The sequence below is a fragment of the Neofelis nebulosa genome, chromosome 1 (assembly GCF_028018385.1).
Source record: "Neofelis nebulosa isolate mNeoNeb1 chromosome 1, mNeoNeb1.pri, whole genome shotgun sequence".
Classification (NCBI taxonomy): domain Eukaryota; kingdom Metazoa; phylum Chordata; class Mammalia; order Carnivora; family Felidae; genus Neofelis; species Neofelis nebulosa.
Genome location: NC_080782.1, coordinates 242,944,191 through 243,088,369, shown reverse-complemented (window position 1 = coordinate 243,088,369; position 144,179 = coordinate 242,944,191). Strand labels below are relative to the sequence as shown.

At 36.8% G+C, this 144,179-nt stretch overlaps 1 protein-coding gene across 4 annotated transcripts; it reads left to right on the top strand.

Moving 5' to 3' along the window:
• Positions 1–32,984: 32,984 nt before the first annotated feature.
• Positions 32,985–136,942, top strand: ZMYM2 (zinc finger MYM-type containing 2). 4 transcript variants are annotated; one of them, XM_058690491.1, is made up of 26 exons: positions 32,985–33,114; positions 34,252–34,317; positions 65,654–66,155; positions 66,417–66,510; positions 70,891–71,176; positions 72,957–73,122; positions 73,836–74,048; positions 87,039–87,110; positions 91,009–91,159; positions 91,855–91,970; positions 94,775–94,891; positions 97,076–97,226; positions 99,776–99,948; positions 107,330–107,495; positions 108,069–108,103; positions 114,637–114,766; positions 115,458–115,573; positions 116,354–116,525; positions 117,798–117,923; positions 119,217–119,311; positions 120,568–120,736; positions 120,989–121,140; positions 133,103–133,217; positions 134,019–134,270; positions 134,533–134,653; positions 136,074–136,942. In XM_058690491.1, the coding sequence occupies exons 3-26, from the start codon at positions 65,664–65,666 to the stop codon at positions 136,264–136,266; spliced, it is 3,873 nt and encodes a 1,290-aa protein (XP_058546474.1). In that variant the 5' UTR covers positions 32,985–33,114; positions 34,252–34,317; positions 65,654–65,663; the 3' UTR covers positions 136,267–136,942. The 4 variants fall into 4 exon arrangements, with proteins under 4 accessions (XP_058546474.1, XP_058546467.1, XP_058546490.1 ...); XM_058690499.1 differs by lacking the exon at positions 32,985–33,114 and adding an exon at positions 33,254–33,408; XM_058690484.1 differs by having other exon boundaries at positions 65,654–66,510.
• The last annotated feature ends 7,237 nt before the right edge of the window (positions 136,943–144,179 follow it).

The window sequence follows — 144,179 nt, the reverse complement described above, 5'->3', positions numbered from 1 at the left end:
GGCTTTGTGCTGACAGCTCGGAGCCTGGAACCTGCTTCGGATTCTGTGTCTCCCTCTCTCTCTGCCCCTCCCCTGCTCACACTCTGTCTGTCTCTCTCCCAAAAAATAAACATTTAAAAACATTTAAAGAAAAGAATACACAAGGGATTACACCTAAAACTGTCAAAATTTATTAAAAGTGCATGGCAACAACATTTAAATTGGAATATCTTATTTCCTTTGATTTAGATATCCCTGCTTTGTGACTCTATCTTACAGTAATAAAATCATAAGTATCAAGAAACATATATACAAAGATATAAAAACAGTATCACTTTTAGTGTAAGAAGTTGGGGGAAAAAAACCCAGTGTGGGGAATAGATTATCTGTAGAACATTCACACTATGGATTGATTATGCAGCTATTAAAATGAATTAGAGTCATGTTAATTCACCTGAGGAATATCCATAATCTATTCTGTTTAGGGATACTTTGCAAAGTTTGGAAGCAACAAAAGATGATTACATGATTTAATATCCTGTTATAGCACTTCCTAGTTCTTCTGGAAATGTAACTTGACTTACTGTTTACAAATGAATAGAGCCCAGATATTTTACAACATTGCAAAGTTAGAGGCTAACTTGTAGAACACTAGTAAGATGTGTCATATGGACTGAATTGTGTCCCTATATCAAATTCATACGTTGAAACCCTAACACCTAATGTGACTGCATTTGGAGATAGGACCTATAAGGAGGTAATAAAGGTTAGGTGAAATTGGGTAGGGGCTTAGTCCAATAGAACTGGTGTCTTTACAAGAGAAGAGACATGAGAGCGTCCCCCACACTACGTGCACAAAGAACAGATACTATGAGGACAGAGTGAGAAGGTGGCTGTCTGCAAGCCGGGAGGAGAGACCTCATCAGACACCAATCCTACTGGCATTTTGATCTTTGACTTCTAACCTCCAGACTATAAAAAAATAGATTTCTGTTGTTTAAGCCACCCTCTCTGTGGTATTCTGTTTTGATAGCCTGAGCTGAATAATAACACAATGTGATTATTGTTTTGTTTACTGAAGACTATAATCCCCAAGGTTATGATTTTATTTTGCTATAAGATATTGATTTTATACAATTGACCCTTGAACAACACAAATTGAACTGCACAGGTCCACTTATATGCAGTTTTTTTAAATATACTCTATAGTACTATAAATATATTTTCTTTTCCTATGATTTTCTTAATAACATTTTCTTTTCTCTAGCTTACTTTATTATAAATAAGAATACAGTATATAAGACATATATAAAATGTGTATTAATTGACTGTTTATATTATCAGCAAGTGTCCCAGTTGACAGTAGGCTATTAGCAGTTCAGTTTTGAGGGGGTCAAAAATTACACATGGATTTTTCAATTGTGTAGGAAGTTGGCACCCTTAACCCCCACGGTGGTCAAGAGCCAACTGTGGAGCACCTGGTTAGCATCCAACTCTTGGATGGCTTAGTTGGTTAAGCATCCAAGTCTTGGTATCAGCTCAGGTCGTGATTTCATAGTTTGGGAGTTCGTGCCCTGCATCGGGCTCTGTGCTGACGGTCAGAGCCTGCTTGGGATTCTCTTCCTCTCTCTGCCATGCCCCTGCTTGCATCATGTGCTCTTTCTCTTTCTCTCTCTATCTCCCTAAATAAACTTTTTTTTAAAAAGCCAGCTGTGGGGCGCCTGGGTGGCTCAGTCAGTTGGGCGTGCAACTTCGGCTCAGGTCAGGATCTCGTGGTCTGTGGGTTCGAGCCCCGCGTCGGGCTCTGTGCTGACAGCTCAGAGCCTGGAGCCTGTTTCGGATTCTATGCCTCCATCTTCCTCTGACCCTCCCCTGTTCATGCTCTCTCTCTCTGTCTCAAAAATAAATAAATGTTAACAAAAAAAAGCCAGCTCTATTTAATCTAGCAATTATCTTACAGCATTCCTTTTATCGTCATTGATACAAATCCAGGTTTCTCGCATTTGAAGCGAACCAGAGTTCTCATTCTGCTGGTTTTCACATTAATGATTCAAATACATTTTTGACATGTGCTCAGTATATGAAAATTTTGGACTATATGAAAATTTCATATAGTCCTATATGAAATATAGGACTGAATCGTTTGTCTAGACTACATGTATTACAAGTCTGTATGGCAAGCTTGCAGCAAGATCATGTGCATATCATCCCATTGTAAAGCGACTTCAAAAAATATGGGAACACAGTTAGTTATTTTTACACAGTTCTTTTTGTTTTTGTGTGTGTGTGTGTGCTGTCGCTTGTCGACAACAGCTTTTTGTTTTCCTCAATGAGGAGTGTTGCTCATTTGTGAGCCTTCATTAACTCGTTGCTTTAGTTATACTATATGACATGAAAATTTTGTTTTCACTAATTTGAGATATAGGTGGTTTTATTCCCTTTTTAGAAAATGATGGTAAAATATATTTAACTTAAAACTTGCTCTTTTCAGGGCTCCTGGGTGGCTTAGTCAGTTAAGCATCCAACTGGCTCAGGTCATGATCTCACAGCTCGTGAGTTCAAGCCCCACCTTGGGCTCTGTGCTGACAGCTCAGGGCCTGGAGCCTGCTTCAGATTCTGTGTCTCCCCCTCTTTCTGCCCCTCCCATGCTCGTGCTCTGTCTTCCTGTCTCTCAATATAAATAAATGTTAAAAAATTTTGTTTTAATAGACTTTATTTTTTAGAGCGGTTTTAGGTTCACAGCAAAATTGAGTGGAAATTACACACATTTCTCATATGCTTCCAGCCCCAACACATACACACATACATATGTGTGCATACATGCACACACACACGGTCTTCGGCACTATCAACAACACGAACCAAAGTGGAGTATTTGTTACAGTCAATCAACAAGCCTACATAGCTGACGCATCCTCATCACCCAAAGTTCATAGTTTATCCCATTAGGGTTGATTCTTGGTGTTGCACATTCTGTGGGTTTCCATATTTGCATAAAGACATGCACATACCACACAGAATCGCACAGAATAGTTTCACTGTCCCCAAAATCTTCCTGTTCACCTCTCCCTTCTCCAATCCCCTGGCAACTACTTTTTTACTTTTTCTACCTTCATGGTTTTGTCTTTTCCAGGATGTCATATAGTTGGAATCATAAAACACGTCATTTTCCAGGTTCATTTATTTCACTTAGCAATATACACTTAAAGTTGCTCTGTGTCTTTTTATGGCTTCATAGCTCATTTGTTTTTAGCACTGAATAACATTCCATAGTTTGGATGTAGCACAGTTTATTTATCATCTACTGAGGGAGAAGGTTCCAAGTTTTGGCAATTATGAATAAAGCTGCTATAAACATCAGTGTGCAACTTTTTGTGTGGTTGTAAGTTTTCAACTCATTTGGTCAAATACCAAGGAGGGTGATTGTTGGATCCAATGATAAGAGTATGTTTAGTTCTGGGCACCTGGCTGGCTTAGTTGGTGGAGTGGTGTGTAACTCTTGATCTCAGGATTGTGAGTTCAAGCCCAACGTTGGGTGTAGAGATTACTTAAAAATAAAATCTAAAAAAAGAAAAAGAAAAAGAGAGAGAGAGAGAGAGAGAGAGAGAGAGAGAATATATTCAATTATGTAAGAAACTGCTGCCAGAAACTAAAAGTTTGTGTCCCCCCAAAATTCTTATGTTGAAATCCCAAACCCCAATGCAATAATATTAGGAGATAGTGCCTTTGGAAGGTCAAGTGCTCTTGAATGGGATTAGTGTCCTTATAAAAGAGACCCGAGAGAACCCCCTCACCCCTTCTGCCACGTAAGGACACAGTGAGAAGATTGCTGGCCATAAAACAGGAAAGGCCCTCACCAGACACCGTATCTGACAATACCTTGAGCTTGGATTTCTCAGCCTCAAGAACTGTGAGAAAAAATTTTCTGTGTTTACAAGCCACCCAGTCTATTTTATTCTGTTGTGACAGCCTGAAAAAGACTAAGACAATTGCCAAACTGTCTTCCAACGTGGCTGTACCATTTTGCATTCCTACAAGCAATGAATAGGAATTTCTGGTGCTTCACATCCTCACCAGAATTTGGTGCTATCAGGTTTTTGAATTTTGACCATTCTAAGAGATCTCATTGCTGTTTTAATTTGCAATTCCCAAATGACATAGGATGTTTAGATGATGGTGAGCACCTTCTCAAATGCTTAATTGCCACCTGTACGTTTTCTTCAGTAAGGTATTTTTTCAGGGGTTAAATTGGTTTGTTAGTTTTTTAGTTTAAAGAGTTCTTTGTATATTTTGGATAACAGTCCTTTACAAGGTATGCCTTTTGCAAATATTTTCACCAAGTCTGTGTCTTGTCTTCTCAGTCTCTTGAACACCGTGTGTAGTTTTAAGGCGGATATGGATAGAATAAAAAAGTACGTCACCATTACCACCAGTTATTCAAAAGTCCTTCTGAAGTTTTCTTAAAGTTAATTCTTACTTACACATTAAATATATGAATATATTCTATTCGTCAAAAAAAGCTTTAAAACAAAAAGATAAAGTGCCTTTGATCACCCCTCTAACCCCTACCCTCTATTTATGTATCTTTTTTCTATAACACCAAGTTATCTCCTGTGCATTACATACATGTATATGTACCTATATGAAACTTTTAGTACATAAATGTTTCTGTCGTACATCACTGTTTCTTTTGGACATTAACTGCTAATTCAGACTTCGTAATATTCTGCATCTTGTTTTTATCCTTTTATCATCGAGGTTTTTATTCCCCCTGAGAGTAACGTAGATCTGCTCCATTTATCTAAAATCCCCAACATACCCACTTTAGTACATCACCACCGTTGTCCTGCTGGGTAAAGCCACATTTATCTCTCAGCCCGTCTCTGTTCTTGCTCCCTTACAAACAGTTTTCTACAAAACAGCCTGAATTATAAATAAATAAGTAGTATATTTTTAAAATCAGGTTTTGTAATCTAAAGACTCAGAACATAGAAATAGCTTTTCATTGCTCTTAAAATTAAATCCAAAGTTTCTTCAATAGAATGTAAATACTCTGAAGGCAGGAAGTTTTAATTTCTATTTATTTTTATTATATTTTTATTGTGGTAAAATATATATAAGACTTACCATTTTAATCATTTTTATGTGCACACTTCAGTTGTATTGAGTAGATCCACATTATCACTACATTATCACTGGATTGTACATCCAAAACCATTACCAATATCTACCTCCAGAACTTTTTCTTCATCCCAAAGAGAAACTACACCCATCAAGCAATAACTCTCCTCCACCAATAACTACCTCCAGCTCCTGGTAACCACTATTCTACTTTATGTCTCTAATTTGGAAGGCAGGATTTTTTTAAATTAGTTGACAAACATTTATAAACCATGATGAGAATTACTGCTATTGTAGGACACTCTCGAACAATCATAGGTGTGCATTCCAGGACAGCTACCCATTGGTAGTGCAGTTTTTGTTCAGAATTTTGTAGTCTCCAAACCACTGAAAAGTAGCACTTGATTTGCCTGTGAAGTTATCCTTTCTGAAAGACACAATTAGCAGTCTCCACCTTTTGAAATGTGGACCATAATCTGTCAGTGTAAATATGATGCTCCATATAATCAGCAGCCTGCTTCTGAAGCTCTAAGACTTGGACCATGTGGAAATTGTACTTTGTATTACTTTCTCTGTTGTACTTACTGGTTACAAACAGCATCATGATAGTCACAGTAGTTTTTGTTGCTGACACCTTGACACTCATAAAAGTTTTCTTCCTTGCTTTATAAATCAGACCACCAGATCACCAGAATGGCCAGCAGGAGCCGTGTGGCCTGCCATGGTCTTGCCATGGTCCCTAAGCTGGGGAGGAACAGGAAGAGTCCCCTTCTTGCTCTCCAAGGGGAAAAGAAAGGCTGAAATTTTTATGTTTTGTGTATTAGAATAACCCAAGCCCCTAGAAAAGCTTAGCACATTCAGTAAATTGAGTGAATTTAACAGGAAAAAACTACAATCATTTCAATAGATTTAAAGTAAGTATTTTTTAAAAGTTCACTGTATTGCCATAATTTTTTAAATCCCATCAATTAGTAATAAAAAAGAAGTTTCTAATTTCTGAAACCAATAGCCTATTTTAACAAGGTGGCAGGATACAAGATTAATATACAAATGTCAGTTGATTTCTTATATGTTAGCAATGAGCAAGTGGAATTTGAAATTAAAAACATAACACCATCTACATTAGCACAACCCCAAAATAAATACCTCTGTATAAATCTAACAGAATATGTACAAGATCTGCATGAGGAAAACTACAAATCTCTGATGAATAAAATCAAAGAAGAATGAAATAAACGGAGAGATATTCAATGTTCATGAATAGGAAGACTCATATCGTCATGATGCCAATTTTTCCCAATGTGATCTATAGATTCAATGCAATCCCAATAAAAATCCTAGCAAGTTATTTTGTATATATGAGCAAACTGATTCTTTTTTAAAAAGTTTATTTATTTTGAGATAGAGAGAGAATGTGAGTGGGAGAGAGGAGAGAGACAGGGAGAGAGAGAGAGAGAGAGAGAGAGAGAGACAATCCCAAGCAGGCTCTGCACTGTCAGTGTAGATTCCAACACAGCTGACAAAGGGTTCAAACTCATGAACTGTGAGATTATGACCTGAGCCAAAATTAAGAGTCAGACACTTAAACATCTGAGCCACCCAGCCACCCCATGAACAAACTGATTAAGTTTATACGGAAAGGCAAAAAGACCCCAAATAGCCAACACCATACTGAAAGAGAACAAAGTTGGATTGATACTAAACTTCAACACTTACAAAACCACAGTAATCTGAACAATGTGGTATTAGCAACAAAATAGAGAAATTTTGGAACAGAATATAGAGCCCAGAAATTGACCTTCATGAATAGGGGTGCCTGGCTGGCTCAGTTGGTAGAGCACATGACTCTTGATCTTGAGGTTGTAAGTTTGAGCCCCATGTTGGATGTAGAGATTACTTAAAAATAAAATCTTAAAAGAAAAAAAAAAGAAATTGACCTTGATGAATATAGATCAACTAACTTTTGACAAAGAGCAAAAGCCGTGCAATGGAGTAATACTGTCTTTTCAACAAATGATTCTGAAACAACTAGGCATCTGCATACAAAAAAATAAATAAATAAGAATAAAAGAAGCTATCCACACACCTCACACACTTCACAAAAATTAACTCAAAATGGATCACAGACCTAAATGTAAAATGCAAAATTATAGAACTCCAAGAAGATAATGTAGCAGAAAAACTAGATACCTTGGGTACAGAGATGACATTTTAGATATAATACAAAAGGCACAATCTAGGAAAAAAATAATAAATAAAATGAATTCTATTAAAATTAAAATCTTTTGCTCTGGGAGAGGAAATGTCAAGAGAATGAGAAGAGTACCCAGATTGGGAGAAAATATTTGCAAAAGGTTTGCCTGATAAAGGAATGTTGTCCAAAACAGACAAAGGATTCTTAAAACACAACAATAAGAAAACACACAACCTGATTAAAAAAGTGGGCAAAGGTCTTAACAAACCCTTCACCAAACAAGATATATAGGTGGAAAATAACCATATGAAAAGATGTTCCACATCATATGTCATTATAGAAATGCAAATAAAACCAGTGGGATATCACTACACACCTATTAGAATGGCCAAAATCTGGAACACTGACAATATTGAATCTGGCAAGAGTGGGTAGCTGTAGGACCTCCCACTCATTGTTTTGAAAGACAGTTTGGCAGCTTCTTACAAAACTAAACACGCTCTTACCATAAGATTCAGCAACCATGCTCTTTGATATTTACCCAAGTGATTTGAGAACTTATGTTCACACAAAAACCTACATACAGATATTTATAGTAGCTTCATTCATAATTGCCAAACTAGGAAACAGCCAAGATGTCCTATGGTCAGTAAGTGAGTAAATAAAACTTTGGTACATACAGACAATGGAAAATTATTCTGTGCTAAAAATAAATGAACTAGAAAGCCATGAAAGGACATGGGGGAAACTTAAAGCATATTACAAAGTCAAAGAAGCCAATCTGAGAAGATTATATACTGTATGATTCCAAATATGTGACATTTTGGAAAAGGCAGAACTGTGGAGACAGTAAAAAGATCCGTGGTTGCCAGAGTCAAGTGGGAGAGGGATGAATATTAGCCTGAGCACAGCATTTCAGGGCAGTGAAAATCCTCTGTATGATACTATAATTATACATTTTCCAAACCCATAGAATACTCAAAGCAAGGGTGAACCCTAAGGTAAACTATAGATCTGAGGTAATAATAATGTGTCAATATAGGTCCATCAATTGTAATAAATGTACCACTCCAGTTGGAGATGTTGATAGGGGATGATATGTATGTGAGGGGACAGAAGGTGTATGGGAAATCTCTGTCCCCCTCCTAATTTTGCTGTGGATCTAAAACTGAAAAAATAAAGGTTTAAAAAGAAGAAAGTTTCTTAATGTAATAAAGGGTTTATTATTCAGGGTTTAATGAAGGTAACAGGTACCCTTCTAGGAATTGTAGTCATGAAAAGATTCTGCTGTACATCTATTTGCTTCTTAACATCCATTTTCCACTTTTTTCCCATCTTATTCCATGACCTGGGTAGGTGAACTTATATGGAATGCATCACACAGGCTCCCATGCCCTCTAACCTGCAATCAAGTTTCAGAGGAAATTGGAGGGAAGCAAAATGTTGCCAGATAAAATATCTGGTTAAATTTGAATTTCAGATACATAACAATCTGTTTTTTAGTGTAACTGTGACCCAGGCAAAATTTGGGACACACCTTAGCTAAAGTATCATTTGTTGTTTAACTTGAAACTCAAAATTAACAAGGCTTTTTGTATTTTTTATTTGCTAAATCCGACAACCCTACGGAGAAAGGAAAGTGAAGTGGGAATATCTCTGTAGGGTCACTGTGTGTGGCTGTGTCCCTTATCACAGTACTACCATTTGAACTTCTCCATTCAGCCTTGTTTCTTAGGGTTCTAGTAATGCAACCGAGCTAACGTGAATTCACTCTCTGGTGAGTCACAGACAACTCCAAGTGGAGTCATCACACAAAGTAAATTTATTTGCAGCAAATGAGGTCACAGGGAACAACTTCCAAAGCCGTGACTCCTTGAGCAATGGAGAATGGCTTCCTTTTTAAAAAAAATGTTTTAAATTTATTTATTTATTCACTTATTTATTTGTTTGTTTATTTATTTTCAAAAGAAGAGAGAGTTTTTTTTAATTCCTTTTTTTTTTTTTTTTTTTTTTACATTTATTGATTTTTGAGAGACAGAGTGAGACAGAGCACAAGCAGGGAGGGGCAGAGAGAGAAGGATACACAGAATCTGAAGCAGGCTCCAGGAACTGAGCAAGCATTCAGCACAGAGCCCGATGCAGAACTCAAACCCACACTTAACTGTAAGATCATGACCTGAGCCAAAGTCGGTCACTTAACTGACTGAGCCACCCAGGAGCCCCTTAAATTGGTTTTTGAGAGACAAAGAGCATGACCAGGGGAGGGGCAGAGAGAAAGTGAGACAGAGAATCCCAAACAAGCTCCGTGCTGTCAGTGCAGAGCCTGACATGGGGCTTGAACTCATGAACTGGTGAGATCATGACATGGGCTGAAATCAAGAGTGGAATGCTTGACTGACTGAGCCACCCAGACATCCCAAATAACTTTCTTTTATGTAGGGTTAGGATGAATATTTAGACAGAAAAGCCTTGTAATCACATGTAGAGGCAGACATAAGGTCACACGTGCACCTTAAAGAAACATGCCTATGAATACATAGCACGTTACGTAAATGAGGCCTGTGCTTCCCCTTGGGTGGAGTGTAATGCCCCCAATTTCGAATCCGAGAGACCACCAAGGAGCCGATACCGATGCAAACGCACGAGGGTTTATTTGCAAGCTCGAGCTTGGGCCCAAGTATACCCCACACAGCGGAGCAGGGACTTGGACCTCTAGGTTAAGCGGCAGTTTTATAGGGGCCAGTGGCCAATGAGATTGTAACACACACAGAAAAGTTGCATAGTCATGTCAGTCCACACGCAGGTGGCCAATTGAATTACAATTTACCCTATAGTAACTGTTTGAACTAGCCTATCATTCTGGTCAGAATTGGCGCGCAAGTTTGGCGGGCAAAAGGCGGGGTTTACATTCTTTGGCGGTTAGGGGTTCCGCATTCCTCTATGAGCCAGTTTCCAGTAAGGGTGTGCTCAGCGGCTTGACTAGGGTGGGGACGTGTCTTAAGCAATAAGTAGGTCATGTGGGGGTTATACGTGAGCTGGTGGGTGTAGCACAAAATGGAGTCAGTCTTGCTCTGCTTGTCCAGGGGTAGGGGATGTTTGTTAAATTCCTTGGGTCCCACAGGAGATGTTAGTGTTAGAACGAGGTAGAGACTATGGTTGGCTATTCCAGAGGTTACTGAGGTCCATCTGCGCAGGCACGAGTTAGGGGTTAAGCTCAAACTGTTCTGGGTAGTCTGCGCCCCTGGAGTTCTTCCTTGGGGCAGTCAGTATTGCTTGAGGGGTCGTTTCAGTTTCTATCATGGCATTCCATGTCTGTAGGGTCCTCTGCCTCAGTTAAGAGATGAGCTGGAAGGAAGAGCTGAAGGAAAAATGTAAGACAAAGGTTGGTGAGTACAAACAGGTGGGCAGTAGAGGTCAGGTCTTGGGGTCGAGCTAGTGACAGCGACTACCCCTTCTGCTAGTTTCTTCAGGGCACACGTAGTGCCTAGCTCTATTTATTACACGATCCTTCCCGGTTTTCTTTTACCTTGTAGTTTTTCTTCATCTTTTGCTTTTCATTTTTAAGTTTATTTACTTAGAGAGAGAGAGTGTATGCACGCGGGAACGCACGAGAGCAGGGGAGGGGCAGAGAGAAGGCAAGACAGAATCCCAAGCTGGCTCTGTGCCATCGGGGCACAGCCTGATGTGGGGCTCCAACTCGTGAACTGTGAGATCATGACCTGAGTTGAGATCAAGGGTCCGATACTTAACGGTTTGTGTCACCCAGGCACCCCTCTCTTCATCTTTTAAAATATTACCTTTATAAAACATCCTCCAGTTACTGAATTTCAATGTTCCATGTTTCTTATCAGAACTGTCACTGATACAGGATTCAGTACAAGGAATTAGATGCTTTTCACATCATCAGAAGTGTTTGGGGGGGTGGAAGCTGGGGTGTGATGATTTAATGTATCGACGTTGCGGCCATAGGGTGCCCAGACATTTGGCTAAACATTATTCTGAATGCATCTTTAAGGGTGTTTCTAGATAAGATTGATATTTTGTTAATCAATTAAGAGACACACAGAGAGAGGGAGAGAGAGAATCCCAAGCAGACTCTGCACAGCTAGCATGGAGCCTCACTCGGGGCTCAGACTCACAAACCATGAGATCATGACCTGAGCCCAAATCAAGGGTCAGTCGCTTAACCAACTGAACCACCCAGGTGCCCTGAGGTTGATATTTGAAACAGTAGACTGAGTAAAGCAGGTTGCGCTCCTCAGTTGGGTGGGTCCCATGCAATACATTGAAGGCCTGAATAGAACAAAAAGGCTGAGAGTAAGGGAGAATTTGATCCACCTGCCTATCTTCAGGCTGGGATATTGGTCTTCACCTGTCTGTGGACTAGGACTCTGGTTGGATCTCGTGTGATCGGCTCTTCCTGTTCTCCAGCTCTAGGATTTGGGTTAGACTTACACCATGGTCTTTTCTGCTTCTTAGGCCTTCAGACTTGGACTTAAACTATGTTATGGGGTCTCCTGCATCGCCAGCTTGCCTCCTGCAGATCTTGGAACTCTTCTGCCTTGTTAAAATGAAACAACAGGTCCAAAGTGGAGTCATTTTTGCTAAGCCCCACAAGGTTTAAGACTTACATTTTCAGGTTCTCCCAGGAGTGGAGTTTTAAAACAATTTTTTTATGTTTATTTTTGAAAGAAAGAGAGAGACACAGTGTGAGCGGGAAGAGGTAGAGAGAGAGGGAGACAGAGAATCCAAAGTAGGCTCCAGGCTCTGAGCTGTCAGCACAGAGCCCAACATGGAGCTCGAACCCACAGACTATGAGATCATGACCTGAGCCGAAGTCGGATGCCCAACCAACCGTGCCACCCAGGCGCCCCAGGGGTGGAGTTTTAAACCCATCAACCTGGAAGGTACTGATAGCATTAGTGAGGTAATCTGCATGACAAGACTCCCTGTTTTTCCCCCTAAAAGAAGGTAACCCCGCCTGAAACAATCTTTTCTTTTGCTAATTAATCTCCTTATCTCAGCCTGTTTCTGCCTATAAAATCCTCTCATTTTGTACATCTCCTTGGATGGGATGGTGCCCAACTTATGAGTCTTTGAATAAAACCTATTAGATCTTTAAATTTTCTTTGAATTTTGTTTATTTAAACAGCCCTCACAGTCTCATAATCCAATTCCTTAAAATCTTTCTCTTCATACGTTCCATTGCTTTTGTTTCTCCAGAGAACCCTGAGTAATACAGATTTTGGGACGAAGAATGGTTCTAGAGGAACAGAATGTTAAGGGGGAGTTTTCTTTTTCCTTTTTTAATGTTTATTTGAGAGAAAGAGAGACAGAGCGTGAACAGGGGAGGGACAGGGAGAGAGGGAGACACAGAATCTGAAGCAGGCTCCAGGCTCTGAGGTGTCAGTGCAGAGTGCGACGCAGGGCTTGAACTCATGAACTGTGAGATCATGACCTGAGCCAAAGTCAGACACTTAACTGACTGAGCCACCCAGGTGCCCCAAGGGTGAGTTTTCTGAATTGGTTCTGGGTTTTCTGAAAATGGCTCTCTTATCTAATTAGATATAAAGATGCTAATCACTAAAAAGAGCTTACTAACAGTTCAAGGTGCGATCTGCCAATACAGATACACAAAATATCTCCACTGGATACTGTAACTAATCAATTGCTTATGAGAAGCAAGGAGGTAGGTGACTGTGTGTATGATATCTATGAGAATTTTTGAAAAACCAATGAGTACAATGAGATTTGACTCGTTGCTCCTAATGTCACTGGACAAAGTAGTGAAGGAAAAGGATGAGTTCAGGGATTCACATCCCTACCTCAAGAGCTGTATAATAACCTGAAGACTCCTACACATGCCCTGAAGGAGACCCTTGTCTCTTGTAGCCACAGGGGTGAGATTACTGAAATGTACAATCTCATCCTGTGACTGGATGAACTACAATACAAGTCGAACCTCCAGCCTTGCAGTGTGTCTGCTGTTAAAGCAAGGTCACCGCTTGGGAAGAACAGGATACTGCTGGTTGGAATAAGGATGTGTGGGAAGACCTGATGAAGGCAGGGACAGGACGATGAGTCTTTTTCGACCCATGGAGACCTCACACACCCAGGGGATGTAGGCTCCTCGCCCACAGTGGAATTGGACTTTTCACTCCTTGTCTGAGAGAATTAAACCTGCATTGCCTGCGGAAACTGTAGTGGCTTCCCCGGAGACAGCTGCCGTGTAAGCCAGTGCTGCTTCTCAGGACCCACCCCCAAGGCCACTCTTTGCTTCTGGACCCATAACTGGACTCAAGTTCCAGCACCTGGGGAGGTACAAAGCATGGCTCCTGAGGAGGTGCACTGCACTCTAAAAGAACTCCCTGAGTTTTCTAATTTAAATAGACAGAAATCCGGGGGAAAGTGTGAGAATGGATACTAAGAGTGTGGGAAAATTGTGGAAAGAACATCAGGTTGGATCAGGCTTAATTTATTGATGTAGGCTCTAAGCAGAGATTCTGCACTTAACGTTGCAGCTTGGGGAGTTAGAAAAGGCTCTGTTTTGTGGCTCGGCTAAAACATGGACCCAAAGGTGGTCTATAGTGAGTGAGTTGCAAATACCAGCTCTGCCTTAGTTTAATGTAAAGGAGGGGATTCGAAGGCTTGGGGAGATTAGAATGTCCATCGGCAGATGAATGGATAAAGAAGATGTGATATATATATATATATATATATACACACACACACACACACACACACACACACACAATGGAGTATTACTCAGCAATCAAGGAGAATGAAATATTGCCATTTGCAACGACGTGGATGGAACTGGAGGGTATTATGCTAAGTGAAATTAGTTAGAGAAAGACAAAAATCATATGACTTCACTCATATGAGGACTTTAAGAGACGAAACAGATGAACATAAGGGAAGGGACACAAAAATAATATAAAAACAAGGAGGGGGACAAAACAGAAGAGACTCTTAAATACGGAGAACAAACTGAGGGTTGCTGGAGGGGCTGTGGGAGGGGGGATGGGCTCGATGGGGGAGGGGCACTAAGGAATCGACTCCTGAAATCATTGTTGCACCACATGCTAACTAACTTGGATGTAAATTAAAAAATAAATACATTATTAATAAAAACAACAACAACAAAGACTTAGGGAGATTAGAATGCTAGAGTGAATTTGTCTATTAAGATTTACTCACCAACACTGGGAGGGCCCAGAAAACAGACCTTTCACCTATCCTATGATTTCACAATATATTTGTGAAGGGAGCTCTGGCATCCTCGAAGAGCTCTCTGATCACTTTTCTCTATTGGCCAGACCCTCCAGTGGGATCTGTAGTCATTGCATGGGGAAACTTAAATGCAATGGAAATATTTGGATCCTGGGTGGGAGGGGCCAAGCGGTGGCATTCAGTTGCTAAGGGCAAGATGAACTTGTTTACTGTAATGGGCTACAGAATCAAAGCAGCAGTCAGAATAGTCTAACTCATATGGAGTTAGCAGACATATGGAATTGGCTAGCTGATCATGATGTTCCTAAAAATGAGATAGAGAGAAAACCTACTAAATTCTTACTCAATATGTATAATTGGAAAAATTTTAGGTCGATTGTAGAAAGTCTAACCTGAATCATAAAATCAGAGAGTCATAGGCCCTAATCAATTCTCACACTTGAGCTAATTACAGACCCTAACCTCTTAAATAAGGGAGATGCCAGGTCCTTGTAAGGAAGGATCCTAGTACACCGCCAGAAATTTATACTGTTAATATTTCTCCCAGGCTTCACCAAGGGGACCTATAGCTTTTTACCAGAATAACTGTTTTGGGGACAAGGAAATAATCAGACCCTTCAGGGACTACTGGATACTGGCTCTGAATGGACACTAATCCTGAGAAAGCCAGTATGTCACTGTAGTCCGTCAGCCAGAGCAGAGGCTTGTGGAAGTCAAATGATCAATGGACTTTTAGCTCAGGTCTGTGACACTGCAGACCCACTGGGTTCCCAAGCACATCTTATGTTTTACCTCCAGTTTTGTAATACATAACTGGAATAACATACTTAGTGACTGGCTGAATCCCCTTACTGGTTCTCTGACCTGTGGAGTGAGAGCTATTTTGGTAGGAAAGAACAAGGGAGAGCTACTAGAATTGCCCCTATCTAGGACAAAAATTGTAAATCTAAAGTGATACTGCATTTCTATGAGAATTACAGGAATTAGTGACATAATCAAGGACTTGAAAGATGCAGAAGGGGTGACTCCCTCTCCCCCCCCACTTTCATGCTCTCTTTCTCTAAAATAAAAAAATAAATAAAGATGAGCTAACACCAGTGCTTCTCAAACTCTTCCAAAAAATTGAAGAGGAGGAAACACTTCTTAATTTATTCACTCAATAAGACTACCATAACCTGATAACATAGCCAAACAAAGACACTACAAGAAAAGAAAATAAAGACCATTATCTTTTATGACTATCGATGCAAAAATACCCAACAAAATACTGGCAAACTGAATTCAACAACATATTGAGAGGAGTAATGAAATGACCAGCTAGGATTTTATCCCCGAAACTAAGAAGGGTTCAACATGTGAAAATCAATTAATGCCATACATTCCATTAAGAGAATGAAGGGAAAAACAGCAATTCATTATCTCAAATGATGCAGAAAAAACATTTGACGAAGTTCAGTACTTTGTTATGATAAAAAAGCCCAATAAATTAGGAATAGAAGGAGACTATCTCAACATAATAAAAGCCACTTATGAAAAACCCACAGTTAACCTCATACTTAATGATGAAATATTCAAAATTTTCCCTCCCCAATCAGGAACAAGGCTTATAAACAAATTCAGGAAAGTAGTTGGATACAAAATCACACACACAAATAATTTATGTTCCTAAACACTAACAATTGACAATCTAAAAAGGAAATTAAGAAACAATTTTATTTACAATAGCATCAACAAAAATACAATACTAAGGAATTAGGAATTAACTTAATCAAGGAGGTGAAAGAATTTTATAGTGAAAACTATAAAACTTCACTGGAATTAATTAAAGAACACATCAGGAAATGAAAAGACATCCAATGTTCATGCATTTGAAGACTTAATACCATTAAGATGACTGTATCACCCAACGTGATTTACCGATTCAATACAATCCTCATCAAAACCCAATATTTTTGAAGAAACAGAAAAACCCATTTTAAATTCATATATAATCTCAAGGGACCCCAAATAGCCATTACAATAGAAAAAGAAGAAAACTAGGGCATTCACACTTAATTGTTTTTAAAACTCACTTAAGATTAAAATAATTAAAACAGTGTGGTACTGACATACAGACATAAACAAATGGAATAAAGTAGACAGCCCAAAAATAAACCCTTTCTTACATTGTCAAATGATTTATAAGGGTGGCAAGATGATCCCAGTAATTTTTATTTCATTTTATTTGTTATTTTAGAGAGAGAGAGGGAGAGAGAGAGAGAGAGAGAGAGAAAGAGTGGGAAGGAGCAGGACAGAGGGGCAGAGGGGGAGAGAGAGAGACAGAGAGAGAGAGAGAGAGAGAGAGAGAGAGAGAGAGAGAGAGAATCTTAAACAGGCTCCATGCTCAGTGCAGAGCCTGATGAGGGGGTTCCATCTTGAAACCCTGGGATCATTACTTAAGCCGAAATCAAGAGTTGGATGCTCAACCAACTGAGCCACCCAGGTGCCCCTATCCCAGTAATATCTGACAATTTTTTGTGGCTTAGAGTTCTTCCAAAATTGATTTTGGTGGTGAGGGAAGCCAGCATCCCATGATAGTTCCCCATCTTAACAGAAACCCAAGTATGATTTGTTGTCTTTTTCCAGCTTCTTGGCATCAAGAAAGTACCAAGTTCAAGTGCAGGTATTTTCAGATCAATCAAATGCTGATAATCTACCACACAATTTACTTGTCTCCATGTAGAGACATTCCTGGCTAACAAGATCCTATCTTTGTTAATTTTGTCAAGCATTGTAGTACCTCTCCATCGTACATCCTTTTTAAGGGAATGATGTCTCTGCTATTATGTGAAATCCATTCTACAATAAGTTTCTTTACCCCCCGGTCCCTAAGTCATATTGTCTCCAGCTCAGCTATAAATAATGACAGTTAGATTGAGATTTTCCATCTCATTTCTCTGGGTGAGAGTCACTACTCCATAATCTGCAGCCACTTTGTCTGACATAGTATATAGAGTAACATCCCTGGAAGGGTTATCAAGTAATATACAAGTCTAGGCTATCTGTCTTAGCGTTCTGCTTTATTGAAATTAAAAAAAAAAAATGACTCTATTAGCAAACACCACTTAGCTATGTGAACTGCAAGAGTTTTAATCTCCCCATAACCCTTTTCAGCATCTATGTTAGTAAGTAAAAAACATTATGAGGAGGGTTTCAAGAGTCTTTAAAATTATAAGCATGATTTATACTTGTTATATAGAATAAGGGCCTCTCTAGCTAGCAACAATAAAATTCTTGAAAGTTGTTTTCTTTTCTAGGCCTTTAATTAATTCTTCATGTCCAACATGTAAAGGATATAACATATGAAGAGAAGAACTTCTCTGTAACACTATTTTCTTTTCATGTATTTTAGAGTGTGTGCGCACATGTGTGTGCAGGAAAAGGAGGCAGGGGCCGAGGGAGAGAGAATCTCAAGCAGGCTCCGCACTCAGCACAGGGGCCCAAAGCGGGGCTCCAAGTCACCACCGTGAGATCAAGACCTGAGACGATCAAGAATCAGATGCTTACCCAACTAAGCAACCCGGGCACCCCTGAAACTCTATTTTCTGAAGAGTAAACTATGTCATGAGGAGTTCTGTTTCAGACTTTTCCAGAATTAAAGGGTTGTGGTCTCTGTAATTTTTTCCATTAAAGAACCTCATGGCATAGACCTTAGGAAGAACAGTTTGAGGCTTTATTATATAAAATATTTTATTCTTGTCTGCTTTTTTAACCATGAATATTACTAATAATTAGAAGCTTATTTTTACAGATGAGGGATTTTTTAAGTCAGGAAAAGGTACACAATTTTTTTCAAAAGAAAAGGAAAAAACTATTTTTTATATTTTTAATGTTTTTATTTATTTTTGAGAGAGAGGGTGTGTGAGTTGGGGAGAGGCAGAGAGAGAGGGGGACAGAGGATCTGAATCAGCCTCTAGGCTGACAGCACAGAGCCCAATGCAGGGCTCAAACTCAGGAATCTGAGCCTAAGTCAGATGCTTAACGGACTGAGCCACCCATGTGCCCCAAAAGGAAAAAAACTTTGAAAGAATTGATGAGTAATCAAGGAAGGGAGGTTTCCCTTCAGTTCCTTTCCTAGTATCTACCAACTGCTACAATTTCATAGATTTACTAAAATATTATAAGTGGGTTGGTGAATGTGTTATAGGAAATAAATAGTAATTTTGGATTTTAGTTTTTATGGTATACTAGGTTATAAATGAACTAACTTAGAATTTGACACTCATTCAAAGATTATTAACATTGTCAAGATTTTCTGATCTAAATAATTTTTCAACTGAGTCTTTTAATAAGGTGTAATATTTTCAATTAGTAGCTTTGGTAATATGAAATCTAATTAAATTTTCCAGAAAAGCAATTTCTTAAAACTGAGATCATATGTGGTTGCAAATAACCTAAATTACTGTTCTACTTTGGAAAGAGAAAAAAAATACATTTGGGAGAATTTTTCTTATAGATATTTAATTTAGTACATGAAATGTAATAGTTATCCAACATTTGAAAAAAATGTATATATTTGTGTAGAGTTCTAAAGTTAGAATGATAGATCACGGTACATGCTAATTTTAATTTTAATACTTATACTCATTTACTAATTTATACTACAACTCTTGATATATGAGAGTAAATCTTTTCTCATACTTCATCAGTACGGGTTGTTTATAATTTTTTGTTGTTATTTAAGAAGTAAAAAATTATTAAGAAGTGATAAGTTGTAGAATTTTTGTTTCAGATAATTACTGCAGTTAAATTTGTGATAGCAAAGAATTGGAAATGTCCTAAACATTAATCAATATACAAATAGTTACAAATTAGGGAATACACTTATTATGGAATACCTACTCTTTGCCATGAAAAAGAATGATGTAGATCTATTTTTAATTATTTCCCCAAAACTTAATTTTTTTTAAATGTCTTACTTATTCTAAAGAGAGAGACAGAGCAGGAGCAGGTGAGTGGCAGAGCGAGAGAGAATCGGAAGCAGGCTCCAGGCTCTGAGCTGTCAGCACAGAGCCCGACACGGGGCTGGAACTCAGGAACTGCGAGATCATGACCTGAGCCGAAGTCGGACACTTAACCGACTGAGCCACCCAGGTGCCCTGTTCCCCAAAACTTAAATGGTGTTTCTATGTGCCAGAACAATGTTAAACACTTTACATGTATAGACTCTTCTAATGCTCATCACAACCCTATGTGATAAGCACTATACCTATCTCACAAATGAAGAACCAAGGTAGTAGTCATAGCAATACTATAGACTACTATGCAGCAATTAAAAAGAGGTAGGTGGGCCTATTTGTATTGATCTGGAGCAATATCTATAATGTACTATTAATTGCAAAAGCCAAATGTGAGAGCAATATGAATAACATAATTCCATTATATATTTTAAGAATATAAAGGTTTATATGGGGCGCCTGGGTGGCTCAGTCAGTTAAATGACTGTCTTCAGCCCAGATCATGATCTCACGGTCGGTGACGTTCGAACCCTGGGATGGGCTCTGTGCTGACAGCTCAGAGCTTGGAGCCTGCTTCGTATTCTGTGTCTCCCTCTCTCTGCCCTTCACGCTCTCTCTCTCTCTCTCTCTCTCTCTCTCTCTCAAAAATAAATAAACATTAAAAAAAGAAGAAGAAGAAATAGAGTTCATCCTCAATGGTGAACCGAAACAGGGGCTAGACAATGTAGCAAACAGTCCTTTTCTTCCACCTAGTGATGGAGGGGTGATTTATTAATCTACTCTGAATTTGGAAGCATTCACAGCAAACTTACCTCTTTGGTTTGCTTAAACAAACTCACTAAGGTTCTCCCAAGCTTGCTGTTTATTATATGGTCTGATATTTGCTACATTACAAATTGTTAATCACCGCACCACTTTCTTCCCATTCTCTACTTGCAGTACTAGCCTATAGGTGTGTTTTTTCTCTGAAAACAGCAACAAAATATTTTATTTTTTTAAATGTTTATTTATATTTGAGAGAGAGAGTGTGTGCGTGTGAGGGGCAGAGAGAGAGGGAGACACAGAATCCAGAGCAGGCTCCAGGCTTTGAGCTGTCAGCACAGGGCCTGACACAAGGCTTGAACTCAGGAACTGTAAGATCATGACCTGAGCCAAAGTGGGATGCTTAACTGACTGAGCCACCCAGGTGCCCCAAAAGATTTTGTTTCTTAATTTTTTTTAATTTGTATTTATTTTTGAGAGACAGAGAGACAGAGTGAGAGCAGGGGAGGAACAGAAAGAGAGAGGGAGACGCAGAATCTGAAGCAGGCTCCACATTCTTAAAAGTCTTTTACTGATCATCCTACTATATTGCTCTGCAACAAAACACAAAAATATGTGAATAAATAGTTGAAATTAAAAATTTTCTAGGCCCATAAAACTAAGTATTAAACATTTTGTATCAGTGAATATGAAATAAATTGAAAAATTTTTATTAATCAATTACTAAACCAATACGACATATTACACATTTTTAAAAATGTTTATTTATTTTTGAGAGAACGTAGGCAGGGGAGGGGCAGAGAGAGAGGGCGACAGAGGATCCAAAGCAGGCTCTGTGCTGACAGCAGAGAGCTAGATATGGGACTCAGACTGACAAACTGTGAGATCATGACCTGGGCCGAAGTTGGATGCTCAACATACTGAGCCACCCAAGTGCTCATTTTCAATTAACAATTACACATTTTCAATTAACAATTTTTGAAAAGTTGAATTTCATAAAAATATCTCACTTGATTGCATAGAAAGGAATTTTAAAAGTAGCTCATGAATCTTTGGATGAATATAATTTTTGCTCTAATGGGCCAGATTCTATTTTCCCCCCTTTCAGTTTTATGGATGTAAATGATGAGAAAACTGGTTAACATAAATAAGTAGATTAAAGTAGGAGTAGGGGGAGAGGGGCGAATGGGTGATGGGCATTGAGGGGGGCACTTGTTGGGATGAGCTCTGTGTGTTGTATATAAGCAACACATCATGGGAATCTATCCCCAAGACCAAGAGCTTACTGTGCACACTGTATGTTAGCCAATTTGACAATAAATTATGTTAAAAAAATAATAAAACAAAATAGGTTATATAAAAAAAGTAGGAGTTTCATTTAATGCAGTTTCTCAATTACTTTTAACTCTTTGGAAATTACCTGCTAAAAGCTATACATACAAATCTGTGTTTGTATTTTCCTAGGGCTGTTTTTTTTTAACTTTCTAAAAAAGTTTATTTATTTATTTTGAGTGTGTGAGAGAGAGAGAGAGCTCTGAAGGGGCAGAGAGAGAGGGAAAGAGAAAGAGATTCCCAAGCAGGCTCTGTACCATCCACACAGAGCCTGATGTAGGGCTTGAACTCAAGAACTATGAGATCACGACCTGAGCCGAAATCAAGAGTCAGTCACTTAACTGACGGAACCGTCCAGGCGCCCCTCCTAGGGCTGCTTTAATAAAGTGCTAAAACTTGAGTGGCTTAAAACAACACACAATTTTTCTATCTTATAGTTTTGGAGGCTAGAAATCTGAAATCAAGTTGTTGGCTGAGCCAAGCTCTCTGCGGACTCTAGAAGAGAATCCTTCCCCGCCTCTTCCAGCTTCTGTGGTTTGCTGGTAACCCTCTGCATTCCTTGCCTTGTAGACGCGTCATCCCAGTCACGTGGCCATCTTCTCTGTGTCTTCCCATTGCCTTTTCCTCTGTGTGTGCCTCTGTGCCCAAATTTCCCCTTTTGACAAGGAGAGCAGTCTTATTGGATTAGGACTCACCCTTGTGAGCTTTTAAAAACTTGATTTCCTCTGTAAAGGCCCTATTTCCAAATAAGGTCACATGTAAGATACTGGGGGTTAGGATTTCTGAACACTTTTAGGAGCAAGGGACAAAATTCAACTCAAAACACCACCTGTTATCAAAAGTTATTTTAAGGACTTATCAGTTGACATCCCTAAGTTTTGTTGAAAATAAAGAATCTTTAAAAAGTTCTTACTCAGTCGTAAGAGCCATCAATTTACATTAAAACTCACACCAGTATTTCAAATTGTCCTTTTATTGGGCACCATGCCTGCCTTTTGTTTTCAAGTGGGAGAAGGTGGATGTGAAAGCACAGCTTTACCCTAAGGAGTTCTCAGGCGGGTCAATTTTAGGAAAGAGTACTGCTGACCTTGAGGATGTGGAAACTGATCTGGTAAAGCTGTTTTTGCCCCTGTACTATTTGGAGAGTGTTTGTAAATCCCAGGGGTATGTGTACCCAAATATGAAGTTTCTGACTTAAAAATGAAATAGCTCACCAGACTGAGTGGAAGTCAAGTTTTTACTAGTTTGAGGATATAGAACAAAGTCAGTGTCTATTGGAAGTGTCTGGAATGGTTGGGGAAGAATAAATCATCTAGGGTGCTTAGCATGCTGGCTGTGTAAAAAAATTTTTTTCATGTTTATTTACTTTTGAGAGAGAGAGGGGAGTGGGTAGAGAGAGAGGGGACAGAATCTGAAGCAGGTTCCAGGCTCCGAGCTGGAGCCCGATGTGGGGCTCGGGCTCACAAACCGTGAGATAGTGACCTGAGCCGAAGTCAGGGCCACCCAGGCGCCCCGACATGATGGCTGTTCGAGAGGAACCAGAGGGGAGTTGAGGGTGGATTAGTGGGCAGCATTGTGAAGTATTTATGGCCATTAAAAGAACTTTGGATTTTATATCCTTTGGGCAGCCTTGGAAGACACGGGTCTTTACTACTTCTCTTTTGAATATTTAAAAGCTCTTCTCTTCACCCTAATCTTTGGTCACTCTTTCCGTCCATCTACCACTCTGCATTCTGTGATCGTCCAGTTCCTAAGATGAGTTTAATTCTTGCCTTTCCTGCGATTTAGGACAATATTCCTTTGGTTATTCAAAATAGCCGCTCCTTTGGCAGATCTGTTTAAATGTTACTGCCTCAGAAAGATCTTCCTTATGACCATGAGTCTCCACTGTTCTTCTCTATAAAGAGTTCTGTTTGCCAAAGCATAAGAGACTGTTAAAAACTGAGAACAAACTGAGGGTTGATGGGGGGTGGGAGGGAGGGTAGGGTAGGTGATGGGCATTGACGAGGGCATCTTTTGGGATGAGCACTGGGTGTTGTATGGAAACTAATCTGACAATAAATTTCACATAATAAAAAAATTAAATTAAATTAAAAAAAAGAAGTTCTGTTTATTTCCTTCTTAGCACTCAAGTGTAATTATTTTATTTATTTTGCATGTTCCGTGCTTGTTGTCTCCTTCTAGTCTAGGCTGTACATTCCATGAGGGTAGGGATTACATCTTATCCACTGTTCTATGCCCAGTACTTTTCATCATCTCTGACATGACATAGACACTCAATATTTGTGGAATGAATGAACAAAGATCTTAATACAAGTTCCACACTAAGCTAGTAACAATGACAACTTTTTATTACCACCACTAAACACCAGTTGATAAAACCTTTCTGTCACATCAAGTTTGATAACTCTAATGTTGATTACAATTCTTTCTTCCTTGTTACATTTTAAAAAATGATGATCAGGCAGACAGCCTCTCCTTTGCTGACCTGCCCTCTACTCCCTTGCAGTATATTCAATGAATTTCTATCTCCTTAAAAAAAAATAATAATTAGATCCAAAATTAGTTCCTTCCCACCAAAGATATAGTCTCAAAAGCATTTTCCACAAACTATTTTGTATCACATCACACAGTAAATAAGTATGTCCAGTGTTTTTATCTTCCTACCAATTATGAGTATGCGGCGTATCTCAAAGTGCCACTTTTTCATGGGTGGATCCCTAAACCTGATTTCTTACCCCAAATTTACTGGTAGAAGGAAGCTAAAGTGCAATTCTTTTTGTAGCTTCATATTAGTCTCTATTATACGCATCTCTTCTTAAAGTCTCTTTACCCGTCTGACAAAAGCAAAATGAAGATGATGACTGTATTTTCACAGGCAATTTTATTCCTCTGATCTCACCAGTTCTTTAGAGAAACTTTTCTTCATGTCTATGCCACATCATAAAAAAGTTACCAAGAGATAGTTTTGTGAGTGTTATAAATATTTCTAAACTTTGTGGAAAAGGGGGCACCGGGGTGGCTCAGTCTGTGGACCAACTCTTGATTTTGGCTCAGATTATGATCGTGGGGTTGTGAGGATTCTCTCTTTCTCTGTCCCTCTCCCGCTATCTCTCTCTCTCTCCTCCCCTCACACATTCTCTCTCTCAAATAAGATTAAAAGTTTTTTTTCCTGTGGAAAAATAAAGTCATAAAATATTGGTATGTCAACATGTCGACGATGTAAAACAACGAGATACCACTATACACCTACGAGAACGGTGAAAATCCAAAACACAGATAACACCAAATGCTGGTGAAGATGTCCAACAACAGGAAGTCTCATTCATTATTGGTGGAAATGCCAAATTCCAATTTGGAAGACTTTTAGCAATTTCTTATAAAATTGCACATACTCTTATAGTCATATCCAGCAATCTCACTTCTTGTGTTTCCAAATGAATCAGGAAACTGACGTCCACACAAAGACCTGAACATAGATGTTTATAGCAGCTGTATTCATAATTGCTAAACTTTGGGAGCAACCAAGATGTGCTTCAGTAGGTGAATGGATAAATTGTGGTATATCTAGACAATGGAATATTATTCAGTGCCAAAAAGAAATGAGCTACCAAGCCAGAAGAAACGTGGAGAAACATTAAGTTCTTATAGCTAAGTAAAAGAAACCAGTTAGAGAAGGCTACATTAACATATGATTCCAATTATATGACATTCTGGAAAATGCAAAACTATGGACTAAGTAAAAAGGCCAGTGGTTGCCATGAGTTAAGGGGCAGGGAAGGATAAATAGATGGAGAGCAGGGTATTTTCAGGGCAGTGAAACTATTCTAGATGATACTATAATGGTGGATACATGTCATGATACATTTAGCAAAACACATAGAATGCACAATATCAAGAGCGAACAGATGTAGTGATGCAGTCTATGGACTTTGAGTGAATACCATATATCAACGTAGGTTCATTCATTGTAACAAATGTACCACTATGGTGTGGAATGTTGTGAGCGGGGGAGGCTATGCATGTGTGGGGACAGGAGGAATATGGGAACTCTTTGTACTTTCTGCTCAATTTTGCTATGAACCTAAAACTGCTCTAAAAAGAAAGGTGTTGAAAAAGATGTTAACAATAGTTATCTTTGGGTGCAAGGATTATTGGTAATTTTTTTCCTTCACATTTTCAGGTTTTCCAAGTGTTTGGGTTTTTTTTTTTTTCCCTCTGTGGAGACGGGTAAAATATTTAAAAATATAAACACATAAATTCAAACTGTTAGACCTGCTTAATTTTAGGTTTTAATGCCTTAGAGAATAACTATGTAGCACAGAAACTCAAAAAATAATAGTTGTTAATATGAGGAACCCATAATGGGCAAAATTAAACTTGAAATCATTATTTTCAGCTTATGATTTTATAAGATCATATAACTGAGTTACAGGAAAGGACCTCCATAGTCATCTAATATATATATTCTCCCTTAAACTTTGCTTCTATTTTCCAGTGAGTACCTCTAAAGCTTAGAAGGCACTTGGGTGGGCAAAACTGCCGGGGACATAAAATGAGGAACATGAGGGCTTCCCAGACTCCAGTGTGAACCAGGGAATGAGGAGTGAAGAGCCATCTTTGCAAATAATATAGGGTAACCATATTTTATTATTTCATAAAATAGCCACAGGAGCTGACATAAAGGATGGAGTGTTCATAATAAGCTGGAAAAGTAAGAAAGGGTTGGTTGAAGGTATTAGGATCCCAGGGGATAAGAAAGGAAAGGAAAGGAAAGGAAAGGAAAGGAAAGGAAAGGAAAGGAAAGGAAAGGAAAGGGGATTTTTCTTTACAGGCATATTGTGTACAATTCATTTTATTGAAGAAGAAACTGAAGCTCAGAAAGGTCTAGGGTCACACAGTTAATGAGTGGTGGGATCAGTGTCCACTCCAACTCTGCATTCTTTCTAAATTGATACATTGCTTTTCCAGAGACATTGTTAATCAGCTGCATTACAGTTTTATCAAGTGTAAAGCTTGTCATTAGGAAGGAATAAGGAACTCATATATTTAGGAAGAATGACAGCTTAAATCTCTATTTTTAAAAATGAATTTGGGGCGCCTGGGTGGCTCAGTTGGTTAAGCATCAGACTCTTGATTTCTGCTCAGGTCATGATCTCCAGGTTCGTGGGATCAAGTCCTGCGTCAGGCTCTATGTTGAGGGTGGAGCCTGTTTGGGATTCTCTCTCCCTCTCTCTCTGCCCCTCCCCATACATGTGCACACGTGGGTGTTCTCTCTTGCTCTCTTTTCTGTTTCTCAAAATAAACTGAAAAAAAAAATGAGTTTTTCAACCCATAGTTGATTCTGGATTACTCAGTTTCTGACATCATCTTGTGTTTTTACTTCTGTTTTAGAACTTGATTTTATCCCTGATTTACTTTCTTCAGAGTAGTGTTTTTCAAACCACAGTTTATAATCCATGAAATCAACTTGGAATGATGAAACCACTATTTATTTTTTTAAAAATGGAAGAAAACAGTATAGATTTAAATAGACTAGAATAGAAAATATTGAATTCCATCTTAGGTAATAAAGGAAATAATTCTACTATGAAACTTTTGCTATCCAGTAATGAATATAGGTGACTTTGCAATTGGTCTCTACGCATAATATATATCCTAGTGGTTGTCATGGTCAAAAAATTTATAAGCCACTGCTCCATAGTGTATTATTGGACTGTGTTTTGAATTATCTAAGATGATGTATTTAAGAGTTTAATTTTAAGAATTAGGAGAAGACTATCCTGCAGGGGCAGAATGCTGAGGTGGTTAAGAGTATGACTGTGGAGTCAAGAATCCTGGGACCATGAGTCCCTCTCCATCGCTTTGTAGCTATGTGACCTTGAATAAGTTCCCTAACCTTTTTTTTTAATTCTTCATTTTATTTATTTATTTTTAAACAGCAAACGCTACACCCCACATGGGGCTTGAACTCATGACCCCAAGATCGAGGATAGCTTGCTCTACCGACTAAGCCAGCCAGGTGCCCTGCCCCTGTAACCTTTTTTTGCTTCGGTTTTCTCATATGTAAAAGTGGGAGAGTGATATTAACTACTTCGTAGAGTTCAGAAGATAACGAGTTATTATTCACAATGAACATACACAATTCGTGGAACTATAAATACTATACAAGCAGTTTATTAAGTAAAATTGCACAATTGACTTGTTTTAATTTTTCAGGACTTCATCTTTTCTTCTCAACGGTAGAACAACATTATTAAGATTTTTGATTGGTATAATATGATACCAAACATCGCCCAGTATAAGCAAATTAATAAAAGTCAAACATGCTAAAACTGACAATATTTATTTGATATTATTTTTAATTCCACTAGAAGCAGTCTACCCAGGTGTACTATTTTTGTAAAGCAATTAGCCATGTTGAGCTTCTTTCACTTTCTCTTCCTTCTCCCACAGAAAAATTTCCCCAGTGTTTCAACAGTTAAATTATTGCTTTTTATGTCCTTCTCTCTTTTTTTTTTTTAAAGTTTATTTATTTTTGAGAGAGAGAGAGAGAGAGAAGCAGAGTGTGAATGGGGGAGGGGTAGAGACACAGGGGGAAATAGAGAATCTGAAGGCAGCTCCAGGCTCTGAGCTGTCAGCACAGAGCCTGATGTGGGGCTTGAATTCTGGAACAGTGAGATCCTGACCTGAGCCGAAGTCAGAGGCTTAACTGACTGAGCCACCCAGGTGCCCTGCTTTTTATTTCCTTTTCAACAGTAAAAGTTAAAATGTTAGTCTGCATTAGCTCTCCAATCCCCAGCCTCAAACAAGTCTTCTTTCTGAACTTCTAGTTTCCTACTATCCATACTGGGAAGATGAGACATACTATGTGATTATACTAAGCTCCTTTCCAAGAAAAAAAAAGGAGTTTGATTTGAAGTACATTTTTTCTAAGATTTGTGATGGTGATTATGATTATGATTGTGTGTTTTAGATTATGCACTAGCATAGTATTGATGGTAGATATATCAGTATGTTTCTCTTCCTCACATAATATTATAAAGAATCTTAAAAATATTCCACTAAATCAGTTATCAGTAATAAAAACAGCTAAAGCTTTGAGGTCCTAACAAGTATGAGGTGCAAATTTCACATGTGTCTGCCCATTGAATCCTCCCCCCCAAAAAAATTGTGAAAGTGAAATTATTATCTACATTTTACACGTGTTAAAACTTAGAAAGTTAGCACATCACTAAAATCACCCAGCTGGTTGTGGATAAAACCAGAATTCAAACTTGGACATTCTGGCTCCTAAGCTGTGCTCTGAATAACTATTATATTGCATGTCAATTACTGGTGAGCTCTTCTACACACACACAAACACACACACAGTATAACTGTATTGATATATACAGAGAGAGAGAGAGAGAGAGAGAGAGAAAGGGAGAGAGAGAAATGATCACCACAGTAAGTCTAGTTAATATCCATGACCACACAATTGCAAATTTGTTTTTCTTGTGATGAGAACTTTTAAGATATACTCTCTTAGCAACTTCTAAGATTTTTATGTTCTAACACTTGAACAGAAGTTATTTGGTTGTTACAACAACGCTGCATTACTTTATAAGTGACTATGGGGCACCTGGTTGGCTCATTCGGTTAAGTGTGCAACTTTGGCTCAGGTCATGACCTCACAGTTCCTGAGATTCAGCTCTGCATGGGGCTCTGTGCTGACAGCTCGGATCCTGCTTGGAATTCTCTCTCTCTCTCTCTCTCTCTCTCTCTCAAAATAAATAAACATTAAAAAGTGACTATACTGAGGCTCAGAGAGAAGGTAATTTGTTCAAGGTTTTGAGTGGCCAACAAGTAAGTTATTTATGTTGCCTTCCTTCAACGCTTAGTATGCTTTTGTGATTAGTACTGAATAATTCCACAAACGCGCACACACATACGCACACATTAAGCAACAGCTTTATTGAGTTATAATTTGTACCATAGAATTCTCCCACTTAAAATGAACAATTCAATGTTTTTAGTGTATTCATAGATGTCCAACCCTCACTACAGCTAATTTTAGACATTGTTCCTTCTCCATTCACTCCCTACCTCCCTCCCTATGCCTAGGCAACCAATAATCTACTTTCTGTCTTTATAGATACACTTAGCCTAGACAATTCACATAATCATACAATGAGTGGTCTTTGGACTTCTGTTTATTTCCCCTGGCATAATGTCTTCAAGGTTCATCCATCCTGTACCGTGGATCAGAACATCATTCCTTGTTACAGATAAATAATATTTCATTGTATAGATATTCCACTTTTGGCTTATGCATTCAATCAGTTAATGGACATTTGTGTTGTTTCTACCTTTAAGGAAATTAAATAATGCTGTTATAAATATTCAAATATTTATTTTTAGAAGTACTTTTATATAAAATTAAGTGTAATTTTTATTTAAATTATGACATACAAAGTTGTTTTTTTTCCCCTACCAGTTCTAAGCTTTCAACTAGATTTCTCTGTGATATTATGCAGGCAACCCAGTGAACATTTTCTTGGACAAATAGATTTACTTATTTTTGTTAAAAATTTTTAAGTTTATTTACTTATGAAAAAAATTTTTAAATGTTTGTTTATTTCTGAGACAGAGAGAGACAGAGTGTGGGTGGGGGAGGGTCAGAGAGAGGGAGATATGGAATCTGAAGCAGGCTCCAGACTCTGAGCACAAAGCAGGGCTTGAACTCACCAACTGTGAGATAATGACCTGAGCTGAAGTAGCGTGCTTAACAGACTGAACCACCCAGGCGCCCCAAGTTTATTTGTTTTGAGAGAGAGAGAGCAAGCAAGCAGGGGAGAGGCAGAGAGAGTGAGAGAGAGAATTCCGAGCTGGCTCCGCACCGTCAGTGCAGAGTCCAACGCTGGAACCCATGAACTGTGAGATCATGAGCCGAGCTCAAGAGTCAAACTCTTAATGGACTGAGCCACCCAGGTGCCCCTTCCTGGGCACATAGATTTAAATGAAGGGATACAAATGTGAATAATATATCCTACTGTAATTATCATTGGTATTAATTAATTATAAAATGGCAATAATGCCAGGAATTGGTAGCAGTTTAGAACTTCCTCAAATTAGGGGTGCCTGGGTGGCTCGGTCGTTAAGCGTGGGGCAGTGATCTCATGGTTGGTTAGTTCAAACCCCACATTGGGCTCTGTGCTGACAGCAGGAGCCCACTTGGGATTCTGCTTCCCTCTCTCTGCCCCTCCCATCCTCATGCTCTCTCTCTCTCTCTCTCAGAATAAATCAATAAACATTAAAAAAAAAAAAAAGAACTTCCTCAAATTGAACAACATGTGGAAGTCTCTGACAGAGCTTACTGGAAAGAATCGGTATTCAAGCCTTTCAACTATAAACTCAATGAGTACTGGCTATTGCCATGCTATAAGGTTATGGAAGAGGGATGGTGTAAGTTTTCAACAGAATTATTACAAGGATGCCCTGCATCTGGTAATAGAGGGTGTTTCTGTTGTGAAGATAGTGACATCAAGAATGTCAGTGTGAAACAGCACTGTGTAATATAATATAAGGTCTTGCGAGGATATTGTATTGAAAACTGACAAAAATTTCAATTATGAAATAAAATGCTGAAAAATAAAAGCAAGCAATACTGTTCTGAGCTGGTTGAAATGCATGCTGGATATTCTCCAACTTAAATAAAGAACAGTATATTTATTGCAATTAGCTCTAGGTGGAAGGATTACTTGATTTTTCAAGTCACAGTGAATGAATAAATTTCAATTTCTACTAGATTATGCTATGTAGTAAACGTCTAAAACACGTTTAACGGCAGTCTTTACTGAGAACTTGGATGATTAACTCATTATTAAAAAACTCGTGTTCCTCATCATCGTGTTGGACTTTAAATTGTAACAGAACACGTCTACGTATTAATAGGCAGTGTGTTAGATAATCATGAAATTGAGAAGTCTAATTTATCCATCCATTTACTACCCCAACACCGTCAGTTGTAATCCCACGAACAGCCGCTAGGGTGAGACGAAAGAGGCCTCGCTTTCATCTTTACATGGAATCTTGGATGTCGCACGGCCCCCTGACGTGCGCCGAAGACGTAGGTGTAGACGATGAACAAAAGAGAAGCCCCATCGTCGATGTGGCTTCTCCGGGCACACCCGCCCCGGGGCGCGCCGCCACGCTGCGCACCTTCGCCCGGCTCCCCGCAGCCGGGCCGGCCCCGGTCGGGCGAAGCGATGGAGCAGGCGGTGGAGTGGAGACCCCATCGACCGTTGAGGACCAGGAGATGGTGGAAGGCAGTGGGGAGGCCGGGTAGAGGCTGGGGGAGGGCAACCGAAAGGGGCCGCGGAGGAGGACGACGGCAGCGGCGAGGGACGCACCGAGGGGAGGCTCCGGCCCTTCCAACAGGCGGGAGCCCAGCTCCAGGGGAGCCCGCAGCTTCCTCCATCTTGGTTGATGGAGGCGGGGAGCGGCGTCTGGGTCCCTCCACCGTGGCGCCCGTCCCCCAGGGCCCCTCAGACGCAGACGCCGGCATCAGGGGCCGTCCCCCCGGCCGAATGGCGGAGCCCAGTTGGGGCTTCGCGGGAGCAAGTTTCCCAGCCCCACGGGGTCTGGTTTTGAACTGGTCCCAAGTTCCCACAGCAGTCCCGACAAAATGGAGGACGTCGTCTCCTCCTGCAGCCATGACGGGAGGTGGGGGGACTATTCCCCACGGGGGTGAGGCGAGGGTGGAAGCGCTCCCACTCCCCGCGGCACGTTCGGGAACCCACTTCACCCGCTGCCCCGACCTCCCACTTTCAATCGCTCCAGCCCGTGCCCGGGCTCGCCCCTCTCGGGGGGCTTCAGGAACTGGACAGGGAGGGCGTTGGGGACATCGAGGCCGCGTCTCTCCTCGGGCAGGGTCGTTGGGAGCGGCTGCAGCAGCCTGGGCGCCCAGGCCCGAGCCAGGGCAGGCGGCCACGGCCTCAGACTCGCGGGCTGTCCCGGGCCCTGGAGGGCACCCCGGGCGCCCAGGGCCGGAGCCCGCGGCCGGTGCAGCGGGCGGCGAAACTCGGGCTGCCTGACCCTGACGGACCCGGGGGTGGGGGCGGGGTGGGAGGCGGGGGTAAGGAGGGGAGGGGACGCGGCCGAGGGCCGAGAGCGGGCGGAGGGGGGGAGTGGAACGGCGACGCCGGGGGGTGTGGCCTGCGCCTGACGGACAGCCCTTCGGACCACCCCCCCGAGGGGGGTCCTGAAGGAAGGCAGATGTAGCCAATGGACGTGCCCGAGGCGCCGCGGCCCGCCTTTCCGGCCGGCCAATGAGGGTGCGGAGGGCGGGGCCTCTCCGGGCTCGGCCGCACCGCCGCCTCCTCCGTCTCCTCCGCCTCCTCCTCCTCACCAGCGCTAAACCCGGGACTGGACCGAGCGGAGTTGTGCGTGTTGCCGAAGGGGGGTGGGCCGGGGGAGGGGAGGTTCGTTCCGCGGAGCCGCAGCCAGAACCGGGTGAGGCTTATCCCCGCTGTCTTTCCAGCCCAGGTCCGCCGATAGTGGGGGTGGCTGGGAGCAGCGCAGCCTCGGGAGGAGGAGGCGGAGGCGGAGGCGACTGGGGAGGCGGAGATGGGTGAGGGCAGCCTCCGGAGCCTCCCACCGACCCGGGATTAATACCCCGCGGCGCGGCCGCCGTCGCCGCTGCCGCGTCGGGGCCTCGGGGTCTCCTCCGGGCTCCGCTCATGTCACAGGCGTCTTCGCGTGCGGCCCGAAGGGCTGCGAGAGTGAGGGCGAGGCCGGGAGGGCTGGGTGAGGCGGACGCCAGAGGCGGGGGTCGCTCGGGGGGCGGGGGTTGCCCGGGCCGGGGCGGTGGGAGGTCGCGGGGTATTTTTCCCTTTCTTTCTTGCGGGGGGGGGGGGGGCGGAGGAGGTAGAAAGGTGGGGGGAGGGGCGCCTCAGTTCGTTCTCCCGCTCTCGGGGCTGCGCTCCCACTGTCTCCGCGGTAGCCCGAGGTCCCCAAGTTTTTCGGGGCGAGGGTGCTGCCTCTTCCCCCACCGGGTCCCCTCCGTCGCTCTTCTCTTCCCTGGGCTGCGCTGCGCGGCTCTCGCTCTTCACGTATTGTTTGGCTGGGTCTCTAATGGCGGACGGGGAGGCAGCGCTGCCGGTCGCCGACTGCAGGGGGGGGGGGGGGGCAAGTCTCGGGCCCAGGGCAACTGCTTGGGGCAAATGTGGGAGATAGCAGCCCAGCGGTGACGTGAGCCGCCCCTTACCTCCGAATCGGTGCCCCGAGTGGCGGGGATGACGCTGGGTGGGCAAATTTAGGAGGGACTACAATTCCCCTGCTGGCGTCGAGGCAACGTTTTCCCTTCCCCCCCCCCCCCCCCTTCCCAGTAGCAGGCTTGGTGCCCTCCAGCCTCCTCCCTCCGGATTTTGCCTTTCACGTGGGCTTTGGTCCCAAATATACGTTTTGCGCCGTTTTGCTCCACTTTACGTAGGAGGGGATTGTTGGTCGCGGGCTGTGGAGTAATAATAGAGGGGCCAAACCTCCTTGACCTCTTACTCCCTTCTCGGCCTCCTCTTGGTGGAATGGGCTTTGGTTCTCCCACCTGGTTAGATGTTCCTGATCCATTTGCCATTTTTCCTTTTACCCCAGGACCAGGAATCGCCTTCCACCCCAGCTGGTGCATCTTTGGCAGAAAGTGAGGAAAACACCCCCATTGTGAGTCCTTCGCCTCTAATTTGTTGCTCTTAGAGGACGTGGTTGGGTTGTAGGGGTTTAGCCAAGGGACTTGTCTATCCCCGTTGTGTTGAGGGGGAGGAGCCTTTCCTTGGGTGGCAGCTGCCCCCGGGGTGAAGCCTGGGTAATGGCTGGTGAGGCAGCTGGGAGTGGGCGCTGCTGTTTCCACCGCTGCAGACATCTCTCCTGCTGCTGCAATACCAACCTCAGCAACCAGACGACGGGCTCCTGCAGCTGCTCACGTTACCCGGGAGGAGGGGTGGTGCGAAGGAGGGCATATTTCTGGTGCCCTCTAGAGTTCCAAAGTGGGAATTGAAGTTACTCGTTGGAAATGCTGTGCATGCAACCATCTTTAACACTTTTTCTCCCTTTACAATGGATGATTGATTGTAGGCATTGGAAAAAATAGGCTCACTGAGCTGTTTGTTTGTGTCTAATTTGAAAGACGAATTTCGACTCTTAGGGCTCGTGAGTTGATGGACGGCGCGAAGTCCACTCTTCTAGTGTTCTAGCTCATCCAGGTGGTTGACCAACTAGTATGCTGAAGACTCTGGTCCACTGCTCCAGTTAAATCTCCCCCCGCCCCGTCTTCGGTGTTGATTGGTCTTCACTGGAGCCATACTTGGATGTGTCACCTGAGTTACTGTTTAATGCTTGTAATCTGTTGGTTTTAAGGAAACGGTCTTGTAGTATGCTAGGTAGTGGAATAAACATAACTTGTCAGTTGAAATCAGTTACAAAATATCAATGAAGCCAGCACTCTGGACACATTGTATTTCCTGAGCTCTGGTCACATTGTATCTCATGGACAGTTGATATTGTAACTTGTAGATTTCCGTCAGAGGTGACAGAAATACAGTAGCTTATGCTTAGATATTAAGTCCCTCATGGTTCAAAAGATAGCTAATTGAAGATGAATATTTGCCGAATACTGATGGCGAATGATAACGCGAGGATGTTAATGTATATTTTAATACACAACATTCTAGACACACTGCAGGGCCCTTTCATGTATTATTTCCTTTAATCTTAGCAGTTATCCTGCGGAGTAATGAAAATAGCACATATTGACCCCTTAGTATATGGCAGTATAATTCTAAGTTTTAAAAAAATGTTTGTTATGATAACTTAAATTTGTGAGCGAGGATAGTATGCTGAACCTTTGTGTACCTGTTATTTATATTCCATAATTGTCAACACGTATCCAGACTGATTTCTAACATGCATTTAGTAATTTAATCCTCACAACATGAGGTCCTCTCTGATAGTGTGACACTGTGAGAGATCAGTGATATAAGTAGTTTATATTCCTAATCTGTAGAGGAGGAAATAGAGGATACCCAGCTAGAAGTAGTATTAGTATAAAACAGGCAGTTTGATTACAGTGCCCAAGTTTAGCTCCTATGCTGTCCTGTTTCAAAGTACTTAATATCCTTGTTTTACACATTTAGAAATTGAAACACTGGAAGAGCCAAGGTTAGAATTCTCTCAGCTTCTGTTCTTTTCCTAGAGAAGAGTGTGTAAACAAATAGCAAATGTTTGAATCTTACTATCTTTTTAAAAAGTTCTAGAACTGCAGTTGTCGATTAGATTATTTTACTGTCTTATTTAAAAACTGTATTTGAATCAGAAGTAATATGTTCCCTTTTTTCAGTATGTCTGTATACATTTTAGGGTCTATAATTGTTTCCTAAATACTGCAACTTGAATGAGTATAACTTGTCTCACGAGTTTAAAGCTCTTTTCAGGTATTAGATCATTTAGATAAAATGGATCAAGGATCAGATCTTTCACACAGATGGGCAAAGCTTATATTATCAACACATAGTTTCATGAAAGATTTAACTTTGTCACATTTTTTTCCTTTGTTCTCAGCTGTGATGTGGGGAAGGTTGGTAATTGGTTTATATTTAATAGACATTTGGGGAGGAGGACGTAGAAAATGTATAATCCAGGGGCGCCTGGGTGGCGCAGTCGGTTAAGCGTCCGACTTCGGCCAGGTCACGATCTCGCGGTCCATGGGTTCGAGCCCCGCGTCGGGCTCTGGGCTGATGGCTCGGAGCCTGGAGCCTGTTTCCGATTCTGTGTCTCCCTCTCTCTCTGCCCCTCTCCCGTTCATGCTCTGCCTCTCTCTGTCCCAAAAATAAAAAAAAAAAAAAAAAAAAAGAAAAAAAAAAAAGAAAATGTATAATCTGGATTATCTGTAATGTCAACACATATATACTAATGAAGGCCGTGGTTCGTTCTGATAATACCAAAATGTTGTCCTTGTTCTGCGTAATGATTGAGCTCAGAATTTAAAATTCCTTTGCTTAAAAGACACCAACTAATGGTGCTTTAATGTGCCAGATAGTAAGATGAAGATAACATGATTTTTAATTGACCTTGGCTAAATAAGTTCTTTATTATACTTACTGTCAGACACTTAATGTGAGTTAGGTGCTTTTATGTGTACTTATGAAGTGTTTTGGCAGTTAAAAATACGTTGCATATTTATGGCATCTTTCTTCAGAGCATCCTTAACAGTATGTATTCCCATCTCCTGCCTGCCCTTTTAAACACTTGGAAGAAAGATACAGGGTGGTTTCTACTTTTCCCTGTTATATATATAATCTCATGGGCCGGACCTTTGTATCTCATGTGGTGGGACAACCCCGTTTCACTCAGATATCACACAGGTGCTGACATGAATGTTTCAGACTTTTGCGTGATACGGAGCTTAATGTACCATCTTTGTATAACAGTGTTATTAAAGAGTCTTCTATTTTGCCCTTGTTTGAGGTACATAAGTGCATACTCTTAATACATTTGACACAAAGTCTGAAAATCAGATGGTATGGTAAATTACTGTGATGGAAAGAATATATATGAAATCCTGGAACGCTCTTCGTTGTCAAAAGGTGTATAATCGGAAATTTTATATTTTTTGTTTTCTAGGCGTTAATATCTCTGTCTATCCCCTTAGCAGTGTTACTAATGTACATATTATTATGTTGAATAATATTTATTTTAAGAAGACTGGCATATTCAGTTTGCCTGTATTTTTTAGGTGAGCACAGTGGATTCTCAAATAGTATTTTGTGAAGGACATTTTAAATTAGGAAACAAGCATAGAGATTACTTTGTCTCTGCATTTCCCATTTTTTAATTTCAGTTTGTTAATTTTCTCCTGTTCCTGTGAGATCATAGAATTGGGATTAAAAAAATTTTTTTTTTAATGTTTATTTGTTTTTGAGAGAGAGACAGAGTGCCAGTGGGGCAGGGACACAGAATTTGAAGCAGGCTCCAGGCTCCGAGTTGTCAGTGCAGAACCTGACAACGGGCTGGAACTCAAAAACCGCGAGATCATGACCTGACCCGAAGTTGGATGCTCAACTGACTGAGCCACCCAGGCGCTCCTGGAATTGGGATTTTAGACTTGAACAGGAGTTTTGAACTATTCAAATCTAAAAGTTCTCATGCGCAACTAATCTGTAAGACCTATAAAGTCTGTGAGAAAAATTGCTGTTGGATAAATTCATGATTGGAACTATGGAATTCTGGGTAATAACTGTAGCTTATTTTTTATTTTGGTTTGGCAAGAAAATTGTTTTACATAGTTGCAGTTGCACATTTTTAAAATCTGCAACCTGTTTTTTAAACAATTCACTTTGTAATCTTAGGTTTCTGTTATTAAAACAGAAATGGGAAGGGAATTATGCGGGCCAGCACCGTTCACATACTTAGTAATGAGATAAGTTGGTCATCTTAAAATGGCTTAAAATTTGGATCGCAACACATTTTGAGCTTATCTATTTTATTGCATATTTTAAAATCTATTAATTTTTTGCCTCAGGTTTCATTCAACACTTGTAGCACTCTAGAACTGCAGAAAAAAAATTGTAAACCAATGGAGAAGTCTATCGTAGAGTTAAAAATTGATGTGTAGAAAGGTTTGCAAAATCACTGGGTCACACGATTAGTTTGGGATTTGTTCTGTTTTATTTTTAACTTCATAGCAGTACATTGAAAGAAGTAATACAATTGAATAAAAATTCATGGTCTTTAATTTGAAAGAAGGATATGACCATTGGGGTTTTATTGTTACTGATTTGATTAGTGTCTTATAAGTATTGATATTTACTGTTACAAGATATGATTTAAGGGTAAACTTCGGATATTAGGATAAGTAGGTAATGAATATTTCATAGCTCTGATTTAAGAAAAAACTTCTGAGTATGTGTTTCATTATCATGTTATCTAGTTTTTGTTTATCCTTCTTGAAGAGTTACATTACTGTGAAAGAATTTTAACCACTCTTATTTTTATTTCTTTAATGTTTTTATTTATTTATTAAAATTTTTTTTTTTTAACATTTATTTTTGAGACAGAGAGAGACAGAGCATGAACGGGGGAGGGGCAGAGAGAGAGGGAGACACAGAATCTGAAGCAGGCTCCAGGCTCTGAGCCATCAGCCCAGAGCGTGATGCGGGGCTCGAACTCACGACTGCGAGATCGTGACCTGAGCTGAAGTCGGACGCTCAACCGACTGAGCCACCCAGGCGCCCCTTATTTATTTTTGAGAGAGCATGAGCTGGAGAGAGAGAGAGGGAGATACAGAATCTGAAGCAGGCTCCAGGCTCTGAGCTGTCAGCACAGAGTCTGATGCGGGGCTTGAACTTGTGAACCAGCAAGATCATGACCTGGGCCAAAGTTGGGCGGTCAACCCAGGGTGCCACTAACCACTCTTTTAGTGTCAATAGACTGCCAAGGGTCAGGTTTCTCTTCTCCAGAGGGTTCTAGATTTTTTTTCCTCTGGTGTTCTTAGTGAATTCAAAGATCAAATTTGTTACGTGAATTTAAAATTTAAAGGTTAAGGGATGCCTAGGTGGCTCAGTTGGTTAAGTGTCTGACTTTACCTCAGGTCATGATCTCGCAGTTTGTGAGTTTGAACCCCGCGTCGGGCTGTGTGCTCACAGCTCAGAGTCTCAAGCCTGCCTGGAATTCTGTGTCTCCCTCTCTCTTTGCCCCTTCCCCACTCACGCCCTGTCTGTCTCTCTCTCTCTCCTTCAAAAATAAACATTAAAAATTTTTTTTAATTAAAATGTTAAAAAATATACCTAAACTAATAAAATGTTATATGTCAATTTGATCTTAAGTTTTAAAAGGTTTTACAACATTTTATTCTTAAATTATTAAATATTTTAGTATGATTCTGATATATTGTAATTTAAGATAATTGTAATTTCCTAGGAGTAGAATTGTTGCAACCTCATTAGAATAATTGAGAATGATATTATAATTCTTAGAGTAAACTTCTTTTTAACTGTACATTTAGGTTGGATTAAAAAATACTTAAATGGCTATTTTAAGCAAGATTGTGGTACTTACTTGAGATAGAAGAAAGTTCCCAAAATGTGACAGAATGAGACAAATTCTTCAGTTTTTTTATTGTGGCCGTGCCATGTGTATATTTTGCTGTAGTCACCTAGGTAGAGCTGTTGTCTGGATTTAGTGTTACAAGAATTTGGAACTGATATTATGGTTCTGAAACCAAAAGACATTACAGTTTGAGACTTATTTTTTGTAATACTATAGCAATTTTATAATTTATTTCTAAGAAGCATGTCTTTTGACTAAGAAGAGGGATGTTTCTTGGATTATTGAGTTCGCTGGACCAGACTGAATATAGTTTAGGGTAATCAGAAATCACTTATTAAAAAAAATGTGTATTATAACATTTACTATATATCAAGTAATTGTAAAAAATGTGTTAAGAGTTGGCCAGCCCTCTCTTTGCCTCAGTGCTTGGAAGAGCATTTCATTTAGACTTCTAATGCTATATTCTAGGACTTTAATTTGGAATTTGTAAGCTTTTGGTTAGGCCAGTGATGATCAGATTAGTTAATTGTGTTTCCAGTTCTATAGCATTAAAGAAATGTTAGAGTAGAAGTAAAAATTCAGTCTAAATAAAATTTTAAGGGGTACCTGGGTGGCTCAGTCAGTTAAGCATCTGATTCTTGGTTTTGGTTCAGGTCATGATCTCATGGTTTGTGGGATCCAACCCTGCGTCAGGCTGTGCACTGGCAGCACAGAGCCTGCTTGGGATTTCTCTCTCTCTCTATTTCTGTCCCTCCCTGGACTTGTTCTCGTTCTCTCTCTCTCTCTCTCTCTCTCTCTCTCTCTCTCTCAAAATAAACATTAAAAAATGAAATTTTTATTTTATCCTTTTGTTTTAGATCTCTTTGTATTATGTATCGTCATATTTTACTTATCTATCTGTCTGTCTATCTATCTATCTATCTATCGAGAAGAGAGGCAGGGAGAGGGAGAATCCCTAGCAGGCTCCGCACTGTCACCTTGGAGCCTGGCGTGGGGCTTGAACTCATGAACCGAGCTGAAACCAAGAGTCGGACACTTAACTGAGCCAGCAGGGGCCCCTTTATTGTTATATTTTAATTATTTCAGTTTATTTTAATTAATTCTGGCCCTCACATGGTATCTAAATTCTTACATGTTCATGGTTCTGTTTCTAAAGTAATGAAAATTTCGTTTTTGTTTCAATTTTATAAAATCATTACTATAAAATTAATCTAGTTTTAACTTTACAACTTTAATTATTATGCATATTGTCTCACTTTGTGTTTTTATTTTTGTTTGAGTCTCTTAATATTGTATAGTTCTGGTTCTTAAGTTTTAACTCTTGCTTAGGAAGTCATTTCATTCCAGTTTTGTGTTGCATATCAAAGAGAAGCTTCTGTTTAAGTTAGTCTTTGTCTTTCATGACCCTGACTCCTGGCTTCTATGATGCCTTATTTTCTTCATTTGTATATCACATTTTCCATCCTTATGTCCTTGCCCAGCTGTTTTCATCCTGTCTTTCTCCTGGATTTAAGTGTCCATTTCTCTTCTTCATTTCTAACTCCTTTTGCATTTAGAAAAAAAATACCACATAGTCTGTGTACTTTTTTTGCTGTACTTGTATGAGGCATATCCAAATTTTAGTAACCTTTTGAATTTGCTGAGGTCGTGGAATGTGGGTGTGGTTCTAGTGGTATGTTGGGGCCTCACATGGAAGGGGAACTAGTGGGACTTAATTTTAGAGTTTTTTCTGCCTAAAATTTTTATTTTTGTTACTTGATGTTGCTAGGGGATTTGCAGTGTGACATGAGTTTGAAGACGAGAGGTTTTGGGTTCAAATCTACCCTTATGAGGGAATTTTTGGGGTGATGAAAGTTTTTTAAACTAGATCGTGTTGGTGACTGCATAAGTATATAAATTTACTAGAAATTTTCACTAAAATGAATAAATTTTTAGCGCATGCAAATCATGCCCTGATGAGACTGTTAAAACCACTTTTGCTCTACCATTTATTTACTGGTTTGTGATCTCTGCTGAGTTATCTAACCTATGAGCCTTGGTTCACCCATTTGATAAATGTGTAAGATGATGCCTGCTTTTTTGTGATTGTTATGTGATAAGAATTAAAAATAACACAGAGTATACGACTGGCCAATAGATGCGCAGTTAACAGCAGCTAAGATCTATAATCTGTTTGAATGGATCAAACATCATGAGTTTCTTGCCAGTAGACTCACTGAATTGAATGCTCATCTGATAGAAGGAATTCTCTTTATCTTCACTGACTTCTCTCTGCCTGCTCCTTTGTTGGTCTATAAGAATGCTAAAGTGCTCTATCCTTCAGAATCTCTACAGAATCTTTTGCACATCTTCTGCTTCGTTTTCCCATACTTTTCAGAAGAAATTTCACTGATTTCACTCACAACACTATACAGATACTTTTTTTGAGGCCACTGGTGATTTAATAGTCAAATCCTTAAGTGCTTCATTTTTGTCTTAATTCCGTAGCATTTGGAATTAAATACTCCTTGAAACTCTTGATTTCTGGGTCTGTGAAGTAACACGGTTTTGTATTTCTGACCGTCTCCTTCACCTACCCTCGTTAGACTCTCACATGTTGAGACCTTTAAGTGTTCTTTTATTCTAAGGCACTCCACTCTCTCTAGTTTTGTTTTGTGTGTTGACCATAGTCCGTTTTGTTAGATAATAGGGATTTATATATACAAAGCAACTTTCATTCTATTCCTTATTCCAGTCTACAACCAGATTAATTTTTTCTAAAACCCGGTCTGATCACATCTCTTAGTTTGTAAAAACTTCAGTGATTCTTGTTGGCATGTGAAACAAAATAGGAACTGAGCTTTAAAACCCTTAAAAAGAAAGCAATTAGGAAATGTCATATGTGATTTTTAGGTAGGTTCTCAGTGTTCATTTTGAGGAGACAGTCATGTAAATGAATGAATATAAACAATGCATAATAGAAAATATACAGACATGAATAGTTACATGCATGTCAGAAAGGACAGTTCTTTCCTTATTTATTTTTATTTTATTTTAGAGAGGGAGAGAGCATGAGCAGGAAGAGGGGCAGAGGGAGGGAGAGAGAATACCAAGAAGGCTCCATGCTCAGAGGGGAGCCTGACTCTAGGCTCGATCCTATGAATCTGGGATCATGACCTGAGCCAAAATCAAGAGTTGGTCGCTCAACTGGCCGAGCTACCCAGGCGCCCCAGAAAGGAGTTTTTGATACTTTGGTTATAAAAATAAAACATGCCCTAGTGGTGCCCGGGTGGCTCAGTTGGCTAAGTGTCCAACTTCGGCTCAAGTCATGATCTCATGGTGCATGAGTTCAAGCCCACCATTGGTTCCTGTGCTGAGAGCTCAGAGCCTGGAGCCTGCTTCGGATTCTGTCTCTGTCTCTTTCTGCTCCTCCCCTCCTCATGCTCTGTCTCTCTGTCTCAAAAATAAATAAACCTTAAAAATAAATAAAAACAATAAATAAAACGTGCCCTTAAGTACAAAAATCTTCAAGTACTAAAAAAATGTGGTGGAGAAAATGGAAGTTCCTCCTAATCCCATTTTATATGAGATGTTTCTGTTTTTAAAATTTTTTTTTTTTTCAACTTTTTTTTTTTTTTTTTATTTACTTTTGGGACAGAGAGAGACAGAGCATGAACGGGGGAGGGGCAGAGAGAGAGGGAGACACAGAATCGGAAACAGGCTCCAGGCTCCGAGCCATCAGCCCAGAGCCTGACGCGGGGCTCGAACTCACAGACCGCGAGATCGTGACCTGGCTGAAGTCGGACGCTTAACCGACTGCGCCACCCAGGCGCCCCGAGATGTTTCTGTTTTTAAATGTATTCCTATAATTGTTTTCCCTGTTCAGCATACTAATATTTTGCACATATACTATTATCAGTAATTGACATTTTCTACACAAGTCTGACATTCTTGTAATTCCTTCCCTATCCTTAGGTTGCAAAAGTCTTCAGTTGATTAATGTTTGAATTCTAGTGGTCGGTATATTAGAATGGTTCATGAGTCTCAGTTCTTTGTGATTAAGGGATGGTGTACAATGAAAGGTATGTGGACTTAGGCACAAACCCTGGTTTTGTACCTAACAGTTACAGTATACCATAGGAAAGCTACCTGATTACACAAAATAGCTTACTCATCTGCCAAATGGGGTAATAATAATATATTTAAGATATCTATTATGAGGTATATTTTAAGGTAGTTGTAATGAGTGTGGTACCAAGTATGTCTTTTAAAATTGGTAGTTGTTATATTAGGTGTGTGATAAAATTCAGAGACAAAAAAGTAGAACTCAAGTCATGAAGGGGCTGAAGAAAAGGGATAAACTGAAATAAGACTGCCTCTGCTTCAGAGTTTCACCTATTTATTAGACAGTTTAAAAAACAAAAAACTGTGGCCGTTGGGTGGTCAGTCAGTTGAGGTCTCACTTTGGCTCAGGTCATGGTCTCGTGGTTCGTGAGTTCAGTCCCCACATTGGGCTCACTGGTGTCAGCCTGTCAGTGCAGAGCCTGCTTCGGATCCTCTGTTCCTGTCTGCCCCTTCCCTGCTTGCGCTCGCCCAAAAATAAATATTTTTTAAAAAGTAAAAAAAAAACCCCAACTACATTGAATTGTAAACGATAGGTAGGATAATCGTACATTTACTTTCCATAGTTTGTCTACCAAGGAGAAGAAAACACAGATTTTCTTTGGTATACTCCATGTTCTTTTTGTATTCCTTTCATTTTAAGAGCAATCAGTGAATCTCTGAGGAACATATCTCTAGGAAAGAATTCTAGTAATAAATTGAGTCTTAAAAAACACAGGGAATAGGTTTTTATTTAGTAGTAATCTGTATTGGAAAAGTAGACTCAGTACCTGAAGCTTTTTTGAATCTGTGGTTTCATTTGCTTATTGATGCAGTTATTATTGTGTCTTTAGGTTAGATGAGTCAGTCTTTTTTTTTTTTTTTTTTTAAGTAGGCTCCATGCCCAGCATGGAGCCCAATGTGGATCCCAACGTGGGGCTTGAACTCACTACCCTGAGATCAAGAGCTGAGCTGATACTAAGAGTTGGACGCTCAACCAACTGAACTACCCAGGCACCCCCCCCCCCCCATTTATTTATTTATTTTTTTTAGTAAGATGGGTCTTAATCATGGGACTTTTGAATTCAGGTAAAGAAGATATATTCTTTTTAAAGCCATTTACTCAATAGTGTTAAAAAACATTGGGAAACAAAGTGATTACACTAGATCATAGATTAGGAATACCAAGTGTTTTAAGAATAAATGAATGTTTGTTTCCAAATTAACATATGTAGTTGAAGTTTACTTGTGTTGTTGTAGATTTTAAATTATGTTTGGAGAAGGAAGTGCGGGCTTATTTAGCTTCTTTGGTTAAGGGTTAAAGAAGCTAGGGTAGGATAACCTTTTATTAGGGTCTAAGATTAACCATGTTACCAATTATGTATGTTGAGTATGGAAGTAGTAAAAAGTCATAACCAAAGATATGGGGCAGATTTCAGTTTTTCATCTTTTGAGGACTTTATTTTAATTTCCTATTCTATAATGGGTAAACTGAAGCTCAAGGGTGAAATGATTGTGCTTTGGACAACAGGAAGGGAGGGGGAGATAGAGTTAGAATTCACTTGTGGGGAGGTGTAATAGTGGGATAGCAGAAAAACAAAACAAAGAACAACCCAGAAAAGTTATTTGTTACCTCCCTTTATTAGAGAAAAAATAGTAAATTTTGGCCAGACATTACGTTAAGTACGGAGGATGCAGTAATAGACAATAAGGACATAGGTCTTTGCCCTCATGGAACATACAGTATAATGGGGGATACAGATGACAAAGTAAACTAAATTACAGGGGCCCTTGGGTGGCTCAGTCGGTTGAGCGTCCGATTCTTCATTTTGGCTCAGGTCATGATCTCATGGTTTTTGAGTTTGAGCGTTGGTTCCAGGCTGTGTGCTGACAGTGCAGAGCCTGCTTCGAATTCTCTCTCTCTCACTCTCTCTGCCCCTCCACACTCGTGTCTCTCTCTAAATAAACTTTAAAAATAGAAAAAAAGCCCATAAAATTACAAATTGGATGACTATAGCCGAGGAAATGTGTGTGATAATATAATAAGGGAGAACTTACTTAGACCAGGGATGATGGGTTAATTAAATGTTTGACAGAGAAAGATCTTGGGAGAGTGACATTTACCTTTATTTTTTTAAGTTTTTATATAAATTCCAGTTAGTTAACATACAGTGTAATATTAGTTTCAGGTGTATAATACAGTGATTCAACACTTCCATACATCACCCAGTGCTCATCACAACAGGTGCCCTCCTTCGTACACCATCACCTGTTTCACCCCTCCCCTCCCCCATCCACCTCCCTTCTGGTAACCATCAGTTTGTTCTCTGTAGTTAAGAGTCTGTTACTTGGTTTGTCTCTTTTTTTCCTTTTGTTCATTTTTGTTTTTTGAATTCCACATATGAGTGAAATCATACGGTGTTTGTCTTTCTCTGACTGACTGATTTTCCTCAGCACAATACTCTAGATTTCATTCTATTTTATGGCTGAGCAGTACTCTACCGTGTGTGTGTGTGTGTGTGTGTGTGTGTGTGTATACCACAACTTCTTTATCCATTTGTCGTGGACACTTGGGCTGTTTCCATAATTTGGCTGTTGTAGATAATGCTGCTGTAAACATTGGGGTGCATGTATGCTTTTGAATTAGTATTTTTGTATTTTTTGGGTAAATACCTAGTGTGATTGCTGGATGAAAGTTTTAACTTTTTGAGGAACCTTCATACTGATTTTCAGAGTGGCTGCACCAATTTGCATTCCCCCCAGCAGTGCAAGAGTCTTGCCCTTTCTCCACATCCTTGCCAACACCTGCTCTTCCTTGCGTTGTTGACCTGAGCCATTCTGACAGGTGTGAGGTGACATCTCATTGTAGTTTTGTTTTGCATTTCCCTGGTAAGCGACGTTGAGCGTCTTTTTACATGTCTGTTGCCATCTGTGTGTCTTCTTTGGAGAAATGGCCTCTCAATCTTCTGCCCATTTTTTAATTGGGTTATTCATTTTTTTGGGTGTTGAGTTTTATAAGGTATTTATTTAAACACTTTTAAATGTTTTTATTTATTTTTAAGAGAGAGAGCGCGAGCAGGGGAGGGGCAGAGAGACAGGGAGACACAGAATCTGAAGGAGGCTCCAGGCTCTGTGCTGTTAGCACAGAGCCCCACGCGGAGCTTGAACCCACGAACTGTGAGATCATGACCTGAGCCGAAGTTGGACGCCCAACTGAGCCACCCAGGTGCCCCTAGTTTTATAAGTTATTTATATATTTTGGATACTGACCCTTTCAGATTGGTCGTTTGCACATACCTTCTCCCATTCCATAGGTTACCTTTTAGTTTTGTTGTTTCCTTTGCTATTGAGAAGCTTTTTATTTTGATGTAGCCCCAGTAGTTTGTTTTATTTATTTATTTTTTAAGTAAGATCAAGGCCCAATGTGGGGCTTGAGTTATGACCCCGAGATCAAGAGCTGTATGCTTTACCAGCTGATCCAAGTAGGTGCCCCTCAGTAGTTTTTTGATTTTGTTTCCCTTGCCTCAGGATATGAGGGAGTGACATTTAAACAGTGCCTGGAAAGATGTTCAGGAAAGATTGTTTCAGGCAGAGGAAGATTGTGTGCATAGGGTCCCTTGAGCCAAGGGGATCTTGGGCTCTTCCATGAACTAAATGAAAGCTTAGTTTAGCAGAACCTTAGTGATCGAAATGGGGAAGAGCAGTGCTGAAATTGAGCCTAGCAGGTAGGCAGGGATCAATCAGGCAGGAATCGGGGCACCTGGGTGGCTCAGTCGGTTAAGCCTCTGACCTTGGCTCAGGTCAAGATCTCAGGGTTTGCGGGTTTGAGCCCTGCGTCTGGCTCTGTGCTGACAGCTCAGAGCCTGGAGACTGCTTCAGATTCTGTCTCCCTCTCTGCTCCTCCCTGGCTCACACTCTGTCTCTGTCTCTCTCTTTCTCTCTCTCTGTCTCTCTCTCTCAAAAATAAACATTTTTTAAAAAGTTGAAAAAGGGGCGCCTGGGTGGCGCAGTCGGTTAAGCGTCCGACTTCAGCCAGGTCACGATCTCGCGGTCTGTGAGTTCGAGCCCCGCGTCGGGCTCTGGGCTGATGGCTCGGAGCCTGGAGCCTGTTTCCGATTCTGTGTCTCCCTCCCTCTCTGCCCCTCCCCCGTTCATGCTCTGTCTCTCTCTGTCCCAAAAATAAATAAAAAACGTTGAAAAAAAAAATTTAAAAAAAAAATAAAAAGTTAAAAAAAAGTTAAGAATGTTACAGGTCGGGGGAAAATCTTAGGTTGTCTCCTTAGTACACTGGAAAGTCACGTAAGAAGTAATTGGCATTGTCTGATTTAATTTTTAAAAGGATCTTTGGGTATTCTGGGGAATATGGTAGATAATGTCAGTAATCCAGCATCAAAATGATGGCGAATTTTTAGGATTAGAGGGATATATCAGAAGAGATGGATTAAAGTGGACAGTTTCTTGAAATGAAAAAAACCAAAAACTAGAATTTAAGTAAAAATATGAAAAGAAAAAAAATGGACATTTTCAATATTTATTTTGGAAGTAGGATTGGATTTGGGGATGACATGACTGGAAGTGAAGAAAAAAGAAATTGAGAATGACCTCCAGATTTCTGGTATGAATAGCTAGACATAGCTGGCAACGACTGGAGGAGTTGTGGCTACAAGAGTGAGAAAGCGAGTTAAAAGAACTAGATGTAGGAAGCAGACAGTTTTGGGTTTTGAAACCTCTTGATTGAGATAAATTAAGGAGACTAGGGTATTGGTAATATTTAAAATCAAGGGAATGGATGAAATCCCCACAGAAAGTTAAAATTACTTGAAAGTACTTTGCAGTTAAATTGTGGTCCTATGGGAAAGAAATGATTCCATATGCCTAGAAATTCTGTGCCCTAGAGATAACCTGAATGAGTTAATTGATTATTCATTTATTAGATCAAAGAGATTTTTGTTTAGATTCTATCATAACTCTTGAGTGGATTTTAGTATATTAGTGATTTTCTATCAGTTTCTAAAACCACAGTAGCATCATTTTGAGTAACTGATGAAGAACTGTTAAAAAGAAACTTTTGTGGCTATATTGTAAGCATCATGAGGGTATTAATCTATCTGTTAAATCATCAGTCAGTGGTCCCTTGGCCTCTTTCTTCACTTCCTCAGAGATTAGTAGTAGTATTACCAATTTAGTGTTTATTACTCCAGATACTTTTCAGTGCACATACTAATATGTACCCATAAGAATTATAATTTCACGTGTGCATTTGTGTGTGTGCGCGCGCGTGTGTGTGCGTTTTAAAAACGTATACTGTATATATCTTCCTGCTACTTGCTCTTCACTTACTGGTATGTTTTCTGTATCTTTGAGTTAGTACATAAGGATCTACTCGTAGCTGTTGTGTGATATTTCATTTGGTGGATTTAATAACATAGTTTAGACATTCTACTGATGGACATTTAGTTTATTTGCAATTTTTTATAACAGTGCTGCACAGAATATATGTGTAGTAGTTTCTCTGGGTTCATGTGTGGTTTTGCTGGGGGAAATTCTGATGATAGGTGTGAAAATAGGAATTGCTGAGTCAGAGTATATGTTTATTTGGCAATTATCTATTAAAATACATAAACATATTTTAATAGATAATTGCCAAATTGTCTTCCGCTGGACCACTGTATTGACCACATTTCCACTAGTTTCTCCACATTTTTGTGAACACTGGATATTATCGAATAATTAAATTTTTGTCAGTTTAATTTGTGTTCTTTCTAAAGTACAGATGTCAATTCTTTGTTATATCTATTAAAAAATATATGTAAATATAGAATGTATATTTTTTATTTTCTACATTTCTACACCTTCTTGGTTTTTTTTTTGCTATGTAAACATTTTATAAGGTAATGGGAGAAAAATCCATGTTAGTATTGCAAGATAGAATAATTATAATGAATATGCAAGGCTTTTATGAAGGGACTTATAAAATAATACCATAGGACATATAAGATAACCATAATGGAAAGGCATGCATATGTCTGAATGGGAAGGCTTCAATAATGTCAAAACGTTAATTTTTTTGTCTCTAAATTAATCTCTAAATTCAGTGAAACCCTAATCAATTTCAAGTGTATATGGAAATGGTACCAAATTTAAAAGGTAGAAAGGATAAACAGTGAGAAGGAAGACTTTCCTCTTCTCCCAACCCATTGGCACAGTTCTCTTCCCTAGAAACAAACCACTGTTACCATTTTCTTAGATATTTATCTAGAGACAGTATATGCATACGTGTGTGCATATGCTTCTCTGTGTGTGTATGATGTTTGTGTTTATCCATTGTTCTGTACCTGGTTTGCACTTAATTTAAATGAGAAGTTGTTCCATATTAGTATGTAAGGAGATTTTTAGAGCTGCCTTGTGTCCAGGACTGCAAAATACTGTATTGTCTTCATCATCATTCAATTTATCAGGCTTTTGAGAGAAATTTAGGGTGTTTCAATCTTTTTACTTTTCAACAAGTATCCTTTGATGTTTTGTTTTTAAAAAATGAGATAATGTGTCTGTAGGAAGGATGCTTAGAAGTGGAATTGCTTGGTTAAAAATGTTTTTTTGAGGTGCCCTCCATAAAAGTTATACCAGTTTACACTGATTTATGGTATGAGGCTCTTCCTGTACTGTTAAGCCTTTATTTTTCTTAAGTTTTTATTTAAATGTTTATTTTGAGAAAGAAAGATTGCATGCACATGTGAGTGGGGGAATGGCAGAAAGAAGGGGGGAGAGAATAGACACCGGGCTTATCCCGTGACCATGAGATTACAACCTGAGCTGAAATCAAGAGTCGGACACTCAACTGACTGAGCCACCCAGGACCCCTCTTAAGTTTTTATTTAAATTCCAGTTAACATACAGTGTAATATTAGTTTCAGGTGTGTAATGTAGTGATTCAGCTCTCCTGTACGACACCTGGTGCTCACTATGACAAGTGCTCTCCTTAATCCCCATTACCTACTGAATCTCCCCCATCCACCTCCCTTCTGGTAACCATTAGTTGTCTATAGTTGAGAGTCTGTTTCTTGGTTTGCATCTCTCTCTCTTTTTTACCCTTTGTTTTGTTTCTTAAATTCTGCATATGAGTGAGATCATAGGTATTTGTCTTTCTCTGACTGACTTATTTCCCTCAGCATAATACTCCCTAGCTCCATCCATGTCCTCGCAAATGCCAAGGTTTCATTCTTTTTTTTTTTATGGCTGAGTAATACTCCATTGTGTGTGTGTATAAAGATATGTATATGTATGTGTGTTCATATACATACATACATATATTTATATACATGTATATATATATACATATACACACACACACACACACACACCACAACTTCTTTATCCATTTGTCAATCAGTAGACACTTGGGCTGGTTTCATCATTTGACTGTTGTAAATAATGTTGCTATATAAACATTGGGGTGCATGTATGGCTTTGAATTAGTATTTTTGTATTTTTTGGGTAAATACCTAGTAGTGCAATTGCTGACTCGTAGGGTAGTTTTTAACTTTTTGAGGAATGTTTTGATCTTTGTCAGTGTAAGCAAAAAGTGGTTTCCCTTTAGAATTTAAATTTGCATCTTATAAATATTTCAATATTTAAGAGCCACTGTATTTCTTTTTCTAGTGAACTGTGTTCTTTTTTTTTTTTTTTTTTTTTTTTCCCTTTATTCTCTTTGGTTGTTGGTTTTATCTTATTGACCATAGGAGCTTTTTGTCTTGATTTTTTTTTTAGGATATGAGTTGCAAATAGTGCATCATTGTGGTATTCCCCCCCCCCCCCCCCCAATAAATGTCTGGTAAAATAAAGGAATGTAAAATTTATCATTTTTTTCTTTTAAGTATACAGTTCAATGGCATTAAGTATACTTACAAATGTTTTGCAAAGATCACCATTATCCTATCTAGAACTTTTTCGTCATCCCAAATAAAAATTTTGTACTCTTTAAACAATAATACCCAGTACCCCTTTCCCCCACTTCCTGGTGACCTGTGTTCTATCTTTTTGTATGTATTAGTAGGCACCTCAGATAAGTAGAACCATAAAATATTTGCCCTTTTTGTGTCTGAATTAGTTCATTTATCATAATTTTTTTCAAGGTTTTCTGTGTTGTAGCATGTATCAGACTTTAGGGCTGAATAATATTCTGTTGTGTGTACATTTTGTTTGTCCATTCATTTGTTGACAGACTTTTGGGCAGTTTCCAGCTTTTGGCCATTGTGAATAATGCTGGTGTGAACATTGGTTCACAGGTATCTATATGAGTTTCAGGTTTCATTTCTTTTAGGTATATACCAGGAAGTGGAATTGACTGATCATATGTTAATTCTGCATATAACTTTTTGGGGAACCCCGAACTGTTCTCCATGGTGGCTGTACCCCATTTTACATGACTCTGGCCAGCAATGCAGAAGTGTCCAAGTTTTTTTCAGAAGTGTTCTAATTTTTGTGCATTTTTGCCTTGTTATTATTTATAAAAAAAAGAACTCCTTCCTAATTGCTGTGAAGTGGTTATTTTGTTTTTTTCCCTTATTTTGTTTTAAATTGCATAAAACACATATAAAATTTACTGTCTTAACCATTTTTAAGTGTATAGCTCAGCAGTGTATAGTTCAGATATCCACATTATCACACAGCGGATCCCCTGAACTTTTTCATCTTGAAAAACTGACACTGTACTCATTAAACAATTCCCTATGTATCCCTCTCCTAAGCCCCTGGTAACCACTCCTACTTCATATTTGTATGAATTTGGTTTGTTTAGATACTTCATGTAAGTGTGATCATACAGAATTTTGTCTTTTTTCACTTCATGTAATATCCTCACTATTCATCCATGTCATAGCACATAATAGGTTTTCCTTTCTTTTTATGGCTGAATAATATTACATTGTATGTGTATATACACATTTTACTTAGCTATTCATCTGCCCATGAACATTTGGTTGCCACCTCCTGGCTATTTGTGAATAGTGCTGCCATGACTGTAAATGTGCAAAAATCTCTTGGAGATGCTGCTTTCGTTTCTTTTAGATATATTTCCAGAATGGGGATTGTGGTATCATATGGTTATTCAGTTTTTAATTTTTTGAGTAACCTTTGTACTGTTTTCTATAGCTACTGTTCCTGTTTTAACCATCAATGCACAAGGTATCACATTTCTTCAGCCAGCCAACCAACCAACTGACCAGTTGCCCCTCACCAACAATTACTACTTTTTGTTTGTTGTAGCCATCCTTATGGAAGTGCGATGATATCTTCTGGTTTTGATTTGCATTTCTCTAATTAATAATTTTGAGCATCTTTTCACGTGCTTATTGGTCATTTGTATATCTTTTTTTTTTTTTTTTGGTATATCTTTAAGATACAGAAAGTACTTAAGTCTTAAGGCCCATTTTTAAATTGTTTTTGTTGTTGACTTGTATGAATTGTTTATATATTCTAGATACAAATCTCTTTATCAGATGTATGATTTGCAAATACTTTCTTTAGCATTTTTTGCACAGAAGTTCTAAATTGTTTTCAGCTTTACCAGTGAATTTTACAGTTTTTTTTTTAAGTTTATTTGTAGAGAGAGACAGCATGAGCAGAAGAGGGACTGAGAGAGAGAGAGAGAGAGAGAGAGAGAGAGAGAGAGAGAATAGATCCCAAGCAGGCTCCATGCCCATTGCAGAGCCTGACCTGGGGCTTGAACCCATGAACTGTGAGATCATGACCTGAGCCAAAATCCAGAGTTGGATGCTTATTTGATTGAGCTACCCAGGCGCCCCTGAATTTTATACTTTCCATATGTTTTCTTGTTATTTTTATTTTTTTTTCAATGTTTACTTATTTTTGAGAGACAGACAGAGTGTGAGTAGGGAAGGGGCAGAGAGAGAGGGAGACACAGAATTCAAAGCTGAGCTGTCCGCACAGAGCCCGACGCAGGGCTAGAACCCATGAACCGTGAGATCACAATCGGGCCAAAGTCGGATGCCCAACCGACTGAGCCAACCAGGCGCCCCTGTTTTCCTGTTATTATTAGTGCCCTTTTGTTTTAGATGAGAATTCTCTTTAACATGTCTTGTAAGGTCAGACTAGTGATGATGAACTCCAGCTTTTGTTAGTTTGGAAAATTCTTTATTGTCTTCAATCCTGATGGAAAACTTTACTAAGTAGAGTATTCTTGATTGTCAGTAGTTTTCTTTCAGCATAACATTTTTAATTTTGATGATGTCAAGTTTATCTAGTTTTTCTTTTATTGCCTGTGTTTTTGATGTTTTGTATCCAGGAAATCATTAACAAGTCCAAAGTCATGAAACCTTTCCTTTATTTTTATTTATTTATTTATTTTTTATAATTTTTTTTTTTTAACATTTATTTATTTTTGAGACAGAGAGAGACAGAGCATGAACGGGGGAGGGTCAGAGAGAGAGGGAGACAGAATCTGAAACAGGCTCCAGGCTCTGAGCAGTCAGCACAGAGCCCGACGCGGGGCTCGAACTCACGGACCGCGAGATCGTGACCTGAGCCAAAGTCGGACGCTTAACCGACTGAGCCACCCAGGCGCCCCTCCTTTCCTTTATTTTAAGAGTTCTATAGTTTTAGTTCTTTAAATGTAAGTCTTTGATCCATTTTGAGTTAATTTTTTATATATGGTGTAAGGGTTCTGTTGCACTTTTTTTTTTTTTTTTTTTTTTTTTGAAATGACCTTTATCATTGATTGATCTTGGCATTCTTGTGTATTCACCTGACTAACTATCTGGAGATTTCTTTCTTGGCTCTATTGTTTGTTATTGGCCTATATATTTGTCTTTATGTCAGTACCAAGCTGTTTTAATGTAGTGTAGTACCTTTGTAATAAGTTTTGCAATCTGAAAGTGTCAGACCCCTCTAGCTTTGTTCTTTTTTTTCAAGATTCTTGTCCCTTGAGATCCACATGGATTTTAGGATGACACTCTGCAAAAAAAATTTGGGTTTTGATAGGGATTGCATTAAATCCGTAGATTGCTTTAGGTGTAATATCGTCCTCTTCATGTTAATCTTTTCATCCATGAACATGGTATATCTTTCCATTTATTTGTGTCTTTAATTTTCTTTTAGCAGCGTTTTGTAGTTTTCATAATACAAGTCTTTCAACCTCCTTGGTTAAATTTATTTCCATGTATTTTATTATTTTTGATGTTACTGTAAATGGAATTGTTTTCTTAATTTCCTTTATGGATTGTTCATTGTTAGTGTGTAGAAATGCAACTGATTTTTCATATTGATTTTGTGTTCTGAAACTTTGTTTATGTTTTCAAAATACAAGATTATGTCATCTGCAGAAATGATTTTACTTTTTGCTTTTCCTATTTGGATGCCTTTTATTTCTTGCTTAATTGCTCTGGCCAGAACTTCCTGTACTATGTTGAATTAAAATGGTGAGAGTAGGCATCTGTGCGTTCTAATCTTAGAGGAAAGACATTCCATCTTTTACCATTGAGTGTGATGTCAGCTGTGGTTTTTTCCATATGTGGCCTTTATTATGTTGCAGAGGTTTCCTTCTCTTTGTAGTGTATTATTTCTATCATGAAAGCATGTTGTATTTTGTCACAAAACTTCTTTGCCTCAATTGGGATGATGATGTGTTTTTCCCCCCTTTCTATGTATTAATATGGTATATTATTTTGATTTTCTTACGTTGAATTACCCTTGCATTCTGGGATAAATCCCACATGGTCCTGATACATAATCTTTTTTATGCTTCTGATTTTCTCCTGTTTTGTTGGGGATTTTTGCATCTATATTTATAAGGAATATTGGTTTATGGTTTTCTTGTAATGTCTTTGTCTGGATTTGATATCAGAGTAATGCTGGCCTTGTAGAATAAATTTGGAAGTGTTCTCCCCTTCAGTTTTTTGGGGAAGAATTTGAGAGGGAGCAATGTTAATTCTTTAAATGTTTGGTAGAATTTATCAATGAAGTCATCTGTTCCTGGGCATTTCTTTGTTTGGAGATATTTGATGACTGATTTAATCTCCTTGCTTGTAGATCTGTCTAGGTTTTACATTATCTTATCCAATCTAATCTCTACACCCAGTGTGGAGCTTGAACTCACAACCTGGAGATCAAAAGTCTACCAAATGAGCCAGCCAGCTGCCCCTAGATTTTGTATTTCTTCCTAGGGTAAGTTTTGGCAGTGTGTGTATCTAGGAATTTAGCCATTTTATCTTGGTTATCTGATTTTGTTGGCATATAATTGTTCATTGTGCTCTCTTATAATTGTTTCTATAAAATCAGTAGTGATGTCTTACTTTAATTTCTGATTTTGATAATTTGAGATTTTCTTTTGCTTCATGGTCTAGCTAAATATTTAATTTTTTCAAAGAATCACCTTTTTGTTGATGTCTCTTTTTTTTTTTTCTCTATCTGTGCACTAATCTTTATTGCATTCTTTCTGCTAGGCTTGGGTTTAGCTTGCAGATTCTGATTTCTTAAAGTATAAAAGTTATTGATTTCGGATGTTTTTAAATGTAGGTGTTAATAGCTGTAAGTTTTCTGCTGAGCACTGCTGTCATTGCATTCCATATTTTGGTATGTTTGTGTTTTGTCTTGTAAATTATAGGAAAAAAGTACTCATAAATTAAAAGTACAGTAATACTGGCTTTCTGTTGATTTATGTAGGTAATTTCACTTACATTCTTTATTTCTTATGGCTTCAATTTATTCTGTAGTGTGTTTTTATTATTGCCTGAAGGGTAGCATTTCATGCAGGTAGTAACATTTCATGCAGGTAGTAAACTCCTGCTTTTGTTCTCCTGGAAATGTCTTAATTTCTCCTTAATATTGGAGGAATTTTTTGCTGGATTTAGAATTGTTAGTTGACGTTTTGTGTTGTTGTTGATCACTTTAATAAATATGTCATCTCACTAGCTTCTGGCGTCCATGGTTTCTGATGAGAAATGAACTGGTAATCTAAATTATATTGAGCACTCATTGCATGTGATGAGTTACTTCTTTCTTAAAATTATCTATCTTTGGTGTCTATAATTTGATTATTATGTGTCTCGTGGATATCTTTCAGTTTATCTGACTTGGAGTTTGTTGAGCTTGTTGGATGTGTGCCATCCAGCATTTGGGGCTTTTTTTGCCATTATTTCCTCAAATATTTTTTCCTGTCCCTTTCGTTCTGTTTATGATACATATGTGGGTATGTTTGGTAATGTTTTGTAGATTCCTCAGGCTCCATTCATTTTTCTTCCCTTTTTCCCTTGCTCCTCAGACTGGATAGTTTCAGTTATTCTCTCTTCCAGTTTACTGATTCTTCTGCCTCTTAAGATCTGCTATTGATCTTCTCTAGTGAATTTTTCATTTGTTATTATATTTTTCATTTACAGAATTTTTACTTGGTTACTTTTAAAAAAAATTTTTTTTTTTTAACATTTATTTATTTTTGAGACAGAGAGAGACAGAGCATGAACGGGGGAGGGTCAGAGAGAGGGAGACACAGAATCTGAAACAGGCTCCAGGCTCTGAGCTGTCAGCACAGAGCCCGATGGGGGGCCCGGACGGGGGGCCCGAACTCACGGACCGCGAGATCATGACCTGAGCCGAAGTCAGCCGCTTAACGGACTGAGCCACCCAGGCGCCCCACTTGGTTACTTTTTATAATTTGTATCTGTTTGTATTTTCATTTTGATTATGCATTGTTTTCACATTTCCTTTTGTTCTCTGTCAATGCTTTCCTTTAGCTCATTGAGCATATTTAAGATAGTTGATTTAATGTCTTTGACTACTTTCTCCAATGTTTGGGATTTTTCAGGGATGGTTTCTGTCAAATTCTTTTATTACTGTGAATAGGACATACTTTTTCTGTTTCTTTGTATGTTTTACAACATTCTGAGTATATTATGTGTAACTCTGGATGTCTGACTCTCCCAGTCTTCACAGATGGCTGAGTTTTTACTTGTTGAGGGATGGAGCCATTTGTTTTTGACTTTTTCTAAGTAACTTTTTAACAAAATGTATATTTCTTGTTGTGGTCATTGAAGTTTCTGTTCCATTATTCCTATGGTGAACTAGTGACTGGACAAAAATTTCCTTAAGTATTGGGGTGGAAAAAAAATGAGATAAAGGGTCATGTCTCATTAGATAGATGCTTTTGGGAAAGCTGCTCCTGCCTATACAGATGAAACCAGGAGAAGATCTGCTCCAGACCACCCAAACACAGTCCCAAATTTTTAGAAGTTCCTCACTGCCAGTCCTCTGACAAGCCAGACTCTCCAGGAATGCAGGATGCTAACCCCATAGCCAAGTTGGGGTGAGGAATGGGGGATAGTTGCCGGCTCATGCATTTGCTCACTTGTGAATGATCAGCATTATCTTCCTCAGGCACTACCCTGGTGATTAATGAGTGTGTTCAGTGGGGTTTCAGGGATCTATAATTGGTTCCAGTCACTCTGTCCAGCTCAGTGGTTACTTGGGTGGAGGGACCCTTACCTAGAACTTCCCACTTTGCCATCTTGTTGATACCTGTCTTGATTTATTTTTCATATTGTACTTAAGAGGACCTATCACTTTGTTCCTCTGAAAATTTTGTGGTGATCGGGATACTTTTTACCTTATGACACTTGAATATTAACTACAAGTTTAACTTTACTTGTAATTTAGTCATTTAAAAACTTTATTAGGTGTTAAAAGAATTTTACCTTTTTGAGGCATTCAGTCATGATGAATCCATGCTGTTCTGTTTTTCCTCTTCTAACATTTTTTATTGTAAATTTATGTTGTCTTCATTTTATTTTACTTATTGTTTATTTTTTCTACATTTTATTTATTTTTGAGGGAGAGAGAGCACAAGTGGGCCACCTTGAGGTGGAGAGAGAAAGGGAGACACAGAATCTGAGGCAGGCTCCAGGCTCTGAGCTGTCAGCACAGAGCCCGATGCGGGGCTCGAACTCACAAACCGTGAGACCATGACCTGAGCTGAGCCGAAGTTGGACACCCAACCGACTGAGCCACCCAGGCACCCCTCTTTATTTTATTTTATATATTTTTAAATATAATGTATTGTCAAGGTAGCTAACATACAGAAGTAAAACAATTTCCTCATTGTAAAATAGCTAATTAGAATTGACTCGGTGCAGAAAAGTGCCTAATGATATAGGCTTTATATAGATAATGTAGAAGTGGTCAACTTTTAATCAGATTTAATCAGGTCAACTTTTAATCAGATAAAAGGAGTAAATTAAGTGTTTGGTGGTTGAAACATTCTCAGTGACATATAGAGGTGGCGAAATTTATTTATAGTCTAGGATTTGGGAACAGTTGTTATAGTTGAGTACTTACTCTGTTTTTGAGAAGTTGATTACTGCAGAGAACTAACTGTGGTAAAGAAAGTTCTATTCTCTGCTCCACTGTTTTCTTCCGAGAAGAATGAATTGGTACCTAGCAGCCAGCCACCAGAGGGAAGTCAGTTCCAGCTTTTCTGTCTTGGAAATGGTCTTCTGTTTTAGGTGTGCTAAAACCATAGAAAGGATCTAGAGAACTCATTAAAACTGCATTAAAAGCATTAAAAGCTTTTAACTGCATCAAAAGCCTATACATTTCATATCATAACATCAATAGATTTATGCCTTATTCCTCTGAAAATTGTTACCTTGATGAGGATATTTCCTGCCTTATGGCACATGAATATTAACTGCAAATTAAAGTTCATTTGTTTTTTTAAATCCTCTTTTAGCCTGGCACTTGGGCTTGATACCTCTTTTTTTTTTAATTTTTAATGTTTCTTTATTTTTGAGAGAGACAGTTACAGAACATGAGAGGGGGAGGGGCAGAGAGAGAGGGAGACACAGAATCCGAAGCAGGCTCCAGGCTCTGAGCTGTCAGCACAGAGCCCAATGCGGGGCTCGAACCCATGAACTGTGAGATCATGAACTGAGCCGAAATCGGACGCCCAACCATCTGAGCCATCCAGGTGCCCCAGGCTTGATATTTCTTCTTCTTTTGGATACTTGCATATTTTGAATATTGAGTTGGTTTTTGTGTTACTGAATTTTTTATTAATAAGAACTGTGCTATATTATTTTATTGTTTAATATTTAATTACATATTGGATATCATGAATATTCAAATCCTGACATCTAACTTCTTGTCTGTGGTCTTGGGCAACTTAGCTTTGAATATGATAATGATTGTTTTTTTAAGTAAGCTCTAGGCCCAACGAGGGACTTACACTTACATCCCTGGGATCAAGAGTTGCATGATCAACCAGCTGAGCCAGCCAACACCTCTTGTTTTTAGATCTGTATAAAGAAGACAAAGTGATTTCCTTCATGGATTTGCTTTAACATGAAAATTTGGCTCATAACAAGCATCAAATAAATGTTAAATATTACTGGATGGATGTACTAATTTTTAAAAAATTTCATTGAGTTATGAAAATTTTGAATCAATGTTATTCAGCATATTTCAACTTTTAATACCTTCTATAGAGTGGTAATGTTAAAAATTTTTTTGATGTTTACTTAAATTTATGTGAAGGTTTCCCTTAGCATAGATTATTGTTTTACCATGAAGAAGTCTTCCTTAGTGAGGAACTGTTTTAGAGTAATGGTGTATATATATTTTAGTTTTTGGAAATATTTAAAACATCTTAGAGTGTGGAATGGTAATTTGTAGATCTTTGTGAAAGGCAAGTAGTCACCCCTTATAGTTTTAGATACAATTATCCATTTTCTTTAAAGCAGATATAAATGTATCTTCTGCCATTTTTCAGTATTAGCATGTCATCCACACTGGTGCACATACAGCTCTTGCTCTCAGAGCAATGATTTTGAGACTGGTTTTGGAATTTACCTTTTGTTTTTTTTTTTAATTTTTTATTTTTTTAAATTTACATTCAAATTAGTTAGCATATAGTGCAACAATGATTTCAGGAGTAGATTCCTTAGTGTCCCTTACCCACTTAGCCCATCCCCCCCCAACCCCTCCAGTAACCCTCAGTTTGTTCTCCATATTTATGAGTCTCTTCTGTTTTGTCCCCCTCTCTGTTTTTATATTATTTTTGTTTCCCTTCCTTTATGTTCATCTGTTTTGTCTCTTAAAGTCCTCATATGAGTGAAGTCTTATGATTTTTGTCTTTCTCTGACTAATTTCACTTAGCATAATACCCTCCAGTTCCATCCACGTAGTTGCAGATGGCAAGATTTCTTTTTGATTGCCGAGTAATACTCCCTTGTATATATAGACCACATCTTCTTTATCCATTCATCCATTGATGGACATCTGGGCTCTTTCCATACTTTGGCTATTGTTGATAGTGCTGGGGACACATGGGGTGCATGTGTCCCTTCGAAACAGCACACCTGTATCTCTTGGATAAATACCTAGTAGTGCAATTGCTGGGTCATAGGTTAGTCCTATTTTTAGTTTTTTGAAGAACTTCCATACTGTTTTCCAGAGTAGCTGTACCAGCTTGCATTCCTGTGGAATTCAGCTTTATACATAGTACTTGAATTCTGATGTCTTGGAACCATGGGTAGTTTTAATGTATTGAAGTATGGCTTTATTATAGAAAAGTTAAAATCTATTTTATCTAACTCAGAAGAGGTTTTTGTCACCGTTAAGTGAAAATACAATAGCCATTCCTATAAAATACTGTTTGTTACTACAAACATTTCATTACTATGTTAAATAGGATGTGATGCCCTCTGGAAACTAAACTTGGTTTAAGTAAGATGCTTAATGGTTAGAGAATAGCAGAGTAGATATCAAATAAGGGATCAGAATTTTATAAGTAAAGGTTACTTAAAAATAACTCTGGTAATCAAAGTTAACATAGGGGTTTTTGCCTTCTTGCCTTTCCACAAATATTTGGGAAAACTGAGTGTATACTCTGTGCCCAGGCACTGTTTTAGACATGCAGTGAGAAGAGCAATTAGTTATGGTCTATCCAGTGTTTTCATAAAATGGTTGATATACCCCTGTTTAATGGCTATGAAAAGTGCTTAACCTGTATTCCTCTTGTATCTGGTGATAATTCCTTCATCTTTAACTAACGCTTTATCAACTTTTTATTATTTTCTGTTACTGACTCCTGTCTTCCCCATTATTTATTTTTAAAAAACATTTATTTATTTAAATAATCTCTACACCCAGTGTGGGACTCGAACTCATCACCCCAAGATCAAGAGTCACATGTTCCTCTGATTGAACCAGCCAGGTGCCTGTTTTTTCCATTATTCATTCAGGTGCTTAGCTGCCTGAAATTCTTTTTAGATTAATGTTGACTCTTAAGTACAATTTTGTGGGACTCCTGAATGGCTCAGTCAATTGAGTCTTGATTTTGTCTCAAGTCATAATCCCAGGATCATGGAAATGAGCCCTGTGTTGGGCTCTGTGCTGAGCATGGAGCCTGCTTGGGGTTCGTTCTCTCTCTCTCTCTCTCTCTCTCTCTCTCTCTCTCTCTCTCTCTCTTTCTTTCTCTGTCCCTCTACCTCTCTACCCCTTTCCCTCTCTCCTCTGCTTGTGTGCGCTCTCTCTCTCTCTCTCTCTCTCTAAAAAATAAAAATCTGAAGTGCGACTTGTTGGTCACCTCTCTTACTCAGACTCCCTGCTTCTCCCATAAGCAATGTCTATCAGTATAGTGTGATCCTTACAGAGTTTTTTTTCATGAATTTACATAAAAGTTATGTACTTTAGGAAAAATAGAATATGTGTGTGTATGGGTTTTTGGGGAATGCATAATGTTGTAGTAATAATACTCTGTTTTCTTGTAACTTTTTTTCGGTCCACAGTAATCTTACTGATCTTTTCATGTTAGTAAGATCTGCTTTTTATTTTTATTTATTTATTTATTTTTTCAACGTTTTTTATTTATTTTTGGGACAGAGAGAGACAGAGCATGAACGGGGGAGGGGCAGAGAGAGAGGGAGACACAGAATCGGAAACAGGCTCCAGGCTCTGAGCCATCAGCCCAGAGCCCGACGCGGGGCTCGAACTCACGGACCGCGAGATCGTGACCTGGCTGAAGTCGGACGCTTAACCGACTGCGCCACCCAGGCGCCCCCAGATCTGCTTTTTAAAAAACCCTAATCTGTTCAGTTTTTTTCCATCTCCTGTCGTCACCTTTGTTTTCAGCTACCAACATCTCTCAGTTGGATCAATGGCCTTCTAGGTGGTTTCTTTGCCTCTAGTCTTGCTTTCTCATCCATTTTCCACATAGCAGCCCGGGAGATGTATTAAAAACATAAGTGACATGTTAACCTTTTGGTGGAAACACTGCAATGTTTCAACCTGTTACAGTAAAATCCAAACTTGTGTTTAAAATTCATGATTTCTGATGTGTTTTGTTTGTTGATTCCCACTCTCCCCCCACCGCCCTCAGGTGTCCAGATCAGTGTCTTGTGCATGCTAGGTTGGATGCTTTGTAAATCTTTGTTGAATGCAGTTAATGGATTAACTTGTTGGCATTGGAAGCTTGTTCTGTGCATGTTTTTATATCTCCTACAATTCTTCCCTACCTTGTTCAGCCACATTGGTCTTTATTTTATTGCTTGGATTCACCAGCTTCATTTCCTTCAGACTTGAATGTAGGAATGCCCTTCCTACAATTTTGCCACAGTGGAATCTTTCTTGTCATTCCAGATTTCAGTGTAAATGTCACCTGGCCAAAGAGGTCTTCTCTGATAACTCTATTACCAATTTGTTGTTAAAAACTTTAAATTTTGCTTTAAAAACAAGTGAGAAATTGCGTTCAAAAATTAAGAAAAACAATGAAATATACAATGAACCATTTCTCTATCCCTCTGCTTGTTACTCCATCTGCCAAAGTGATATGTACAGTAGTGTCATCTTCATTGTTTCAGAAGCTCTTTATAGCAAAATAAGCAAATGGCAGCATATATGAAGTAGTAAATGTTCTTAAACCACCCTGTTTTGTTTTTTATTTTTTTAAACCGGGCTAAGTGACTTTATCAGAGAAAGAGGATTACAAAAGACTCAAGAGGTGGCCTTGGGGCTCTTGAACCAGTCTTTTAAGACTTGTACAACCAGTGTTTTCTCACCATCTCAGAAAACCTACTCTATGAAAATTAGGCTACCATGTATAAACCACTTGAAATTCCCGTCCACCTTGTCTCCAAGTTAACCTACACCCCCCTGTCCCTTTTTTTTTTTTTTAACCTACAATCTATATCCACCCTTTATCCTCTGCCTCTTCTATATTTTCTTTCCTGTTTAGTCACTGAAACTAAGGTGACTGATGTTCAAGATTAGTTCTGCTACCACCTGTGTCCATGACCTCATCTTCTCCCATTGCTCAAGAACTTACCTTCTTTCTTTTCTGGCTCTTCACTGTTAACTCCTTGCAGTCTCTTTGGCTTCAGCATAGCCCTGCATATTTATCAGGAGCTCAGAAAATGATTGGTTGAATACAGCAGAGTAATGAAGAGTTTGGACTACTGACTTATAAAGACCCGAGGATGCATTTTAGCTGTGTGACTTTGGCAGGTTAATTAGCATCTCCAAGACATAAATTCTTCTTCATTAAAATGGGACAGAAATTATAACTATATCAAGTGTTATATTGAAGATATAACTAGGAAGTGTAGTGTATATATTTCCTGTGGCCATTGTAACAAATTACCATAACCTTGGTGGCTTAAAACAATAGAAGATTTTTGCTCTCATAATTCTGGAGGTCAGAAGTTGGAAATCAGTGACACAGGGATCAAATCAAGGTGTCAGCAGGGCCAGGCTTCCTCTGGGAGCTTTGGCAGAGAATCCATTCCTTGCCTCTTCTACATTCTGGTGACTGCCAACATCCCTTGGCTGCATCACTTCAGTCTCTGATCTGCCTCTATGCCTGTAATCTCCTTTTACCTCCCTTTGCAAACTGGTGCATTTAGGGCCCACCTAGCTAATCTGTTTCTAAATTCTTGACCGTAATCATATCTGCAAAGACCCTTTTACCACCATATAAGGTAACATTTACAGGTTCCAGGGATTGGGATCTGATATCTTTGAGGGCCATTATTCAGCCTGATACATGGATATAAAGCATACATCAATAGTGCCTGGCAAATAAGGATTTAAGCTTTCTGGGTAAGGTCAACAAGGATTTCAGATTCTCAGAAGGATTCAATTATATAGTTGTAAGGGGGCCAGGGAATATGAAAAAAAAGGGATTAAAAAAAGATGAGGCAAGGGAAATTAGGGATTAGATCATGTCACCTTACTCAATACAGTAGATACATAGGATAAATGTATAGAGAAGGGATTTTTATTGTATAGAGAAGGTTTTTGTTATTTTCCTGTTCAAACGTATATTGAAGGATTTATCCATGTTTCCAATGGTAAAGTTTATAGCTTAAATAGTATGGTAGAAAGGAGGTGGTGGAAGTGGGAATATACTACATATCATTACTGAAAATTGGAGGATTACCTTTTTATATTGCAAGAGGTTCCCATGGAGACTATATGAAATTTAGTGAATGACATCATAGAATGGATACCAAATTTTTCCTTTATTAAATAAGAATTGTCATTTAGTATAAAAAAGAAAATTATCTTTAAAAAGTTCTTTCAGGGGTGCTGTGGGTGGCTCATTTGGGCGTCTGACTCTTGATTTTGGCTCAGGTCATGATCTCATGGTTTGTAAGGCTGAGCCCCACGTCAGGCTCTGCATGGACAGTGCTGAACGTGCTTGGGATTGTCTCCCCCACCCCGCCCCGTGCTTACATGTGCTCACATCCTATCTCAAAATAAACACATAAACTTTAAAAATAAAAACCAAATAAATAAATAAATCTTTCAGTTAGAAAAGCAAAAGATTATACTGACATTTGTTTTCTTTTTCTTCTTTCCATCTCCTTGACAGGTTTTTTGGCATGGACACAGGTTCAGTGGGAGGATTAGAATTGACTGATCAGACTCCTGTTTTATTAGGGAGTACGGCCATGGCAACTAGTCTCACCAATGTAGGAAATTCATTTAGTGGTCCACCTAATCCTTTAGTTTCTAGATCTAATAAATTTCAAAACTCATCAGTGGAAGATGATGATGATGTTGTTTTTATCGAACCCGTACAACCTCCCCCACCTTCTGCACCAGTGGTAGCTGATCAAAGGACTGTAACATTTACATCATCAAAAAATGAAGAACTACAAGGAAATGATTCCAAAATTCTTCCATCCTCAAAAGAGTTGGCTTCTCAGAAGGGAAGTGTAAGTGAGACAATTGTCATTGATGATGAAGAGGACATGGAAACAAATCAAGGGCAAGAGAAAAATTCCTCCAATTTTATTGAACGGAGACCTCCTGAATCTAAAAACAGAACCAATGATGTGGATTTCTCCACTTCCAGTTTTTCAAGAAGTAAGGTAAATGCAGGAATGGGTAATAGTGGTATCACCACAGAACCAGACTCTGAAATTCAGATTGCTAATGTTACAACCTTAGAAACAGGTGTAAGCTCTGTGAATGATGGCCAATTAGAAAATACTGACGGGCGAGATATGAACTTAATGATTACACATGTAACATCACTGCAGAATACCAACTTGGGAGATGTCTCTAACGGACTGCAGTCAAGTAATTTTGGTGTTAATATACAAACATACACCCCATCTTTGACTTCACAGACCAAGACTGGAGTAGGACCTTTTAATCCTGGTAGAATGAATGTGGCAGGAGACGTATTTCAGAATGGAGAATCTGCAACTCATCATAATCCTGGTAAGCAGTACGTGATCTACCCCATGTAAACGAATTTATTTGCTTGCTCCTTTTTTTATTGTAGTAATTGGTACTACCTCGGTTAGTTTACTCATGTAAGTTAAGTTAATTCTGTTGACTTGTAAGTTTGAAATTTTAGCTGATAAGAGATGTAAAACCATGTATTTCTCTGCAGATTATTAGAAAATCATAGAAATTTATGTCTAAAAGATTGGAGAAAAATGCCTTTTACATTAACTACCACTGAAGTCTAACAGTTTGGCATCTTACTTGTCATGTAATTACTTTTTGCTAATACAATTTTAGTTCTGTCTAGTAGTAATGTGTAAATAGTGAAAAGAAGATAAACACACTTATGTAACAACCTAGTACTGTATAATGGGCACATTTAGATTTGTTTTTACTTTACTTGTGTTTAATTTTGACTCTTATCGGATTTTAATTTTTTCTTACTAGCATTTTATATTTTAATATTTGAAGGCTGGTAAATTTTGCAACTATCTGAAAAATTTTTCTTTAGACAGTTTTGCTCTGTGAAAACATTAAAAAGAGAAGTTACAAGAACTCTGGCTTTTTGATGACCATGTCTTTGTATGTCCCTTTATCTTTCACCTCTGCCCCTAAACCTTTATATGTCTGTCTTTCTCATATATCCTTCTTTCTGTTTCTCTCATTTTTTCATCCTTTTAGGCTTATTAGCAACTTTATCAGCCTAGAAATTGTGGAGAATAATAAAGAATGACTAAAGCTTAGTGTAGAATGCTGTAAAATGCTGGTCATTTTTCCTTTTTACTTATTTATTTTGGTTATGAGTGATATTTAATTGTTGAAGAATGTTTGGAAAATCTGTAATTAAATCCCTGATAGTATTTTATTAACTGAAGATTACCGCGTCAGTCCTTTGAGTGGTTTTCTTTCAGTCTTTTTCCTTTGCATTATCACTTGGTTGACATGCAACTCTGAATAATTTCGCTTCCTGTTTTTTTTCCCATTTTAATATTATGTTGTATTTTCTCATACCAATAACATTTATATACAAGTTTTAATGACTGCATAGTGGATATGGATATATCATTCCCATATTTGGTGTTTACAGTTTCCCATATTTTGCTATTATAGATTTATGATGAACATCTTTGTTCAAATTTCTCATTATTTCTTTAGAGTATATTTCTAGAAATGAAGTTACAAGGCCAAAGGATATCACTGTCCCTATCCTTCCAAAGACTTTTGGTTGAAAAAAAATCTATCTGGTTTATAATGACTTTGGAAGAAATAATGTTCCTCATTATTCAATTTGTAAAATATCTCATGCCTTCCAAGACCCTTTCCCTCTATGTGTGTATATGTATTTTCGTAGGCAAGTCTGGGTATGGGCATGTATCTGTGAGTTTGTATGAGCATTTTAAAGTTGTAGAAATATATTGTCATATTGCCGTCCAGAAAAGTCTTAACAAACTTACACGTCAGCTGTCTATATGTTAGTTTCTTTCTCATTGTAACTTTCAGGCTCAAATAAAAGTTTAAGATGCTAATGCTCAAATTAATTTGAAAATAAGTATTTTGTCTTTATTGTAATTATAAATATTTTAAAAACATAAGTATGAGGAAGGAAATAATCTCACCATTGAGAGTAGTACATTTAATTCTAACCTGAGATCATAGTTTAGGTATTGTTTTGTAAACTCTTTCTTCCTACTGCCCCTTTAAATACCTAACAAAACATCTTGAACTTTTGACCATATCAAGTCTATATGTTTGATTTATTCTCTATTTAGCTTGGTTCCAGTTTTCACTATTTAAATAACTCTTAAGGATATTTTTATGCCTGTATCTTGAAATACTTATTTCTTTAGGGATATTGTTGAGTCAAAGGGGCATATCATTGTAAGAATTGTGTTTCTGGGGGTGCCTGGCTGGCTCAGTTGTATAGTGTGTTACTCTTGATCTTGGGGTTGTTGGTTCGAGCCCCATTTTGGATGTAGAGATTACTTAAGAAAAATAAAAAATAAAAAATCTTAAAAAAAAAAACCCAATTGTGTTCCTTTTTACTCAAGCTCTTATACAAGGGAATGTATACTACTTGTCAGAAAAAAACTGAACAGATATACCTTTTTGCTCTTTTGTTTCTGAATTAGCTCTTGTTGTTAAATGTGCTGTTTTTATTAGTAATAGGGAGTTATAAAATCTTGGCTATTTATACTAGCTTTCAGACTAATTGTGATTTGGGCAAATTAAACTGCTGCCCCCTGATGTCCTTTGAATAAAATAGAAGGTTTAGACAAAACTTACCTTCCTAAAAATATTTTCATGTTGGAAGATGTGAAAATTTGGTAGCAGAAATATATAAGAACTGAAAAATAGATAAATGGAGACATATTATTTATACAGGGTCTAAAACTAAATTAGAAAAAAAAGTATGCCTTTTTTTCAAAATCAAGTTAATAGATGCCCTTAAATTTAACTCATTTCTTTAAGAATATGTTCAAGTGATAAACCTGCAAAATTGAGCATATGTTCAAATACAGGTTTTGATTGGAGGGCCTTCATAAGGTGGAATTTTCAATTAGTGACTACAGTTGGCTCTTAAAAACATAGTAAGGGTTAAGAGTGTCAACTTCCCCTCTCTCCCCACCCCCATGCACTTGAAAATCCATATATAATTTTTTGACTCCTCCAAAACATAACTACTAGTAGCCTTCGGGTTTTGTTTTTAACTAGTAGTCTACTGTTGACTGGAAGCCTTACTGATAACAGCACGTATTTTCTGTATGATATGTATTATATACTGTATTCTTATAGTAAATTAAGCTAGAGAAAAGAATGTTATTAAGAAAATCATAAAAAAAATACTTTTACAATACTGTACTATAAAAAAATCTGCATATAAGTGGACTCAGTTCAAAGCCATGTTGTTCAAGAGCCAACTGTATTTTCTTTGTAGTCAGTAATATTTGTATCTATTTATTAAAACTGGTCTATTACCCTGATCATAGCAGAATAACAGGATTCCAGAATGCACTGTTTATTCAACGTATGAAGTATAATTTTGTGGAGAGGGGTATTATGGACTAAGGTAAAATTTCAGTAGCAGTGTTATGTAGCCCCTTGAAATAATTATATTGATGGACTGGGTCAGAACCAGGAAATCTCCCCCTTCAAGGTTTTGAAAATAAAGAAGTTTCCCTGAGCTCTAGATAAATTTGTACTTCCTGTGGAAGGAAAAAGACCATTGTTTTTCGTATGGGTAACTTTTTATGTATGGAAGTTGAAAATTTGGAATAACCTAGAAAAGAAAAAAATTACTAGAGACAGTCGTGAATTTAGAAATGGTGGCCTGTAAAGTTTCAAAAGGAAAAAAGGTTATGGTATTGATAGCAGTAACTAGTGTAGTAAGCAGGAGACTTTCTGCTAAGTACCAGCTTAAGAGAGAAAAAATAAATTCTGCACTCTACTGTTAATGTTGCACATATCTTTTAATTCTGTGCTCTGCTGAAACTGTTTGCAGTGAGACCGTAATAATGATGTGGGATGAGTCACTATATGTTGGCTTATCATTTCTGTGTAACACTCTAATTTCTTTGGTATTATGTGGTCTATTTAGAGGCCATGGAACTAGACATGGGAAAAGCTGTTTTTATTTTTAAAAATGTTTACTTATTTGAGAGAGAGAGCGCGCGCACGCACGCATGCGTGCAGGTACGTGAGTGGGGAGAAGCAGAGAGAGATGGGGAGAGAGAGAATCCCAAGCAGGCTCCACGCTCGGTGCGGAGCCTTACGTGGGGCTCTGTCTCTGGATTGTGAGATCATGATCTGCGCTGAAATCAAGAGTTGGATGCTTAAGCAACTGAGCCACCCAGGCACCTTGGAAAAAGCTGTTTTTGAAAAGGTGTTTTGAATATAATCGTATATACAGTTTATCAGACCTGTATTATATTTGTCAAGTGTTTGGCCAAAATTTTATTATAACTTTCATTATCAACTTTTATGTTTATGTATGTGTTCCTTACTTAAAGGAATATTCTGTAAATTCTTGTTTAATCAATAATGGCTAATGTTTTTTAATGCTTCCTCTATGCTACCTACTATGTTTTATTGCATGTATTATCTTATTTAATGTTACCATTCCTATGAGGTTGGTACCATTTCCAGTTTAGAGAAGAGTTAGGTACAGAATTTAACTTTCCAGTTTAGTAGGTGGAGTCTAAATGTCAACTAGGCATTCTTAGTCCTTGGGTTTTTACCTCTCTGCTACATTGCTGCCTTATTAATGTCTTAAACTTGTACAGGATGGGAAGTTAAAACTGTTTCTTTGATAGAGATCCCAATGTGTATAAATACCTGTTTCATTTATTCTTTCTTGTGCATTTTGTTTTTAAGATTCTTGGATTTCCCAGTCAGCTTCATTTCCTCGTAATCAGAAACAGCCAGGGGTGGATTCTTTATCACCAGTGGCCTCACTTCCTAAACAGATTTTCCAGCCTTCTGCACAGCAACAACCCACTAAACCAGTTAAAGTCACTTGTGCAAACTGTAAAAAACCTTTACAGAAGGGACAGACGGCTTATCAACGAAAAGGATCAGCTCATCTCTTTTGTTCTACCACCTGCCTTTCTTCCTTCTCTCACAAGCCTGCTCCAAAGAAACTTTGTGTTATGTGTAAAAAGTAAGGTTTACCTTTCTCCTCTTCTTTTTTTTTTTAAATGAAGTACAGTTGATACACAGCGTTACATTAGTTTCAGGTGTACAATATAGTGATTGGACAAGTCTCTAAGTTATGCTGTGCTCACCACAAGTGTAGGTAAGGTTTACCTTTCAGCATAATTCCATGTGGTTGAATATTGGTGGTATATAATTTTAGGAAAATTCTGAGTCTTAGAGGCAAATTATGATGTTTGAAAAATTGGTAAGCTAGTTGTTTGAATCTTAAAGCAAAACAGATTTGCAGTGGCTTTGGAGGATTCCCTACTACCACTGCGTGGCTGATGATTAAAATGCTTCTTACTTGGATAGGGTTTGGGGTTGATTTAGATACCAGGCCCTTGTAATTAATTTTGGCTCTAATCTCCATTGAACTCTTTGAATTTGTCAAAATGCATGTTTATTTGCATTATTAATTATTAGAATTCTAGCCAGATAAAATTGTTTTGCAATTTATATCACATTAAAATAAATCAAATTTTGTACTATCCTCATATTAAGATTATTTTAAATTGGCAAGTCTTTGGATTTTATGTTTTTATGTTAGTTTTGAACATTCAGTCATTACAATGGCCAGTGTTTTAAGACTCAAGTACCAGTTTTTGGATAGCTTTGGGGAGAGACAGTTCTTTCTTACACTATTTTTTAGGTCTTGCTTCACTAGTTAAAAATAGTGGAATATGGTATATTATGTGCACGGTCGAACCAGGTGGGCTTTCCTTCTGTGCCATCTCTTGGAGCGGCCCAAATTTGGGAAGATAGTTTAGATCTTAGAACTTTGGAAAGGTTCTCTGTACAAGTTTAATAAATGCAAGTATTGGAATGGTTACATAGTTTTTATTTTTATTTTTTTTTATTTTTTTTTTTTTAAAAATTTTTTTTTTCAACGTTTTTTATTTATTTTGGGGACAGAGAGAGACAGAGCATGAACGGGGGAGGGGCAGAGAGAGAGGGAGACACAGAATCGGAAACAGGCTCCAGGCTCCGGGCCATCAGCCCAGGGCCTGACGCGGGGCTCGAACTCACGGACCGCGAGATCGTGACCTGGCTGAAGTCGGACGCTTAACCGACTGCGCCACCCAGGCGCCCCTACATAGTTTTTAGATTGCTTTACAGTAGTAGACTTTTACATACTGTAGTATAGGATCTTGAAATTCAGAATTTCATTAAAGGAAAACTTCACAGGTCATCACTTTTGTTTCCTACCATTTCGAATTGCATTACAGAGCTGTACAGAATGGTAGGTGGGGTCCTTTTGGGTTATGGCTATAGGGGTGTACCTAAATAAGTTCATATATCCTCTCTAGAATATATGTTATATTTCCGTGACCTAGATCGTTCCAAGTTTTCTACTTACCTATGGGAAAGGAATTGACTAGGTGTTATAAGTTTGTATCTCAGGAAATTAGGCTTTGATGTTAAACTCCATATAAATAGTAACAACTGATTTTTTTAATTTTTATTTTTTAAAGTGTTTCCAATGTCTGAAAGCCTTGTTAAGGAGTTTGAAGATAAATTGGGTACTGACAAAGATTTAATAGTATGAAATCATTTTGGTTCCTTATCTTCTGTGTTCCCATTTTATTGCCAAGAGTTTTTAAATAGTAAACGTGATTTAATGGATCTAAAAATGGTGTTTGATTCCCAGGGTAAAATCTGTGGAAATTAGAAATGTTAATTATTACTCTTACGTTTGATTTTTTTTAAAATACAAGTTGACTTTAAGCTGTTCACTTACTTTTCAGAGATATAACTACGATGAAAGGAACTATTGTTGCTCAAGTGGATTCAAGTGAATCCTTCCAGGAATTCTGTAGTACATCTTGTTTGTCTCTCTATGAAGACAAACAGAATCCTACTAAAGGAGCTCTAAATAAATCAAGATGTACAATTTGTGGTAAACTAACAGAGGTTTGTATTTTTGTGCCTTCTCTCTTAGTTCTAACTAATGGGAATATTCTTAGCTTTATTTAATAGTTACGACGTCATCAGTATATAGTTCTTTAAAAGTGAAGATGTATATTCCATTATGTAATCCCTGTGGGAGAATGATTTAGGAAATTTTAAAATATAATACTAACTTTTCCCCTGAGGTTTGGAGCATGTAGAGACAAAACCATAGTGTTTAAATATATAGACTTGACTCGAAACTACCATGCTTAAGAAAGAGAACAAATGGAGGGAATATTTTTAATAACTTAACATTATTCATATGGTATTAAAGTTTTTGCATTTGATTATATTAAAAGAAACCTGTGTATTATACATACCTCATTTGAATTATTTATAACATTGGTTTTCTCCTACCTTTCTAGAGCAGTGTATTTTATTTATAGTTCCTTTTGGATTTGTCTAAAGATTTCCAGTCTCTTTGTTTTAGAAGTTTTATCCAAACTGGGTTGTTTCCTATCATTTTTAGATCTCTCTAGAGAAGTTCATAGTGATGTCGCTAATGTTTACCCCTCTGCCATAAGTGTATTTATTGTGTGTATAAAAATAAGTTCAAAGAATCACGAACGGTACTTTGTCTTTCTTTTTCCCTAAATAAGCCTTCCACAGAAAAATTGTTGAGGCATTTTCTATTGTGATACTCATTTATTTTTTAAAATTTTGTTTGTTTTTAGATTCGTCATGAAGTTAGCTTTAAAAATATGACTCATAAGCTGTGCAGTGACCACTGCTTTAATAGATACAGAATGGCCAATGGTTTAATAATGAATTGCTGTGAACAGTGTGGAGAGTACCTGCCCAGCAAAGGTGCTGGAAATAATGTCCTGGTGATTGATGGTCAGCAGAAAAGATTTTGCTGTCAAAGCTGTGTCAGTGAATACAAACAGGTAACTCATGATCTAATAAAAATTGGCCATTCTTTTGAATATGTTTTAAATTGCTATAATAGCTTTATTTTAGCAGCATTTATTTATACTCTAGATTTATCCTGGAATCTCATTTAATTCCATTGTTATCTTCATCTCTTGGAGATAACATATCTCAAATGAATACTGGTATATGTAAATTACTAGAAATTGTGATTTTACATATAATGGTAAATGCTAGCAGAATGATTACTCTTTTGAAATATTACATATGTATTTTTTGCTGGGGTGTCGGGGTAACTCAGTTGGTTAAGTGTCCGACTCTTGGTTTCGGCTCAGATCATGATTTCACAGTTTGTGAATTTGAGCCCCGTATAGGGCTTTGCGCTGGCTGTGCAGAGCCTGATTGGGATTTTCCCTCTCTGTCTGTCTCTCTCTCTCTCTCTCTCTCTGTCTCTCTCTCTGTCTCTCTCTCTCTCTGTCTCTCTCTCTGTGTGTGTGTGTCTCTCTCTCTGTGTCTCTCTCTCTCTCTCTCTCTCTCTCTCCTCCTCTCCTGTTCACATTGTCTCTCTTTCAAAATCAATAAACTAAAAAAAAAAAAGAAATATTTTTGGGGCGTTGGAGGAGAGGTGTTGCAAATATGATTTTTCAAAAAGCTTTGTTTAAGAAGATTATATTTCAATTTTAAGGTCTTTTGATGAAGTTTGTTTTTGAATATATTCAAAAGTAAAATGTACGTTAAAATATATGTTCAGAGAAAACCAGCTCCTGTTTCTATCTTCTTTTGGTTCCTACTTATCTTTTATAGGTATCAGTTTTTCAGTTTTTATTATTTTATAGTTTCTCTTCTTTATGAAGAATTAAGAAAGTATGTAATTCATTCTTCGTTTCTCTTTTTCCTATACAAAAGGCAACATATTGTATGTACTATGCTGACTCTTCAATGTTTCATTTCACAGTGTATCTTGGAAATCATTGTCTATAAATGATATATGGACTTTCCTCTCTTTTGTTTTTTAATGGCTGTTCAAGTTAAATTTTCAGGAAAACTGTGAGCTGGTTATTCAAAACATTAAAAATAAATTGTATAAACATAGATAAATTTATATTAGTCTCCTAGGGCTGCCGTAACAAAATGCCAGACTAGAGGGCTCAAACAAATTTCTTTTGTCATAGTTCTGGAGTCTAGGAGTTCAAGTATCAAACCTTTATGGGTTGGTTTCTGGTGAGGCTGCTCTTTGAGGATTGTAGATAGCCTCCTCTTTGTGGTTTCCTCACATGGTCTTTCCTCTTTACAAAAGGGTGGTGTAGGGAGGGGAGGGGAAGGGATCTCTGGTCTCTCTTCCTCTTCTCATAAGGATCTTTGTGTCCTGTATGATTAGGCTCACAATCTTAGGACTTATTTAACCTTAACTGCCCCCTTAAAGGCCCTATTTTAAATATGATCACATTGGGAGTAGGGCTTAAAGATACGAATTTTATGGCACCTGGGTGGTTCAGTCAGTTAAGAATCAACCTTCGCCTCAAGTCATGATCTCATGGTTCGTGAATTCCAGTCCTGCACTGGGGAGCTAAAGCTTCTCTCTCTCTCTCCCCCTCTCCCCCCCTCTCCCCCTCTCTCCCCCTCTCTCCCCCTCCCCCTCCCCTCCCCCTCCCTCCCCCTCCCCCTCTCCCTCTCTCCCCCTCCCCCTCTCTCCCCCTCCCCCTCTCCCCCTCTCCCCCTCTCCCTCTCCCCCTCTCCCTCTCTCCCTCTCCCCCTCTCCCTCTCTCCCTCTCCCCCTCTCCCTCTCCCTCTCCCCCTCCCTTTCCCTCTCCCCCTCCCCCCGCCTCTTGCTCACTTGTGCCCTCTCGTTCTTTAAAAAAAAAGATGAATTTTGGGGGAACACAATTCAAACCTCAACAATATTGAAAATAAAAGAAGTACACAAAACCTATTACTTCCTAATTAGTTTAATGTATTTTAATATTATTTGTATTCTTAAGGTTATTTGTGTCTTATGTTTATACAATGGACATTTTACAAATAATGGTGTGCTTCTGTGTGTCTCTTTCCAGTTTCATGTTTGGTTTTGTTTTGTAGCTGAAATTAGCCATAGTGGGAGTGTTTTCATGACAAATGTTGCAAATTATGGGGTCTCCCTTAATCTAAGAGCTAGTGGTTAACCATGTCCCAGACAGCACTGGGCTATATAAAAGTTTATTTGATCACTTTGCTATTGGATGGTCTTCAGGTTATTTCTGGTACTTTGCTATTATAAATAGTAGGTGGTGAATAACCTGATGTATTTTCTCTGTATTTGTGGAGGTATGGTTTTAGGGTAGACTCTTAGAAGCTGGCTGCTTGCCTAAGGAGTGCATATGTTAGTTAGTTAGACATGTTAAATTCCCTTCTGTTGTAATTGTGCCAGTTTGTATCTCTCTTAGTAGTGTATGTTGAGTGCCTGTGTCTCCACTCCCTCTCCAACAGAGAGTATTAACACATCATTTTGATTGGGAAAGATGGTATGTTGATATAGTTTTAATTCATATTCCTTTTATTAGGAATGATGAGCACTTTTTCATATTTCAGAGCTACTTGTCTTTCCTTCTCTGTGAACTGTTTATCTTTTACCCATTTTTTTCTTTGGGTTTTGATCTTCTCCGTTTTTTCCATTAAATTGAACATTTATTTTAATGAGCAAAATGCATTTGTAGTTTGTTTACAAACAATTGCCCCTACCATGTTACAAGTGTTGTCCTAGTTGCTGGAAATAGTATAGTGGAAAGTAAACATAGATCCTGCTTTCATAGGATTTTCATTGAGGTGGCATACTTCAAATTCATTTGTGTAAGGATCAGACTAATTATAATCTTCCAAGACCTCACTGTCATGTTTGATGTTGATGATTATGTTGCATTTATTATCTTCTGCTACATGGAAGGTTTGGTTAAGAGTGCTAGCTTTAGTTAGTTGGCCTGTGTTAAAATCCTGGCCCCACCAGTCATCTATGTCCTGGGCAAATTATTTAACCTCCTTTGTGTCTTGCCTCATTTCACCATGTGTAAAGTTGTGGAAGTAGCAATCCCCGTCACATAGTGTTATTAAAAAGTGAAATCTGAGCCTCCTTGATTTTTAAGATCCTACTTCAAGAAACTGAACGTTACCAATTCTCCATCAGCCCCATTGTGTCCTCTCCCAGTGACTTTCCCCTTCTACCTCTTCAAAGATAACCACTGTCTTTGACTTCTAACATGGTTTTACTTTTTATAAAGTTTATTAAGTAATGATATCCTACCATGTTATAAATAACTGTGTTTGGGTGCTTATAAAAATTTTTGCCGTGTAAAGTTTTTATTTTTTTAATTTGGTTTTAAGAATCTTTTTTTTAAGTTTATTTATTTATTTTGAGAGAGCTAGAGAGTGAGCAGGGAGGGGCAGAGTGAGAGGGAGAGAGAAAATCCCAAGCAGGCCCCACTCATCCTGGAGCCCCAAGTTGGGGCTCAATCTCAACGATTGTGAGATCATGACCTGAGCCACCCAGGCACCCGTAATGTAAAATTTTTAATTATTTTCAAATTAAACAGTTTTTTTCTTTTTATTGTTTCTGGATTTTGTTTCACATACCTTCCTTACTCCCAGACTATAAAGGAATGCTTTTCTTATTTTCTTTCTAATGTTTGCAAGCCTTCATTTTAATATTTAAATCTTTAATGCATGTAAGGGAATTTATTCTGGTATATTGTTAAATTATGGGTCAAATATTTTTTCCATCCAAATGACTGTCATTGAGAATCAGCATCTTTATGTCAAAATATCCCATTATAGAACAAGGGATTTCATTCTGTTAGATCAGTTCTTGTTAAACTTATTCATAAATATTTTATCTTTTTGTTACTATTTTAAATGAGGTTTTCTCTTCCATTGTGTGTGTATATGTGTGTACATATATGTATGTACATATATGTATGCCTACATATATTTTTAAATTGATTTTAAATAGCTGCTGTCTAACTAAATCATCCTTATTGGTTGATTTTCTTGGATTTTTGACTAAGTCATCATATCATCTGCAAGTAGAGAAAGTTTAGATCTTCCTTTACATTTCTTATTCTCATTATTATTTTGTCTTGCATAATGGCTTTCCTAATAACTCCAGTAGAGTTATAAAGAGTGGAAGTATCTTTTTGTTTTTCCAGTGGGAATGCTTTTGGTATTTCCTCATTAAATTATTTGGCTTTAGGGTTGAGGTCAATATATATTAAATATATTAAAGAAGTACCCACTGATTTTTGTTTTATTAAGTATTTCACCGAAAATGAATGTTGAGTTTTGAAGGTTTTCAGTGTCTATGGAAGTGTTATGTGATTTCTTCCCTCCTTTAAATCTATTAATATGTGACTTTTTGTAATGAATTTCCTAAACCATGTAACCATTCTTGCATTGCTAGAATAAACCATACCAGGTCATTGTTATATTTTAAATGTTTAGTTGGAACTGTTAGTATTTTATTTAGTATTTTCCCATTAGTATTCATAAGTGACATCATGTTTAATTTTTGGGGGGACGCATTCTTTAAGATATCAATAGGATTTTTATTTTATTTTATTTTATTTTATTTTATTTTATTTTATTTTTATTTATTTATTTATTTATTTTTAAATTTTTTCAACGTTTTATTTATTTTTGAGACAGAGAGAGACAGAGCATGAATGGGGGAGGGGCAGAGAGAGAGGGAGACACAGAATCCGAAGCAGGCTCCAGGCTCTGAAGCCATCAGCCCAGAGCCCAACGCGGGGCTTGAACTCACGGACCGCGAGATCATGACCTGAGCTGAAGTCGGACACTTAACCGACTGAGCCACCCAGGTGCCCCTAGGATATTTATTTTAAAAAATGCTTGAGTAAAATTCAAATCCTTACATGCTTAAAACAATAAAAATGAAAATAAATGAATTAAATATTCAACTCAAAAAGTTGTAAAAAGAACAAACTAAAAGGAGAAGAAATAAATAAAGGTAAAAGTAGAAATTAATGAGTTAAGAAATAAAAACAGTACCAAAATAATTCAGAATACTGCTTCTATGATAAATCAGGTCTGTGAAAAACTAGACCAACTGATCATCAATCAAATCAGGAAAAGAGGCTTAAAAAATGGGTAAATTCACAAAAATAAGTGACAAAGTAGACTGAAGCATCAAAACAGAGGAAGTTGAAGAAAATCAATCATAAGGGACTACTTTGTGTACAGCTTTATATAAAAATACTGACAACCCAGACTGAGTAATTATCTGTGAAAATAATTTTTTTGTGTGTGTGAAAATCTAATTTACCTAAATTGACTCCAGATGATACAGTAAAGCAGAGAATCTCCCTAGAAGAAATAGAGATAGTTATCAGTGAACTAACCCACAAGGAGAAACAGACTCAGATGGTTTCATAGGAAAATTCCATCAGATTTAAACTAGGTAATCTGAGTGCTATTTTAAATCATTCCAGAGCATAAAAAAGGTGTAAAGTAACTTTAAATTTTTTTTAAATTGTGGTAAATATATATAACAGTTTCCAATTGTTCTGAAACATTTTTAAGTATACAGTTTAGTGGCATTAATTGCATTCATAATGTGCAACCATTGCCTCTATTTTCAGAACTTTTCAGTGACCCAAACAGAAAGTGACAAGCCAGTAACTCCTCATTTTCTCCTACCTCCCTGATCCCTGGTAATCTCTAATCTTCTTTGTGTCTTTATGAATTTGCCTATTCTAGATATTTCATATACTTGAAATCATACATTACTTTGTCCTTTTGTGTCTGGTTTATTTCACTTAAACATTTGTTTTTTATTATAATCATCTCAGTAGGTGTGGGGTGGTATCTCTGTGGTTCTCATTTGCATTTCTGTGATTACTAATGCTGTAGAGCATATTTCCATGTGCTTATGGACAATTTGTGTATCTTTGAAAGTATTGAAGTCCTTTGCCCGTTTTGATTGAATTGCATTGTTTTTCCTTTTATTTTTCAATTGTAGTAGTTTTTTATATGTTCTGAATATTAATCCCTTATTTGACATATGGTTGCAGATGTCGTCTCCTGTGTGTTGCCTTTCTGCTTTTTTGATAATGTCATCTAAATGTACAAAAATTTTGATGTTAATAAAGTCCAGTTAACCTCTTTTTTCCGTGTTGATTATGTTTTTGGTCCATACCTAAGAATTTGTTTGCAAAATCAAAAGTTAAGATGGTTTATCCCTATGTTTTCTTCAAGACGTTCATGGTTTTAACTCCTGTTTAGGTCTTTGGTGCATTTTGAATTAATTTTTGTTTAGGATATGAGACAGGCATCCAGCTTCTTTCTTTTGTATGTGGAAATTCAGTTGTCCCAGCATCATCATCTGTTGAAAAGAGTATTGTTTCTCCCATGGAGTGGACTTATTATACTTGTGAAATATTAATTGGCCATAGATGAGTAGGTTTATTTCTGGACTCTCATTGGATATTCCATTCATCTACGTGTCTGTTCTTATGCAAGAACCACACTATTATGATAACTGTGTAGTAAGTTTTGAAATTAGGAAATGAGTCTTCCAACTTTGTTGTTCTTTAGAGATTGTTTGGATATTCTAGACTCATTGCAATGTTATGTGAATTGGAGGATTAGCTTTTCCATTTCTCCAGAAAAGGCTATTAGAATTTTGATAGTGATTGCATTGAACCTGTAGATTGCTTTGGGTACTATTGACATTTCAACAGTGTTAAATCTTCCTGGCTGTGGATATGGGTTGTCTTCCTATTTATTTAGACCTTTCTTAATTTCTCTTAGCAGTTTTTTCATAGTTTTCAGTGTACAAGTCTTCCATTTTCTTGGGTATATTTATTTCTAGGCATTCGTTTTTAACACAATTGTTAATGTAATTGCTTTATTAACTTCCCTTTCAGACTGTACATTGCTAGTGTTTAGAAATACAAGTGATATTTAAGTGTTGATCTTGTACCCTGCAACTTTGTTGAATTTGTTTTTTAGCTCTAGTAGCTTTATTGTGGATCCTTTGGAATTTTTCCCATCTAGTTATGTCATGTGCAAATAGCAGTAGTTGTACCTCTTTGTTTCTAATTTGGTTGTCTTTTATTTTTTTCCTAAATGTTTTGGCTAGAACTTTCACTATTTTATTGACTAGAAGAAGTGACGAAATTGAGCATCCTTGTTTTGCTTCTAGGAAGAAAAGCCATCTGTCTTTGACCATTGAGTCTGATGCTAGTTGTGGGTTGTTCATACATGGCATTTATTATGTCGCAGTACTTTTCTAATATTCTTAGTTTGTTGAGTGTTGTAGTCGTAAAAGTATGTTGGATTTTGTCAAACTTCTCTACCATTTGATTATCATGTGGTTTTTACCTTCATTGTATCCATGTGGTTTATTACATTCATTATTTTACGTTGAACCACTCTTTGCATTACTAGGATAAACCCCACTTGACTGTGTTGTATAATACTTGCAGTATGCTGCTGAATTTGCTTAACGTTTAACCTCTTAAATTTATATCTAATTTAAGCTGGTAACAACTTAATTGGCATTTAAGAACTCTGCTCCTGCAGGGGCTTCTGGGTGGCACAGTTAAGTGTCTGACTCTTGGTTTCATCTCAGGTCATGATCTTGCAGTTTGTGAGTTTAAGCCCCACGTTGGGCTCTGAGCTGCCAGTGTGGAGCCTGCTTGGGATTCTCTTCCTCTCTCCTTCCCTCCGCCCACCCCCCTTTCTCATAAACTTAAAAAAAATAAATAAATTAAAAAAAAAGGAACTCTGCTCCTGCTCCTGTATAGCTCCAGCCTCATTTATGTTACAATAAATTACATCTTAAACATTGTTTGCACAATAACAGGTTTACAATTATGTTTTGTACATTTGTCCTTAAAATCATGTAGGAAGTAAAAAGTGGATTTATAAGCTAAAGTACTTCAGTACTATGTTTTATATTTGCCCATGTAGTTTTTTTTTTTTTTAATTTTTTTTTTTAACGTTTATTTATTTTTGAGACAGAGAGAGACAGAGCATGAACGGGGGAGGGTCAGAGAGAGGGAGACACAGAATCTGAAACAGGCTCCAGGCTCCCAGCTGTCAGCACAGAGCCCTACGCGGGACTCGAACTCACAGACCGCGAGATCATGACCTGAGCCGAAGTCGGCCGCCCAACCGACTGAGCCACCCAGGCGCCCCTGCTAAAGAGTCTGATTTGTTTACTCTGTTACTGTCTAGTTTCCTTTCCATTTCAGCCTGAATCTTTGACTGTCTTTAACAATTCTTTAGAGTAGGTCTAGTGGTAACAAATTCCCTCAGTTTTTTATTTGATATGTCTTTATTTGTCCTTCATGTTTGGATAACAGTTTTGCCGGGGATAGTATTTTTGTTTGAAAGTTTTTTTTCTTTCAGCATTTTATATATGTCCTTTTGGCTTCCATGGTCTCTGATGAGAAATTGGTGGAAAATCTTACTGAGGTTTCTTTGTACTTGATAAGTAGCTTGTCTCTTGCTACTGAAGATTCTCTGTGTCTTTCAACAGTTTGATTATAATTTGTACTGTTGTGTGTCTTTTTGAGTTTATCCTACTTATAATTTGTTGTGCTTTTCAGGTTTGTGGATTTCTTTCCGATCATCAAATTTATGAAGTTTTCAGCCATTGTTAAAATAAAAATTTGCTTGTTCTTTCTATTCTTTTGGAGCTGTCATAATGTACATGTTGGTCTGCTTAATTTGTCCTATAGGTTCTTTAGACTTGTTCACTTTTTTTTTTTTTTTTTTTTCATTTTCTTTCTGTTCTTTAGACTATATTTAATTTCAATTTTGGCCTTAGTACTGCTGGTGAAAGTTTGACTCTGCTAGTTCTCATCTTGACGTGTAGGTGACAAGGTACCTTGTTACTTTCTGATAGGTTAAGAAGTTCAGGCTCCCTACTTGACCTTTTCTTATGTCACCCTAGCTGGGTTGCTGGTGTGGGATACCTCATTATAGCCAGGCAAAGGTGGAGTCTAGGCTTTCTACTTGTCCTTTCTAGTGTGGGTGGGGTTGGTGCCACATTGCTCCTGTGGTGTTTGGATTGAGTGGAGGGTCTGTTGACTGAAATTTTTCTGTCCTTCTAGGTTGTAATTCCAGTTGTATTTCTCCTATAGCTGTGTCGTTTCTGTTGCTGGTTTTAAGATTTTTTTCCTTTGTTTTTATTTTTATCCAAATTTTAATATTATTTAAAATTTTTCAGAAATTTGACTGTGATATATTGTGATTCCTTCAGTTTATCCTTCTTGGGGTTTGCTCAGCTTCTATCTGTAGGCTTATATCTTCTGCCTAGTTTGCAGTGTTTTCAGACATTTTTTTGAGAACTTTTTCAGCCTTATCCTCTTTTTCCTCTTCTTCCAGGACTCTAGTGATATGAAAGTTAAATATTTGTTACAGTCTTACAGATCCCTGAGGCTCTGTTCTTTTTTATTTTTTCCATCCAAGCCTGTTTTCTTTCTATTCAGATTGGATAATTTCTGTATTTTCCTTCACTGCTTCTTTCCTCTGTCTTTGTTCTGCTATTTGTTGTTTTTTTCTTGTTGTTTACTAATAATTTTTTTTAGAATGGTTTTAGTGTTATAGAAAAATTAAGAAGATAGTACAGTGTTCTCATGGTAAGGTCTTCTGTTGACACCTTAAATTAGTAAGATAATATTTGTTACATTTACTGAACTGGCATTATGGAAAGTCCATAGTTTATTTGGATTTCCTTCACTTTAAAAAAAAAAAAAAGTTTATTTATTTTTGAGAGAGACAGAGTATGAGCAGGGGAGGGGCGGAGAGAGAGGGAGACAGAATCTTGAAGCAAGCTCCAGGCTCTGAGCTGTTAGCACAGAGCCCAATGCAGGGCTTGAACTCATGGACCGTGAGATCATGAACTGAGCTGAAGTCGGATGCTTAACTGGCCCACCCATCCAGGTGCCCATGGATTTCCTTAACTTTTATATAATGTCTTTTTTCTGTTCTAGGATCGTATCTAGAATACCACATTATACTCAGTAATCATGAAACCTTAGGGTAGTCTTGGTTGTGACATTTTCTCATAGTTTTGTTTTTAATGGCCTTGACAGTTTTTAGGATTTAGGTGTATTGTAAAATGCCTTTCTTTTGGAATTTGATGTTTTCTCATCATTAGATTGTAGCTGTAGGTTTTTAGGAGGAATGTCACAGATGTGTTTACCTTTTACAGTTTTGACGTTTTCAGCATATCATAAGGGTACACCTATCAACATGATTTAAAATGACTGCTGAAGTTGATGTTTATCACCTTGCTGCAGTAGCATTTGTCAGGATTCTCCGTTGTAAAGCCCGCCTCCTCCCATTTCCATGTCGTATTCTTGAAAATGAAGTCACTGTCTCCTTTAGGGTGGAGTATACAGTTACTAGGGCTTTTTCTGCATAAGAGATTTGTCTTTTCTCTTACATTTATTACTTTATTCAGTCATTTATTAATATCAGTAGGGACTCCTGGATCACATGGCAACAAAAGGCAAAAGAAAAACAATTCAGTTTCTTTATAGTTTACAGCCCATTGACAAGTCCTTGAGACAGGCAGAGTGACCTTCCTCTAGGAATTCAACTGACTCAATATTAATACTTTAGCTTAACATTAGCCTGCCTCCAGGATCCTAGAAGTCTCCTTTAACATGTAAAAATTCCTTTGGAAGCTTCCTTTTATCTCTACCCCCAAGATGTATGTTAGTAATCATCCTCCAAGCTTATGTCTCCATGATATTTATCTGAAAGGTCTCCTGACTAAGGTTTTACTAGACCATAGTAAATGACCTTTTCCTAACAACAGCTGGCTACTAGCCCCTCAAGGTTCCAGAAACCTTGCTTCCAAACTTAGAGTCTTATGCTATCCCTAACTCCCTCCCAGCTTGAAAGTGTATAATCAGCCACTCCTCACAACCCCAGTGCAGCTCTTTCTGCCCTTGGGTCCTATCCCTGTGCTTTAATAAAACCAACTTTTTAGGGGTGCTTGGGGAGCTCAGTTGGTTAAGCATCCGAACTCTTGATTTTGGCTCAGGTGATGATCTCGTGGTTTGTGAAATTGAGCCCTGTTTCAGGCTCCACGCTGACAGAGCGTTGTCTGCTTGGAATTCTTCTCTCCCTCTGTCTTTACTGTTCCCTGTTCCTGCTCTTGCTTTCTCTCTCTCTCTCTCTCTCTCTCTCTCTCAAAATAAATAAACATTAAAAAAACAAACAAACAAAAACACCCCTTTTGGACCAAAGACACCTCAAAAATTCTTTGTTGACTGTTTGCTGCTAAACCCCAATGTTATCACATCAATGGGTATTTTATAATTTGGGGCTATAATAAAATACGGGTTTCTTTTGTTAATCAAAATTTTCTAGCTTTGGCCATTGGGAGCATTTTCACTTGATTCCTGTGTTCTTTTGACATGTCTTATATATCCATTGATTTTTAAAATGTCTGTTAATAGTTTTTTTCAGTTTAGAATTTCCATTTGTTTCTTTATATCTTCTTTTCTTCTCTTTTGATGAGAATTTCTATTTTTTCATTGCTAAATATTTTTATTCTTTATTGAAGCATTTTTATCATGGCTGTGCACCTTGGTGGCTCAGTGGGTTGAGTGTCTGACTCCTGATTTCAGCTGATTTCCTGATTTCCTGATCTTGTGGCTCATATGATCAAGCCCTGCATTGGGCTCTGTGCTGACAGCACTGAATCTGCTTGAGATTCTCCCTCTCTCTCTCAAAATAAATATTTAAAAAATCTTTGTCATATAATTCTAACATTTCTGTACTTTCTATGTTAGAATCTACTAATTATCCTTTTCCATTTAAATTGTTGTTTTTGTGGTTTTTGGTAGGATTCATGATTGATTGATCGATTGATTGATTGATTGATTTTGTTAGAAGCCTGGAAATTTGGGGTATTATGTTGTTATATTCTGGATCTTATTTAAACATTCTGCTTTAGCTGGCTTTATTTGACACTGCTGTGGCAGGAGTATGAAGGCCTCAGTATTGCCAGGTGCAGGTAGAAATCCAGGCTCTCCACTTGGCCTCTGTTGACACCCATGAGGTGGGAAGAGCTCCTTGTTACCTTGGAGAAGAGAGTAGGAGTTCTGGCTCCCCTCTGGGCTTTGGCGGATCCACCCTAACTGGGAAGAGTAGGAATATCTTCTCACTGCTCTTCACCTAGCCTCTATTGACACCAAATGATCCTATTCTAGTGGGTATAGAAAATACTCTTTATACTGTCGTTAAATAAAATAAAAATTATTTTTAAAATGTTTCATCTTTCATTCTATAAAATATCATTTTCATGTTTAATTCATATATTGCATGTTGATAATTTACAAGTAAGCAAATGGAAATCCATGCATACCATGTTACTTGATAAAAGGACACAGACATTTTTGGAGAGCCCTACACATGATGCTGTAGTGAATGTCTCTTCCTATTCCCCTCCCCTTTTGACCTTTGTCTCTAACATTTTAACTTGGCTACCTACCATTGTTGTTTATGCCCCCCTTGGTGAATTAGTTTCTGGAATATACTGATACAGGTAATTAATCATTTAGATCCTGGCAGCAGAGATTGTATGATACTTAACACTTCTCTTCCAGTATTTTATTTTCCATTTTCTTGCATAGTATTTTGATTTTAATGGAAAGCAGGATGCTTTTCTGCAAGGAATAAAGGTGTAAATTCATATGTGCTGTAAGCTGTCACGTGTTCTGAAAAGAGTTTCCAAAACAACCCATTTGCCGATAATGAAAACTGTAACTACATACTTTCCAAATCACTTCATTTAGAATGCTTTGAGGTACCAGAGGCTGTAATGAGATCTTACAATACATTGTCGCCTAAGAGAAATAAGTAATTTTTCTTTTTGGCTATGTCACAATAGAGGCAAGTCAAGTCTAAGGGTCTATCGATAATTTGTTACCTGTTATTGTATTATTTTATTATCAAATGAGGTTCTTTTCCTATAAAGTCTTAAAATCTTTTTTCAGGTAGGTAGCCATCCAAGCTTCCTGAAGGAGGTTCGAGATCACATGCAGGACTCTTTCTTAATGCAGCCTGAGGTAAGCAGGAATGTGGCTCTGGTTAAGCCCTTGATAATTCCCTGTACTGCTTTACTGTCTTTATTACGTATCTGAAAAATCACGGGCATTTTAAAGTATTATGTTAAAATTTATGAACTTAAAATATGTCAGATGATGATCGTTTTCTTATGTTATTGTAGGCAAACTTTATTTCACTAAACTTTACATGTATTTTCTGGTGGTATGCTTGTTTGCTTTTAGGTATTTGTTATGAAAAATTATTTCCAGATAAAATTTAGGCACAGTACCTTGTCTACAATAGACACTTAAATTTAAGGTATAAAAGGCCCTTTTGTGCTTACTTCAAAGATATTACAAACCCTTTATTTCATAAAAATTTCCAAATTCATATTCCTTAATCCAGATGAATAAGTTGGTGTATAAATTAATATGTGAATGATAAATGTATACAACTAATAGTAACTGTAGTACAAGGAATTTCATATTGAGATAATGCTGCTATATGATTAATCTATAGACCTTATTTGAATTTTAAAATATTGATGTCCCTTATGTAAATGAAAAAGAATTATTTCTTGTTTAGGATCAAGTCTAGGATCATAGGCCATTCATTATTTCTCTAAAAATGTGTATCTTTTTCCCTCCCTCTTCTTCTGAGACCCGACTTCCAGATATATTAGATTTCCTGCTATTGTTCCATGGTCCGTGTGGCTCTTGTATTTATTGGTTTTCTTTCTTTTTTTTCTTCTTCATTTTGGACAGTGTTTACTGTGTCTTTAATTTTACTAATCTTTTCTAATCAACTGTTAGTCCCATGTGGTGTGTTTTACATCTTAGCTCTTGTATTTCTCATCTCTGGAAGTTCCATATGGGTCTTTTTTATATCTTCTATTCCTTGCCTCATTATGTTCGTGTTTTCCTCTACCGATTTCTTGAATATATCAGCATATTTATCATAGCGCTTTTAACATTTTGCGTACTATTTTCATAGCTGTCATTTCTAGATCTGTTTCCACAGCTTGATTTTTTTAATTTCTACATAATGAGTTATATTCTGTTTTGTGGAATGTTTAAAAGCCATTGTTTCATATATTTGGTATAGTTTTCTAGTTTTTAAAAGTGGGAGGTTAAATCCAGCCTCTGATACTCCCATCGTGGCTGGAGTGGAAGTCCCGTCTGCTTTAATCTGAAATAGTTCCCTAGTCTTTGTCTTTCATGACATTGACATCTTTGAATCCTATAGGACATTTCATAGAGTGCCCTCAGTGTGAAGTAGATTAAACCTTTATCTCTTGAGTACCTTCCCATGTGGTTCACTGACTTGGTCAAAATGTAGTCAAAGAAATGTATTAATTAACATGTAAAAGGAAAAATTAAAGGGAAGTTTTAAAATCATGTGATGATTAATTTTGGTGTGCATATGGAATTGGTTAAACTTGAAATGTAAGGCACCATTTTTCAATGAGTATACTGAAAATGAACCAATCTGCCATAAACTCCCCATTATATTTACCTTTTGCCTTACCAGTATCTCGTTTTAATTAGTTCTGCCTTAATTCTTTTATACTGAATTTATATGTAGGTTTATTTTCTCCCATGCCCGAATGAGGAATATAATAATGGTGAATTTGTTACAGTTAATTTTATTTTAAAAATCACTCAATGTATAATTTATAGGATGAATGAAACTTAAATATTATTTTGATTGTTTACATATAAAACAGAAAACATGGCATGAACGGATATCCTTTTTTTTGCTAATGTTCTTTCATGAAGTGAGTCCTTTTATTTTTGATGTAGTGGTGGCTGTGAAAGTGGCTGTGTTAAAATATTTTCAATATTAATGATTCTATCTTTCTGATAGTACTTTCTCATTCTCTTCAGATAAAAGTATTTGTCAGTGTGGACCAGTTGCTTAGCTCCTTGTTTACTTGACCCAATTCAACTGGTCTACTTTTTATTGGTACGTCTTAAAACTTACTAATTACTTAACCATTCTGCCAATAAAATTATTGTCAACTTGAAGGATGTTTCTAATAAGTTAAAACAAAAATCTAATCTGAGATTAGGTTAGATGGTCGTACTTCATTTATATTGGTAAAAGAAATCTTTATGGGTGCTGCTACATGCAGGTCTTGTACAAACATCTACTGAGAGCTACTTGGCTTTATCTCTCTATAGTCCTGTGATCTAATGGCAAGTGTCCTGATAATTTTAGTATTCCTAATTTGTACTGTGGTGCCAGATTTTAAACATTCTTTTTTTCTTTCATTGTTTTATTGATGTTTTCTTTTATCCTTTCCCCATTATAAAAATTTAAATTATCATATAGGCCTCAGGAAAATATTTTGTCATTTCAAACAAAAACCAGCATTCTCCTCTTTGTAACATTGGGAGAGTCATAATTAGATTTAATAGGTTTGCAGCTATTCTTTTTTGTTCCTTGTTACCATTCTTTTGCTGTTGATAAGTATTTCCTTTTGCAGTCTGTCAGATGTTGAAGAAGGAGTTGATTTCTACTTTGAAAAGTAAAACTTAGGACTTATGTTGAAGTAATATGAGACTTAAGTAAATGAGGAGTAGACAGCATTGGTTACTTTTTTACAGTACCAGAATGCATATCACATACATTCCTGGCACATAAACAGCTCTGTTTTTTTTAATTCCTCTTCTGTTTGTTGCATGCTAAGAAAGTTTTTTTCTTTCTTTGATGTGGATGTTAGTTATTTGTTTTGGTTATTTTCCCTTCAACTTACTACCTTTATTTTCTAAAATCCTGTGGCGCTCATGAAATTTGTCCGTGCAATTTACCCATTTTGTTATTTTTGGCCTGCTTGTTATCTTCCCCGATGTCTATTTATCAGTCATCTATCCGTGGAATATTTTAAGGCCTTTTAATATCATATTGTACTGAATGCTTTGGGGTATGATGAGGAGAAATAATCTCAACACCAGGTAGAAAGGTGGATACAATTATTTTGCAACACGATACGTGATACTTGATCTAACTAGTTATGATGATTGTATAACCACTCAGAAGACAGCTCAAATACAAGTTGCACCTATCGCTTTTCCGTATGTTTGATTTCTAATGAGACTATTTGTGTTTATCATATAAACATACCAGTTCATCTGAATTGTATTTTTGTAAGACTCTATATTTCAGTAATACTGCTTTTGTCTAGTAATTTTCAATGTGTACCTCCTTTAGTCTTACCATCATATATTTCACCTTGTGGCTTTGAATTAGTGTTGGCAAATATTCGCTCTTGCCAGAAGGATTGACTATTCTTATCTGTGGACTAATTATTAGCTTTAGTTAATAGCCCAAAATCAGGTTGAATGACTTTGTTTTAGTTAAAAAAAAAATTTAAATACGGTGTTTTATTGTGGTTGAACGAGGTTTTAAATGTAGAATACAAAGGTATGGTTAATTGGTTTTAAGAGAAGTTCCATAAGTTTTTGGGACAGCAGCACAGCTCAGTGCAAAAAGTATTTAACATCAGACTTTGCTCTGAAGGACCGTAGTCATTTGATTATTAAGGCTTACATTTTATAGACACATTTAATTTCTTCTGTCAGATGACAAAGAAGTGTGTCATGGTCAGCAGAAAACACTGTGTCTTTGTTGTTTTCAGTTTTTACTTAAGGATATATAGGGATTCTGTTAAACTAATTAATAGGGGAAAAAATCCAGTTTTTGAAAGAGACTTAGCTGAGATCATTACTTTTGTTTGAACCTAATTTAGATGCATTGCAGTTAACAGTTTGCATCCAGATGAAGATTTCTGACCCACTAAACCTGATTAGAGATTAACAGAATTATTTTGCAGAGAGAAAAGGTGTACTGAAAAATAGGATTTTTTTCTAATTAAATTGTGATTTTCTTAATTTTCTTTTTTGTTTCAAATTTTAGAAATATGGAAAACTGACCACTTGTACTGGTTGCCGAACACAGTGCAGGTTTTTTGATATGACTCAATGTATAGGTCCTAATGGATATATGGAGCCATATTGTTCAACTGCTTGCATGAACAGTCACAAGACAAAATATGCAAAATCACAAAGTAAGTTTCAGGTATTTGGAAAGTTAAAAGACTTTAATAACATGACTAATTTCTTAACTGCACTTTCCCTTTAACTTTGTTTTTATACTTCTTTTTAACTGCATAAACTATTTTTATTCATCACATTAAACTTTCTTACTGCAGACTTCTTAAAAATTTTTTTTTAATATTTATTTGAGAGAGAGACAGAGTGTGACCAGGGGAGGGGCAGAGAGAGAGGGAGACACAGACTCTTAAGCAGGCTCCAAGCTCTGAGCTGTCAGCACAGAGCCCACATCGGGGCTCGAATTCACGAACTGCGAGAACATGACCTGAGCTGAAGTCAGATGCTTAACTGACTGAGCCACCCACATGCTCCCACTGCAGACTTTTTTAGTGGTTTTTAACCATTCCACATATCTTTCATTTTCTTTAATTTTAAGTGATTGGTGAAGTTCTGTCCATGGCTGCATTCTTAGCAAAATTGTTTTTCCCTCAGAGATTAAAACTGAGATTGTTTCACATATCCATGTTTGTTTTACAGATATGATATTGGACTCTTTATAACAGTATATTTTAAGGTAGACGTAATCTTGGAAATTTATTTTAATAAAAGAATAGTTCCATTAAAAATTACTCTCAGAGGTCAAGTAGGATTTGTTTTTAGGCTTTTATTACTTTATAAAGAACTCAGATATGTACTTTTTCTCTCCTAGGTTTGGGAATTATTTGCCATTTTTGTAAGCGAAACTCCTTACCTCAATATCAAGCCACAATGCCTGATGGGAAACTGTATAACTTCTGCAATTCCAGTTGTGTGGCTAAATTTCAGGTTTGTTATTTATTTTGGATCTTTCCCACTCCCAACAAAATACACACGGGAAATAAACAGTGTAATATGCTTCATCTTTATTTAATATGTTAACTTGCATGTTGTTGAGGGCCAGACTGCAGGCGGAGGTCATAGAGTCACGGTAATAGACATGGCTGCAGATGCTTACCGTGTGGCATGGAGACTCTGATGACTTTTCAGTTGTTGTTTATATAACAGACTTGAAGGAAGATAAGTTTTAGTATAATGGAGCTCGATGCCTAATGTGTACTATTTTCTTAGTGGTTTCAATAACATGTGGCTCTGAAGGAGACTTCTGTTTTATGATAAAACAAAACTATGACAAAACTATGACCAACATGAACAAAACATACGACAACTATTTGTCAGAAATATGCCAGTTAAAAAGGGGATTGGACTTGTTACAGTGGGCCCTAATTTAATACAAAATCAGTTTAGGGAGACCTTTTTCATTTTTGTAAAGGTAAAGAACTTTCTGGCATACTTCTTCAAAGTTGGGGTTATGGATAATTTCAGATGTATTACTGGAAGTGTTCGGACTTAAACTGACCACTGGGAGGGAATAGTTGAAAATGGGATTCAGCATTAGTTAAGTGGCATGAGTAGGTTTACTTATGTGAAAAATTCAAAATATTTTTGAAATACTTGTGAATACTTGAAATATGTATGAAATACCTATGTGAAAAATTCAAAGATTCAATCCAGTACATAAAGTGATGCTTCATGATAGTGAATCTTCCAGCAGTTCCACAATGTTGTAGGTACTGTATTCTGCATTATATAGCCTGAAAATGTAGTCTCTTAAATATGTGACAGTAGTTGTAACCGTTATTATCATTTAAATTCAGGTGGTTTTTAATTCAACCAGGCAAATGTTGTTTTTGTTAATAGTTATATCCTCCACTGAGTTAAGTTAATAAGCCATATTCATAACTAAACTTTTATTTTGGAAGCTGGGATCGTGGCAATTGAGAAATCCTTTAGAGTGGTAAAATACTGCTTCTGACTTGGCTTTTCCAAAACTAGAAATTAAGGAGTAAGGAAGGATTAATTAGATGAGAGAATGACAGAGTCTTTGACATGCTGCTTCTCAGACTTCACCTTTCTGTATTACATTTTGATGTTTGAAATGTTAATGGAAAATGTTTTTTTAAAAATGTTTTCACTACTTTTTTCATTTAACTGAAACTTGTATTGCCCATGATTTGATGAGACCACTCGTGTATGTACATTGTATGGGCATTGTATCTTGTAAATACTTAATGTAGATTCTTATAGCCAGATAAGCCTGTAAGCAGCCTCCTCACTATAACCGTGTAAAAGTAATACAAAGTTGACAAATAGACAAGCAGCATTTTTTTCCTTTCTCTGTATCTTAAAGCAAACCATAGATTTTGAGCTTTATGTCTTTATTAGATGTTTTTCCATTTCAAAATAAGGTAATAGGATAGTATTTCATTTGTTTTGAAAGAATACTTAACTTTAATGGGCTTGCAGTTTTTTTGAAGTGAAGTGTAAGAACACTTGCTGGTTTTTCTTTAAAAAATGTATTCACCTGATGGTTACTGTCTTAAATCTGCATGTTTTGTTTTTTCACAAATCTTGATTGTGTTGTATGTTGTATGCAGAAGTTTTAAGAAATGTTTAAAAAACATCTTTTTTTTAGATGTTTACTTATTTATTTTGAGAGAGTGCACACGCGTGCGTGCGAGCAGGGAAGAGACAGAGAGAGAGGGTGAGAGAGAGAATCCCAAGCCTGTCATGGGGCTTGATTTCACAAACTGAGATCCTGACATGAGCCGAAACCAAGAGTCAGATGCTAAACCTAGTCACCCAAACGCCCCAAATTTTTTTTAAATAAATTTTTTTTCCTAACTGCCACCCTGAAAAAAATTTAACTTTAATATATTCTGAAGATTATATATGCCATGTAATATATTAGAGAATGAAGATTACAGCATACTCACCACTCACGTTAGAAACTCGAACAAAACTTTTAAAACCCATCTATGCTTATATCTTTTCCTATTCTGTAAGTTGTTTGGACTTTTAAAAATGCCATAAAATGAAGACTATTGTTATCAATACCAGTCTGTCCATCTTTCCCCCCTGCCTAACTTTGTAAAAGAAATGACCAATTTAAAAAAGTATTATAGGCTGTTTTCCCTGATGGAATTGGAATAAAAATGATAGCAATATTGCATGTGGGACAAATTACTACTTAAACTAGGAGCTAGGCTTTTTTAAAGATTTAATTACTAGTTCAGAACTTGGTGAACTTAACTCTTACTTGCTTACATTTTCTTAAAGAGAAAAAAATCATACTTGAGCTGTATGGTATTTTGTCCTTTTTCATATTATTTTAAATAAGTACTAGTAATCCTGTAGTAAAAGAATTTCAGTTTCATAAAACTTAACTGTACTAGTGTAGTTTTTATTTATTTGGTTATAATGTTTTATTTTTGAGAGAGAGAACACAATTGGGGGAGGGACAGAGGATCTGAAGCAGGCTTTGCACTGACAGCAGAGAGCCTGATGGGGAGCTTGAACTCATGAACTGTGAGCTCATGACCTGAGCTGAAGTCGATGCTCAACCTACTAAGCCTCCCAGGTGCCTCACTAGTGTCATTTTTAAAGACAAAATTGAGAAATGTAATTTTATGTGTTGAGGAAATATTTAAGCAAAATACTGTTTTCTGAACATAGTCAATATTTGACAGTAGTTACAAATAAAAATTCTAAAATCTGTGTCAGGCTCAGAATGTTTTTATTCTTTGTTTTAGGCTCTAAGTATGCAGTCATCTTCCAATGGCCAGTTTGTAGCTCCAAGTGATATTCAGTTGAAATGCAACTATTGCAAAAATTCCTTTTGTTCAAAGCCAGAAATCCTGGAATGGGAGGTAAGTTCAATTTTGTTATGTATATGATCTTGCTTAAATGAGAGTATAGTAAACTAATAATGGTGTTTCAATTTGAGGATCTATTTCTTAGTGTGTAGGGATTCTTCAGAATTTGTGATGATTGAATTATTTACTTTCTTATGGGAATAGCGTCGACAAAGGACATGTTTATTTTTAGGTCAAACAAAAATTATTGAAGTCATATTCATATATTGACATTATGTTTGTGATAGTGTATGGAATGTTACTCTGTTTAGCTACATATCTGGAACATCTGTTTGTACCGTGTTTTTTCATTTTTACTCTCATCCTTACAAGTATTGTCTTTGAACTGTAATATCTTGTATTGCCTGCTACCTGTATAAATTAAAATTTGTTAGTCACTTAACATATTGTCATTTAACGTTTTATAATTGTCTTAATAAAAGAATCCTAATATAAATTTATTTTATTTTCCCTTCTCATCACTCTTGCTTTCACCAGTTTGACATATATTTTTGCCATTAGTAAAGTCCTGTCGTTATTTTTTATTTAAATAAGGGAACAGTGATGGATGGATGGATGGATGGATGGATGGATGGGTGGGTGGGTGGGTGGGTGGGTGGACGGAAGGATTAACAGACAGGTGGACCTGGCTGAACATTGCTTTCTTGATCAGTGTTCACCCTTGGCCATTCTTTCTTTTCTCCTTTTTTGATGGCATGGAATATGTAATAAAATGGTGTTTAAGACATTAGTATTAACAATAAATTGCTCTTGAACCAAAATTTGTTAGTGGCTATTGGCAGTCACTCAGTATCTGAGTCTTAGGAGAAAGGTGTAACCAGAACGTGACTACATGATTACTAAAGTATTCTGGGAATCTGAAATTTCATTGTTTTAAATTTAGTCCCTAGAAAATTGTTTAGTTTTTTATTTTGTTTGGTGCTTTCTCAAGAGCACTTAAACCAATTCTTGGAGACTGTTGTTGGCACCCAGTGATGATTTTTAGTGACTGTAACTCTCTCTAAATCATAACAGGAAAAATGTTGAAGGCCTAGTAAGAATAAAGGAATGGTGGGGAATGAGGAAAGAAATCCATAAGCAAGCACATGGAATAATATCATATAGGGAATAAAGATCCTGCCTAAACTGAATTTTGATCATACTAGATGAAATGGAGGTCCTTTCTGTCGATCTCCATGTTAGAACTACCTGGCTTTTGTAGTCTTGGTGTTGATTTTATTTACATGAAGGTTAAGTATTAGGAGGAGTTAATAAACATTGTCTATCAAACTGAATTAGAGTTGAGCCATTCCCTCAGGTGATTGAGAATTCAGAGGCTTTGTTCTCCTCATTCCATGGTTGGCAGTTGTGGTTTCTTTGTTGCTGTTTTTCCTCTTATAAGTTATATGTCCATGATGGGCAATTTTCCACTGATGATTGCCTTACTACTTGAGTTGCTTCCTAGACTCTTTCACCTTCCTTATCTTGGTCTTCAGCTGTCTTTGCCAAGCGTTAGGTAGATAGATTAGACCTAGTCTGTATCCTTCATAATAACAAAGGGGAAAAGGTGCTGCCCTGTAAATTTTAACTTGATTGTGTTTGGCTGCATATTTGGAGAGTGTAGCTCTGGCTTTATAGGTTTGGGGCCAGGAGAAGTAACTAATAATACTAACCTAGCTCCATTCAAGGGAACCAACTGAGTCTCAAGTTTAGCAGCATACTTACGATGGCCCCAAATGAATACTCTATCCATCATAGGTCTGTGATAGGAATGTGATTGAGTCTGCTTGGCTGTACCTATGAAGAATATTTCTTTTTGAGTGAAACTGGTGTTAATGTCATATTTCTCATCTTTTCTTAGTTTACTCATGTTTTATCTTTCATTGTTTTCTACCCATTAATCCAGCTCCCTTAGCAACACCAGACTGCCATCTTGTTTTAGTGGTACCTTTACTATTTTACTGAGTAATTTTAGGGTAGTTAATGGTATTGAAGTTTGTGGAATTATGTCTAAATATAGCAGTGAATTAGTTAAATTAGCTGTCTGTGGCCTATTGAAAATGTATCCCCAGAGATTATCAATCACATTAACTAGGTAAATGATTTAAGTTTATTTCTGTAAAAGTGGCTTGTTTATTTCTTAAACTTGTTCTTGAGGTGGTTGTCATATACTTACCAAGGTTCCCATTGTGCATTTAGAACAAAGTGCATCAATTCTGCAGCAAAACTTGTTCAGATGACTATAAGAAGTTGCATTGCATAGTTACATATTGCGAATACTGTCAAGAGGAGAAGACTCTTCATGAAACAGTAAATTTCTCTGGCGTTAAGAGACCTTTCTGTAGTGAAGGCAAGTGTATATACAGTGTTGTTCATAACTTTTATTAATATTTAATGTTAATTTTGTGCCAAAATATTCTCAAATTTATTAACTACATATGTCCAAGGTAGCTGTGCAATTTTAGTGTAGCTGAACAAAAAAATTGAATTTGATTTTCTGCTGACTTGTTTTGTTATTTTTATTTGTAGACCTCTGGGCCTCAAGGTGTTTTATCTGTAAAAATTTGATAACCTTTTTTCCATTAAAAGAAAGTCTTGAAAATAAAAACATTATCATATGTCAAATCTAAGCATAGAAAATGTGATCTGAAAGTTGATTTTCCAAGTGGAATAGAATTATTTTCCTTTGGGTTCGTTTCCCTGCCCAGCTTACTGCCTAGCCTACAGAGATTTTCTGTATACCAGAAAGAAAATCATATGTGGCATTACTACAGTGGAAAAATACTTTTAGGTTTTAAACAGGCAAACACTGGCTCTTACTATTGTATATTCAAGAATTCTTTTTCTTCTCATTTGCACCTTTGCTGCTCTGGTGCCAGGCAGCTGATTATAGAAATGAACTGCTGTTCTTGATTCTGATTGTCCAGAGATAGGAACCAGGATTGTAACTATGGATTTGGGGCTCTTGGTTATTATTACTTTCCCCCCCAAGTGACACATTCTTGCTCTACGCTGGCTTTCACTTTCTATTCTTTCTTTGGTCCTAGGCACTGAACTCTCGCAGCTGTTCTATCTGCTGTCCTCATCTGTGTTTCCTAGTTAGATTCCATTCCTCCCCCCGGATCCATGTTTTATATGGTTTTCTACTGTTAGGGGCAAGAAAAAAGGTTGGAGAGTCCTCTAAGTGCCAGCAGTAGTGAATGACCAAAAGCCCAGAAGATTATCTGTCCATTCAGTTAGTGTCTTCATCTAATATGTTATACATTTCACATAATAAGATTATGTATAAAAGAGGGTATTGCTTATAAAACAAGGCATTCCTGTTTTTATAGGTTTAATTGAGTACATTTCACCTGGAATGAGAAAGGTAAACATGTTTACTGTTAAGATCACAGCTGTGATGAAAAGTGACATAATGTTTCACTGAAAAGATTGATTCTTTATTTTGCTCATTATACCTGAATTTGTATGCATTGACAATCTTTAGTGATTCATTAAGTCTGAACATACTGGTGTTGATGGCTAATATACCCATACGTGATCTTGTATCCTGTAGATAATGCAGATTTTACTAAAATGAATAGACAATAGCAGCGGATAGAGAATTGACATTAAAGAGAATTTTCATTTAGAGGGACTTCTATCTTTAGGCAATAAAAGTTTCAAAAGGATGTGTGTCTTTTTCCTGTTCAGTAATCTATTTTGTGCTTTCTCTGACTACACCTAGTTCTCTGCTGGAACTTGGCAGAAATAACAAAACATGTAATACCTGATACTACCATCAAAATCTAATTAGATAAAGCTTTAATAAGGTAAAATATTAAAAAGACTTAAATTTCAAGATAACAGAAAAGAAGTCATAGGACAGTACATAAATAATTGCCAAATAAAGTAATAGAAAAACAATTAACAGTTTGAGTTCACAGATAAGAAGGGTCACTTAAAACTAGGTTAGAGTACAGAGTTTGTGGAGAAGGCGTAATTTGAGCTCCTTATTAATGGATGGGTAGGATTTCAGTAGATTTGAGTGCATGGTCATTCTTATGTGGCACAGCATGAGTAAAAGTATGGAAACTTTTTTAGTTCTTTTTTTTTTTAAGTGTATTTTTGAGAGAGAGAGAGAGAGAGAGAGAGAGAGTATGAGTGGGGGAGAGGCAGAGAGGGAGAGGGAGGAGAATCCCAAGTAGGCTCTACATTGCCAGCATAGAGCCTGATGCAGGGCTTGACCCACGAACCATGAGATCATGACCTGAGCTGAAATTAAGAGTCAGACACTTGACCGACTGAGCCATCCAGGCACCCCAAAACTTTAACAGAGATATTATAGAGATTAAGGCTGAAATGTGAAAACACTTAAACTGCTGCATTCATATAATAGACAAAGGAAATACTTATTAATAATAAGAATAACAACGTTTTCTCTAAACAAGTCTATATACCAGTTTTCCTTTTCTGAAGGTCCTTGTAGGTTGACAGAAAGGTAAGGCTAGAAATTTTGGCTAAAATGCCTACTTAGCTGAGTATATCTTTATGTTTACTCAGTGCTTCTCAACAGTCTACATTGTTTCATTTCTCTAATACCTACCTATTTGTGGTGTGTTTACTGTATGATACTTCTATTTAAATAGAGCAAACAAAATAGTTATGAGGCATTGCTAGATTTGAAAGTGTTAGAACATTAATTATTTGAATTCACATGAGATCTAATAAAGTATTCCATATTCTGTTTCAATATTTACAGGTTGTTGATCATACTAGATTTCAGTTTTGGTCAGGAGAAAAGAGGACTTTATATGCAAACTTATAGACTCTTCTATAAAGCTAATGAACAATTTGACCTCTAAGTACTTAATGTGTTTTTGTTTGTTTGTTTGAATATGAAAACCTTGTGTTTTTCAGGCTGCAAACTATTGTATAAACAAGATTTTGCACGACGTTTAGGACTGAGATGTGTTACTTGCAACTATTGCTCTCAGCTGTGTAAGAAGGGAGCGACTAAAGAACTTGATGGTGTCGTGAGAGATTTCTGTAGTGAAGACTGCTGTAAGAAATTTCAGGATTGGTACTACAAGGCAAGTAACTAAAATTTTTTATTACAGCAGCTGCTTTAACCAATCTTTGATAAGACATTACAGTTATTATCATTACACTTATGGTAGCTTATGTATTTAAAAAAATGTGCGCACATTAAGCTTAGCCCAGATTATGGAATTGATTAAAATTTTTATCATTTCAGTTTTTCTTTATAACTTGAATAGCATTTTTACTTGTTTTATAACTTAGCTATTCCCCAAAACTAGGATATAGCTTTGTTTTCAGCAAAACAGAATCTTTGTTTTCATTTTAAACTATATTGCTTAAACAAAATAGATTATTTCTTTAAAATTTGTTGGGTCTTTATTTCACCAAATAGAAACTTTTTTTTTTTAATGTTTGTTTATTTTTGAGAGAGAGAACAGGGGAGGGGCAGAGAAAGGGGGTGGGGGACAGAGGATCTGAAGCAGGCTCTGTGCTGTCAGCAGACAGCCTGATGTGGGGCTTGAACTCACAAACCGTGATATCACGAGCTGAGCCGAAGTCAGACACTTAACCAACTGAGCCGCCCAGGCACCCCACAAATAGAAGTATTTTTGATGAACATGATCAGTGTTGAACAGTAGCAGGTAATTGTTTTAGGCACTTATGATGTGTTTTGAAACACTTTGTTCTTTTTTACCTTTTAAATTGTCAAATTGAAAAGACACTATATGAAGAGACCAAAAATATTTAATTTGAAACTGTGAATAAGTGTGTGTGTGTGTGTGTGTGTGTGTGTGTTTCTGATTAAAATCTACTTCTAGAAAAGTGAAGATAAGTCACTTGTCCACTGTATTTTTTTCTATATAAGAAAAATGAGTGTATACTTGAGCTTTGTTTAGTCAGATATTACCCAAGAAAACGTTATTAGTTCATATGTCCGTAACAAGGAAAACCATGTCAATGTTAAAACTTCATTATAGGGGTGCCTGGGTGGCTCAGTCGGTTAAGCGTCCGACTTCGGCTCAGGTCACGATCTCGCGGTCCGTGAATTCGAGCCCCGCGTCAGGCTCTGGGCTGACGGCTCAGAGCCTGGAGCCTGCTTCCGATTCTGTGTCTCCCTCTGTCTCTGCCCCTCCCCTGTTCATGCTCTGTCTCTCTCTGTCTCAAAAATAAATAAACGTTAAAAAAAAAATTTAAAAAACAAAAACAAAAAAAACTTCATTATAGTTGCACTTCTAAAGCATGTGAAGACAGACATCATCATAACTTCAAAACTGAAATATTGCTAAAAGAAATAAAGAGTAAAATGGCTGAAACATATAGAATATTATTTAGTTCACTTAGTGCAAGTGATTATCATTAAATGATACTATTTAGGGGGCACCTGGGTGGTGCAGTCAGTTAAGCGTCCGACTTCAGCCAGGTCACGATCTCACGGTCCGTGAGTTCGAGCCCCACGTCAGGCTCTGGGCTGATGGCTCAGAGCCTGGAGCCTGTTTCCGATTCTGTGTCTCCCTCTCTCTCTGTCCCTCCCCCGTTCATGCTCTGTCTCTCTCTGTCCCAAAAATAAATAACCGTTGAAAAAAAAAAAAACAAAAAACTATTTAGGAGAATTCTTGGTGTAGTTCTTGAATGTCTACAGCTCAACATATTAAGTAACTTTTTTTAAATAAAAAGATACTTTCCAAGTTGTAAGAGGTTGTGGTGGCTAAGAGTTTTGGTGCACTTCATTATTTTACTGTTGCTTCTGACTAATTTAAGTCTTACAGTTAAGGTTCAAATTTTAGAAACACACAGGACAGGGGCACAAGGGTGGCTCAGTAAGTTGAGTGTCCGACTTCGGCTCAGGTCATGATCTCTGGGTTCGTGAGCTTGAGCCCTGCATCGGGCTCTGTGCTGACAGCTCAGAGCCTGGATTCTGCTTCGGATTCTGTGTGTCCCTCTCTCTTTGCCCTCCCCTGCTTATGCTCTCTTGCTCTCTCTCTCTCTCTCTCTCACTCTCGTTCTCAAAAATAAACAAACATTTTTTAAACATTAAAAAAAAAAAGAAACATACAGGACAAACATACTAACACCCTCTAACATGCATTTCTTTTAGTCTAAACCAACCTCTTATTTTGTTATAGACAGTGGCAATTTTGAGAACAATCGCTCATAATGTTACTTTAGTACCTTTAAAACCTGAATTTTAGTTTAGCACACGTGAACACTGTCCACTGTTTAGGAGGTTTTATTTTTGAAAATTCGTTTTGGGTAACCTCAAAACAGTGAAGTGGCTACAGATGGGAGAATTCCATTTTATTCTTACGGTTACCTTTTTGATAATTTATTTTATAGTTTGAGAGGCAAAGTTGTTACCATGTGATAATGATGATTTCTCTGTTATTTCACTGTATAAATTTCTGCTTAATTGTGAATCCAAACCTTTAATTAAAAAAAATTTTTTTTTTGGAGGATGTTGTTTTTTGTTCAAAGGACACTGAAAGTATTTCTCTGTTTGGCTTCTTTCTTTGAATGAATTCTTGTTTTCCTTTTATATTAAAATAGAGAAATCTTTTGGTGGGTTCTCTCCCCCCCACCCCCCCTTTTTTTTGGGAAAACAAAGAAGTGTTCTTTGGCAAATGACCACATTATTCTAGATGTTGCCATTTGTTCCATTTTGCTATTTATTTTAAAGGATAATTGTATCTAATGTTTTTATTTATGCACTGTTTAATGAGGAAATTTTGGTGAGGCAGTGTATTTCAGAACATATAAGAACATGTTAGTTTAATAACCATTTGTTATTATCTATTGGTTTAATGTCAGTATTCTATACCTTAAACACATACTTCTTATTTGTCTTATTTTAAGCCCAACAAATGTTTGTATAATATGCACTATAACATTATTACATACTATACTAATCTGAAGAATAAAGGTAACATTTTTGTCATGTGGTAGGGATTTTTAAAGCAAGTAATGACAATTTTTCTGTGTAATCAGTAGGAATACCGGCTTTGAGATGAAGAGTTGCCCCCCTCATTCATCATAGGCTTCTCTGTGAAGGCAGCCAACACTGTAATCAGAGAATACGTTTGCTCTGTGTGCTGTCTACTTGAGTCACATTGTATTTTCTTACACCTCCCATGAATCTCTTCTGTTCACTGCTACCGTCCTGTCATCCTCTCAAAAACGTAGTAAGTTGAGTCCCACCCAAGTTTTGATTATTTTGACCTTCTTTCCTCTTCCACTTTTTAAATTTAAGAACTCAAAAGTTTTACATTTTTAGTTCTTTAAAAAATGAGACCCTTTATACAGTCCATCCAGCTTTTATTAGAAAAATCATTTCTTAAAAAGTGTGGCATTGGGGCGCCTGGGTGGCTCAGTCGGTTAAGCGTCCGACTTCGGCTCAGGTCACGATCTCGCGGTCCGCGAGTTCGAGCCCCGCGTCGGGCTCTGGGCTGATGGCTCAGAGCCTGGGGCCTGCTTCCGATTCTGTGTTTCCCTCTCTCTCTGCCCCTCCCCCGTTCATGCTGTGTCTCTCTCTGTCTCAAAAATAAATAAACGTTAAAAAAAAAAAAAAAAAGTGTGGCATCAAGGAAACTTGCGAAGCAATGGCTAGCCAACCCAGTTGTTAACTTCACCTTTAGTCATGAGCATTGCTCCCTAACCAGAGGAGCACAAACATTGCAGTTTCTGCCTTCTCTTAGCTTTGTGCTTCAATTGGAGAGACTATCTAGAGTACAAGTAACTTTATGTTTTTATTTAAATTAAATATTTATAATTCTTTGCCTTAACATTCTTGGCTTATGTTTGTTTTACTGGACAAGACGTTTTGAATGATCTGTTTTTGGCATTATAATGGTTTACATTGGGATTTTAATAGAGGCTTATTAAATACTCTTCTCTTCTAAATTGGAACACATGCAACCAAAAGATGTTGAGAATAAAATTAACAAACATTTTTTTCTTCTCCCAGATAATTCTTTAGAAGGAAGTAGATTTTACTTTTCCTCACAATAAATGTTCCCAGGCATATTGTGAAACCAGGTGGGAAGATAGTTCTTTCGATCTCTATAAGTTAAAAATTTGGGGAGAGAAAGGAGTTAGTATTATAATGGAGTGTGATATGTTTAATGTAAAGTTAATTTAAAAGACCTACTGTTTCTTCAGAATACTTCACAGTACTTAGCAGAACTAATAATCTTGATTTAAATGTTATTACTTCAAATTACAGTGTTTTAACACAGGTTTTGACTTGTTGTCCAAACCAGTAGTAAATGGTAGGGGTATTAAAGTCTTCAATGTGAATACCCTCTAATAGTATAAAAGTATGATTTATCGGTTTTGATCAAATTAATACTTATGTTTTAGTAAATCTGAGTCATAAAAGGAGCTCAGTAAAAAAATTGGGCTTTAAAAATTTTGTCTTTTGTAAAAAAAAAATTGCTGTAAGTACTGATTTTAAAAGATTATTTGTTTTTGAAATAATTTTAGAAAGGGAATATCTAATATTCTTACTTTAGATACGCTTTTTGGATAACTGAAAAATTCCTAGCACTTTATTAGATCTGATTGATGAAATAGGAAACAAGTAGATACAGAGTTACACAGATGTATATATATCACCCAAAAATGAGAATTTGAAATGGCCAAATAATAGGGACTGCATCAGTACAGGCTGAATGAATAACCCTTTGTCAGTTACTGAAGGAGAAATTCCTGTATTAGCTGAGATGTTGGATTAAGAGTTTTGAATTAAGAATTTAGCACCTGCGTATTTAGGTTGTTTGAACTGTTGACTGTTACCCACTTTCCCCCCCACCCCGACCCCTTATAACAGACAATCCCTGATTTTCCACAGTGACAGGGAAACCACTAAGTAGATGATGAAGTGGTATTTTTTTAAACCAGCAATTAAGTCATACTTCACTTCTTTTGCATAGAAATGTTCAGCTTTTCTAAGAGTTCTCTTCTGTGGTTGGGAAGAAGTGGTTTTGGTAAAGGAATGATGGTCATTTTTAACCATGTTTCCCAATTAGTCATTGTATTTGAAGCTCAATTCCAAACACTTGCCTCCAGAATTTGCATGAGTGGTTGTAAAAGAAAAAAACCAAATGGAAAAAAGGTTTACAACTTTTAAAACTTTGATTATGGCATTAAATTTGGGATTAGGATTGAGTACTGGTATTATACTTCCATTCTGAAAATGTGTATACACATGTTTTGTTTCCATTTGCACATTGGCATTAATTTTGCTCCTCTTCAGATACAGAGAAATCAAATTAATTCAAACAAATTCAAATTGTTTTGAATCTTTCTGGAAGAAAGGAGCTTCAAGTACAAAATCCAAACGTCTATAGTAATCATGAAGTGATTTAATTGTTCAGATTCTTTGAATATAATGTGCTGGGCTTTATGTCCTTGACCTTCTAAATTACCGCGGAAATGGAAGTATTTTAAGAGTTAGCATAGTATAGGTAGTGATTTGAGTAAGTTTTACACAGATTGATTTGGGTTTTAGATATTACATGGAGAATCTTCTTGCAGCATTTTACTTCTGTTAGGATTTGTATTCTCTAGTTAACTCATATTAATTCATTTTGTCTTTCCATTGTCTTTATAACTTGTTTGATTTGGATTGTCTGCCTTGAATCCTGTCTCTGCATTTTTAATGTTTGACCTTACACAAGTCACTTGATCTGTTTGGACTTTAGTTTCCAGCATTGTGTTGAGGATTCCAGGGAGTAGATACAACATGCCGGGCTTTTATTTTTCAGGTTCTCGAATGAGGTAGTCAGGCAACAACTTCACTTATGCTATGTTCTTACACTGTTTAGACTCAATGGTTAGAAGGTTAAGATTTTGATTTCTTCCTTTGAGCTTTGTCTTTTAGTGTAAAATGTGAAAAGGGAACCAAACATGGGAGCTTTTAATACTTCAGAGGTTATTTTAAAGAATAGTTTTTAGGTGGTGACCAGGGACCTTTTTCTTTATTGAGTAAAATATGACCTGGGTGATAGTAAGTGCTAATTATACTGAAGTTACCACATAGTCTTACCAGCAATATAAAATTTGAGGTCACAGTTTTTTGGACAAGAGATGTGATATTGGCATCACTTAATAGTCATAATTTATACTACAAATCTTCATTCATTTAACATTTATTCAGCAGGAGAAATACCTGACCTGGAGAAAAAAAAGAGCCTGTGTTCTAACCTTGGGGTATGTTTGTTATATAAGACCTGTTTATCAACAAAATCATTTGTAATATTCCTGACTAGGAATTTTGATACAGTATTTATTCATAGAACTCCTATTGAGACATAAAATGAGAGATTTCAAAACCCACAGTATAGAACCATAGATTACGTAGAGTAACGAGGAAAAACCACATAATTATTATGAACGTAATATGTATTGCTTTATCGAAACTTCTAAGTTGTTAAACCAAAGGGTGATTTAAGAAATATGGTAATTTATTTCTACTTTAACTGGATCAAATACTTAATTATGAAAAGAACTGTATTTGAAATTAACCATTCATATCCTTTGGTCCACTCATTGATCAAGTTGTTAAGAATTAGTGAAAATGGACAAAATTTAGGGGATCACTAAAAAATAAAAATCTGTCTATTATGGATTCACCATCATAAGGTTTAACTTTTTATGTATGGATTTTATTTTTGTTTTGTGGGGGTTTTTTTTTCCCTATTTCTTTTTTTTTTTTTTTTTTTGCCTATGAAGTTGTTAGACTAGTTGAGGGTGAATTGTGTTCCTAGAGGTAGGTCAAATTTGTTGTCTTAAAGTATAATTATTTTTCAATCAATTAAATATTTTGAGTATTTGAAACATGAACTTGAAGTTCTTGTTAATAGTTAAATCAGTGTATTTAATAAAGCTCTTTAAATTTATTAAACTGTTGAATACACTTCAACTTAACACGCATGATTTTCTCATAAGAGCTTGTTTCAGAATTTTTCTGGTCTTACACAACTTCTTTAAATTGATTTTTCATGAGCTATCAGTTGAACGCAGGAAATCTGTTTATTACTCAGAGATTTTCAGTGTAATGATTGTAGAAAACTTCTACAGTATGTCATTAGAGTCCTCAAAATTATTTTAAAATATTAAAATATACTGTACCTATTTGGTCTACCAGTGTTCACTTTTTTAGGTTATCCTATCTTTGTAATGCTGGTCTTTAACTTCTGGTAAGTATAGAAAGGATTTTGATAATTAGGTAAATTGCTACAGTTTTTTCACTTTTATTGTGGATTTTATTGTATGTTTATGATTCATACCATTTTTTATCAGAAATTGTTTTATCACATTTGGCAGAATTACTGATAAACTTTTAGAAATCTTTTAAAATATATATCTGGCTAAAATTTTTCTAATTTGAAATGTCTGATACCTTCCTTTTTTTTTTTTTTTTTTTTTTTTATTAAGGCTGCAAGGTGTGACTGTTGTAAATCTCAAGGAACACTTAAAGAGAGAGTGCAGTGGCGTGGGGAGATGAAACATTTCTGTGATCAACACTGCTTACTACGTTTCTACTGTCAGCAAAATGAGCCCAACATGACAACTCAGAAAGGACCTGAAAACTTACATTATGGTATGTAATAATTTAGGTGGTAACTTGAAAAACCTGTACAGCAGTGTTCAGTTTCTAACTGATCTGAATTCCAAGTAATGATAATGAATAGTTGATTTTTGACATAGTTTACTAGCAGATTTCATAGTTTTTCTGGGTGGAAGTGCCCCATGTGATATTTCTGTAGATTTATTGCTTTTTATTTTATCCTCTTTTAAAACTTTAGTGCTAGTTAAAAGCAATGCAATTCTGAATGAAAACCATTTTTAGCACATCGTATATGCTGAAACTCGGTTCGGAGGAACAATAAAAACTCTTTACAAGTTGTGACTTGTTGAAGAGTTAAACATAAGAACATAGTATTGACCCCAAAGCAGCGAATACTTTTTGAGAGGACAAAATGGGAAAAGGGTTAATTCCACTTATTTAGCTTTGTGTCGCAGCTCTCACATTTGATATTCTTTACTTAAAATAGCTTAAAATATTTTCTTCATTAACTCTTTTTAAAAATCAGTAACATTTAATGAGAAATACAGATTTAGAACATTGTGCAGAAAGTGTTACTTGTCTTATTTTTAATTTGTTTGTTTTTAGATCAGGGTTGTCAGACGTCCCGAACCAAAATGACAGTAAGTATTATTTAAGTAAAGTACTAAGTGTTGATTTTTTAATGTGGGTATAAATAAAGAGTCCAATTTAATCTGATCATAATAATAAAATAATTTTACTTTCCCCTGTTGGGACAGTTGAAGTATTCAGCTGAACTACCCAGTATTAACACAGATACTTTGAATTACTTATGGCCTCTACCCACATTGGAGGAGATAGACATATAAATGGTATTGAAGTTGAAGTGCCTATAATCTTTAAGGCAGTAGCAATAGTATGTTTGAAATGATTGACTGAATGATTGTGTCTGTTCCTGGTGGCTGTGAAAAAACTTCCCAACAATTTAGTAGAAGGTTGCCAGGTAGAAAGGGATGAAAAGTAGGAGAAATGTGCTAAGGGCATGCATAACTATTCATTAGGGCCAAACTTAAGGGGGACCTGTGGTGAACTCAAGGGAAATGAGGGTAAAAAGATGGGCTGGGACAGATTATTAATGGCTTTGAGCATATATTTCTCCAATAGGTATCTGAAGATACATGTTGGGGCCCAGAACTTGTGAGTTTTTAAATATGAGAAATAACTTTCATAACATGTCCTGTGGACTTTTTTCTTTTTTCTTTAGCCTTTTGGTGTAATACATCAAATTCTGCTTTATGTTAGCATTTTAAGACTTTTGTAGTTTGAAAGTGGCGGCCATTTGAGTAATGAATAAAGAGAGGAAGCAAAGTTTTGCTATACTTTGAAGCACATTGAGATACCCTTTTGTATGCTGAGTAACAGTAATCACCAGTGTTGGAATGCAGGTATTTCTGGTATGCTTACCCAAGGGAACCTCTATAGGAGTCATTTATTGGCAGTATATTAACCCTCTGAGCTAGTTTTTATCTTGGTAAGAAAGAATAAATCAGTGGTTCTTAGCTCTGGCTACACATTAGAATCACCTGAGGAGTTTTCAGAACTTTCCAATGCCTAGGCCCCAACTCAGAAATTCTGCATTTTTAGAAAGTTCTTGAGGTGATTTTAATATGTAACCACGATTTAGGATCACTGACATTGATGAAAAATTGGTGATTTTACATTATTCCATTCAGTTTTTGCTTGTGATGTTAATAGTTAGAATCCTAGAAAGTAAGAGTGCTTTTTTCTTTGTTTTCCTCCCCTATACGTCATCCCCTCTGCCTTGTGGAAAATTATATTTAAAATCAGATAATTCATAAATAACTTTGAAGACTTCGGCTGAATCCTCTGATTTCAATACCAGGCACTTTTATCTGTAATGAGGAATATAAGGATGGCCACTCCCTATTTTGTTAACTTTGTACAGCCATAAGGCAATTTCTAGCCTTGTTTCAAAGGCTTTAAGGCACCCCTTCTATCAGCACAGTATTAAATACTTTTTTCCTCTCCGAGCACTTGAACCACATTATTATGACAGACAGGATGTTCTAGGGAAGAGTAAGTCAGTGTGCCACTGCAGCTATTACCTTTTGTCTTACTGAAGCCCTCTCCCGTTTTTTCCTTGTAAGCTTTTGGAATCTTAATTCCTCACCCATGAACTTCAAAGGGTGAGAGCCTAGCTGTATAATTTTGGACAAGTCCCTTCACAGAAGTTCTCTGTGAATTTCCTTATTTGTACAATGGGGATGAAGATAGTGCCTGCTTCAGGGTTATCACATAGTAAGTATTAAACATGGTAGCTGCTATGTTCCAGACCTCATAAGGGCAGTTTGTATGGTAGTTAAGAACACAGGCTTTGTTGTTAGATGAATTTACTTGAGTCCTGACTTCAGAAGTTTTAGCTCTGTCATTGTTACCAGGTTGTTAATTTCCGAGCCTTAGTTTTCTCATCTGTAAAGTGGGAGTGATTAAGTCACTTACTTCTTGTAATGTTACAAGAATTAAATAACCCATTTCATGAGTTATGTAAATTTGGTGCTTTACATAATGTCTTAGCCCATTTGAGCTGTTGTAACACAATGCCCTAGATGAGATGACTTACAAACAACAGAAGTTCTCACAGCTCTGAAGGCTGGGAAGTCTAAAATCAAGTTGCTAGTGTCTGGTGAAGGCTCGCTTCCAGGTTTATAAACAGCTATCTTTTCACCGTGTCTTCATATGGTGGAAAGGGGTGAGGAATCTCTAGGGTTTTTTGGGTTTTTTAAAGTTTATTTATTTTGAAAGGGAGAGAGAGAGAATCCCAAGCAGGCTCCACATTCTCAATGCGGAGCCCAAGGCAGGGCTTGATCTCACGAACCATGAGATCATGACCTGTGCCAAAATCAAGAGTCAGATGCTTAACAGATTGAGCCCCCAGGCACCCCAGAATTTCTTTTATGAGGACATTAATCCATTCATGAGGGCTCTGCTTTCATGACATAATCACCACCTAATGACCACACCTTCACATGCCATCACATTGGGTATTGGATTTCAACATATGAATTTTAGGAGGATACAAACATTGTAGCACATAGTCCTTGGCATGAAGCAAATACTCAACAATTGGTAGCTTTTGTCATTATAATTTTCATTGTTTTGGGTCCTCCAGTATTTATTTTTTTGAGTTTTTATTTATTTATGTTGAGAGAGAGCGCGCGTCAGCTGGAAAGGGGGAGAGAGAGAGAGAGAGAGAGAGAGAGAGAGAGAGAGAGAGAGAGAGAGAGAGAGAGAGGAAAAAATCCCAAGCAGGCTCTGCAGAGTCAGCACAGAGCCCAACGTAAGGCTCGAACTCACGAGACTGTGAGATCATGACCCGGTCAAAATCAGGAGTCGGACCCTTAGCTGACTGAGCCACCCAGGTGCCCCAGGTGACGTAGTTTAATTGACATGATGCAATGTTTCTAGAATGACAGGAAGTAAAACATTGAGTAATCTAGGACATACATGATTTTGGACCCCTTATTCTTATGTGGGGATTCTAGAGTATTTTGCAGTTTGGACCAAACTTACCTAGTCTTAGTATATAATAGATACACAATAACTCTATGTTAAATTATTCTTTCCATTTTACAGTTGAGGAAATTGAGACATGAGATTGAGTCAGTTGCCTGATGTTAACACAGCAGTAGTGTTAGAAATAAATTCCCTAGGTTCTTGTTCACAGCTCTTTTTCTTAGCTGATTAATTATGTGGTTTGAAATCCTGATGAATCTAGAATAAGCTCATACTAGTACCAGCCCTGTGGCCATATGTATTAGTTTTTAAAAATTTATATCTTTCCACATCTTAAAATATGCACAGATAAATTTATTAAACAGTGATGTTTTAAGTACAATTGATTATCATTCATATTTGCAAATTTGCCTCTTCTCTAAAATTTATTTGTAACCCCTAAATCAATCCCCATGACACTTTTCAAAGACATGTGCAGACATGTGCAGAGTGGTAAAAAAATGTGAATTTCCTGAAGTACATCTTCCTACTGAGGTGTGGAACAAGGCAGAGCTTTCCCTTCTTGTCAGCTCATCCTGTAAACAGGTCTCCTTTTCATAGTCTAATTAGTGTACTACCTTTATCGTATTTTGTCCTTTTTATTGGTGATTTTGCTTCATAAAAGATCCCCTAAACATCGTATTAAAGTGCTGGCTAGTGTTCCTAAGCACAAGAAGGCTGCTTTTTGCCTTACAGAGGAAATAAGGTGTGTTAGGTGAGCTTCATTCAGTTTACAGTGAGTTTAATGTTCGTGAATCAACAATATGGTATACCCAGAAAAAAGGAATAAGAAATTCACCAATCTGTAGATGAGGCAACTCCAAGTGCTAAAATAAAACCTATAGTGCATGGTGAAGCTGTGGAAAAGAAGGAATAGTGACTCTATTTATGGATTCATGGACTTAGGACTAATTAAAGAAAAAAACAAAAAACAATGAAATAGCATTGTGGTGAGACTTTGAGCTTACAACACGTTTCCCAGGATCAGGACAATGTTAAACGCTCCTTGCCTCCTGCTGGCTGGCTCACACATTTTAAGGAAAAATGGTGTGAAAAGTGTTAAACTTGTAGGCAAGGTGGGTTCTGCAGATCAGAACCAAGATGCTGTGGAAGAATACCAGCTAAGTGATAACACAGGAAGAAGGGATATCCAGACAAGCAGGTTTTCCACACTGATGAGACTGGCTTGCTTTCACAAGGTCAGTGGCAAATGAACCCATATAATACAAGTGGTGTCCATAGCCCCTGACCTTTAAGTCATTTAGAGACCATACAACCTTGCTAGAGTGTGCCAGTGCCAAGAGTGGTTTTATGTGTGGTGCATAGAGCCCCAAATCCATGAGCGCTTACAGGGAAAAACTGAACTGTGTGCCAGCCCATTGGAGGTGGGACAGAATGCATGCATGGTTATCTAAAATATTCTGGGATTGGTTCTCCCAGCTGCTGCTTCATAGAGGTTGAAGGTTTTCAGAATGAAAACCTTGCCTTTGAGGTTTTATTCCTGGATAATATCCATTGCCTTGAAGAACTCAAAAATGCCTATCTCAGTGTAGTTCCTTTTATGCCCCCAAACACTGTATCTCCCATCCACCCCCTCGATCAGGGCACACTTAAAGCTTTCAAGGCCTACTTCATGAGAAAGCTTTTGAGGCTCTCAACACCAACAAGGAAACCACCCTGATAGATTACTGGAAGTCAGTCACCATACGCAATGTGATTGTTTTGGCACAGCTTAGGACAGCATCGAGCAGGCTACTGTGAATAATTGTTGGGGAAATGTTTGACCAGACTGCGTTGAAAAGTTTCAGAGGCTTTGAAGGTGTTACAGAAAATAAAAAGAACAGTGTTAAAAACATAATGTGTGTTGCACCAAGTAAGTGAAGAAGGCTTTGGGGCCGTGCAGGAAGAAGATGTGGAGGAAATTTTGGTAGAGAAGGCAGTAGAGCCACCGATGAAGACCTGGACAAGATGACCAAAAAAGGCATCAGATTCAGTGATGCAAGGCAGCCTAAGACTCCCGAGAATTGCTCTTCTAACAGTGGCCAAAATACTGGAATGGAATTCTGCCTTGGGAAAAAGTGTGTGTGTCAGTGACACACATGGAAGAATGTGACTCTGTACTTGAACAAAGCCTCAAATTTAACACCACTGTGTTTGCCCCTTACGTCAAGACGCTTAAAAGATTTGAGGTGAGAAGTTAAGCAGACAAGGCTGACTTAATTCTTTGAAGCCAGTTTGGGAGGGAAAGTTGCTGATATTGTCCACAAGTTGCAAGAACCAAACTCTTGAGGTAGAACTGCCAGATGTCACCATGTCACCCTCATCGACTTCTTCCTCTTCTGCAGAATAATTGTCAACAACCTTTCCCTTGGTTTTTATGGGCACGCCAAAGGTTGAGAGGTTTAACCACACAGTGCACTGCCCCATTGTACATCCTGCAGGTCCACTAAGAGTAAGACGTTAATGTTTTTATAAAACTTTAAATGTTTAATCTTTGGTTTTTTTCCTAGGACTTTATTTGCATTAGTGTACAATATATAGTGTGTGTTAACAGGACTGAGTATGAGTACTGTATGGTATGTGTGTATTGTATCTGTGTACTGTGTGTGTGTGTGTGTGTGTGCGCACATACCTGAGTGCGTCCGTAATCCTAGTACAGTACGCAAAAATGCTATGATCATAATGTGTTATAAAGAATCTACATATAATTATTTGTAAGAAATATATATGAAATCAAGGGTGTTTTCAGCAGAAACAAGGTTATGCATTGATGTGACCAGAGGCTTGCAGGAACCTAACCTTGTATTTCCTTTTGGAGTAATGGTTCAGTAGTGTTCATGGTGACCGTCTAGAATTTAAGTACCTCAGATATTCTGTACCTTTTTTCCTAGATCAATAGGTGGTATGGAGAGCACCTTATGTTTTGTCCCTTATGGACAGATCATTAGCTTATTTTAGATTTTATGTGTGTGTATGTGGGCAGGGGAAGGGGGAAGCGTTTTCAGCTGTAAATAATGCTACAGTTAACATGGTGAAAACATCTGAGACTATTATCTAGAATAAGTTTCTGAAATTGTAATTGTTGGGATATAAGAATATATAGTTGGAAGCTTGATAATATTTTTGGTAATTCTTTTCATCCTTTTTTTTTTTTTTAACTTTTAAAATTTAGTATATAAATATACAAACTATATATCCAGTACAGGGAACTAGTATGTATCAGATGGCCATAATAACTAAGAACTTTTTTCTTTCTCAAATAAATTTTAAAAAGCCTAATTATTTGCAAAATTCAGGTTTAACAACCTTGCTTTTTTTTCCTCCTTTTTATTTAAAAGTGGCAATTGTCTTTTTATGGTTTTTTAAAAAATGTGCTGGTGGTATCCATTGAAGGTCACAAAGTTCTGTAGAATGAATGATTACTACTGCTTTGTCTGTAGTTAGGACAGATTCATACTGATCCTTTCAGATTAAGACTATGGTAAACATAGTAATAATAACATAATTTGGTTATACTCTTATACTTTTGTGTGTTCCCTCCACATGACCTAGATATTCATTAACACCAGGAAGTAAGAAAATTAGAGGCAAAAATAAAATGTTTCCCTTTGCTTCTCTGTAGGGTTCAGCTCCACCCCCTTCTCCAACACCTAACAAAGAGATGAAGAACAAAGCCGTTCTCTGCAAACCTTTAACAATGACGAAAGCTACTTACTGTAAACCTCACATGCAGACCAAATCTTGTCAGACAGGTAACTTAGGAAAATTTGACTTAACACCTCACTCACCGAAATTCATGATTGTCTCAAATAATAGGCTACGGAATATATCTGCTTGGTCACTTTGTCATTCCCTGTTGATTTTGCTTATCCGATTTTAGATAATTGTGTTGAGAATACAGCATAATATTTAAAATCATTAATGAAAAGCTGTGTGAAAGGTCTAGAATAAAAATTATGTCACAGGTGAAAAGCTATATTAAAAATTTCCTTGGGGCTAAAATTCACTAAAGTTAAAGTGTTGCCTCAGAGATCACCTCTTTAAGAGTGACCTGTAATGTTAACAATTCTGTTTCCTTGTCAGAATGCGATGAAATAATTCAAATAAGTGTTTTTATGAGATTTAAATGTATCTTAATTGATTAGATACATATTTTTGCAGGGGTTATGAGGGGAATCTAGGCTATCTGGAACTATGTAACATTTTTAAGGGATATTTTCTTTGTATTAAGAAAAAAAAAAGACCTAAATTCTATTTTTATTCTCTTTAAGTTAATACAGCTGCTATATTTAGTTTTGTTGTTTTTACATCACCTAATTTTGTGAAAACTGAGGATTTCTTTTAAAAGGGAACAGAGGCACTTAAATATTTCTTTGTTACCAAATTATTTTAACACTGAGTAATGATATATAAGTGCTCTTTAAACACATTTTGTATTTTTAGATGATAATTGGAAGACAGAATATGTTCCAGTGCCTATCCCTGTGCCTGTGTATATCCCAGTACCTATGCACATGTACAGTCAGAATATTCCTGTTCCTACTACAGTTCCTGTTCCTGTAAGTCGGACTTTAAGTTCTTTTTCATTATGAGGTTTATCAGGCATTAAGTGGGAGAACAGTGTTGTTGTAATTACTATCTCAGTGAAGCTAGTAGAACAGAGGGTTGAGTCTTCAGCTTCACCAGTTAACTTAGGTTTGGTTGACTGTCAGTGTTTGATTTGTGTTTAATCAAGTAGATCCTTAAAGGTGAAGTTTAGCAAGTGTCTGCATCTGCTTTATGCACATGATGTTTTATATTCGAGTTCATTGTAGAGAAAAACATTTGTAAAGTTGTCAGGTTTAAAACTGAAACACGGAAGAGAATTTTGTATATATTATAATTACATTATTTTGTCCTAAAACACTTGTGGTACTTAAGACACTATGCCACGGCTTGGCTGTCCCAGTCCTCTGCGGGGCGGGGCAGAATTACCTCACTTATTTTTCTTTAATGTTTATTTCAGAAAGTAGCTGGCTTATATTCTGGGCTTACTCTGTTATAGTTGATATCTCAGTTTTGATATGTGTTTCTTCCCCCAAAGCTTTTATCCAATGTCGTATTATAAAGAAGATCCTGTGTTAGAATAATTTTTAATTTGGAAAATTATCTTTTTTTTTTTTTTTTTTTTTTTAAGAAAAGATTTTATTTTTAAGTGATCTCTGCACCCAGCATGGTGCACAAACTCATGACCCTGAGATCAAGAGTTGTATGCTCCACCAGCTGTGCCAACTAGGTGCCCCCGGAAAATCATGTTTTAACATGGAGTAAACTTAACAGTAAATACTTTGGTTAATTAGGTGCCGGTTCCTGTTTTTCTGCCTGCCTCCTTGGACAACAGTGAGAAGATCCCTGCAGCAGTTGAGGAGCTAAAAAGCAAAGTTTCCTCAGATCCTCTTGATGCAGAGCTGCTTACAATGACAGATATGATGACTGAGGACGAGGGGAAGACGGAAGCTGCCAACATCAACAGTGAGCTGCTCTGTATTTCACTTTGCGAATAAGTGTATTATTGGTTTTCAGAGGGTTGTAATTGTTAAAGTATGTTCCAGAGCATATCATTAAGTTTCAACTTGATACGGGAATGGGGGAGGCATTGCAGCAAAGATATATTTGAAGAGACCCATACTCTAGCTAGCCACAAGCTCTCTTGTGTCAAGCCCAGTTTCAAGCAGGAATTTGAATGGTCCATGTTTTAATTATAATAGGATTTGACTTCTAAAATTAACTAACTCAGAATTTTTCCTGTTTTAGTGGACTACCTCAGACACAAAAACAACTTGTAGTCGGCTTTAATAATGATCCAAACTCTTATATTGTAATGGTTATCCCCAATTTGTGGGCTCTACTTAGTAATTTGCATTATCTAAACGAGGGTTTATCCCAACTTCTGTTAGGGCAGTGCTTGCCAAATGGTATATATGATGAGTATGCCATGGATGATTCTCATAGAATATTTATTCCTACCCTTACTCCTCTGGTAACACGTAGAGTCCTGTTTCAACCATAAGCTGCCTAATTCACTTTACCCTAGTGTACAATAGAAACACTATAAATTCTCTCTTTCATAATGTGACCTTGTTTGTGAAAGACTTGGTTACAAACAGTGGTTTTGTTTTTTAAGGAAGTGAAATGGGAAAAATGTCACTGTTAATCTCATAGAAAGGGTATTGTTTTGTGAAACCTTTGTTTCTTGTGTGTGTGTGTGTGTGTGTGTGTGTGTGTGTCTGTCTGTCTGTCTTTCTGTCTGCTATCACCAAAATGGATAAAATGCATATCTTACTGTGGCTTACAATACAAAAATGTTTGAAAGCAACTGATCAGAACATTAGAAATCTGTTGTAATTGAATGATATGGATAACCTAGGTCACAGTTCGTAAAGAGTGCTGAAAATTGCAGTGATCCACCCTCATTAGTTTATTTTTGACAAGAGATTGTTTTTAGAAATATCATACATACATACTGGAATTGCTTTACTATCATTAACTTTTGAAGAGGGGCAGTCAGAAGCTTAAAGGATTAAAAGTTTCTATGTACTCATGATTATGTAACAATTGTATAGTATTTTACATTTCAAGATGGCTATATAACTTTTCCTTTTATGACTATTAATACATGTGTTTATTCTTGTTTATATATTGTTCATATATGTTTCCAGACTAAATATAAGTACTGTTTGCCAGATTAAATATAGACTAAATATAGGTGTTTTGATTTGTAATTATATCATGAATTGATTACAGGTGTAATTATTGAAACAGACATAATTGGTTCAGATCTCTTGAAGAACTCTGACCGGGAGACACAGTCCAGTATGCCTGATGTACCATATGAACCAGATTTGGATATCGAAATAGATTTCCCTAGAGGTACTCAAAATGCTGTTATGCTGTTTTATTCTTTCAGTGTGAACTTTGGTTATGGAATTTAGTTATGGAGTCATAATTGTGGTTATGATCATTAACCATTTAATGTTCATGTTATTGTCTTTACTGTTTATATTTGGTTTTGTCTTTTTTTTTTTTTTTTACCAAACAAAACTCAACAGTTAACTTCTGAAATGAGGCATAGGACTTAAAGAAAATTTCCTAGAGCCAAAAAAAAAAAAAATCTTTCACAAAGTAAGATTACTTTGGAAATAGAGAAAAGGTTAAAGAAGTGACTGTTTCTTTTCTTTTCTTTTTTTAAATGTTTATCTATTTTTGAGACAGAGACAGAGCACAAGCATGGGAGGGACCAAAAGAGAGAGGGAGACACAGAATTCGAAGCAGGCTCCAGGCTCTGGGCTGTCAGCACAGAGCCTGACGTGGGGCTTGAACTCACGAACTGTGAGATCATGACCTGAGCTGAAGTTGGATGCTTAACCATCTGAGCCACCCAGGCACCTCTTTTTTAAAAAAATGATTGTTTGTTTTTAAAAAAATTTAAATAATCTATTGATGGCTAATAAGCACACTAAATAGAATGTAAAGCATTTTGGGGCACCTGGGTGGCTCAGTTGGTTAAGTGTCCAACTTGGACTTCTTCCCTGGCAGTGGAGAGTTGTCTCTCTCTCAAAATAAATAAGCATTAAAAAAAAAAAAAAAAAGAATGCAAAGCATTTTATTTTGAGAAAGATTTGGTATGTCGAAACAGATTTGTACTGAGATCATTTGTTACTTTTTTATTTTTTTAAATGTTTATTTATTTTGAGAGAGAGAGAACATAGCAGGGGAGGGGCAGAGAGAAAGGGAGAGAATCCCAAGTAGGCTCCACACTGTCAGCTCAGAGCCCCATAGGGGCTCAGTCCCGTGAATCGTGAGATCACGACCTGAGCCAAAACCAAGACTTGGACACTTAGCCGACTCACCCACCCAGGTGCCCCTGTACTGAGACCATTTAGATCTTAGAATTGAATTTCAGGTTGTAATATTTTTCTGATATTATACATTTTCATGAAAATGTCATATTGTTATTCAGTATACATGTGTTTTATGAGTCTGAATAGGGTTTATTAGAACTCAGACAATTCTCTATTCACCCTCTCCTGTAGCACAGGTTACCCCTGTATATAGGTGTTTGTTTATATTCTGTGATTAGTTCTTTGTTGCTGGCTGTATTTATGTAACATAAGCCTGTGCTGTTATATTTGGAAATAAAAGTTCTTCTGATTTGATTGTTAGCTGCTGAGGAACTTGATATGGAAAATGAATTTTTATTACCACCTGTTTTCGGAGAAGAATATGAGGAACAGCCTAGACCTCGATCTAAAAAAAAGGTATAAATTAATAGTATTCTTGCATTCAGCCACTATCTCTTTGTAGTGATAACCTCTTTAGTTATAGAGCAAGGATACAGTGAGTGACCCACAGTTGTGCTGAGAATATGGGAAGACTTTTTTCCCTTAGATGTAATAAGACTTCAAGAGTTAATGTCAAAGTAATAAATTAATTTTCCAAGTAATAAAAATGTCTCATATTTGTAACTTCATAGAAGAGCAAATATTACTGCCATTTAATTTTTCTTTTTAATTTTATCCTGACAAAAGGTTGACATAGTTGCTCAAAAAGTAAACTCCATTCTTTGCCAAGAATTGAGACTATTTTCTAGGGATCTGTTTTTTCCACTGTTATTTCTGATGAGACTAATCTATGAGGTTAAGTTACAGTGTGTAATATCTGGTCTTTTTTACGCATGCTAGTACATAGAAGGACATGCTGGACAGTTTAATTGTTTAGGTAGACCAAACCTTAATGTTGTTAACAGATGTGATTTAAAAAAATACTTTATCAACAACTTTACTTATTTCTGATTTTCGACATAAAGCAAGATCAAAAGAAACAAAAAGGATGACTTTCACAAATTTTCCCACAAAGAAAGAAAAAAACTGAAAAAGGAGTGAGTACCTGCAGTAGAATGAAGTTGGACTCCTATTTGACACCACACGCAAAAATTAACTCAAAATGGGTTATAGACCTAAATGTAAGAACTAAAATACAAAACTCTTAAAAGAAAACATAGGCCTAAATCGTCACTGCCTTGGGTTAGGCATAGTTCTTTGACAGGAAACCAAAAGTACAAGGAACAAAAGGAAAAAATAGGTGAATTAGGTATACTACATCAAAATTTAAAACTTTTATATAGTAAATAATGCCATCATGGAAGTCAAAGGAGCTGAGTGAAATTGAAATTGAAAAGTTCAATTTCTCTCTTACCTTAAGATTTAGAACCCTTTTCAGATTATTTATTAATTATGTCTTAATTTTCTTACTAGTGACTCTCACAGCAGGAGTTATTATGATTTTGATATACAAAGTGGATTATGTAGAAATATGGCATTTCTGGAGATATATTTCAAGTAATGTTATAGGTAGCTATTCTCAGATTTCAGAATACAGAATACCAGTCAATTCTAAGCCTATAAAAATTATTTCTCTTTTAATTTTCATTTGTTGAGGGATGGCTTACATAAAGTCGTGAAATAATGTAGGTATTTTTTTAAAAAAAGATTTTACAATGGTATTTTACTATTAGGGAGCCAAGAGAAAGGCTGTATCAGGATACCAGTCTCACGATGATAGTTCTGACAATTCAGAATGCAGCTTTCCTTTCAAATACACGTATGGTGTAAACGCATGGAAACACTGGGTCAAAACTAGGCAACTTGATGAAGATCTTCTTGTATTAGATGAGCTAAAATCTCGTAAGTGTTCTGATTTTGTTTCCTCTCCACCCTATTTCAAATCAAGATTTTTGTTATTAACTACCTTTACTTAAAAAAAACATAAATGTAGCTTAAAATATTTGAAGTACATTTAAATGTAGCTTTCATTTTACTTTTAAATTCTAATATAGTCTAAATCAATTTCAGAAAGTTTCTTAATCTTAAAAAAGAGAAAGTTTCTTAATCTTAAGAATAAATAATAATAATTACTAATGTTTTACTTCTTTTTAGCTAAATCAGTAAAGTTGAAAGAGGATCTGCTCTCTCACACCACGGCTGAGCTTAACTATGGGTTAGCTCATTTTGTGAATGAGATCCGACGGCCAAATGGAGAGAGTTATGCACCTGACAGCATCTATTATCTTTGCCTTGGAATACAGGAGGTTAGTAATTTGATGGCTATTTTTGGATATAATGTTAATAAGAAAGGTTGTTGTGGTAGGGGTGCCAGGTGGCTCAGTTGGTTAAGCATCCGAATTCAGCTCAGGTCATGTTCTTGCAGTTCATGGGTTCGAGTCCCGTGTTGGGCTTTGTGCTGACAGCTCAGAACCTGGAGCCTGCTTTGAATTCTGTGTCTCCCTCTCTATGCCTCTCCCCTGCTTGCACTCTGTCTCTCTCTCTCTCAAAAATAAATAAACCTTAAAAGAAAAACAAAAAAGGTCGTTGTGGTAGTTTTGGAAGAGAAAAATGTTACGTTTCAAGAATATTAAGGGTGGCTTTATGGAACATAATGATTTCTTGGCTTGCCAAGAAAGAAAAAAGAATTTACTCTATAATATATAATACTAGGATATTCTAAAGGATTTTCTTAGTTACTTTGTATATAGGCGTTTCATAATGAGATCTGTTCCTCAAAATCCTCAAATTCTTGAAAACTGTCATACCAAAACCGAAAAGAATTCATGTTTAGGGGCACCTGGGTGGCTCAGTTGGTTAAGCGTTGAACTTCAGCTCAGGTCATGATCTCACGGTTTATGGGTTCGATCCCCACATCAGGCTCTGTGCTGACGGCTCGGAGCTTGGGGCCTGCCTGAGATTCTGTCTCCCTCTATCTCTGCCCCTCCCCCACTCCTTCTCTTGCTCTCTCTCTCAAAAATAAACATTAAAATTAAAAAAACATAGAAAAATGGTGTTAGGGACAAGTCACTTGAAACTCCTGCATCTATCTTTTGTTACAGTTAGCAAAGCTGTATATTTGTTGCCATATATATGATAATCAGGATGGCTTCATTTCTTCCTTAAAATTGCAGATAAATGAATTAACATCCTGAGGTGTGATCCTATATATGTATATATAGATCCATGCTGGTATACATGTAAACAGAAAAATGTGTTCCTTTGCAGATAGTGAGTGGATCTGTTTCAATTGTACACTCCTGATGTTTCTAACTTGTTATATAGGTAAATTACTCTTTATTTTTTTGGAATCATCTTATAAAAGAAGATCATTCTTTAGGGGTTTAAATAAGCCATATATCTGTGAACCTTGATTGATGAGTCTACTTTCCGTAATAGACATAAATACCAACTGTAGGTGTTGGCTTGTAATTCTGAACAAATTGTTCAGGTTTGAGCCCAGAGGTCAGAAAGTATCTTAGCTTAACATCCTATGTATTTTTTAGCTGTGATAAATGATAGAAGGAGCTCTTTTTACGTAGAGTTTTGTTTATAGCCCGAGAATTTAATGTTATGTTGCCAACTGATGTAGTCACTGAAATTATTCAGAAAACTAGAACTGTCTTAATTTGTATTTTAAGTTGTGTTCTCTTCAGGGTAGAAATTTGCCCAAGATTACATAAGTGGTAGTGGGAAGGTAGCACATGGCTGTAAATTATTGTATGTTCAAGGGCCATCATATATTTTGCAGTAGCAACCTAAAAAATGTATAGTAGGTTTTACTTTTCCTTATTCTTCTTTGATAGATTTATACGTACCTTAGCCTCATATTTAGATGGTGACAATAGGTCATCCACCATTCCAGATCTCAAAATCCCTGAAAACTAGACATTTTACTCTTTAGTTTTTCAGAAAAACTCATTTGGTAGTAAAACCTGAGTTGAAGAGTTGTGAAGTTTTTGTCTATTTAGTGTACTTTCTGTTTGATCATCTACAGAATATTAACTACATAATTCACTATAGAATAGTTAATGTTTCTAAAGGAATAAAGGGTACTTTCCTAGATCACTTTAGGAATATTATGTAAATATGTACATGCCCTGAATTTCCTCTGTAAAATCCAAAAAAGTTATGAATTCCAAAACATATCTGGCCTCATTGGTTCTGGTTCAAGGTTTATAGACCTGTGTGTGTTCCCCCACCCCCCATTTTCATCATACCTAGGAGTAAAAAAGAGTAGGAATAGCAGGCAAAACCATCTCAACTGTCTGATTTCAAAATAAGTTACCTGTTACATAATAAAGACTCTTCTCTAGAGCAAATAGGATTGGGTTTTACTCTTTGTGTCTTACACCATGCAGGCCCTATTGTAGGCACTCATTAACCTGGATAATTGTCAACAGCTAGTACACAATAGACCTGTATTGTCCAGTTTTTCTGCTGCTTTTTATTGTGTGTGTGTATTTAAGATGGTGGAACAGTCTTTTTTTTAAAAAGAACATTTATATCATCATCTTGGAAGTAGTTCAGTTGTTCAGATCAATCATTTGTAAAAGTGTAGAAGAGGATATTAGGTTTCTCCCAAGTTAACTCAGCAGGAAGGAAAGAGATTGAGTTCTAGGCTCTTATTTGTGTTGTTTTAATGCAACTCTACTTTTTGGTATGTTTTGGGGTTCTGTATAAAATTTCATTTAAAAATGGCTTCTAGAAATTCAGCTTAAAAAACTAGTATCTGAATAATAAAATTTTAAATCACAGGGTAATAAAAGACAACAAAATGAGCAGTCTCTGTCTTACCCATCTCTATTCCACTTAGTTCACCTCCCTGAAGTCAAATACTCTCTGTTGGCTCTTTCCTTTCCTCGGGCATTACTTTGCATATAGAAATATAATGGATTTTTGTATATTCATCTTATATTCTGTATGTACCAATTCATTGTTAGTTTTGTTAGGTGGTGTTAAAGACAGTTTTGCCTCTTTCTTTCCAATCTGCATGTCTTCTTTTTCTTGTCGTATTACATTGGTTAGGGATATCAGGCCTCCTTCCCCCTCCCAACATTGAAAGCAAATGATGAGAGCAGAAACCCTCACCTTGTTTCTAATTCTTGAGGAAAGATGCTTCACCATTAAGTATGATGTTGCCTATAGGTTTTTTGTAGTTTCCTGTTTGTTACCAGGCCAGGGAAGAGAACTTCTATCCTTAATTGGCTGAGAATTTTTCTTAACCTTTTATTTTGTTACTGAGGGTTTTTATCATAATCAGTTACTGAATTTTGTCAACTTCTTTTTCTGCATCTATGGAGACAATCATATGGTTTTTCTCTCTTATTCTCTTAAGAGAATTAATTTTCAGATATTAAATCAACCTTGAATTTCTGAGAGATACTGCATTTGATAATGATATATTAACTTTTTTATATACTGCTGATTAAACTTGCTAATTTACTCTTAATGACTTTGCAGAGGTTCATGGAGGATACTAGTCCATAGTTTTCTAGAGATCTTTCCCTGGCTTTGGTGATACCACTGGCCACATAAAATAAATTGGGAGGTGTTCCTTTCTCCTACTTTTTTTTTTTTTTTTTTAAGCTTGCTTGCTTTTCCTTCCTTCCTTCCTTCCTTCCTTCCTTCCTTCCTTCCTTCCTTCCTTCCTTCCTTCCTTCCTTCCTTCCTTCCAGCATGAGCTGGAGTGAGAGAGAGAGAGTCAATCTTAAGCAGGTTCCACACTGGTGTGGGGCTCGATCCCAGGACCCTGGGATCATGACCTGAGCTGAAATCAAGAGTCGTGTATTCAACCAACTGAGCCACCCAGAACCCGGCCCCCCCGCCTTTCTTCTCTTTTCTGAAAGAATTTGTGAGAATTGGTATTACTCATTTCTTAAGTGTTTGACAGAATCCATTGAAGCTATGTGGGCCTGTTTTTTTTTTTTTTTTTAATTTTTGTGGGGTTTGAGGTAGTTTAAATTACTAAGTCAATTCATTTAATTTTTATACGGTTATTTAAGTTCACTCTTTATTTTGAGTTCATTTTACAGTTTTGTCTTTAAAGAAATTTGTACACTTGATCAAAGTTGTCACATATTTGTTAGCATGGGTTGATGTTGATAGGTAGATAGCAGCTTAAAAATGTAACAGTTTATAATGATAAAAAACATAGCCCTTAGTTTATACATTGTGAAAAACAAATGGCTAGTGGGATTGGGCCTAATGGGGCTAGGGTTCTGGTTTGCCTGTATTGCTGATCTAGCTAAAAGTTTATCAGTTTTCTTTTATTGATTTATTTGGAGAGCCAGCTTTTGGTTTCATTGATTTTTCTCTGTTTTTCTGTTTTGTCTTTTGGAGACTCTGACCTCCATTTGTTTTCTTAATTTGTTTTCTTTTTTCCAACTTAAGATCATTGATCTTAGACCTTTTTTCTTTTCTAGTAAAGCATTTAAAGGTATACATTTTCTTCTATCAACTAGTTTACTTGCATTCCATAAATTTTTAAAAATATTTTCATTTTCCTTAAGTAAAGAGAATTGGCTGGCTACCCTATAACTCTATTATAGGAAGTTGAATCTCTGGATTGCTTTTTACTGAGTGGGTTATTTAAATATTAGAACTCCAAATACTATTAGAGGTTTGAGATCTAAATGGATTGCATAAGAAGGAATTATAAATTGTCTTTAAGTTGGTCTTTTTTTTCTAATTTTTTTTTATTGTGGTAAAATACACGTAACATAAAACTTACCCATTTTAACTGTTTTTAATGTACAAGTCAGGGATATTAAGTACATTTGTAATCCTGTGCAAACATGACCACCATCCATCCCCATATAGCATAACTGAAACTCCGTACCCATTAAACAGTAACTCATTCTCTCCTCACTCCGCCCTTGGCAGCCATCATTCTGTTTTCTGTCTCCATAAGTTTGACTACTTGTGGTAACTTGTGTAAGTGAAATCATACAATATTACTCTTTTTGTGACTGGCTTTTTGCACTAAGCATAATATCTTCAAAGCTTATCCATATCGTAGCATATGTCTGAATTTCCTCCCTTTTTAAACAGGGTCTTTACATTTGTTTCCTCAGAAATTTTTTTTTTGCTACTGAACTGTACACTTTAGAATGGTTAAGATGGTAAATTTTTCTTTTCTTTTTTTGTTTTTATACCATAATTGAAAGAAGTTTTTTTACTATTCTCATCATTGGACATATTTTCACAGACTTGATTTAATTTTGTAAAAGGCTGTATGGTATTTATAAGCAGCTTTAAAAATAACCTTAAACCTCAGTGTAAAGATAAGCTATCTAAAATATACTTTACAGAAATCATTGCTGTTTAATGTTACTTCAAGGATGTGTACAGAAATAGAAGCTATTTTTGGAAGAGTGCATATTTTTCTGTTGCATTTATTGATTTTGTTTGCATCTGGGAGTAAAATAATGTCGAAGAAGTAGGACTTTTTTTATATTTGTTTATTGAAGGAATAACATCTTTAGTTATGAGGACCGGGTGTTGTGAATGTAGGTAGTAAATAGGTAGCTGCTTCTGTACTGCATATTGAGAAATTAGGTATAATTATGGATGTTTAATTAGTACTGTGTGAAAGGGGTGCACAGCATTTTTTTTCTAGCTCACAAACAGAATAGCTGATTTTCCCCCCTGATGGTATACGGATAACAGTTATTGTTAAAAAAGAAAATTATGTGAACTCCTACAATCATGATCATTCTTTCCTCTCATCCACTCTTACCTTACACATGTGAACACACGCCCTGCACACCAAATGCGTTGTCAGTGGAATTGTGGATACCGTTTTCCTGAACCTTCCCCACTTCATCATGGTTAGCTAAATGTGTATGCTTCTCTGTATTTTTTTATGAACATGGCAAAAGATATAATAGTTTGTCAGCTAAGAACATGGAGCCATATTAAACTCTTTTGTACTATAGTTTCTTTCCTTTTGTTTCTCAGCACATTGTGGCAGTCCCTCTAAGTCAACTGGAACGGACTTAACTGTGTGTATTTCATACTACATTTAATTTAGTCATTTCAACAATGATGAGCATTCCCTTTGCTTCATAAAATTTTGCTATTATAGATAAACAGTGTACACCTTCTTTCCCCTCCTTCCCCAGATCTTACATAATGATCCTAAAGATCTTTTTCAAAAAAAAAAAAAAAAAAAAAAAAAAAAAAATTTTTTTTTTTTATGTTTTATTTTTGAGAGCGAGAGACAGTGTGAGTGGGGGAGGGGCAGAGAGAGAGGGAGACAGAGAATCTGAAGCAGGCTCCAGGCTCTGAGCCATCAGCACAGAGCCCGATGCAGGGCTCGAACCCACAAACTGTGAGATCATGACCTGAGCCAAAGTCCGATGCTTAACCGACGAGCCACCCGGGTGCCCCAGTCCTAAAGATCTTAAAGATCTTATTTCTATGAGATTAGATTTCTGAAAGGGTATTATTAGACCATAAAAAAAGCATATGTTTTGTTTTATTTTATTTTTTAAGTTTATTTACTTAGAATGTGCACATGCAAGCGGGGGAGGGGCAGAGAGAGAGAAGGGGAGAATCTCAAGCAGGCTCTGTGCTGTTAAGTGCGGAGCGTGACACAGGGCTCGAACTCATGAAACTGTGAGATTGGGACCTGAGCCAAAGTCTGACACTTAAACGACTAGCCACCCAGGTGCCCCAAACATACTTTTTATTGTAAAAGCTATCACGATATTGCTTCCCAAAAGTGCTGAGGATCTTTTTAGTTGGCCATTTGAGTTAGCTTTTCTGTGAAGTTTTGCTTTGTTGGGTTGTTTATCTCTTTCCATTTGTGAGAATTCTTTGTTTATTCTAGATAGTTATTCTCATTTTCCAAAAATTTTTCCAAAATTTCTTATCTTGAAAAATGCTTTTTTCAAGAAGAGTTAGAATTCCATTTACTATATTAAAAACTAGAGTAAATTCACTTATTAATTTGAGCTTGTTAATTTGAGTTCTATTATATAGAACTTTTTAAAATTTTATTAAAATATGCGTAACATTTTAAAATGTATTTAATCTTTGATTCAGAAGGGCCTTAAGAATTTGCCTTATTTTTCACAGCAGTGGTGTAATGCATTCAGAGTTTTGCTAACCTTCTTTCATTGGTTTCTTCAGGAGACATTAGTTAACTGTTTATTGTATGCTGAATACTGAACATTGGAGTAGATATTAGAGATTACTTTTTTTTTTTTTTTTTTTTTTTTTTTTTTTTTTTTTTACTATTTACTGATTTCCATGCACTGTACTAACTGCTTGACATGTCATTTAATCCTCTCAACAACCTTACTGTTCTTCTCACCATTTTTTAATGATGAAGGAAAATTAAGTAGCTCACCTGAGTTTATACAGCTCATATATTTTGAATCTGGTAAGCAGTCTGACTTAAAAGCTGTAATATGTTCTGCCCAAGGATTTGGAACACATACAAAAATAATATTTAAACAGTGTTGTTTTCATGGTATGGTATGTCGGTGGCACAGAGGTGGGACTAATTGGTTCTATAAGGATGTAATCTGAGAAAATAGTGGGGAAGATCTTTAAATTGAACTTTGAAGTAAATATAGAAATTCTAGGCAGGAGGGATGAGGGAAGAACATTGGCATTTCAAGAACAGAGAAAAATATATACAGGGCACAGTTTTCCAGGAACTGCTTGGCATGGCTGGAATGTAGAATATGAAGTGTAGAGAGCTTTGGGTGCAGGTGGGGTATGAAGTAGGTAACAGTCATGCAGCAAAAGGCCTGTATTTATTGTTAAAATGTTTAGACATCTTTTATCCAGGTTGAAACAGGAAAAAGTTTTAAGCATTTTTTTAAAGATCACACTTGATTTTTTTTTATTTTCCTTTGGAGGTAGGCAGCTGAGGGTTGCAATAATACTACTGAAGCACAAATTATTGTGCAGAGCTGCTGATTTGTAGCTAAATTAATGGTGGGTTGTGTTTACATTGTTTTTAATGAAGCTTTATGCAAGTAGCATTTTATAAGACCATCAATTTTAGACACCTATAAGTAGAATCTCTTAAATATATCTAATAACCCTTAAATGATGAGTGTCTTATATTCTCAACATACTATTTATAAATTGTTATGCATATTGTTACATATAATAGGTTTTTGCTTAGCTGGTTTTCTAAAAACATTGTCATTACATATATACTATATTAGTGACAATTCATGTCTAAACAAACATGTTACTGACTGAACATTTTCTAAAACATGATTTTCAACTATGTTAGTAGACTTATATTCTACTTCTCAAATACCAGTGCCAGAATTTCTGCTTAAGTAGATAGATACTTACCAATGTGCTGCTTTGCATTTTTAATCCAAAAGAGAACAGAGCCCTTGAAACTTAGCTCATCTGAAATAAGTGCTCTACGTGTAAAATACACATAAGATTTCAAAGAATTTATATTTTAAAAATGTAAAACGTATTCTGTCTCCTTCTCTTTCTGCCCCTCCCCACTTGCATTATCTCTGTCTCTGTCAAAATAAATAAATAAACTTTAAAAATTAAAAAAAAAAAAAGATTTCTAAGAAGGGGCGCCTGGGTGGCTCAGTAAGTTAAGCATCTGACTCCTGGTTTTGGCTCAGGTCATGATCTCACGGTTTCATGGGTTTGAGCCCCACGTTGAGCTCCTCTGTGCTGATGGTGCGGAGCCTATTTGGGATTCTCTGTCTCCTTCTCTCTTTGCCCTTCTCCCACTCACACTGTCTCTGTCTCAAAATAAATAAATAAACCTAAAAAAATATATAATAAATAAAAATGTAAAATATCTGATTAAGTTTTATATTATATGTTTAAAGTAATGTTTTAGATATATTGGGTTAAATAAAATATTTAACTATAACTTCTAAAAATATTTTAGAAGTTTTAGAAAATTTAAAATTATATGCGTAGATCACACTATTTTGTTGTTTAATGATACTCTGTGCAGTGGTTCCAAAATTATCTCTGGATCTCTAGTTCTCTCAAATATTGTTCCAAAGCATTCTAAATGCAATGAGAAACCAGAACCCTTATAAAGGAATTTATATTTTGGAAAGAGAATACTTATTAATTTAAATAATTCTGTAATTATTTAGTAATTATTTTTTAGTAAAAATTTTTATTAAGGTTGCTACTCTTGGGGCACTTGGGTGGCTCAGTTGGTTAAGTGTCTGACTCTTGATTTCGGCTCAGGTCATGATCTCATGGTTCATGAGATCAAGCCATGTGTCAGGCTCCGCGCTGGCAGTGAGGAGCCTGCTTGGGATTCTCTCTCTCCCTCTCCGCCCCCCCCCCCCCCCCCCGTTTCTTTCTCTCAAAATAAATTAACTTAAAAAAAAAAAGAAAAAAAGATTGATACTCTTTAGACAAGCCTGACCCATCACCGTGTTTTTTCCAGGGTTACTTCCTAGAAGGTGTTGATGGCTTCTCCTTTGCTTCTGAAAAGCAAAAGTTACTGCGCTTTGGTGATGGGGCAGATTAGGTGTTCATAAGTTGTGTAGATTGGGTGTTTGTAAATTGGGACTGCCTTAATGGAAAATAACAGCTATACCATAATATAGTATTGCTTTGAATACTACAACAATGACTAATAAAGTTTATCGTCATTCCTTCTGTAACAATAACAGCAGCAGATCTTTTGATTTATCGGGGATTGCCAAAAAAAGCACATCTTTTAGGAGCTACTTGGAGTAAAGTGGAGTTGGAAGCATGGTAGTTTTTGGCTTGTTGTTAAGGTTCTGAATGTACATAGAAATTATTTCCGGGGCGCCTGGGTGGCGCAGTCGGTTAAGCGTCCGACTTCAGCCAGGTCACGATCTCGCGGTCCGTGAGTTCGAGCCCCGCGTCAGGCTCTGGGCTGATGGCTCGGAGCCTGGAGCCTGTTTCCGATTCTGTGTCTCCCTCTCTCTCTGCCCCTCCCCCATTCATGCTCTGTCTCTCTCTGTCCCAAAAATAAATAAAAAACGTTGAAAAAAAATTTTTTTTAATTAATAAATAAATAAATAAATAAATAAATAAATAAATAAATAAATAATTTCCCCCTTGGGGCGCCTGGGTGGCTCGGTTAAGCGTCCGACTTTAGCTCAGGTCATGATCTCTCTGTGAATTGAAAGCCCCGTTTTGGGCTCTGTGCTGACAGCTCAGAGCCTGGAGCCTGCTTTGGATTCTGTCTCCCCCCCCCCTCTCTCTGCCCCTCCCCCATTCGCACTCTCTCAAAAATGAATAAACATTAAAAAAAAAGTTATTTCCCCCTTATTGCTTGGCTTATAGCTGAAAATTACTTCAGGATCATTTCTCTCATTATGATTGCTGCTTTAAATGGTAAGAACAAAAGAGAAAAATTGCTGTTCTGAACATGAGGATTTCACTTCTGCAGTTGTTTTGTATAATGGGCATCAACTTTACATTAAAAAACTATAGTCCCATTAAACAGATTGAATTGTGATATTGTATTTTAACCAATTAATGCTACAGTCATAACACTGAGAATTTGCAGATATTTTTATAGAATTTCTGCCCTCTGACTAACTCATCAGTAGGGAAGGGATCTGACACTGTCACTTCATTGATTGCCAGGCACTTAGTTTGTCATCCTATTCGCAAGGTATCAGTTACGAATTTTTGTTCTGCCATTTTGAAATTATGCTGTCTCCCTTCTGACTAGCAGGACTAACATTATAATGATCAGTTCAGATGATGATATGCTAGTCTGATATTCGATTATTATATGGTGTTTTTTTTTCATTCTTTTACTTTTCATTTATCTGTGTCTGCATATTTAAAGTTAGGTGTCTTGGAGCACCTGGCTAAGTTGGAAGAGCATGCAACTCTTGATCTTGGGGTTGTAAGTTCGAACCCCGTGCTGGGTATAGAGATTATTTTAAAGAAAATAAAACTTAAAAAAAGTAGGTTTCTTGTTAAGCAGCATATTGTTGGGCCTGGCTTTTTTTTTTTTTTAAAGTCCAATTGACCAATCTTTGTCTTGGTATGTTTAAACCAACAAACCTTTTTTTCCCCTTTATATAAAGAACCAGATAGTAAATGTTTTATTTGTCTTTGCAGGCCACACTGAAATATCATGCACCCATTCAGCTCTGCCACTGCAGTATGAAAAACAGACTTTGGCAATATGCAGATGTCACTTGTGTCTGTGTTTCAAGGAAACTTTATTGACAAAAATAGGCACTGAACCAGCTTTGGCTCTCATTTGCCACCCTGGTTTAGATCTTTTATACTTAGTATAATCACGGCTGCCATTGGATGAGAATCTGCCATTGGTTGTTTGTATTTGTTTTATCTGTTCATTATTGGTTTGTTTTTTTTTTCTCTGCTTTCTTTTGAATTAGTTATTTTTCTGTGATTCTATTTTGTCTCTACTGTTGGTTTATTTTTTGCCTCTTAAATAGTTTTGTTGTGGTTGCCCTAGGATTTATAAGACGGGTCTTCAGTTCATTATCTACCCTCAAATATTATTGTACCACTTTATGTATCACGTATGAACCTTATAACAGTGTCAGTTTCCCATCGCCTGCCCCTTTGTGCTGTTGTTGCCATACATTTAACTTTTACATTATTTTATTCCAGATTCCACTGGAGATGGACTTTGCAAACTTTAGTTTTTAAATCATTCCTTAACAACTCTCATGGTTAAGATTTGTCATAGTAAGTTATTAGAGTCAAGTTTGTACTGACTCATAGGAGTTAGAGAGAAGCAGTAAGTAAAAAAGCATTCCTTAACAATTGAGTGCTAGAAGAGACCCTCAGACCACTGCAGAATAACATTTCATCCAATTCAGAATTTTTCTTTAATAATTTATAATTTAATTACTCTTACATGAAAATCTAATTTTGTTTTCTCCATGTTCTATATAATGAACATTGGAACCAGATATTCTGTTTTTATCTGACAGACTGAAGATTTCTGCTAGTTCTTACATTCTGGATTCTTGGGTTTGTATTTCAGCTTTGAGTTTTTTAAGCCAAAGAGTAATTGGCAACTTTGATTCTTTATGATTTCTAGGTATATAGATAAAGCCAGTAATCTCTCCTGTTGTATTATGTTAGTGTGCCTGGTTTTTTGGTTTTTGATTTTTGGTGTTTTTTTTTTTTTTTTTTTAGATATAAGCTTTCTTTCTTAAGACATATTGTATAAGTATATATTCACTCTTTATAATAAGCTGGTTTTCCTTCAAGAAACTTTTTTTTTTATTGTAGTACTTGTGTGGTAGTAATCGAAAAGACAACATATTCATTGATCCAGGATACCAGACGTTTGAGCAAGAATTGAATAAAATACTTCGAAGTTGGCAACCAAGTATACTTCCAGATGGTAATGCTCGCTTGCTGTCTCTCTCATATATATATACGTGTATATATATATACGTATATATATATATATATATATATATATATGTAAAATTTTTCAGGATTGAGAGTTTTTAATGTAACTTCTGTACTATTGTATCTGTCTCCTATGAGTATTCTGGTTCTTGAGGTAATCCTCTCTTAAATAAAAGTGTTGCTGACTTGCTACTGGGATTTTTATTTTTACAGAAAGTATGTTAAAAATAATTAGGAAATAATTTAAATTAGTGTATTTTTCAGAGTACTTATTCATGAACTCATCTGTTCATCTTTTGTTGAATTAGAAATGAATGTAGTTGATAACTAGTGTTTATAAAGAACTTTGTAATAAATGTGACCTGCTTTCTCTGGAGTAAGAAACTGGGTGTGTATTCTTAAGCCCTGCTGTGGATATTGTGATACAAATTTCTCTAAGAAATCTGTTTTAGATGTGTGAAGAAAATGTGTTTGTGAATGGAAATTGCCTATTTTTTCTCCCCAGCAATCATGCAGATTTAAATTCCTTTCTGACCGTTGTATGCTTGTCGTATAGAAGACCAGAAGCAAACATCTAGTCTCTTATTCCAGAGATGCTAGCTCCATAGTCTTGTGTATTCCCTAGCTTCTTTTGTCATAGAGCTGCACAGGTAATTCTGAAAGTGTGTTTTGACCTGATGTGAATGGAGGATTGAAATAGGTTTGTTCTTGAATTAACTTTATTTTTTTTTTTAGATGGTTAAATGATCATTTTATTTGTTGTAATTTTTAAAAAATATTTCTGTTTAAGGGTCAATATTTTCTCGAGTCGAAGAAGATTATCTCTGGAGGATAAAACAACTGGGATCACACTCTCCAGTAGCTCTTCTGAATACCCTGTTCTACTTTAACACTAAGTATTTTGGTCTGAAAACAGTGGAACAACACTTAAGACTTTCCTTTGGCACTGTGTTTAGGCACTGGAAAAAAAATCCTTTAACAATGGAAAACAAAGCATGTCTTCGATACCAAGTGTCTTCCTTATGTGGAACAGATAATGAAGGTAATGTAACATATTTTTATTTTTGTATTGTCTGTGGCAGGGATGGCCAAACTTTGCCTTAGTAAAGACCACCTGGGTCACTTGTTAAGCCTCTAAGGACTGCCATTTTCATAAAGTAAGACAACCTATATCTTCTTAAGACATCTTAGTTCATTTTGTTTGAAAAAGCCACATATTTGGTATAACAGATACAAGGAGTGAATAGTACTATTCTTTCTTCAAGATTAGTCTCAGGAAGTTCATGTAATTTTTATTTTTTAAGATAAAATTACTACTGGAAAAAGAAAACATGAAGATGATGAGCCAGTATTTGAACAAATTGAAAATACAGCCAATCCTTCTAGATGTCCTGTGAAAATGTTTGAATGCTACTTGTCTAAAAGGTAAGTGTTAATGATATTTAACTTTTTAAATGGTAGTATAAGTTAGTTTCCTTGAATTTAACTTGAGGTGACTTTTTTCACTGATCTTAGATTTTTCTCTCACTTCTCACTCACATCTAATGTTTGTAAGTCTCATTACTGTAAAATACCTAGCTTATACTTCATACTTTAAGGTTCAAGCATATGTTAAGAAATTGTTGTTTAGTGAAGTTATTACTATTATTGTCATCTTTTAAATTACAGCAATTCCAATAATTATATAAAGCATAGGACACAAACTTTTTTTTTGTAAAGGGTCAGATAGTAAATATTTTAGGCTTTTTAGGCTATAGAGTCTCTATTGAAGTTAATCCATTCTGTTGTTATAGCCAGAAACCAGCCATATAGTATTAAAAATAAATGGTCCTATAGTATTTTTATAGTGTTTGTAGTATACAGTTTTATTGTGTTCTAAAACCTGAGACAAACAAGTGATGGGCTATAGTTTGCCCACCCACTGGTGAAAAGGTATGTTCAAAGGTAGAAGAGATAGATGGAGATGAAAATGAAATCTTTACATGTAAGAGAAAATGTTCCTTTAAGAAGGTCTTACATAGTGTTCTGAAAGTACTGTACTTTTCAACTATACCACCACTTTGTTCCCTCAATCTAATACCAACAGGCATTTTAGAAAATGTCAAACCATTGAGATGTTTAGAGATCATAAACTATTTTATGCTTGTCCATTGCTTTATGTATATGTACTCTTTAATTTTCGAAGGCTTAGTATGAACGAAGAGTTCATTTCCTTATGTCAAGTTGTATAAATTATAGATAGGTCCCCAAATGAGTTCTTAAGAACTAATGATGTCACCTACAGATAATAGTAATATTTTTGACTGGTTTGGGGTGGCCCTGTTTGGCTGCAACAGTGTTAGATCTTCCAGTGGTGGTAACTCTTAGTTGGAAATCCCTATCTCAGTATTGTTGGTATTTTAAAAGTTAAATTTCTATTGTATAATGCTGTTAGGTATTTTTATTTTATGGGCTACTATATTTCATCAATTTTAAGACACACTTTTCAAATTTTACTATCTCTGAAACTGGGATGCATGTTATAATCGATACAACTTAAAATTATAATTGACAGTGTTCTACTTGTTTAGTGGCAACATTAAAATAATGATTAAAAATATTATTTCTTTTGATGGTGTTTTGGATTCAGTGAAATAACGGAATTCAAATGGTGGGAAAATAATCTTTTATCGCAGAAATTAACTTTGAAAATATCTTAATGGTAAAAAAAATTAATATAAGTAATGACATGACCTGACCACATAATATGGTTAGTAGTAATAGCATTGTTCTTGGAAGAAGAAAAGAAAGTTGTGGGGAATTTTGTATATATACTGTGAAATTGACTCTCTCCTTTCTCCCAAAGTCCACAGAATCTTAATCAGAGAATGGATGTTTTTTATTTGCAACCAGAATGCTCTAGTTCTACAGATAGCCCTGTCTGGTACACATCTACTTCACTGGACCGAAACACCTTGGAAAATATGCTTGTACGGGTTCTTTTAGTAAAAGATATTTATGATAAAGACAATTATGAACTGGACGAAGACACAGACTAAAAAGGAACGTTTCAGAAGCAATCGGGATAAAACAGCATTAGATAGTCATGCTGCTAGATCTTTATTATGGAAAACATTTCAAGTTTACTCCTTCTGTTTTGAGTTTTGTAGCAGTGTACCCACACTGGGTATTACCATGTAAATAATCTGTGAGTGAAAGTTGCCATTATTCTATGTAGTGGTTTTAGGATACTTAACAAATACATTCAAATTCTTTTTTTATTATTTATTTGATTAGGTATGTTTGTAACTTTTTACATTACAAAATACGAATGAGAATGTGCCATGTATAATTTTTTTCTTGTAGTAAGAAACATCCATATTGCACAACTCTACTGTTGCAAAGCTTCCTTGAAAGGAGGCTCTTTTACTGGGTTCTTTACCAGATGGTTGTGTATGGGTAGCACTACTAAAAGTTTAGAACTTGCAGTGTCTTTCCGAATTTTTAAAATAAACTGTAAACTAATAGGCTGGGTTTTTTGTTTTGTTTTTTGGGGGTTTTGTTTGTTTGTTTTACGTTTTAGTTACTGAAGCCTTACAAGGTTATGTAGAGAGATACCATCTTCTGTACCAAAAATAGACAAGAGAATGCTGTCGATATTGGTGTACTGTAATGTGAATCTATACTGGTGAAAACAACTTTTTGTTCCCCTTATTAAAACCTTAGTGTCCTTTTCTCATTTGTGGCTTTCTGCATCACCCCAGTCAATAATATATATATATATATATATATGTGTGTGTGTATATATATATATGTATGTATATATGTGTGTGTATATATATATATATATATATATATATATGAAGAATGATGTTGAAAACATGATCATTGAGACATTTTCTTTGTAAAAATGTCCAATGAAAGTACAAAATTCTGTTTTCTGTGCCAACCATAAGTATCCCAAATCCCATTCATTTATAGAAGTTTGATTTTTCTTTTTTCCCCTTAAAGATACAGATCATGTTGCAGTATCTGAGTAGTACTCTAAAACTTTACCAACTTTATTAGGATTTTTATATTGCCTTCAAATACGACTGATGGATACATTGGATAAAATTATTTTTAGAGATGCCGCTCCTAAAATAGTTGTTACAGAAGGTCGATCAAGTTTAAATAAGAGAGTATCACATTTTTACTATGAAGATTACCAGTGTAGTAATTCTGATATTTCAGATGATTGAAGAACAAAGAAAGAAACTGATGGATAAAGTCTATCTCAAAGGAAATCACATTTGATGTTAGATTGTTTGGCTTTTAAAATTACTTCTTATAGAAGATAAAAGCATTTTAAAACTTTGTGCTTCTGCATAGCAATTTATCTGTTTAGACCTTTTCTTTTAGAATAAGGATGTTTACTTAAAATCCTACTTGATACAGACTGAGCAAAATGCTGGCTGCAAATTATTATAAAGAAACCATTTGGCTGACTTCATAGAGCATGTATGTAATCATATTGTTTTGTTTCTGATTCCTGACTCACCATGGTGACATTAGTTTTTTAAAATTGTTGCGGGGGGTGGGGGGTGGGGCGGAATTTGGGCTATTTTCCACAGTGATTAGGCAACGTCTACACATCCCTTAGGTATTTCTCCTTTGCTTAGGATAAATGTTAGCATTCAGAAGAAATTTTCTCAATCATGATATAGAAAAATTCACAAGTATAATCACTGTATTTTTAAGCAATAATTACCAGAAATGGTTTTGGCATAAAATTACTTTATAATGTCCTAATTTGTTTTATAAGTTTGAATAACATACCTGTCCCTTAATTTTATATTTGTTGATTTGATAATCAATCACACAGCAAATCTGGTATTACTTTACTAAAATAGATTGCTCATTGTCTATTTAATTAAGAAAACTGGGTAACATTTAAAATATATACTATACAAATTTCCTCACACTTAACCTTTTTCCAGAAGTACTTTAAGCACTTTTCCTATAAATGCATATTGTTGATTAAAAGGTGGTTAATCCTAGCCATCTTTTATTCTTCACAGTGGTGCTATATTCCATCAAGAGCAATAACGTTTTCCCCAAATGTCACTTAATGTTTATTCTCCCAAATACCATACATTTCTGCCGCAGTGCTACTGTTAAGCACCTTGTCTGGCTATTTACATCTCATTTATTGTACATTAGCTTTTCTAAACAGAAATGTCTACATAATTTTGATCTTGACACGATTGAGGATTTAGAGCTCTTGTTTTTGTCTTGAATGCAATCCAAGGATTAACTTGACTCTCAGGGGGAAAAGAAAAACAAAACTTTATAAGAATTGTTTGTTCTGTGAAACTTATTTCACCTAGAATACATTTCATTGGTTCCTGGATGTCCTTAGTTTGTGTGGTCATAGCTGACTGCTGAGAAAAAGGACAGTGAAATGGTAGCAGTTTCTTTTTGCTTCTTAGTGATTTCTGTTTATAGCATCCTGTAAATATAACTTTATTGTCTTTAGATGTCTATTGGAGATGCTATATTTTTTTGTTCTGAAGGTTTTGCCATTTAAAATGAATCAAAGTTTTTATTCCTATTGAGAAAAGTGAGTTTCCCATGCAAATTGAATCTTCATTAACACAGTTTTTAGGTTTTAAACTGTATTAGGTAATATAAGACATTAAAAGATTTTTCTAGGCAAGAAGCTCAACTTTTTTTTTTTTTTCTGGCATAAAAATATTACACAAGTTGTCACCAGTGTGTTAAACATCTTGAGACAGGAAAGAAGAAGATGCATATTGTACTGTGCATTCAAACTTTTGTCACTGTTTTTCTGATGGAATTTCCCTTTGTCCTGGCCAATATGGAATGGGTGACTCATTTATGGGATAATCTGGAAATGAGATCAACTCATTTATGCATAGCATGAAGGTTTACAGTAATGGAGAAGTCAAAATTGCAAATTTTTGGTTTGTACTACTCTAATGTGGGTTCATTTTGTCTGAAATCTTAAATACCATGCAGTCTTAAATCACTATAAAAATTTACACTTTTATTTTGCCAGTTATTTCCAAAATGTATTGTTTTACATATGTCACTTATGTTCTAAGTTACCACCGACTGTAGGATAATGTCCTTGTTCCCCTCAAACAAAATAGTCATGAAAGTGTACATTAAAATATTTTTAAAGAATAAATTTCTTTAACTAAATTATAATACTTTTGGATTTCCCCCCTTAATAAGCCCCTTTCTCATTTTTAGAGAAGTTATTTGAATTTCAGTTATTCCATTTTACTATGTTTTTAGGAATAGACCATTTTTATTTTTATTTTTTTAATTTTTTTTTCAACGTTTTTAATTTATTTTTGGGACAGAGAGAGACAGAGCATGAACGGGGGAGGGGCAGAGAGAGAGGGAGACACAGAATCGGAAACAGGCTCCAGGCTCCGAGCCATCAGCCCAGAGCCTGACGCGGGGCTCGAACTCACGGACCGCGAGATCGTGACCTGGCCGAAGTCGGACGCTTAACCGACTGCGCCACCCAGGCGCCCCAGGAATAGACCATTTTTAATACTGTTTTCCAGTGTTAAGTACTTTTTATTGTTTCTGGGTTTATCATACTTGAAAATGATACTACTAACAATATCTTATAAATATAGCAGTTGATGTCCAGAACAGGTTAACTGCATCGGTCTGGGTTTGAGAGTAGAGGCATTTAAAGTGATGTTTCAATTTGTACTATTTTTTTTTTTTTTTTCTTAGAAGCTACATGTTAGACACCCCAAATACGTTACTGTGATTCCTTGCCTTATAGTGAACTGGACAAGAGAAAGTCGTTCTTAAAATCTGGGCAGATGGTGTCCTAATTAATTACTGAGTTAAACAAGGTCATGAATTTAGGCCTTTGGAGGAAAAAGAAGCAAAGAGAAGCTAAGATTTAATCTGTAAATAAAGAATTAAGAATAGAACCAAAGAGAGGGCCACAGACCGTTGGGTCTAGAATTGGAGGTCTTTGTATCTTTGAAGGAAGGCAGGTGTAAATCCTAACTGAGCGTATTTTATTTTCTATTGTAGTGCAGTAAAAAGAATAATTACAGCTCTTTCTGAGACTTTCAGCTGCATACTTGATTCTGATTGGACCTCAGTTTCTTTATCTGTAAAATGAAGGTATTGCCTTAATTTCTGATTCTGGAGTTTCAAATTAAGCATAGTTGATACATGGCTTAAGAGGCTTAGTAGGAAATCTTACAGATTTATGTTTGAAGCCTTATGATTTATTTAGAAACACATTTTCTTGGAGGGGAAAGATCTTTCCTAAAATAGCCTTAACACAGGCTGTGTCATACCTGATTTTTATAAGTCCTATTCAAGTAACTCCTCAGAAGAAAACTCAGCGTAATGAAACTTAAGTTTTGTTATAAAACTTAAACAGTGGGTCTTCATTACATATTTCCTTTGTGCCAAAGAACTATTGCCAACCATGGTAGTTAAGGAGGAAGAGAAAGTAAAAGATTAAAAAGACATTAGTGTTGCAGTTATGGGTTGTGAACAAGATGTATTGTTGTATGTATATTTAACTCCTAGGGAATATAGAATATAGTCATGATCGTTTACAACAAAGAACACTGTATACACTCAGAAACCCTAAAAAGCTTTTATGTTCTAGAGTAGGTTTCATAGCATTACCACCACCTGTAATTATATAAAACATTGGATTCCTGTAACGTTCTTGATGGTGCTTTTAGCTCTGTTTAAAATGGCCAGTGGCACAATTGCTGACTATTTTGATGACACCAGTCTTCATCTCTGGCTTTCAGGCCAACTCATTACAAGAGTAGTTAAATATAGCACCCAAAGGAAAAGCTTAGAGTACCTTCATCATGCATTAGAGAGGATTCTAAAAGGTGTTAAACCATATTGAATCAAGGTGAGTAATTCAACTTGTAGGTTATGTTATATGGATGGAAGGAACACACAAGGTGCAATATATTAAGGATATTTTTTTAAAACTTCACTAAGGATTTTTTTTCATAGTAAATGCTTTTGGAAATAAAACCTCTCGAATATTTTCTAAATCTTGGATGTACTATTCTTAAACCTATAAGCAAAATTAAGCCTTTCCATTTCGATTACATATTTGTAGTTCTAAAGTGATGTCAGCAGATGGCAATAGTATACAGCACAGAGTTTCAATTGCCTTTTTTTTTTTTTTTTTTCCCCTCCCCCTTTGTTAATGCTACTATGAGTAAAATGACCCTTGATCAGAAACCTTTGGGAGTTTTAGAATTGAGAAATTTCCCCTTTTCAAAAATCTGTAGATTACATAACACCCTCAGTGGAGCCAGGGGCAGCACCCCATAATCAGTGTCTACAGCAGTAGGTCAGATATTCACAGTAACTAGAACAAACTATGGGTATAGAAAGCTTTACATGGTTCAGGTCAGTTTTTGTCACAAACAGGAAAAACTAGATTTTTAGATTTTTTTTCAGATCTCAAAATTGCTAAGAAAGAACTGCAGGGCTGTAATAAAACTAATGTTCTATCTAGTGTTTTCCTTTTAATAAAACATCTGTTATGTTTTATTGCTTAGTTTTGATAGAAGTAACTGAAGGCTTTCTGTAAAATTTGCATATTCGATTTAAAGAAAACATGCAAGGAATGCTTAGAATAAACATAACTATAAATGGCAGTTCTAGAACCATTATTGAATTCTGAAACTTAAAAAATAACTTTTACTTTCCATTTTGCATTTGTATTTGTAGCATAATTATTCTTCATAGGTGATACACCTTTATGAATAGCTGCAGTCATGTGATGGAGCCAGTCATTTATTCATTCAACAAAAACTTGAGTGATTATTTTTTTAGTTGCATTAAGCCAGGTGCTGAGAATACAATAAGATGTAAGACCCACCCCCTCCTCTTGATGACAGTATAGCTGGGGAGAAATGAAAGTGTGATGGTATGTCAGAATAAGCGAGGGTCTCAGGCCTTATTAAGAACAATCACTTGTATTAGAAAGCAAACTAATAGTCAAGTCATTTATCAATATCCTACTCTTAGCTCAACTCTTTAACTCTTGACCGCAGTTCCAGGTTTCCCTATTACACCAATCTGTTTCCCATTCCGGAAAGGGAGAGGTGCCAGCTGCTTTTAGGGTGAAGAGGAAGATGCAAGTTGAAAAATAGCAGTGAACATCTACCACATTGAAATTTCTCAAAGGTTATCAGTGTTTTTCAATTCGGTTTTTTATGATCATGCTGCAGCAGCAGAATATATCTTATTAGAATGTAAGTTTTTGAAGGTAGGGAGTTTTTTGTTCCCTGCTGTATCCCAAGCACCTATAAAAGTTCCTAGCTTAAGCTAGGTGTTAACAAATGTCTGTTGAATGAATTAATAATTGATTATAAGTACTTTGAAATTCATTAACTTACAAAATAAAGGAACCATTCAAACAGGGCCTATGATCCATAAAGTCACACCTGATTTTTGCTGTGCCTTTGAACACTTGCTTGTGTTTCTGTGGACGTGTGTGTCTTTAATTTATGCTGTGTATACTAGTACTGCTTGAGTTTCTATAACCTTCCATTTATGAGGGCCAAGGGGATTGGGAAGTAGGGCTCAACTTGTAGTAGTGTTCAAAATATAGACACTTAAAAGTCACCTGTGAAGTTTGTTAAAGTGCAGATTTCTGACCTGTCTCTGGAGATTGAAACAGATTTACAGTGAGTCTCAGAGCTGCATTTTTTAAAATGTATTTTTCAGAGAGACAAGGAGGGGATGGGCAGAGAGGGGGACAGGGGATCTGAAGCGGACCATGTACTGACAGCAGAGAGCCTGATGCAGGGCTCAGACTCATGAACCGCGAGATCATGACCTGAGCCGGAGTCAGAGGCTTGCTTAACTGACCGAGCCCCCCAGGTGCCCCACAGAGCATCTTTAATTCCTGGGTTAAAAACCCGAAGGCCTACAGTCAAAAAAAATTGCCCACAAGCATTTTTTAAAACAGAATTGAGTGGAATAGAACACAATAAAGGTATTATCCTCATGAAACTTGTTGTATATTTGGGTATTGGGTGACAAATATAAAATCTATTTCTTAATGCTTTTCAGTCAAAGTTTGAAAGCCCTCTAGGTAACTCAGTAAGGGAAACTCCACATTTACGGAAGGATGTATTGATGTCCGAGCCTCCCGTTTTGTTTTCAAATGGCACTTAATTTTATCCACATTGAGCTCCAGAGAATTGTGAGCTATGGAGACACATGCTTTTCATTTTGAAATAAGTAAACTAATGTGGACTGAGATAGACCTATTTCTCTGCCTGTTTTCTATAAATTTGGGGCTTTTTTTTTTTTTTTGGAAGAGTGGGAATAAAATCAATAGTTATTGGTGTGCTTTTTGTGTGATAACCCATGAGGTTTGTTTGTATTCTCTCCAATTCACAGATCAGTTAAGTGCTTAGGGCCACAAAAACAGTGCTGGGGCTGTGATCCAAATTGAGGATTTTATGTGGGAAAGCTCATATGTGCTCCTTAACCTTTTGCTGTCTGTTTACTGTTACAGACATGGAAGTGGGTAATCCTCTCAGTCTACACCAGTCATCCATGAACTGCTTTTCAGTGATAGAACAAGCGTTTAGTAAGTGTATGCCAAGACAAAAGTGATAGGCGAGGATACAGCAACATTTTGGAAGATAGAAACCGGATGGCTAAATGGGTAGACCACACAAGGCTAGTAATGGCCGCACCTACGACACTGCCTTTCGCCTGCCCTCACCTGCAGGTCTGCAGGTTGGTATACCTGAGAGAGAGACACAACCATCACCAGCACTGTTCTAGTCCATTCATTGTCTCACTCTCCTAGGTTACTATTTCGTACCTTTCCCTCTTCTCAAATCTCCCATCCCCCATCCTTAAAAGCTGACAAACTCTGTAAAAGGCCAGAGAATCTATATTTTGGGCAACATGGAGGTTA

Excerpts from the sequence above, each read along its gene's own strand:
- ZMYM2 (XM_058690484.1), top strand. The coding sequence starts at position 65,664 with ATGGACACAGGTTCAGTGGGAGGATTAGAATTGACTGATCAGACTCCT. Across the intron at positions 108,104-114,636 it reads CGTCCCGAACCAAAATGACA|GGTTCAGCTCCACCCCCTTC; the intron begins GTAAGTATTATT and ends GCTTCTCTGTAG. Across the intron at positions 117,924-119,216 it reads CGAAATAGATTTCCCTAGAG|CTGCTGAGGAACTTGATATG; the intron begins GTACTCAAAATG and ends TTTGATTGTTAG.